We start from the raw sequence: 144,179 nt of genomic DNA, 5'->3' as shown, positions 1-144,179 counted from the left end.
AAGATTTCTGGGTGCTCTTATACACTAGTCAATGAAGGCAAGCATGCAGGTACAGCAGGTAATGAAGAAAGCTAATAACATGCTGGCCTTCATAACAAGAGGAATTGAGTATAGAAGCAAAGAGATTCTTCTGCAGCTGTTACAGGGCCCTGGTGACCCCGCACCTGGAATATTGTGTGCAGTTCTGGTCTCCAAATTTGAGGAAAGACATTCTAGCTATTGAGGGAGTGCAGCGTAGGTTCACGAGGTCAATTCCTGCAATGGCAGGACTATCTTATGTTGAAAGATTGGAGTTTAGAAGACTGAGAGGGGATCTGATTGAGACATATAAGATTATTAAAGGATTGGACACTCTGGAGGCAGGAAACATGTTTCCGCTGATGGGTGAGTCCCGAACCAGAGGACACAGCTTAAAAATAAGGGGTAGGCCATTTAGGAGAGAGATGAGGAGAAACTTCTTCACCCAGAGAGTGGTGGGTGTGTGGAATGCTCTGCCCCAGGAGGCAGTGGAGGCCCAGTCTCTGGATTCGTTTACAAAAGAGTTGGATAGAGCTCTCAAGCATAGTGGAATCAAGGGTTATGGAAATAAGGCAGGAACAGGATACTGATTGAGGATGATCAGCCATGATCATAACGAATGGTGGTGCAGGCTCGAAGGGCAGAATGGCCTACTCCTGCACCTATTGTCTATTGTTTATTGTCTTACCGGAACTCCATCAATAAACACATTGATTTGGACTCCATTTACCGTCCTCAGAGAAAAAGAACCAGAAACAATCTCACCCACCTTAAGAATCCAAGACACATAAATAGAAAGTGGGACATAATACCAGCACTTCACCGGAAGCTCACTGATGATGTTACTGAGTATGGTGACGAATTGTCTGAAAACAAACCTTCCAGCTCAGTGAGCAAACTTACAACCAGAACTCTGCATATTATCATCAAATTTAAATTATTATGGTACAGAAGGAAGCTATTGGGCGCACCTTACCTGCATTGGCTTTGTTATTTCGTGTCAATCTCCTGCCTTTTTACCCCATATCTATGCACACATTACTGTCCAGAAAAAAACTGCTAAATGCCCCTTGAATGCCTCAATTGAACCTACGTTCATGACATTTTAAGGTGGTGCATTCCATAAACTAACCAAACAACCCTGTTTTGGAGATGATTCTTGCCCAAAATGTGTGTGGCATGTATGTTACTTGCCATTTATCAACCTGGAATGTCACGGTGGCTCACTGGTTTGCACTGTAGCCTCACAGCACCAGGGACCTGGATTCGATTCGGGCCTTGGGTGACTGTCTGTGTGGGTTTCCTCCGGGTGCTCCGGTTTCATCCCATAATCCAAAGATGTGCAGGTTGGGTGACTTGGCCGTGCTCAATTGCCCATTGTATTAGTTACATTAGTCAGGGGTAAATGTAGGGGAATGGGTCTGGGTGAGTTACTCTTCGGAGGTCATTGTGGATTTGTTGGGCTGAAGGGCCTGTTTCCAAACTGTAGGGAATCTAATCCAACCAAAAACCTAAACCTGGATGTTGTCCAGGTCTTGCTGCACATGGACTGCTTCAGCATCTGAGGAGTTACAAATGATGCTGAACATTGTACAGCAGCTGAACATGGTTAGCTGTGGGAACCCCTGGAGAGATGTGCTGGGACTAAGATGACTACCTCATCTTCAATTCTTGTCAAGTATAATGCAGCTGATTTTTCACTGATTTCTATTGATTCCAGTTTTGCTGAGGCTCCTTAATGTCACACTCAGTTAAATGATGTATGGTGTCAAGGGCACTCTAACCTCACCTCTGGAGCTCTGCCCCTTTTTTCCATGCTTGGAGCACAGCTATAATGAAATCAGGAGCTGAGTGGCCCTGGCGGAACCCAAACTGAAAGTCATTGAGTAGGTTATTCCTTTACAAGTCCAGCTTGATAACACTGTCAATGACCATCGCTTCCATCACCTTAATGGTGATCATGAATAGATTGATTAAGCTGTAACTGGCTGGGTTGGATTTGTCCTGACTTGGTCCACAGGGCATAGCTAGACAATTTGATAAAGGTAGATATGTTAGGCCTCAAGGTTACAGTTTGTAGTGAATATAATTCTGATGCTTAAAATGGATCCCCAGTTTTAGTTGCTAGATCAACTTGAGGTCCTTTGTATTTAGCAAAGCCTGCGGGCCACATGACACAATGGAGGGTATTCTCAACATGAAGACAGAGATAAATATAGTGTTGGAAAGGCATAGGTTGGGCAGGGCAAGAGTTATTGTTGGGGGCAAGGCAATTATGATGTGATTAGGCAAGATTTAGGATGCAAAGGATGGGGATGAAAACTGCAGGGGGTGGGCACAATTGAAATATGGAGCATATTCAAGGAACAGCTATTGTGTATCCTTGGTAAGCATGTGCCTGTCAGGCAAGGAGGACATGGTTGAGTGAGGGAACAGTTGTTTACTAAAGAAGTTGAGTCAAGAGGAGGAAGAAGGCTTATGTTTGGATGAGATGTGAAGACTCAAGGTGCATGAGAGTTACAAGTTAGGCAGGAAAGACTAAAGGGGGAGCTAAAAGCAGCCAGGAGAAGAAATGAGAAGTCATTGGCAGATAGGATCAAGTAAAACCCTAAAGTTTTCTATAGGTACATTAGGAATAAAAGAATGACTAGGGCAAATCAAAGATAGTATAGAACAATACATCGAACAATACAGCACAGAACAGGCCCTTCGGCCCACGATGTTGTGCCGAACATTTGTCCTAGCTTAAGCACCTATCCATGTACCTATCCAATTGCCACTTAAAGGTCACCAATGATTCTGACGCTGCCACTTCCACAGGCAGCACATTCCATGCCCCCATCACTCTCTGGGTAAAGAACCTACCCCTGACATCTCCCCTATACCTTCCACCCTTCACCTTAAATTTATGTCCTCTTGTAACACTTTGTTGTACCCGGGAAAAAAGTCTCTGACTGTCTACTCTATCTATTCCCCTGATCATCTTATAAACCTCTATCATGTCACCCCTCATCCTTCACCGTTCCAATGAGAAAAGGCCTAGCACTCTCAACCTATCCTCGTACGACCTATTCTCCATCTAGGCAACATCCTGGTAAATCTCCTCTGCACCCTCTCCAAAGCTTCCACATCTTTTCTAAAATGAGGCGACCAGAACTGCACACTGTACTCCAAATGTGGCCTTACCAAGGTCCTATATAGCTGCAACATCACTTCACGACTCTTGAATTCAATCCCTCTGCTAATGATTGCTAATACACCATAGGCCTTCTTACAAGCTCTATCCACCTGAGTGACAACTTTCAAAGATCTATGAACATAGACCCCAAGATCCCTCTGCTCTTCCATTTTACTTAGAACCCTACCGTTAACCCTGTATTCCGCATTCTTACTTGTCCTTCCAAAATGGACAACCTCACACTTGACAGGGTTGAACTCCATCTGCCACTCCTCAGCCCAGCTCTGCATCATATCTAAGTCCCTTTGCAGCCGACAACAGCCCTTCTCACTATCCACAACTCCACCAATCTTCGTATCGTCTGCAAATTTACTGCCCCACACTTCGACTCCCTCTTCCAAGTCATTAATAAAAATTACAAACAGCAGAGGACCCAGAACTGATCCCTGCGGAACTCCACTTGTAACTGGGCTCCAGGCTGAATATTTACCATCTACCACCACTCTCTGACTTCGACCGGTTAGCCAGTATTCTATCCAATTGGCCAAATTTCCCTCTATCCCATGCCTCCTGACTTTCCGCATAAGCCTACCATGGGGAACCTTATCAAATGCCTTACTAAAATCCATGTACACTACATCCACTGCTCTACCCTCATCCACATGCTTGGTCACCTCCTCAAAGAATTCACTAAGACTTGTAAGGCAAGACCTACACCTCACAAATCCGTGCTAGCTGTCCCTAATCAAGCAGTGTCTTTCCAGATACTCATAAATCCTATCCCTCAGTACCCTTTCCATCACTTTGCCTACCACCGAAGTAAGACTAACCGGCCTGTAATTCCCGGGGTTATCCCTATTCCCTTTTTTGAACAGGGGCACAACATTCGCCACTCTCCAGTCCCCTGGCACCACCCCCATTGACAGTGAAGATGAAAAGATCATTGCCAACGGTTCTGCAATTTCCTCTCTTGCTTCCCAAATAATCCTAGGATATATATCCCGTCAGGCCCGGAGGACTTGTCTATCCTCAAGTTTTTCAAAATGCCCGACACATCTTCCTTCCTAACAAGTATCTCCTCTAGCTTACCAGTCCGTTTCATACTCTCCTCTTCAACAATACGGTCCCTCTCATTTGTAAATACTGAAGAAAAGTACTCATTCAAGACCTCTCCTATCTCTTCCGACTCAATACACAGTTGAAACTTTATTGCTGGAACAGCACAGCAGGTCAGGCAGCATCCAGGGAACAGGAGATTCGACGTTTCGGGCACAGGCCCTTCTGACCTGCTGTGCTGTTCCAGCAATAAAGTTTCAACTTTGATCTCCAGCATCTGCAGACCTCACTTTCTCCTCGACTCAATACACAGTCTTCCACTACTGTCCTTGATCGGACCTACCCTCGTTCTCGTCATTCTCATGTTTTTCACATACGGATAAAAGGCCTTGGGGTTATCCTTGATCCTACCTGCCAAAGATTTTTCATGCCCTCTCTTAGCTCTCCTAATCCCTTTCTAAGTACTGCAGATGCTGGAAACCAAAGTCTTAGTTAGAGCGGTCCTGGAAAAGCACAGCAGGTCAGGCAGCATCTGAAGAGCAGGGAAATCGACGTTTAAGGCAAAAGCCCTTCATCAGGATTTTCCTGCTCCTCGGATGCTATAACAGTAGTAGACTTGCCAACTTTAAGGGCATTTAAATGATCATTGGATAAACATATGGATGAAAATGGAATAATGTAGGTTAGATGGGCTTCAGATTGGTTCCTTAGGTCAGTGCAACATCAAGGGCTGAAGGGCCTGTATTGCGCTAAAATTTTCTATGTCCTATTTTCTAAAATCATCTTACAATCAGGGTCATAAATTCATCAGAGTACTTGGGGAAGTAACAAGCAGGATAGGTAATAAGGAACCAGTAGGGGGAACATTTCAGAATATAATTGTTCACCTTGACATTGGTTAAGATTATTGTGACATTGCAACTCAGTAATTGTTGCTGGACTGCTGACTGCTATCAGCTATTGCTACAGTTCATTTAGAGGGCTCCTATTCTCTTATGTCTCAGGGGCATCAGTCTTTCTCACCATTTTCAGTACTGAGGCTGCCCTTTTGAGAATGCAAGAATGTTTTATCTTGCCTTTGTGCTATTAATCACTCTTCTGCCAGGTCAGGCACTCCTCAGAGGCTCCATACCAAAAGTACTAGCTCCAACCAGAAAGAACATCTGCTTTAAAATGTGCAGACTGACTTTAAATGGTGTTGGGTAGTTTGAAGAAGGTGAGTTTGCTACCTCTGATGATTTTGTGCCCCCACTCAGATGTGTAGCAACTCAATAATGCACTTAACATTTTCTACACATGACAATCTTTGTAATAACCAAAGAACATAAGATTTGTAATCTGCATGCATCAAAAGAAATAGGTGCAGGTTTCTCACATAGAGTAATCTCCGCACCAGTTTTCAGGGTCTCATTTTGCATCGCTGCAGCCTCATGTGGAATACACTACTCATGCATAAGCAACTCCAGTACCAACTAAAGCAGCACAGCAAAGTATGATGCAAAACCTGGTATTTGTACAGCTAGTACTGGCCCCTTAGGACGCATTATGCGAAGATCTTGCCAACCTGCAAATGTGCAGGGATCCTTTCAACCTTTAACATTTAACGTAAGGTTCACTATTGGTGATAAGAATGTATCAAAAATCATTAAAGTTCAAAAGTTTCCACAGACTGTATTGATTTACTGTCTGATTATTATGGCCTCTTGATTTTAAAATACCAATGGATGCTACTTTCTATAGAATGTCCTTCAAGTCTTATCTGTTCTGCATAATGCAGTATTAATATAATTTGTTAAAATAATTAAACCAGTAAACTACATGGAACTAACTTGTACAGAGCAAAATATTGATGGGTTTTCTGCACAGTAGCAATATTTCGTCTTACACAATTCTAAATGAAAGACAAATATATTTTAAGTAATGCAAAATTACTGCAAAACCCACATTGAATTTTCATGATGATTTTCAAAGCTCATAATCATCTTAGTACTAACAGTAGCTTTAATGCTTATGTTCAGTTTTCTGGTCATAGAGTCAGAGCGATGTACAGACCCTTCGGACCAACCCATCCATGCCAATCAGATATCCTAAATTAACCTAGTCCCATTTGCCAGCATTTGACCCATATCCCTCTAAATCCTATTCATATACCCATCCAGATGCCTTTTAAATGTTGTAATTGTACCAGCCTTCACCACTTCTTCTGGTAGCTCTTTCCATGCAACACCAGCCTTTTCCCCCCAATAGGTCTCTTTTAAATCTTTCTCCTGTCTCCTTAAACCTGTGGCCGCTAGTTTTGGCCTCCCTCACCCCAAGGAAAAGAACCTTGTCTATTTACCCTATCCATGCATCTCATGACTTTATAAACCTATATAAGTGCATCGCTCAGCCTCTGTCACTTCAGGGAAAATAGCCACATCCTATTCAGCCTCTCCCTATTTCTCAAATCCTCCAACCCTGGCAACATCCTTGTAAACTTTTTTCAGAACCCTTTCAAGTTTCACAATATTCTTCCTGTAGGGAGACCAGAATAGCATGCAGTATTCCAAAAGTGGCCTACCCAATGTCTTGTACAGCCGCAACATGATGTCCCAACTCCCTCACACGATGCACTAACCAATAGAGGCTAGCATATCAAACACCTTCTTCACTATCCTGTCTACCTGCGACACCACTTTCAAGGAACAATGAACCTGCATGCCAAGGTCTCTTTGTTCTGCAACATTCTCCAGGTCCTTACCAATAAGTGTATAAATCCTGCCCTGATTTGCCTTTCCAAAATGTAGCATCTCACATTTGCCTAAATTAAACTCCATCTGTCACTCCTCAGCTCATTGGTCCATCTGATCAATATGCTGTTATAATCCGAGGTAAGATTAGATTAGATTATTTACAGTGTGGAAACAGGCCCTTTGGCCCAACAAGTCCACACCGATCCGCCACCCACCCATTTCCCTACGTTTACCCCTTTACCTAACACTATGGGCAATTTAGCATGGTCAATTCACCTGACCTGCACATCTTTGTGACTGTGGGAAGAAACCGGAGCACCCGGAGGAAACCCACGCAGACACAGGGAGAATGTGCAAACTCCACACAGTCAGTCGCCTGAGGCAGGAATTGAACCCGGGTCTCTAGCGCTGTGAGGCAGCAGTGCTAACCACTGTGCCACCGTGCCGCCCACAATCCTGTCTACCTGCTTTGTTGTCCACTACACCTCCAATTTTGGTGTCATCTGCAAACGTACAATTTATACTTCCTATGTTCACATCCAAATAATTGATATAACTGATGAAAAGCAGTGGACCCAGCACTGATACTTGTGGCACACTGCTGGCCTCCAGTCTGAAAAGCAACCCTCCACCACTACCCTCTGTCTTCTACCTTCGAGCTAGTTTTGTATTCAAATAGCTAGTTTTCCTTGTTTTGCATTTGATCTAATCTTGCTAGTCAGTCTACCATGAGGAACCTTTCCAAGTGGCGTACTGAAGTCCACATAGATCATGTCCACTGCTCTGCCCTCATCAATCCTCTTCATTGCGTCTTCAAAAAGCTCAATTAAGTTAGTGAGACATGATTTCCCTTGCACAAAACCATGTTGACTATCCTTAATCAGCCCTTGCCTTTCCAAATACAAGTAAATCTGTTCCCTCAGGATTCCCGCCAACAACTTGCCCACCATTGATGTCAGGCTCACCTGTCTATTGATGTCTGACTTTTCCTTACCACTTTTCTTAAATAGTGGCACCACATTAGCCAACCTCTGTCTTCTGGCACCTCACCTGTGGCAATTAATGGTGCAAATACCTCACAGGGATTCCAGAAATCATTTCTCTAGCTTCCCAGAGAGTTCCAGGGTGCACCTTATCAGGTCCTGGGGATTTATCAACTTTTATGTGTTTTACGATGTCCAGCACCTCCTCCTATGTAATATGGACATTTTTTAAGATTTTGCTATTTACTTCCCAATGTTCTCTATCTTCTATGTTCTTCTCCACAGTAAACATTGATGCAAAATATTTGGTAATAACTCCCCATCTCCTGCGTTCCACACATAGGCAGCGTTGTTGATCTTTAAAAGTAGAGACAACCCTGGTAATCATAGACCAGTGAGCCTTACTTCAGTTGTGAGTAAAGTGTTGGAAAAGATTATAAGAGATAGGATTTATAATCATCTAGAAATAAATAAGTTGATTAGGGATAGTCGACACGGTTTGTGAAGGGTAGGGCGTACATCACAGCCCTTATTGAGTTCTTTCAGAAGGTGACCAAACAGCTGGATTAGGGTAAAGCAGTTGATGTGATGTATTTGGATTTAAGTAAGGCATCTGATAAGGTTCCCTACGGCAGGCTATTGCACAAAATATGGAGGAATGGGACTGAGGGTGATTTAGCGGTTTGGATCAGAAATTGGCTAGCTGTAAGAAGACAGATGGTGGCAGTTGATTTGGAAATCTTCATCCTTTAGTTCAATTAATACTGATGTATGGCAAGGATCTGTTCTGGGGCCACTGCTGTTTGTCATTTTTGTAAATGACCTGGATGAGGGCGGAGAAGGATGGGTTAGTAAATTTGTGGATGACACTAAGGTCGGTGGAGTTGTGAATAGTGCTGAAGGATGTTGCAGGTTACAGAGGGGCATAGATAAGCTGTAGAGCTGGGCTGAGAGGTGGCAAATAGAGTTTAATGTGGAAACGCCTGAGGTGGTTCACTTTGGAAGGAGCAACAGGAATGCAGAGGAGTGAGCTAATGGTGTAGATGAGCAGAGAGATCCATATCCATGTACATAGATACCTGAAAGTTGCCACCCAGGTTGATAAGGTTGTTAAGAATCTGGATTAGAGGTGCTGGAAGAGCACAGCAGTTCAGGCAGCATCCAAGGAGCAGCAAAATCGACGTTTTGGGCAAAAGCCCTTCATCAAGAATAAAGGCAGTGAGCCTGAAGCATGGAGAGATAAGCTAGAGGAGGGTGGGGGTGGGGAGAAAGTAGCATAGAGTACAATGGGTGAGTGGGGGAGGGGATGAAGGTGATAGGTCAGGGAGGAGAGGGTGGAGTGGATAGGTGGAAAAGGAGATTGGCAGGTAGGACAAGTCCGGACAAGTCATGGGGACAGTGCTGAGCTGGAAGTTTGGAACTAGGGTGAGGTGGGGGAAGGAGAAATGAGGAAACTGTTGAAGTCCACATTGATGCCCTGGGGTTGAAGTGTTTTTTTTTAGATTAGATTACATACAGTGTGGAAACAGGCCTTTCGGCCCAACAAGTCCACACCGCCCCGCCGAAGCACAACCCACCCATACATTTACCCCTTATCTAACACTACGGGCAATTTAGCATGGCCAATTCACCTGACCTGCACATCTTTGGACTGTGGGAGGAAACCGGAGCACCCGGAGGAAACCCACGCAGACACGGGGAGAACGTGCAAACTCCACACAGTCAGTCGCCTGAGGCCGGGTCTCTGGAGCTGTGAGGCAGCAGTGCTAACCACTGTGCCACCGTGCCGCCCGTGCTGTTCCGAGGCGGAAGATGAGGCGTTCTTCCTCCAGGCATCTGGTGGTGAGGGAGCAGCGGTGAAGGAGGCCCAGGACCTCCATGTCCTCGGCAGAGTGGGAGGGGGAGTTGAAATGTTGGGCCACGGGGCGGTGTGGTTGATTGGTGTGGGTGTCCCGGAGATGTTCCCTAAAGCGCTCTGCTAGGAAGCGCCCAGTCTCCCTAATGTAGAGGAGACCGCATCGGGAGCAATTGATACAATAAATGATATTAGTGGATGTGCAGGTAAAACTTTGATGGATGTGGATGCGAGCAGCAGCTGAGTTTAAACGAACCCGGAAGGCAACAGCTAAGAAAGAGCGGGAACAGTAGGGGGAAGTGACGACGACCAGAGGGGCAGCCGGGAAGGAAAGCAGTGAGTATAAATACTCACCCTTCGACGCCAACGGTCATTTTGAGTGCGAGCAGCAACTGAGTTTAAATGAACCCGGAAGGCTACAGCTACGGTGAGACAGTTTGTTTTAAAATTACTTACCGGTAGTGAGCAGCGGTGTTTTTTTTCTCTTCACAGAAAGAGCGGGAGCAGCAGGGGGAAGTGACGACGACCAGAGGGGCAGCCGGAAGCTGGTGTAGCGCAAGCTTACCTGGGTAGGTTTTTTTTTCCTAGAAAAGCGCACAGGAGAGGAACCCGAGGCACTACAGAGGTAGTGCCTCCCACCCGCCCTCCTCCTCTAACCTAACAATAAGATCCATTGTGGTAAGTAGATAAGTGCTGCATTTTACTTGTTCTATTCTTTAGACTTAGTTTTTTTTTAAATGGTTACTTTTAGAGGGATGGCAGTGAAGGCAGTGCAATGTTCCTCTTGCAACATGTTTGAGCTGAGGGATGCCATGGTCGTCCCTGCTGATTACACTTGCAGGAAGTGCACCCATATCCAGCTCCTCCAAGACCGTGTTAGGGAATTGGAGCTGGAGTTGGATGAACTTAGGATCATTCGGGAGGCAGAGGGGGTCATAGCTCGGAGCTTTAGGGACGTAGTAACTCCAAAGATTGCAGACAGTTGGGTGACAGTGAGGGGGACTGGGAGGAAGCAGCCAGTGCAGGGACCCCCTGCGGCCGTTCCCCTCAAGAACAAGTATACCGTTTTGGATACTTGTGGGGGGGGCGACTTACCAGGGGTAAGCAATGGGGTTCAGGCCTCTGGCACGGAGCCTGTCTCCGTTGCTCAGAAGGGAAGGGTGGAGAAGAGCAAAGCAATAGTTATTGGGGACTCGATAGTTCGGGGCACAGATAAGCGGTTCTGTGGGGGCGAGAGAGACTCACGTTTGATATGTTGCCTCCCAGGTGCAAGGGTACATGACGTCTCTGATCGTGTTTTCCGGGTCCTTAAGGGGGAGGGGGAGCAGCCCGAAGTCGTGGTCCACATTGGCACCAACGACATAGGTAGGAGGAGGGCTGAGGATGTTAGGCAGGCTTTCAGGGAGCTAGGCTGGAAGCTCAGAGGTAGAGTAAACAGAGTTGTTGTCTCTGGTTTGTTACCCATGCCACGTGATAGAGAGTCGAGGAATAAGGAGAGAGAACAGTTAAATGCGTGGCTACAGGGATGGTGCAGGAGGGAGGGATTCCGGTATCTGGATAACTGGGGTTCTTTCTGGGGAAGGTGGGACCTCTATAAACAGGATGGTCTACACCTGAACCTGAGGGGCACCAGTATCCTTGGGGGGAGGTTTTCTAGTGCTCTTGGGGGGGGTTTAAACTAAGTCTGCAGGGGCATGGGAACCTACACTTTAGCTTTAGGGTGCAGGACCTGGAGTGTAGGGAGGTTAGGAACATGGCATCAATCTCAAAAGAGGGTGCCTGTAAACAGGAAAGTGTCTTCAAGTGTGTGTACTTCAATGCAAGAAGTATACGAAATAAGGTAGGTGAACTTGCAGCGTGGGTTGGTACCTGGGGTTTCGATGTTGTGGCTATTACGAGACATGGGTAGAACAGGTACAGGATTGGCTGTTGCAGGTTCCAGGGTTTAAATGTTTTAGTAGGGTCAGAGGTGGGGGTAAAAGAGGGGGAGGTGTGGCATTGCTTGTCAAAGATAGTATTACAGTGGTGGAAAGGACGATGGATGAAGACTCGCCATCTGAGGTAGTTTGGGCTGAGGTTAGGAATAGGAAAGGTGAGGTCACCCTGTTAGGGGTTTTCTACAGGCCTCCTAATAGTCCTAGAGACGCAGAAGAAAGGATTGCGAGGATGATTCAGGAGAAGAGTGAAAGTAATAGGGTGGTTGTTATGGGGGACTGGGAAAGCTATAGCTCGAGTTCATTAGATGGGTCGGTGTTTGTCCAATGTGTGCAGGAGGGTTTCCTGACACAATATGTAGACAGGCCAACAAGAGGTGAGGCCATACTGGATTTGGTTCTGGGTAACGAACCAGGCCAGGTGTTAGAATTGGAGGTAGGTGAGCACTTTGGGGATAGTGACCACAATTTGGTGACTTTTACTCTAGTGATGGAGAGGGATAAGTGTGCACTGCAGGGCAAGAGTTATAGCTGGGGGCAGGGAAATTATGATGCGGTGAGGCACGACTTAGGATGCGTGGCTTGGAAAATTAGGCTTCAAGGCATGGGCACAATTGTATGTGGAGCTTGTTCAAGGAGCAACTATTGTGTGTCCTTGATAAGTATGTACCTGTCAGGCAGGGAGGAAAGGGTCGTGTGAGGGAGCCGTGGTTTAATAAGGATTTGGAATCCCTTGTTAAATGGAAGAGGGCGGCCTATGTAAAGATGAGGCGTGAAGGGTCAATTGAGGCGATTGTGAGTTATAAGGTAGCCAAGAAGGATCTGAAGAGAGAACTAAGAGCAGCAAGGAGGGGACTTGAAAAGCCCTTAGTTGGTAGGATTAGGGAAAACCCTAAGGCTTTCTATAGGTATGTCAGGAATAAAAGAATGACTAGGGTAGAAATAGGTCCAGTCAAGGATAGTCGTGGGAAATTGCGTGTGGAGGCTGAAGAGATTGGGGAGACACTGAATGAATACTTTTCGTCAGTATTCACTCAGGAACAGGACATTGTTGCCGATGTGAATACTGAGTCACAATTAATTAGAATGGACGACTTTGAGGTATGTAGGGAAGAGGTGTTGGAAATTCTGGAAAGGGTGAAAATAGATAAGTCCCCTGGGCCTGATAGCATTTATCCTAGGATTCTCTGGGAAGCAAGGGAGGAGATTGCAGAGCCATTGGCCTTGATTTTTATGTCCTTGTTGTCTACAGGAGTAGTGCCAGAAGACTGGAGGATAGCAAATGTGGTTCCCTTGTTTAAGAAGGGGAGTAGGGATAACCCTAGTAACTATAGGCCAGTGAGTCTCACTTCTGTTGTGGGCAAAGTCTTAGAGAGAATTGTAAGGGATAGGATTTATGAACATCTGGATAGGAATAATGTGATCAAGGATAGTCAGCATGGTTTTGTGAAGGGCAGGTCGTGCCTCACAAACCTTATTGAATTCTTTGAGAAGGTGACTAAGGAGGTAGACGAGGGTAAAGCGGTAGATGTGGTGTATATGGATTTTAGTAAGGCGTTTGATAAGGTTCCCCATGGTAGGCTACTGCAAAAAATACGGAGGTATGGCATTGAGGTCGAGTTGGAGGTTTGGATTAGGAATTAGCTGGCTGGAAGAAGACAGAGGGTAGTAGTTGATGGTAAAGGTTCATCTTGGAGTGCAGTTACTAGCGGTGTTCCGCAAGGATCTGTTTTGGGACCATTGCTGTTTGTCATTTTTATAAATGACCTGGAGGAAGGGCGAGAAGGTTGGGAAAGCTAGTTTGCGGATGATACGAAAGTTGGTGGAGTTGTTGACAGTGAGGAAGGATGTGTCAGGTTACAGCGGGATATAGATAAGTTGCAGAGCTGGGCAGAAAGGTGGCAAATAGAGTTCAATGTAGGTAAGCGTGAGGTGATTCACTTTGGTAAGAGTAACAAAAAGATGGGGTATTGGGCTAATGGTCGGATACTTGGTAGTGTGGATGAGCAGAGGGATCTTGGTGTCCATGTACACAGATCTCTGAAAGTTGCCACCCAGGTAAATAGTGCGGTAATGAAGGCATATGGCGTACTGGCTTTTATTGGTAGAGGAATTGAGTTCCGGAGTCCTGAGGTCATGTTGCAGTTGTATAAGACACTGGTACGGCCGCATCTGGAGTATTGTGTGCAGTTTTGGTCGCTATACTATAGGAAGGATGTGGAGGCACTGGAACGGGTGCAGAGGAGATTTACCAGGATGTTGCCTGGTATGGTAGGAAGATCGTATGAGGAAAGGCTGAGGCACTTGGGGCTGTTTTCATTGGAGAAAAGAAGGTTTAGGGGTGACTTGATAGAAGTGTACAAGATGATTAGGGGTTTAGATAGGGTTGACCATGAGAATCTTTTTCCACGTATGGAGTCAGCTATTATGAGGGGCATAGCTTTAAATTAAGGAGTGGTAGGTATAGGACAGATGTTAGGTAGGTTCTTTACTCAACGAGTCGTGAGTTCATGGAATGCCCTGCCAGTAGCAGTGGTGGACTCTCCCTCTTTATGGGCATTTAAACTGGCGTTGGATAGGCATATGGAGGATAGTGGGCTAGTGTAGGTTAGGTGGGCTTGGATCGGCGCAACATCGAGGGCCAAAGGGCCTGTACTGCGCTGTATTTTTCTATGTTCTATGTTCTATGTGACATGACTTGCCAGTCTATGCCCAGACTGATGAAGTTAAGCATGTCACATACCTTCTCGACCAACCTATCTGTATTACCACTTTCAGGGAACTGTGGACATCTCTGTTTGTTAATACTATTAAGCATTATGCCATTTACTGTATTCTCTCTTGCATTAGATCTCCCAAAATGCATCACTTCACATTTTTCCAGACTAAATTTCATCTGTCATTTCTCTGTTCAAGTCTCCATCCTATCTATATCCAAATCCTCACTCTCCACAGCTTCCCCTATCCTTGTGTCATTTGCAAACATACTAATGCGGTCACCTTTATTGTAATGCATATATATTAGATTAGATTACTTACAGTGTGGAAACAGGCCCTTCGGCCCAACAAGTCCACACCGACCCGCCGAAGCGCAACCCACCCATACCCCTACATTTACCCCTTTACCTAACACTACGGGCAATTTAGCATGGCCAATTCACCTGACCTGCACATCTTTGGACTGTGGGAGGAAACCGGAGCACCCGGAGGAAACCCGGAGGAAACCCACACAGACACGGGGAGAATGTGCAAACTCCACACAGTCACCTGAGTCGGGAATTGAACCCGGGTCTCCAGCACTGTGAGGCAGCAGTGCTAACCACTGTGCCATCGTGCCGCCCAACAACAGAGGTCCCAGCACTGATCCCTGTTAGTCACACCACTAGTCATAGATCTTCAACCTGAAATACACTCTTCTGCTACTCTCTGTCTTCTATGACTAAGTCAGTTCTGCATCCATCATACCATCTCACCACAGATCCTAGGTGACTGTATCAGCCTGCAGTAAATGCCTTGCTAAAGTCTACATATAAAACATCTACTGCCACCAATCTACATTCTTCAGTTCTGATCTAATATAGTGGTAGTTAGTCTTCTCTCTATTTAATACTTTCACCCGAGGACTACTCTCATCCTTATCTATAAGTAACTTAGAATTTATAAAATGATGGTCACTTCCTGACATGCTTCCCCACTGAATTCTCAATCACCTTGCTGGACTCATTCTCCAACACCCGGTCCAGTATGGCCCCTTCCCTAATGGACTGTTTACATGTTGTTTCAAAAATCCGTACTGGAAATGCCGAACAAATTTTTCCTCCATTCCAAAACCCTGACACTAAGCAAGTCCAAGTCCATATAAAGGAAGTTAAAGTAGCGTTTCAGGTGGAACATTTCAGGGAACACCTCTGGGACACCCGCACTAACCAACCCAACCGCCCCGTGGCTGAACACTTTAGCTCCCCCTCCCACTACACCAATGACATGCAGGTCCTTGGCCTCCTCCATCGCCAGACCCTGGCCACACGACGCCTGGAGGAAAAGCGCCTCATCTTCCGCCTAGGAACCCTCCAACCCCATAGGATGAATGTAGATTTCTCCAGCTTCCTCATTTCCCGCCCCCTCCCCTTGGCCATGCTAAATTACCTGCAGTGTTAGGTGAAGGGGTAAATGTAGAGGAATGGGTCTGTGTGGGTTGCTCTTCGGAGGGTCGGTGTGGACTTGTTGGGTCGTTGGGCCTGTTTCCACATTGTAAGTAATCTAATCATACACATCAAATATCATGCAGAACATACTCCTGCTGCAGACGATGGGGTTCGGTATCAACAAGGGCCGCCATGAGTTCAAGAGCCAACAAGCCTCACTCTTTGTCTCACAGGCCTTGAAAGTAATTTTCCAGCCCAGGATCCACCTCCATTTTTAAGTAGTGGGGTTATCTTATTTGCCCTCCAATCTTTAGGAACTGTTCCATACTCTTTCAATTTTAGAGATAGGATTTTGTTGGATACAACTGAAGTGTCAATGGACTTTGAGACTGGAAGCCTGTGACCAGAAGTGTTCCACAGCAATCAGTGCTGGCACCCTTGCTGTTTGATATGCACATTAATAATGTGGATATGAAGGTGAAAGGTATAATGAGTAAGTTTGCAGATGACACAAAAATTGGTGACATTGTTGATAGAAAGGAGGATGGTCTCAGGACACAATCTGATATTGACCAGCTGGTAAATTAGGCAAAGCAATGGCAGATGGAACTTATCCCTAATAAATGTGAGGTGATGCACTTTGAGAGGTTTCATAAGGGAAGAATTTGTACAATGAATGGTAGGTCCCTACAGAGTACTGGGAAACAAATGGACCTTGGTGTACAAGACCATAGGTTCCTAAAACTGTCAGCACATGTGGACGGGGTGGTGAAGAAGGCATAAGGGATGCTTGCCTTCATTAGCTGGGGTGTAGAATATAAGAACAAGGAGGTCTTGTTACAACTTTATAAAAGGAATTTCTTTTCACTCAGAGGGTCGTAGAAATATAGAATGTGCTGCCTGGTGGTGGAGGCAGTACTCTTACAATATTTAAGAAGCATCTGGATAAGTACTCCAAATGCCTGGGCATTGTAGGCAATGGACCAAATACAGGGAAATGAAATTTGTGCAGTTTGGTGTTTTTTGATTGGCATAGATATGGTGGGTTGAAGAGTCTGTTTCCATGCTGAACGACTCTGTCAATGGAGTAATCATTGTGCTGAAATTTAAGACAAATTTCTCAGAAATATACTCAGAAGTTTTCTTCACTTTGGATAGAGGAAACTATGCCTGTCTGATCCTTTTCATCTCACAGAAACATTTGACCTTGACCATAATTTGTCAGAAATTAATTGGAGATGCTGATGTTGGACTGGGGTGTACAAATTTAAAAATCACACAACACCAGGTTATAGTCCAACAGGTTTAATTGGAAGTACTAATTTTCAGAACACTGCTCCTTCATCAGGTGGTTGTTGGGTACACAATTGTAAGAAACAGAATTTATAGCAAATGTTTACAGTGTGATGTAACTGAAATTATACTGAAAGAAGTCTTGATTGTTTGTTAGGTCTCTCATCTGTTAGAGTGACCATGATAGTTTCACTTCTTTCATATGTAAATCACAAAACTTTCTTTAAAGAGTAACATTCTCAGGTTAACTTTAACATTTGGTGTCAACCCAGATAATATTTTGAAGGTGTTAAGCCCCCTGTGTGCCATACTGTTTAGAGTGATTCTAATCTAAAAATGAGTTAACAGAGTCTTACATGGAGTCATGCAGTTTTTGAGCAAAGTACAGTGTAACTCTGCAAGTACAAATTCACCCCACAAATGTATATGTGTATATGTGCATGTGGGTTTTATGTGTGTGTCTGGGGTGGGAGTTGTGAGTGTCTGTGAGAGTGATTATGTGTGTGTGTGAGTGTAAAGGGGTCTAAGTCTGTGAGAGGGTGCATGTATGAGTGTGGGAGTGTGTGTGTCTATAGGAGTGTGTCTGTGTGTGTGGGGGAGGGGTGTTGTGAGTGTCTGTGAGAGAGAGTGCATGTGTGTGTGTGAGTGTAAAAGGGTCTAATTCTGTGAGAGGGTGCATGTGTGAGTGTGGGAGGGTATGTGTCTGTAGGAGTGTGTGTGAGTCTGTGTATAACACTTTCTCTGTGTGTGTGTATAGGAGTACGTGTGCGTGTGTGTGGTCACCTGTAGTGGCACATGAACCCAAGGTCCCGGTTGAGGCCTTCCCTATGGGTACCGAACTTAGCTGTCAGCCTCTCCTTAGCCACTTTTTGCTGTTGCCTGCCCTGAAGTCTGCCTTGGAGGATGGTCATCTGAAGGTCCGAGGGCGAATATCCTGGACCACTGAAGTGTTCTCCAACTGGGAGGGAACACTCCTCCCTTACATAGCAGGTACTCATGCGACTCAGCCAACGTTGTTTATCTCATACGCTGCAAGCAAGGATGCCCTGAGGAATGGTACATTGGTGAAACCGAGAAGAGGCTACAGTAACGGATGAATGGGCACCGCACAACAATCACCAGACAGGAGTGTTCCCTTCCAATACATACACACAGACACACACACGTGCATACACACACACACACACACACACACACGCACTCTTACACACACACACACTCACACACAGGCATTCCTATATACAGACACACAAAAACACTCTCAGACATTCCGATAGACACACATACTCCCACACTCACATATGCACCCTCTCACAGACTTAGACCCTTTTACACTCACACACACACATGCACTCTCTCTCACAGGGTTAAGAAAATGAAGGAAGCATTTATCAGATATAGACAGGATAGATCGAGTGAATCCTTAGAAGAGTATAAAGGAAGTAGGAGTATACTTAAGAGGGAAATCAGGAGGGCAAAATGGGGACATGAGATAGCTTTGGCAAAGAGAATGAAGGAGAATCCAAAGGGGTTTTACAAATATATTAAGGACAAAAGGGTAACTCGGGAGAGAATAAGGCCCCTCAAAGATCAGCAAGGCGGCCTTTGTGTGGAGCCACAGAAAATGGGGGAGATACTAAATGAATATTTTGCATCAGTATTTACTGTGGAAAAGGATATGGAAGATATAGACTGTAGGGAAATAGATGGTGACCTCTTGCAAAATGTCCAGATTACAGAGAAGGAAGTGCTGGATGTCTTGAAACGGTTAAAGGTGAATAAATCCCCAGGACCTGATCAGGTGTACCCGAGAACTCTGTGGGAAGCTAGAGAAGTGATTGCTGGGCCTCTTGTTGAGATATTTGTAACATCGATAGTTACAGGTGAGGTGCCAGAAGACTGGAGGTTGGCAAACATGGTACCACTGTTTAAGAAGGGCGGTAAAGACAAGCCAGGGAACTATAGACCGATGAGCCTGACCTCAGTGGTGGACAAGTTGTTGGAGGGAATCCTGAGGGACAGGATGTACATGTATTTGGAAAGGCAAGGACAGAGCAGGGATAGTCAATATGGGTTTGTGCATGGGAAATCATGTCTCACAAAATTAATTGAGTTTTTTGAAGAAGTAACAAAGAGGATTGATGAGGGCAGAGCAGTAGATGTGATCTGTATGTACTTCAGTAAGGCATTCGACAAGGTTCCCCATGGGAGACTGATTAGCAAGGTTAAATCTCATGGAATACAGGGAGAACCAGCCATTTGGATACAGAATTGACTCAAAGGTAGAAGACAGAGGTTGGTGGTGGAGGGTTGTTTTTCAGACTGGAGGCCTGTGGAGTGTCACAAGGATTGGTGCTGGGTCCTCTACTTTTTGTCATTTACATAAATGATTTGGATGCAAGCATAAGAGGTACAGTTACTAAGTTTGCAAATGACACCAAAATTGGAGGCATAGTGGACAGCGAAGTGGGTTACCTCAGATTACAACAGGATCTTGACCAGATGGGCGAATGGGCTGAGAAATGGCAGATGCAGTTTAATTCAAATAAATGCAAGGTGCTGCATTTTGGGAAAGCAAATCTTAGCAGGACTTATACACTTAATGGTAAGGTCCTAGGGAGTGTTGTTGAACAAAGAGACCTTAAAGCGCAGGTTCATAGTTCCTTGAAAGTGGAGTCGCAGGTAGATAGGATAATGAAGAAGGCTTTTGGTATGCTTTCTTTTATTGGTCAGAGTATTGAGTACAGGAGTTGGGAGGTCATGTTGCAGCTGTACAGGACATTGGTTAGACCACTGTTGGAATATTGCGTGCAATTCTGGTCTCCTTCCTATCAGAAAGATGTTGTGAAACTTGAAAGGGTTCAGGAAAGATTTACAATGATGTTGCCAGGATTGGAAGATTTGAGCTATAGGAGAGGCAGAACAGGCTGGGGCTGCTTTCCCTGGAGCGTCGGAGGCTGAGGGGTGACCTTATAGAGGTTTACAAAAGTATGAAGGACATGGAAAGGGTAAATAGATAAAGTCTTTTCCCTGGGGTGGAGGAGTCCAGAATTAGATGGTATAGGTTTAGGGTGAGAGGAGAAAGATATAAAAGAGACCTAAGGGGCAACTTTTTCTCACAGAAGGTGGTACGTATATGGAATGAGCTACCAGAGGAAGTGGTGGAGGCTGGTACAATTGCAACATTTAAGAGGCATTTGGATGGGTATATGAATAGGAAGGGTTGAGGAATATGGGCCGGGTGCTGGCAGGTGGGATGGTCGGCATGGACATGTTGGACCAAAGGGTCTGTTTCCATGCTATGACTCTATGACACTAGCTTTCGAGCGCTGCTCCTTCATCAGTTGGTTGTAAAGTATACAATTGTAAGACACAGAATTTATAGCAAAGGTTTACAGTGTGATGTAACTGAAATTATACATGAAAAAAACCTTGATTGTTTGTTAGAGTGACCATGATAGTTTCACTTCTTTCATATGTAAATCACAAAACTTTTTTTAAAAAGTAACATTCGCAGATTAACTTTAACAATTGGTGTCAGCCCAGATAATATGTTGAAGGTGTTAGCCCCCTGTGTGCTGTTGTCTGTGCCATACTGTTTCGACTGATTCTAATCTAAAAAATGAGTTAACAGAGCTCGAAAGCTAGTGTCATAGAGTCATAGCATGGAAACAGACCCTTTGGTCCAACATGTCCATGCCGACCATCCCACCTGCCAGCACCTGGCCCATATTCCTCCAACCCTTCCTATTCATATACCCATCCAAATGCCTCTTAAATGTTGCAATTGTACCAGCCTCCACCACTTCCTCTGGTAGCTCATTCCATATACGTACCACCTTCTGTGAGAAAAAGTTGCCCCTTAGGTCTCTTTTATATCTTTCTCCTCTCACCCTACACCTATGCCATCTAATTCTGGACTCCTCCACCCCAGGGAAACGACTTTATCTATTTACCCTTTCCATGTCCTTCATACTTTTGTAAACCTCTATAAGGACACCCCTCAGCCTCCGACGCTCCAGGGAAAGCAGCCCCAGCCTGTTCTGCCTCTCCTATAGCTCAAATCTTCCAATCCTGGCAACATCATTGTAAATCTTTCCTGAACCCTTTCAAGTTTCACAACATCTTTCTGATAGGAAGGAGACCAGAATTGCACGCAATATTCCAACAGTGGTCTAACCAATGTCCTGTACAGCTGCAACATGACCTCCCAACTCCTGTACTCAATACTCTGACCAATAAAAGAAAGCATACCAAAAGCCTTCTTCATTATCCTATCTACCTGCGACTCCACTTTCAAGGAACTATGAACCTGCGCTTTAAGGTCTCTTTGTTCAACAACACTCCCTAGGACCTTACCATTAAGTGTATAAGTCCTGCTAAGATTTGCTTTCCCAAAATGCAGCACCTTGCATTTATTTGAATTAAACTGCATCTGCCATTTCTCAGCCCATTCACCCATCTGGTCAAGATCCTGTTGTAATCTGAGGTAACCCACTTCGCTGTCCACTATGCCTCCAATTTTGGTGTCATTTGCAAACTTAGTAACTGTACCTCTTATGCTTGCATCCAAATCATTTATGTAAATGACAAAAAGTAGAGGACCCAGCACCAATCCTTGTGACACTCCACAGGCCTCCAGTCTGAAAAACAACCCTCCACCACCAACCTCTGTCTTCTACCTTTGAGTCAATTCTGTATCCAAATGGCTGGTTCTCCCTGTATTCCATGAGATTTAACCTTGCTAATCAGTCTCCCATGGGGAACCTTGTCGAATGCCTTACTGAAGTACATACAGATCACATCTACTGCTCTGCCCTCATCAATCCTCTTTGTTACTTCTTCAAAAAACTCAATTAAGTTTGTGAGACATGATTTCCCATGCACAAACCCATATTGACTATCCCTGCTCTGTCCTTGCCTTTCCAAATACATGTACATCCTGTCCCTCAGGATTCCCTCCAACAACTTGTCCACCACTGAGGTCAGGCTCATCGGTCTATAGTTCCCTGGCTTGTCTTTACCGCCCTTCTTAAACAGTGGTACCATGTATGCCAACCTCCAGTCTTCTGGCACCTCACCTGTGACTATCGATGATACAAATATCTCAACAAGAGGCCCAGCAATCACTTCTCTAGCTTCCCACAGAGTTCTCGGGTACACCTGATCAGGTCCTGGGGATTTATTCACCTTTAACCGTTTCAAGACATCCAGCACTTCCTTCTCTGTAATCTGGACATTATGCAAGAGGTCACCATCTATTTCCCTACAGTCTATATCTTCCATATCCTTTTCCACAGTAAATACTGATGCAAAATATTCATTTAGTATCTCCCCCATTTTCTGTGGCTCCACACAAAGGCCGCCTTGCTGATCTTTGAGGGGCCTTATTCTCTCCCGAGTTACCCTTTTGTCCTTAATATATTTGTAAAACCCCTTTGGATTCTCCTTCATTCTCTTTGCCAAAGCTATCTCATGTCCCCATTTTGCCCTCCTGATTTCCCTCTTAAGTATACTCCTACTTCCTTTATACTCTTCTAAGGATTCACTCGATCTATCCTGTCTATACCTGATAAATGCTTCCTTCTTTTTCTTAACCAAACCCTCAATTCTTTAGTCATCCAGCATTCCCTACATCGACCAGCCTTCCCTTTCACCCCGACAGGAATATACTTTCTCTGGATTCTTGTTATCTTATTTCTGAAGGCTTCCTGCGAACATCTGCCTCCAATCAGCTTTTGAAAGTTCTTGCCTAATACTGTCAAAATTGGCCTTTCTCCAATTTAGAACTTCAACTTTTAGATGAAGAGAAATCAGAATTCATGTTTTGAGTCCAGTCACCCTTTCTCTGACCTGATGGTAGCTAGGAAAGTTGGTTTTTTTAATGCAGAGGATAGAGTGTGGTGAATGGGGGGGGAGTAGAATGGAGAGAGAGCCCAAAGAGTGAGAAAAGCAGTTGGTAAAACTAAGGAGTGGATAACAATCTGGTTAGGAGGGTGAATAACTGTTAATGGAGACTGTTATTGGCTAAACATTGGTTGTGTGTAATAGCAGACTAGGTGATTACAAAGCCTGATGAGTGCGTGTGTGTGGGGGAGACAGGGGTGCTAGGACTTAGGAGAGTTCAAGCACTGAAGTTATTGAAATTGATATCTAGTCTATTGCAATAACTGCTCACAATGTGGTTTCCTCCACATTGGGGAAAATGAAGCATAGACTCAGTGGCCGCTTCACATAACACGACGTTCTGCCTGCAACTTTAACATACCACCCTGTTCCATGGCCATCATGTCTGGCTCAGGCTTGCTGAAGTGTTCCAGTGAAGCTCAGTGAAAGCTGGAAGGGCAACACCTCATTTTCCACTTGGGGACCCTGCAGCCCTCTGGTGTTAATATCAATATCAATATCAATAACTTTAGAGCTTGAACTCTCCAATGTCCTAACACCTCCCCCCCCCCACCCCCACAGACACACACACATATACACACAGCAGGCTTTGTAATCACATACGCTGCATCCAAGGAACAGGAGAATCGATGTTTCGGGCATAAGCCCTTCTTCAGGAATGAGGAAAGTGTGTCCAGCAGGCTAAGATAAAAGGTAGGGAGGAGGGACTTGGGGGAGGGGCGTTGGAAATGCGATAGGTGGAAGGATGTCAAGGTGAGGGTGATAGGCCAGAGGTAGGGGCGGAGAGGTCAGGAAGAAGATTGCAGGTTAGGAAGGTGGTGCTGAGTTCGAGGGATTTGACTGAGACAAGTTGGGGGGAGGGGAAATGAGGAAACTGGAGAAATCTGAGTTCATCCCTTGTGGTTGGAGGGTTCCTAGGCGGAAGATGAGGCACTCTTCCCCCAACCGTCATGTTGCTATGGTCTGGCGATGGAGGAGTCCAAGGACCTGCATGTCCTTCGTGGAGTGGGAAGGGGAGTTGAAGTGTGGAGCCACGGGGTGGTTGGGTTGGTTGGTCTGGGTGTCCCAGAGGTGTTTCTGAAATATTCCGCAAGTAGGTGGCCTGTCTCCCCAATATCGAGGAGGCCACATTGGGTGCAGCGGGTGCAATAAATGATGTGTGTGGAGGTGCAGGTGAATTTGTGGCGGATATGGAAGTATCCCTTGGAGCCTTGGAGGGAGGTGAGGGGGGAGGTGTGGGCGCAAGTCTTGCATTTCTTGCGGTTGCAGGGGAAGGTGCCGGGAGTGGAGGTTGGTTTGGTGGGGGGTGTGGACCTGATGAGGGAGTCATGGAGGGAGTGGTCTTTTCGGAACGCTGAAAGGGGAAGGGAGGGAAATATATCCCTGGTGGTGGGGTCCGTTTGGAGGTGGCGGAAATGACGGTGGATGATACGCTATATATGGAGGTTGGTGGGGTGGGGTTCTGTCCTGGTGGCGGTTGGAGGGGTGGGGCTCAAGGGCGGAGGAGCGGGAAGTGGAGGAGATGCGGTGGAGGGCATCGTCAACCACGTCGGGGGGGCAATTGCGGTCCTTGAAAAAGGAGGCCATCTGGGCTGTACGGTATTGGAACTGGTCCTCCTGGGAGCAGATGCGGCGGAGACGAAGGAATTGGGAATATGGGATGGTGTTTTTACAGGGGGCAGGGTGGGAGGAGGTATAGTCTAGGTAGCTGTGGGAGTCGGTCGGTTTATAGTAAATGTCCATGTTGATTCGGTCGCCCGAGATAGAAATGGAAAGGCCTAGGAAGGGGAGGGAGGAGTCTGAGACGGTCCAGGTGAATTTGAGGTCAGGGTGGAAGATGTTAGTAAAGTGGATAAACTGATCAACCTCCTCGTGGGAGCACAAGGCAGCGCCGATACAGTCATCGATGTAGCGGAGGAAAAGGTGGGGGTTGGTGCTAGTGTAGCTGCGGAAGATGGACTGTTCCACATATCCTACGAAGAGGCAGGCATAGCTGGGTCCCATGGGGGTGCCCATGGCTACTCCTTTGGTTTGGAGGAAGTGGGAGGACTGGAAAGAGAAGTTGTTCAGGGTGAGGACCAGTTCAGTCAGTCGAACGAGGGTGTAAGTGGAAGAGTACTGGTTGGTACGGCAGGAAAGGAAGAAGCGGAGGGCTTTGAGTCCTTTGTGATGGGGGATGGAGGTGTACAGGGACTGGATATCCATAAGGCGTTGGGGACCGGGGAAGCGAAAATCATGGAGGAGGTGGAGGGCGTGCGTGGTGTCCCAAACATAGGTGGGGAGTTCTTGGACTAAGGGGGACAGGACCGTGTCGAGGTATGCAGAGATGAGTTCAGTGGGGCAGGAGCAGGCTGAGACAATGGGTCGGCCGGGGCAGTCAGGTTTGTGGATTTTGGGCAGGAGGTAGAAACGGGCAGTGTGGGGTTGTGGGACTATGAGGTTGGAGGCAGTGGATGGGAGATCCCCTGAGGTGATGAGGTTATGGATGGTCTGGGTGGTGTGAGGTGGGGTCATGGTCAAGGGGGCAGTAGGAGGAGGTGTCCGCGAGCTGGCGTTTAGCCTCAGCGGTGTAAAGGTCGGTGCGCCAAACTACTACCGCGCCTCCCTTGTCCACCAACCCAACCTCCACTGCCGGCACCTTCCCCTGCAACCGCAAGAAATGCAAAACTTGCGCCCACACCACTCCCCTTACTTCCTTCCAAGGCCCCAAGGGACACTTCCATATCCGCCACAAATTCACCTGCACCTCCACACACATCATTTATTGCATTCGCTGCACCCGATGTGGCCTCCTCTATATTGGGGAGACAGGCCGCCTACTTGCGGAACGTTTCAGAGAACACCTCTGGGACACCCAGACCAACCAACCCAACCACCCCGTGGCTCAACACTTCAACTCCCCCTCCCACTCCACCAAGGACATGCAGATCCTTGGACTCCTCCATCGCCAGACCATAGCAACATGACGGTTGGAGGAAGAGCGTCTCATCTTCCGCCTAGGAACCCTCCAACCACAAGGGATGAACTCAGATTTCTCCAGTTTCCTCATTTCCCCTCCCCCCACCTTGTCTCAGTCAAATCCCTCGAACTCAGCACCGCCTTCCTAACCTGCAATCTTCTTCCTGACCTCTCTGCCCCCACCCCACTCTGGCCTATCACTCTCACCTTGACCTCCTTCCACCTATCGCATTTCCAACACCCCTCCCCCAAGTCCCTCCTCCCTACCTTTTATCTTAGCCTGCTGTACACACTTTCCTCATTCCTGAAGAAGGGCTTATGTCCGAAACGTCGATTCTCCTGTTCCTTGGATGCTGCCTGACCTGCTGCGCTTTTCCAGCAACACATTTTCAGCTCTGATCTCCAGCATCTGCAGTCCTCACTTTCTCCTCCTTTTTGTAATCACATTGTCTGCTATTACACATAACCTATTGTTAGTCAATAACAGTCTCCATTAACAGTTATTCACCCTCCTAGCCAGATCATTATCCACTCCTTTGTCTGTCCAACCATTTTTGTCTCTCTTTGGGTTCTATCTCTACCTATCAATTACTCTTTATCACCTTCCCACCATATTTTTTGCATAAAAACCCACATTTTCCCAGCTACCATCAATTCTGAGGAAAGGTCACTTGATCCAAAATGCCAACTCTGATTTCTCTTCACAGATGCTGCCAGAAATGCTGATTTTTTTCCAGCAATTTCTGTTTTGTTTCTGATTTACAGCATCTGCAGATATTCTAGTTTTTATGGTTGTTTTTTCTGGAGTTTATCTCTTTCTCACCTCCTGAACACATTTAGGATGAAGGACTTCTTGATGTACTCCTTGACTATTCCCAACAAATCAACTGCAGAATCAAGGAGGGGCATCATGCTTCTCCAACTTGTGTCATCCCTTTTGAATTCCTCAATATTTTCTGGAGTCATCAGTTTCACATTCACCTTCCACGTTCCTTTGCTGGCGTAATGATCATTCTGTAAGTTTCAGTCAGCCAGTAGGAGACAGTGGTCAGAAAAGTACACCAGCTTGACATCGGTGGATCTGACCAAGAATGTGCTAGACACAAAAAGAAAATCTATCCTTGAGCAGATAGGCCTGTCTACCAGATGCACCTACACTGCACTCTCTCTGCAGCGGTACCAAAGATGTCATGCAATTTGACAACTTTGATTGTTTCCATTAGGAATCTGGACATGGCATCCTGTTTGCTGTCAGCCCTTACAGATCATCGCTCCACATTGATGATGCAGTTGAAGTCTCCGACCAGAATGACTGGCCGGGATGTTGCCAGCAGTAGCACACATTAATTAGTCTCAGGGGAACATTTCTGTATGTAACATCTGTTTGGAGGAGGCACCCGCCCTCCACCTTCTTAACTTTGAAGATGGTGAAGTTGCCGCCTCACAGCAGAATATCCAGGCCGGAGGAATGGTGATTGTTTTCCCTGACCAAATCAAAGGCTTGTGGATCCACAAGTTTGACTGTTTCCTGGAACTGCTGGGTCGGTGTCCCACACTCCTGCAGAGACAGGAGGTTCACTTTGAAGTTGGCGAGGTTAGCCAATGTGGAAGCACATCGCATAATAGTTTTTACACTATGCATATTTATACTGACAATTTTCAAACCCACTTGTAAGTTATCATATTGTCGCAAAGATCTAATAGATGTTCTCACATAGTCACTGGATCCTGAATCCCCTATGCTGTGGGTGAAGTGTTACACCTTCACAGGCCTGAAGGAGCTGTCCTGTTCCTCCTTGGGGGAGGCGGGAGGAGGTAGGATTTCCCCTTGTGGGTCTGAGGGAGCTCTCCTGTTCCTCCCTGAGGGTATTGTCTCTTGATCAGGTCTGAGGGAGCTGTCCTGTTCCTGCCTGAGGCGGGGGGGAGGGAAATGTCCCTCGTTCCAGGCTGAGGGAGCTGTCCTATTTTGGCCAGGGGTGTGGCAGTGGGGTGGGTGGGGACATTGCTGCTCAATCAAGGCTGAGGGAGCTGTTCCTATTCCTTTCTGGGATATATTGCCACTTGGAGAAAGTGAGGACTGCAGATGCTGGAGATCAGAGTTGAGAGTGTAGTGTTGGAAAAGCACAGTAGGTCAGGCAGCATCCGAGGAGCAGGAGAATCGATGTTTCGGGCAGGATGATTCACCCCTGGACAGAATAGGACAGTTACCTCAGGCTTGATCAAGAGACAATACCCTCAGGAGGAACAGAACAGCTCCCTCAGGCCTGATGAAGGGCTTATGCCCGAAACATCGATTCTCCTGCTCCTCAGATGCTGCCTGACCTGTTGTGCTTTTCCACACAACACTCTCGATTATAATGTCACTTGATCAGGGCTGACGGAGCAGTCCTGTTCCTCCATGGGGCATATTGCCCCTTGACCAGGGTTAAGGGAGCAGTTCTGTTCCTCCATGGGGAATATTGCCCCTTGACCAGGGTTAAGGGAGAAGTTCCGTTCCTCCACGGGGAATATTGCCCCTTGATCAGGGTTAAGGGAGCAGTCCTGTTCCTCCTGGGTTGCGATGAGGTATCATTGGATTGGAGGTGAAGCCAGGAAGGTATGGCTCTGAGTCGGACAAAGCCGTTTGTTGTGCTGATTCCCGATGCAAGGATATATGGTTTCGCTGGACCCCTAACAATGACAAGTTGATTCCAGGCTGGGAACTGTTCATCTCCTTGCCCACCTTGGTACTTTACCTCATTTTTAGTTTGTGGCAGTCCCTTCCATTGATTGAGACTGCAGTACGGGGGGAATGCATTCCGGCCTCATCATTCTGAGATTCAGCCTTTTTGTCACTGCTCTCAATAGCTAATTTGAACTGACTCCTACAAAATCTGGGACTAGAAGAGCTGAATAATTTGTTGAAATGTTTTTTTAAGTTTTTAAAAGCTATTTGGCATAACTCGGCCTTTTGGGCTTTACATTTTGATTGAGCAAATTTCTTGAACAGAGCTCAGTCAGAGCAGGAAAGGGAGCAGAAAGGACTTAACCTGGGATGTACAGCAGCAGAGTTTGTGGATAAAAACCAGAGGAGTACAGCCCAGATTGAGTTCCATCGGATTTGAAAAGGGAGAGGAATGGATTGAGCTCAAATGGAGCAGGAGAATGAGAGGGAGAGGGAATGGATCAGGATCAGGCAGAGCAGGAGAGAGAGTGGATTGAGTTCAGTCAGAGTGGGAGAAGGAGAGGGAGCAGATTGAGTTCAGTCGGAGTGGGAGAAGGAGAGGGAGCAGATTGAGTTCAGTCGGAGTGGGAGAAGGAGAGGGAGCAGATTGAGTTCAGTCGGAGTGGGAGAAGGAGAGGGAGCAGATTGAGTTCAGTCGGAGTAGGAGAAGGAGAGAGAGTGGATTGAGTTCAGTCAGAGTGGGAGAAGGAGAGGGAGCAGATTGAGTTCAGTCGGAGTGGGAGAAGGAGAGGGAGCAGATTGAGTTCAGTCGGAGTGGGAGAAGGAGAGAGAGTGGATTGAGTTCAGTCGGAGTGGGAGAAGGAGAGGGAGCAGATTGAGTTCAGTCGGAGTGGGAGAAGGAGAGAGAGTGGATTGAGTTCAGTCGGAGTGGGAGAAGGAGAGGGAGCAGATTGAGTTCAGTCAGAGTGGGAGAAGGAGAGAGAGTGGATTGAGTTCAGTCAGAGTGGGAGAAGGAGAGGGAGCGGATTGAGTTCAGTTAGAACGGGAGAAGGAGAGGGGGCGAATTGAGTTCACTCGGAGTAGGAGGAGAGGGAGCAGATTGAGTTCAGTCGGAGGGGAGAAGGAGAGGGATCGGATTGAATTCAGTTGAAACAAAAGAGGGGCAAGGAGCAGATCAAGCTCATTAGGAGCAGGAGGGGAGCAGAGTGGGTGGAACCATCACTGAATTCTGAGGCAGAGCTCCTGACATTCAAAAAGTGATATGGGATACGAAGACTGGATGCTTAGGAACCAGCTTTAGCAACTGAGTGTAATGCTCTTCTGCAAGACGTGGGACATCAGAGACTCTTCCAGTCTCCATGGTGACTACGTAAGCAGGAAGTGTGTTCAGCTGCAACTCCTGATTTGCAGCATGGAGCAGATGAAGCTGCGACGGACTCTCTACAGAACATCCGTGAGGCTGAGAATGTGTGGATAACATGTTTGGGGCGCTGGTCACATCACAAGTAAGGGCTAGACAGGTAGAAAATGTTGAATGATCAACAGGAATACGAGTAAACGAGGAGCTGGTGCAGGAGTCTCCTGTGACAAACCCCCTCTCAAATTGATATACCCAATGTTAAATACTATTTTTGGTTGGAAGGAAATGGGAATTGCCTCTCAGGGGAAAGCAGCAACAGCCAAGGTTGTGCTTTTCTTCTTTGTGCAGGTTAAGCAGCATCCAAGAAACAGGAGAATCAATGTTTCAGGCATAAACCCTTCATCAGGAATGTCTCTGCGGCACACATCAGTACCAACAACATGGATAAATGGCATGCATTTAAAAAGAAATTAGGTCCTGCATCAGGAATATATAGAGTGAGACAGTAGCTTGAAGAAAAGAACTATTAATGTTGTAATCTCGAGATTACATTACTTACAGTGTGGAAAAAGGCCCTTCGGCCCAACAAGTCTACACCGACCCTCCCAAGAGCAACCCACCCAGACCCATTCCCCTACACCTAACACTACGAGCAATTTAGCATGGCTAATTCACCTAACCTGCACATTTTTGGACTGTGGGAAGAAACCAGAGCACCCGGAGGAAACCCACACAGACACGGGGAGAATGTGCAAACTCCACACAGACAGTTGCCTGAGGCAGGAATTGAACCCGGGTCTCTGGTGCTATGAGGCAGCAGTGCTAACCACTGTGCCACCCACTGCAGTGTGGAAACAAGCTCTTTGGTCCAACAAGTCCACACTGACCCTCCAAAGATGAGTAACCCACCCAGACCCATTCCCCTACTCTCTACTAATGCACCTATCACTATGGGCAACTCGTCATGACCAATTCACCTGAATTGCCTCTTATGTCACATGCTACTCAGTGTAGGAATAGGAAGATTAGATTTGAATTAGATTAGATTAGATTTGAATTAGATTTCTTACAGTGTGGAAACAGGCCCTTCGGCCCAACAAGTCCACACCGACCCGCCGAAGCGCAACCCACCCATACCCCTACATTTACCCCTTGCCTAACACTACGGGCAATTTTGCATGGCCAATTCACCTGACCTGCACATCTTTTGACTGTGGGAGGAAACCGGAGCACCCGGAGGAAACCCACGCAGACACGGGGAGAACGTGCAAACTCCACACAGTCAGTCGCCTGAGGCGGGAATTGAACCCGGGTCTCTAGCGCTGTGAGGCAGCAGTGCTAACCACTGTGCCACCGTGCCGCCCACCAAGATGTTCAGATGAACATGTAAGTAAAGGGATAGTGTAAGATTGAGCATTTTAGATTTTTGAATCATTGAGACAGTTTCTGGGGTAGGTGATACAGGTATAAGCTGAACAGGTTTCAGCTGGTTTGGAATGAATTCAATATTCTTGTTGGGAGGTTTGCTCTTGAACTTATAGCACAGAAGGAGGCCATTCAACCTAATGTGACAGTTCTGGCTTCCAAAAGAGCTACCCAGCTAGTTCCATTTTTCAGCCCTATCTCCACAGCCCTCTAAATTCATCATTTTCAAATATCCGGTTCTCTTTTGAAAGTTCTCTTTTAGAATCAACTTTCACCACTTCCATGGGTGGCACGGTGGCACAGTGGTTAGCACTGCTGCCTCACAGTGCTGGAGACCCGGGTTCAATTCCCGCCTCAAGCGACTGACTGTGTGGAGTTTGCACGTTCTCCCTGTGTCTGCGTGGGTTTCCTCCGGGTGCTCCGGTTTCCTCCCACAGTCCAAAGATGTGCAGGTCAGGTGAATTGGCCATGCTAAATTGCCCGTAGTGTTAGGTAAAAGGGTAAATGTAGGGGCATGGGTGGGTTGCGCTTCGGCGGGTCGGTGTGGACTTGTTGGGCCGAAGGGCCTGTTTCCACACTGTAATGTAATCTAATCTAATCACTGTCCCAGGCAGCGTATTCCAAATTTAGCAACTCTCTGAGTAAAACTTCTTCCCCCTGTCTCACTTATACCTCTCAGAGCCATAGACTCAGATTTGTATAGCATGGAAGTAAACCCTTCCGTCTAACTAGTCCATGCTGATCATGTTCCCAAACTAAATTACTTGCCTGAATTTAGCCTATATCCCTCCAAGCCTTTTGTGTTCATCTATTTATCCAAATGCAATATAATGTCCTAACTCCTATTCTCAAAGGTTTGAGCAATAAAGGCATGGTGGCACAGTGGTTAGCACTGCTGCCTCACAGCACCTGGGTTCAATTCCTGCCTTAGGCGACTCACTGCGTGGAGTTTGCACATTCTCCCTGTGTCTGTGTGGGTTTCCTCCCACAGTCCAAAAATGTGCAGGTTAGGTGAATTGACCATGCTAAATTGCCTGTAGTGTTAGGTGAAGGGGAAAATGTAGGGTGGTGGGTTGGTGTGGACTTGTTTGGTCGAAGGGCCTGTTTCCACACTGTAAGTAATCTAATCTAATGCTAAATGTCTTCTAAGTGCCCTGTCTACCTGTGATGCAAATTTCAAAGATTTATGCACTTGACCCCTAGGTCTCTCTGTTCTACAACACCAGGGCCTTACCATTAATTGTAGTAGTCCTGCCCTTGTTATATTTTTACCAAAATCCAAGACCTTAGATTCATCCAAATTAAACTCTATCTGCCAATCCTCAGCCGAAAATTGATCAAGATCTCTTTGTAACCTTAGATAGCCTTCTTCACTGCATGCTATACCACCAATCTTGGTGTCATCCACAGACTTACTAACTATGCCTCCTATATTCCCATCCAAATCATTTATATGAGTGCCGAACAAAAGTGTTCCTAGTATCAATCCTGTTGGAAAAACAACCTTTCGCCACTACCCTCTGTCTCCCACCGAGAAACCAATTTTGCATCTAATTGGCAAGCTCACCCATATAATCTAACTTTACTAAATACTCTACCATTCGGAACCTTATCAAAGGCTTTACTAAAGTCCAAGTAAACAACATCTACCAATTTGCTCTCATCAATCTTTTTATTACTTGCTAAAAAATCTCAATCAAGTTTGTGAGACATGATTTCCCTCGTACGTAACCATACTATCACTAATCATTTCTTAACTCTCCAAATGCAGAATCACCTCCAACAACTTGCCCACTACTGATATCAGACTCACAGGTCTATAGTTCCCATGCTTCTCCTTAAAGCCTTTCAATCTTGAATTGTGATCTGTAGTTCCTGACATTCCAATTAGTGGAAACAGAATATCTCTCTTTACCCTGTCAAAATTGTTCGTAATTTTGAATAGCTCAACAAGGTCACCTTTTAATCTTCTCTGCTCCAGGAGAATAAGTCTAATTTCTCTAATCTTCCCACATTCCTGATGCCCTGAACTAAACACAAACTGAACACTGATCTCCAAATGTGGTCTAACCAATGACTTTTAGGGGGCAGCATCACTTCCTCCTTTATATCCTATGCCTCTATTCATAAACCCAAGGATCCTAAAAGCATTCTTAACACCTGTTTTAAGTTGCTTGGCCACTATCAGAAAATTATGCATGTGAACCCCTGAAGTGTATTCCCTTTGAAGTTTTACCATTACACCTATGTTGTCTCTCTGTGTTTCTTCTACAAAATGCATTATCTCACATTTCTCTGCATTGAAATTCATCTCCCGGGTGCCTGCCATTGGCCAACATGTCAATGTCCCTCTGAAGTCACTCAGCATTATCTTCACAATTCATTTTTCTCCCTAGCTTAGTATCATTTGCAAATTTATGCAATTTTGCTCTCAGTACCCATCTCCAAATGATTTACATAAATTAGAATAAAGCAGGGTCCAAACACCAATCCCTAGGGAACAACATTTTCAACTAATTTTCAATCTGAGAAATGCCTATTTGTACCTACCTTTGACTTTCTGTCCTTTAACTAGCTTTTAATCCATGCTGCCAAGGACCTATTAATCCCAATCTTTTCTAATGTGCTAACCAACCTTCCATGTGGCATTGTATGAAATGTTTTCTGAAAGGCCAAATATACAACATCCACTGCCTGTGTCACCTCCTCAAAGAATTCAAGTAAATTTAACAGGCATGACCTGCCTTTGACAAAGCAATGTTGACTGTCAAGTATTAATTTATTTTTCTCTAAATACATATCTACTTAAATTTATGGTCTCCATCAGTTTTCCTACTGTTGATGTTAAACTGACAGGTCTGTAGTTTCCTGAGTTATCCTTTGCCCCTTTCTCAAACAATGGTGTCACATTTGCAAACTTCCCATCCTCTATGACTAATCAGATAGAGAAGGAATGCTATGACAGGCCAGTAGGCAGAAAAAAATTGGGCAGGATAAGGCACATGGGAGGTCCAGAAGGCTAAATTTTATCTATTTTATTGCAAGGTACTTGACTGGTAAGGTGGATGAACTTAGAACATTGAATAGCATGTGGGAATTTGAAATAGTTACAATTACTGAGACATGCTTGAAGGAAGCACAGGACTGGCAGCTCAGTATTCCAGGATATAGATGTTTCAGGCAGGATACAGTTTGCTTACAATCATTGGTAGTGGCATAGAACATAGCACAAAGGACTTTTCAGCACAGTACAGGCCCTTTGGCCCTCAATGTTGCACCAACCTGCATTGAGTATAAAAGTTGGCACGTCATGTTGCAGCTGCTTAAGAGTGTAGTTCAGCTACATTTGGAGTATTGTGTACAGTTGTGGTCAAAGATGTGAAGGCTTCGGACAGGATCCCAAAGAGGTTTACCGGGATATTTACAGAATTGGAACGTATTAGCTAGAAGGAGAAGTTGGGCAAACTTGAATTAAGTTGGAGGATGAGGGGCCCACTGAAAGAAGTATATCAAATCATGAGAGGTATGGATAGGGTGGATAATCAGAAACTTCTTCCTAGCATGGAAATTTCAAATACTAGGAACTACAGGTTTAAGGTGAGAGGGGAAAAGCTTAAAGAAATGTGTAAGGTGAGATTTTTACACTGACGGTGATATGTGCCTGGAATGCATTGCCATTGGAGGTGGTTGAAGCAGATGTAATAGCAAAGTTTAAGCTACATTTAGACAGATGCACAGACAGGCAAGGGATAGAGGGATATGGACCATGTACAGGCAGATGGGATTAGTTTAAAATGCCATCATGATCAGCACAGACTTGGTGAGCCGAAGGGCCTGTTCCAGTGCTGGATTGTTCTACATTCTATGTTCTCTGTATAAAACTCTGGAGTAGGATGGAGGGGGCTGCATACCCGATACTGCCCTCACCCTAATGGTAATCTTTGTGAGTGGCTGCAGCTGCAACAAGCTGTGCATTGACCCTCAGTACGCTAACATCAAGTAATACTACATTCAGTGGTTCTACCTGTCCCCAGTGTTGCAAAGAATGGGACTGGCCTCATTGCAGCAGAATACTCCAAGTAGTTGGACTGCTCCACATCATCTCGCTTTCATGGAGTATTTTGCAATGAGAACACCTTCAACCACAAGTGCATCAGGAAATGGTCAGTGCCTAACATCTTCTAGGAGAAAGTGAGGACTGCAGATGCTGGAGATCAGAGCTGAAAATGTGTTGCTGGAAAAGCGCAGCAGGTCAGGCAGCATCCAAGGAGCAGGAGAATCAATGTTTCAGGCATGAGCCCTTCTTCAGGATGCCTGACATCCTCAAGACCCTGCAGGAAAAGGAGAGGGTGGATCTTGTTGGGTTGTTTCCTGAGCAGGCTGTCAAATTCCGCCTCAGGCGACTGACTGTGTGGAGTTTGCACATTCTCCCCGTGTCTGCGTGGGTTTCCTCCGGGTGCTCCGGTTTCCTCCCACCATCCAGGGATGTGCAGGGTCAGGTGAATTGGCCATACTAAATTGCCCGTAGTGTTAGGTAAGGGGTAAATGTAGGGGTATGGGTGGGTTTCGCTTCGGCGGGTCGGTGTGGACTTGTTGGGCCGAAGGGTCTGTTTCCACACTGTAATCTAATCTAAAAGTGTGGCAGAGTGCCTCATCAGTAGAGCATTCCAACAAGCCTCAAGACATTGCTAGGCTGGTGGTGAGAAGGGCACTACCTGTGAGATCCTTTTTATATGCCCAAACTCTGTATCCACTGCAAGGTGTCCTCAAAGCTGTGGGGTTTAAAGATTGTCACACATCTCTGCTGGAATGTGTCTCTGCAAAGGAAGTCTGAAGAGAGATGCACCGGTTTTTATCAAAGTTCATCCTGAGCAGCTCCATGACATAGGACTCTATGCTACACAGTCTGTTTCTCAGGATGCACACCAAGACAAACAATGACTGCGCCTGAAAGATCATCGGCTCAGTGAAAAATGCTTTTTGGTGTGCCTGAAACTTTTTGGACATCCAGAACAAGGAATTGACCTCAACTGAGTGGTGCAAATTGGCACATTCCAAGATCTAGGACTACGTGCTGAGGGACGCAGTAAAGCTTGGGGCAGTAGCCACCATGGAGCAGTGGGGAAGACCACCACCTAAAGTCTTTCTGCTGAGGTTAAATGGGGGTCTGTTCAGTTATTAGACTCTGCTGGTGCCCCAAATGTATGTAAATATAGAGAGACCCTGAAAGTGACATGGGAGAAGACTCAGCTCTTGGCCTTGTCCAACAGAGAGTAGGATGTACTTGCTCCCTGTACTGATAAGGCAAGAGTCGGCTGGGAGGGTGGTCAAACTGACCATTGCACCGTGATCCAGGAAGCCATTCAAGCAGGAACACCGCAAAGGAAAGTGGTAGTGGTCAGGGATTGTGTAATTAGGAGACAGATATCATCCTTTGTGAGCAGGTTCAAGAGTCCTGCATTGTTTGTTGCCTAGCTGGTGCCAAGGTGAACAATATTTCAAGTCAACTTGGAGAGAAGAGGGGAAGATCCATTGTTATTCTCCATGTTGGCATCAACAAGAGTAGGTCCTGTTTGGGGAATGTGAGGAATTAGAAACAAAAATAAAATCAGACTCTCTGTTTGTAATCTCTGAATTATTACCTGAGACACATGCAATTTGATAAAGAGACTAGGGAAGTAAACATGCTGGTGAAGTAGTGATATGAGTAAGAGGGGTTCCATTTCATGGGGCACTGTCATCAGTAATGGGACAGGAGGGAACTGCATTGTCAGAATGGACTCTACCTGAACCAATCTGGGACCAGGATCTGAGTGGAAAGGCTAAATATGGTGGTAACATGAACCTTAAACTCATTAAAGTAGGGTGGAGTGGAGAGTTCAGGAGAGGTTATGAAAGTTCCCAGAATGAGTAATAGAGCAGAGAGTATGGAAAGGCTCAGGAATTTAATTCCAGACGCAGCAGCTAAGGGGACAACTCTGAGGCAGGCAGTCATTGTAGGACTGAGGGTATTGTTCTTAAATGTAAATAAACTGGTAACGCAGATTAAACTTGGCAGCCAGGATTCTGGGTATTCCAAGATGGAGGATGGGAAAATTTTCTGGCTGTAACAGGCTTTGAGGTATTTCAGGTGTTGAAGGTGATTTCCTCGAATTCTAGGAACAGTAATTACTGTTTTATATGCTGCTGCACTGTTTTGGAATTTTGGAGAAGAAAAATGTCAAAACAACAGCATTTTTAAAAGTGAGAGAAACAGACAAATGCAGCACATAGTCTGTGCAGGAAAGAGAGAGAGAGAGAGAAAGAAACCCACACTGCCAAATGGCATAGAACCAGCAGCGAAAAATTAGAATGGCATGTTGCCTGCCTGGTGCCAAGATCAGTGATGCCTCAGAATGTTCTCAAGGAGGAGAAGGTTCAGCAGGAGGTCATTGTACACATTGGAACCAACAACATAGGAAGGAAAGAGGATGAGATTCTGAAGGGAGAATATAGACAGTTAGGCAGAATTTAAAAATGAGGTCCTTGTGAGCAATAATATCTGGATTACTCCAGTGCTATGAGTTAGTGAGGACAAGACTAAGAGGATAGAGCAGATGAATGCATGGCTGAGGAGCTGGTGCATGGGAGAAGGATTCATATTTTTGGATCATTGGAATCTCTTCTGGAGTAAAAGTGACCTGTACAAGAAGGACGGATTGCACCTGAATTGGAAGGGGACTAATATACTGACAGGGAGATTTGCTAGAGCTGCTCAGGAGGATTTAAACTAGTAAGGTGTGTGTGTGGGGGGATGGGAGGTGGGACCCAGGGAGACAGTGAGGTCAATCTGAGACTGGTGCAGTTGAGAAAATAAGCGAGTCAAACAATCAGGGCAGACAAGAACAAAGCAAAATACAAGGTAGGACTGATAAAATAAACTGCATTTATTTAATGCAAGAGGCCTAACAAGGAAGGCGGATGAACTCAGGGCACGGTTAGGAACTTGGGACTGTGATATCATAGCAATGACAGAAACTTGTCTCAGGATGGACAGGACTGGCAGCTTAATGTTCCAGGATATAAATGCTACCTGTGATGCATTTATAATAAAATAAAAGGGAGGCAAGAGAGGAGGGAGAGTGACATTTTTGATAAGGGATAACATTACAGCTGTTAGGGAGGATATTCCCAGAAATACATGCAGGGAAGTTATTTGAGTGGAACTGAGAAATAAGAAAGGGATGATCACCTAATTGGGATTGTATTATAGACCCCCTAATAGTCAGAGGGAAATTGAGAAACAGATTTGTAAGGAGAATTCAGTTATCTGTAAGAATAATAGGGTGCTTATGGTAGGGGAATTTAACTTTCCAAACATAGACTGGGACTGCCATAGTGTTAAGGGTTTAGATGGAGAGGAATTTGTTAAGCATGTACAAGGAAATTTTCTGATTCAGTATGTGGATGTACCTACTAGAGAAGGTGCAAACCTTGACTACTCTTGGGAAATCAGGCATGGGCAGGTAACACAGATGTCAGTGGGGGAGCACTTTGGGGCCAGTGACCATAATTCTATTAGTTTAAAATAGTGATGGAAAACGATCGACCAGATCTAAAAGTTTAATTCTAAATTGGAGGAAGGCTAATTTTGACGGTATTGGCAAGAACTTTCAAAAGCTGATTGGGGGCAGGTAAAAGGACGGCTGGAAAATGGGAAGCCTTCAGAAATGAGACAATGAGAATCCAGAGAAAGTATATTCCTGTTAGGGTGAAAGGGAAGGCTGGTAGTTATAGGGAATGCTGGATGACTAAAGAAATTGATGGTTTGGTTAAGAAAAAGAAAGAAGCATATGCCAGGTATAGACAGGATAGATCGAGTGAATCTTTAGAAAAATATAAGGACAGTAGGAGAATACTCAAGAGGGAAATTAGAAGGGCAAAAAGGGACATGAGATAGGGTTAAGGAGAATCCAAAGGATTTTACAAATACATTAAGCCAAAAGGGTAATAGGGCCCCTCAAAGATTAGCAAGACAGCCTTTCATGGGGCCGCAGAAGATGGGGGAGGTATGAAACAAGTATTTACTGTGGAAAAGGATATCGAAGATATAGAATGTGGAGAAATACATGGTGACATCTTCAAAATGTCCATATTACGGAGGAGGAAGTGCTGGATGCCTTGAAATGCATAAAACTGGATAAATCCCCAGGACCTGATCAGGTGTACCCTAGAACTCTGTGGGAAGCTAGCAAAGTGATTGCTAGGCCTCTTGCTGAGATATTTATATCATTGATAGTCAGAAGTGAGGTGCTGGAGGACTGAAGGTTGGCTAACGTGGTGCCACTGTTTAAGAACGATGGTAAGGACAAGCCAGGGAACTATAGAATAGTGATCCTGACATCGGTGGTGGGCAAGTTGTTGGAGGGAATCCTGAGGGACAGGATGTACATGTATTTGGAAAGGCAAGGACTGATTAGAGATAGTCAACAAAGCTTTATGTGTGGAAAATCATGTCTCACAAACTTGATTGAACTTTTTGAAGAAGTAACAAAGAGAATTGATGAGGACATGATCTACATGGACTTCAGTAAGGCATTCAACAAGGTTCCCCATGAGAGACTGATTAGCAAAGTTAGATCTCATGGAATACAGTGAGAACTAGCCAACTGGATACAGAACTGGCTCAAAGGTAGAAGACAAAGTGTGGTGGTGGAGGGTTGTTTTTCAAACTGGAGGCCTGTGACCAGTGGAATGCCACAAGGATCGGTACTGGGTCCTCTACTTTTCATCATTTACATAAATGATTTGGATGTGAGCATAAGAGGTATAGTTAGTAAGTTTGCAGATGACACCAAATTGGAGGTGTAATGGACAGCAAAGAAGCTCACCTTAGATAACAGTAGGATCTTGAGCAGATAGGCCAATGAGCTGACGAGTGCAGATTGTGTTTAATTTAGATAAATGCGAGATGCTGCATTTTGGAAAGGTAAATCACAGCAGGATTTATACACTGAATGATAAGGTCCTGGGAAGTGTTGCTGAACAAAAAGACCTTGGAGAGCAGGTTCATAGCTCTTTGAAAGTAGAGTCACAGGTAGATATGATAGTGAAGAAGGCGTGGTATGCTTTCCTTTATTGGTCAGAGTACAGGAGTTGGGAGGTCATGTTGAGGCTGTACAGGACATTGATTAGGCCACTTCTGGAATATTGTGTGCAGTTTTAGTCTCCTTCCTATCATTGTGAAACTTGAAAAGGTTCAGAAAAGATTTACAAGGATGTTGCCAGGGTTGGAGGATTTGAGCTTTAGGGAGAAATTGAATGGACTGGGGCTGTTTTCCCTGGAGCATTTTCCCTAAGAGGTGACATTTTAGAGGTTTATAAAATCATGAAGGGCATGGATCGGGTAAATAGACAAGGTCATTTCCCTGTGGTGGGGGAGTCCAGAACTAGAGGGCACAGGTTTCAGGTGAGAGGGAAAAGATATAAAAGAGACCTAAGGGGCAACTTTTTCATGTAGAGGGTGATATGTGTGTGTGGAATGAGCTGCCAGAGGATGTGGTGGAGGCTGGTACAATTACAACACTTAAAAGGCATTGGGATGGATATATGAATAGGAAGGGTTTGGAAGGCTATGGACCAGGTGAAGGCAGGTGAGACTAGATTAGGTTGGGATATCTGGTCGGCATGGACAGGTTGGACCGAAGGGTCAGTTTCCATGCTGTACATTTCTATGATTCTATGACTCTAGATACAATGTTGTGAGAATCACAAAGGGGATTAGAGTTGGGAACTAAATATCTAGAGTCCTTATTGAAATGGCAGGCAGATAGGCAAAGAGGATGGAGCTGCCTTATTATTAAAAACTTAAATTAGATCAATAGCAAAAAACAATAAAGGATCAGGAAGGCATAGTATCGGTGTGGGCAGAATTGAGGAACCACAAAGGAATAGAGACCTTGTTGGGAGTTATGTGCTGGCTTCCTAGTTGTAGTCAGGATGTGGGGCAAGAAAAGACATATAAGAAAGGCACTATTACAATAATGACAGAAATTACTGGAAAAATCGGCAGGTCTAACAGCATCTGTGGAGAGAAAGCAGGTCCAGTGCTTCAGGTGCAGTTACCCTTTTTCAAAAGTCTTCTTAAGGTTCTGTTAGGGACAAGGTGGGTACAGGATTGGTCAGTAGGAATAAAGAAGTCTTTCACAGAATGGCAGCCGGCGACTAATGGAGTTCCACAGGGGTCAGCGTTGGGATCACAATTATTCATGTTATACTGTAACAATGTGGATGAAGGAGCGGGGGACATTATTACTAAGTTTGCAGATGACACAAAAATAGATGGAGGAACATGTAATGTTGAGGAGGCGGGGAGGCTGCAGAAGGACTTGGACAGGCTTGGATGGGGTGGTGATAGCCTAGTGGTATTATTGTTGGCCTGTTAATCTAGATGCCCAGTTAATGTTCTGGGCACCTGCGTTCAAATCCCACCATTGAAAATAATAGAACTTGCATTCAATAAGAATCTGGAATTAAGAGTTTGGTGTTGGCCATGAATTCAAAGTTTGGGAGAAGATTTGTAGCTCGGGTGCTCATTGTTGTGGTTCTGTTCGCCGAGCTGGGAATTTGTGTTGCAGACGTTTTGTCCCTTGTCTAGGTGATATCCTCAGTACTTGGGAGCATCCAGTGAAGCACTTCTGTGATGTTTCCTCCGGCATTTATAGTGGTTTGAATCTGCCGCTTCCGGTAGTCAGTTCCAGCTGTCCACTGCAGTGGCTGGTATATTGGGTCCAGGTCGATGTGCTTATTGATTGAATCTGTGGATGAGTGCCATGCTGAAAATGTGTTGCTGGAAAAGCGCAGCAGGTCAGGCAGCATCCAAGGAACAGGAGAATCGACGTTTTGGGCACAAGCCCTTCTTTAGGAATCATGCCCGAAACGTCGATTCTCCTGTTCCTTGGATGCTGCCTGACCTGCTGCACTTTTCCAGCAACATATTTTCAGCTCTGATCTCCAGCATCTGCAGTCCTCACTTTCTCCTTGATGAGTGCCATGCTTCAAGGAATTCCCTGGCTATTCTCTGTTTGGCTTGTCCTATAATAGAAGTGTTGTCCCAGTCAAACTCATGTTGCTTGTCATCTGAGGGTGTGGCTACTAAGGATAGCTGGACATGAATCCATTATCAAACATTGGGAAAAACTCATCTGGTTCATTAATGCCCTTTAGGGAAGAAAACTGCCATCCTTACCTGGTCAGGCTACACATGAGTCCAGACCTACACAATGTAGTGAACTCTTAACTGCCTTCTGGGTAATTTGGGATTGTCAATAACTGCTGGCCTAGCTAGCAGTACCTTCATCCCATGAATTAATTTTAAAAAGCCATGAGAGTGGGCAAAGAAGTGGAAGATGGAGTATATTGTGAGAAAGTGTGAGGTTATGCATGTTGGTAGGAAACATAGAGGCATAGTCTATTTCCTAAATGGGGAAAGGCTTCGGAAATCCACAACACAAAGGAATTTAGGAGTCCTAGTTCAGGATTCATTTAAGTTTAGCATACAGTTAGGAAGGCAAATCCATAGTTAGCATTCATTTAAAATAGAACAGATTCCCTACAGTATGGAAACAGGCCCTTTGGCCCAGCAAGTCCACCCCACCCCCCGCCCCCCGTGGATGAACCCACCCAGACCTATTCTGTTACTCTACATTTACTGCTGACTAATGCGCCTAACCTACACATCCCTGAACACTATGGACAATTTAGCTTGGCCAATTCACCTAACCTGCGCATCTTTGGACTGTGGGAGGAAACCAGAGGCAACCCACACAGACATGGGGAGAATGTGCAAACTCCACACAGACAGTCGTCCATGGCTGGAATCAAATCTGTGTCCCTAGTGCTGTGAGGCAGCAGTGCTAACCACTGAGCCACTGTGTCACCCCCAAATTCAAATGTCTCTAATTGCCATTGTGGGATTTCATGTGGAATAGAATACAAGAGTAAGAATTTACTGTTGAGGCGGTGTTATGAAGTGCATTTAGAATTTGTAAACAGTTTTGGGCCCTGTATCTAAGGAAGGATGTGCCGGCCTAGGAGGAGTCCAGAGGAGATTTACAAAAATGATTCTGGGAATGAAAGACTTGTCATTCGTAAAGCAGTTGAAAACCCTGGGTCTGTCTTTGTTTCAAAGGGTGAAGGGTGGAATCTGATTGAAATTTACAGAATACTGAAAGGTCTAGGAGAGACTAGGACCTGAAGGTATATATTCAGAGTGAAGGGACAACGCTGTTAGAATTGAGATGAGGAGAAATTTCTTTAGTTAGATAATGTTAAGTCTGCGGAATTCATTGCTGCAGAAGGCTGTGGAGACGAAGTCATTGAGTTTCTTTAAGACAGAGATAGATAGGTTCTTGGTTGGTAAGAGGATCATGAATTACAATGACAAGGCAAGAAACTGGGGTTGAGAAACATCTCAGGTATCATTGAATGACAGAACAGTTTCAATGTGCCAATTGGCCTATTAATACACTTATATCTCATGGTCTTATGGCCTTCCATCACATCGTTTAATGTGAATTTTCTATTGACCAAAGTCAATTTGCCCCTCATACCGATGCAATTTCCTTTGTTCAGACTTGAGATGCCAATTTCAGATTAAACCACATCACGGCGGCACGGTGGCACAGTGGTTAGTACTGCTGTCTCACAGCGCCAGAGACCTGGGTTCAATTCCCGCCTCAGACTGTGTGGAGTTTGCACGTTCTCCCCGTGTCTGCGTGGGTTTCCTCCCACAGTCACAAAGATGTGCAGGTCAGGTGAATTGGCCATGCTAAATTGCTCGTAGGTAAGGGGTAAATGTAGGGGTATGGGTGGGTTGCACTTCGACGGGTCGGTGTGAACTTGTTGGGCCGAAGGGCCTGTTTCCACACTGTAATGTAATCTAATTTCAAACCTACCCTAAAATTCTATTATATTCTGGTGACTCTCCTTCGATGCTCTTTTACATTGAATTATGAAAGATTAACACTTTCACATTGCACTATATAGTTTTAAAACAGCTTGCTCTTTACTTGTTTCAATTCGCATGCTTGATTATTGCAACATGTAATTATGATGAGAATTGTATTTTCAATGTCCAAGTGGACAGTAATTATATAAACAAGGTTTGAAAAATAGAAATATTGGCTTCCTCATCATTATTTGAACATTTTTTTTTATTTTCTTCTGTCCTGATCCCAAGTTTTGCTTTGATCAAGTAGAATAAAAAAAATCCAACATTTTAATCTCTGGTCGGGATGGACTTATCTTTCTTCATCTTTTTCCATTCATAGAAATATAGTGATTCTCAATGAGACACAATACCAATTGTTACATTTTTTACTTCAATCATTGGCGTGAACATATTTTTAAACAAAACATGTGCCACAATTCAACATACCATCAAGGTATTTAGCAATATTTCATGATTCAGCTTGCTAATGTCACACGTGCCACAAGATGGCTGTGGCAATGTTAGATTTTATCCAGTCTTTATGCACAGAATACAAAAAGTTGATTTCTCGGAAGCAGGATGAAATGCAGAGGTAAAGTCAGCAGCATGACTGTGGTGTATTGGATCTCAGACTGTCCTGTGGCACTATGTACTTATATGTATTTATATGCTATGAAAATTCATTCGTGTATTTTTTCCTATCTTTAAGATTACAGTTGGTGTACAGGAGACTCTCATTACATTGAGTTCATGTTTGGTTGAAGTCAGCATTTTGTACAATTGTGTGAGGCCAGTGATTTTCCTTGTTGAAGTGTACAGAAAGAGGATGGCAGCCTGAGTGCATTTTCAAGACTGAAACAGCGGAATCACGTGAGATTAGGGGACTTTTTTGAATGCTCAGAGTCTGGGTCCATGGAAGATGAATGCAAGGGAGGAAGGAGAGTGGGGTCAGGTGCATGGAAGAGTGAAATTGGAAATACTGTCAGTCAAAGTAAGTAAATGAGAGACCCAAAGTATTCTCCAAATGTGTGTCTATCTCAAGATATTAACTTGGACAGCCCTTATAGGACTTTGAGTCTTCATTTTAATTATCCCCACTGAAAGTGAGCTTGAACAATATCCTTTACAATACATAGAAAGGAGGGTTAGCTGAGCCTGGAAATTCAATCATACCCTACCCAAATGGTGCGTTAGACATTGGACATGAGCATTCAGTACAAAGGGAGCAAAAACACAACATTGTTTCTGCCACAATAATGGAAACATCCCAACTCCCCTGTAATCATCAAAACGTGTTAACCAAGAAACATGACAATACATTTAGTTTTCTGACAAAGCTAATCCCAGCAAGTAACAAATGATGTACACTGAAATTGATATAATGCAAAATATTGACAGATGAAATTTAAATTTGAAACAAAACACCTTTAATAAGTGCTGACTGTCAGTAGCTGCATCAGCATTTCAAAGCTTCCCCCTCTTCCTGGTCACATGCCTCCCCACACTTAATCTTTGAGAGGGAGCAAGGGAGCAGAAATGATGTACAATACTGTTCCACCATTGGGAATAGCATGCCACTATTAAGAAATCTGCCCAATGCACAACATTGTGATAATTAGAAGATTTATGATGCTATACAGAAACAACCCCTCCCTGCCCTTGGTGAATCATATAATCTTAAAGCTTCCCATGTTATTGCAGTTTTCCACTAATTGCATAGATCAATTGGAATCAAACCGTTCTTCGAGATACTTTTTAAATCAACGTGTTCCGGGATGCATCTGTGCAGCAAGTAGGACTTGAATCCAGACCTCCTGGTTCAGAGGTAAGGACACTACAACTGCACCACAAGATCCTTCCTCCTTGCCAGATTCCAGATATTCTCAGAGATGTTATGATATATCTTTGGAACAAGTGGGACTTGAACCCCGGATTTATTGTCATTTCAAAATTAATTTACTTGGCAGAGTGTGACAGAACAATAGCAAACAAAACAGAAATAGCTAGAAAAATTCAGCAAGCCTGGCAGCATCTGTGAAGAGAAACCTGAGTTAATGTTTTAAGTTCTTCTTCACACCAATCTAACTGTCCTGAGTTTAACTCTTTCATGTTAGAACAGTGAAAGGAAAGTGTATGGATTCTGAGGTTTTTGCTAATGCATTATTGAGGGTGGTGACCCTCTTCTGATCTTCAACCCATTCCCACTTACCCCCAAAACATCAGCTGCTGACTTCACATTCTCAGAAAGTGGGAAATATTTTGCGCTATTGTTGTCATCACCCACTACTGCCTCCAGCATGGGAAGCAGCATCAATACCATGAAGATTGCAAAATTATATTCAGTAAACAGTTGACAGAAAGTGGAGCATTAGATGACAAACTTTAATTCTTTACTCTTTTCAGGATATGGCTTTCATTACCCAGCCCTGTTTTGCGGATCCGCCAAATATTTTAATTCGGTTGTTACTCTTGCGCTTTCAACAGTTCTATGTTGTGAGTTTCACACCAAAACCACTGGGATGTCATATTGATAGTCAAAGATCAAGAAAGGTGATTGATCAGCTTTTGCTGTTTGTTTATACATCTAAGATGATGGACATCCAGAGTATAATATTTGTTTAGTGTGAATGAGAAAAGCAGCAGGAGTACAGGGCTGTTTGTGTGTGTCAAAGGATTTGAAGTTCAGGATTGTGAGAGTGTAAAGCCACCAGATGTCCTGGCTGTGAGTGTGAGAAAGGAGTGATTGTTTGGGACTGAGAGTGTAAAAGCAGAAAGGGTTCAATGATGTAAGTGCATACGGCACAAGGTTTCAGCGGTGTGAGTATGTATGAATCAGTTTAGTGAAAGATAAGAAATGGCAAAGGAAAGAGGTTGCTTGTAATTTGTAGCTGTCCTAGCAGAAATCATGCTGTTGGAAGAGGTAAATGGGAAGAAATAATGTGGTGTTATGAAAAAGATAAAACAATAATCCATAGGTGATTTTAATCTATTCATTGTTTGGATAAATAAGATTGGAAGAGGTAACCTGAAAGATGAAGTTAGTGTTTTTCAAGTCAGATTCTTACAGCGACACGTTCCAGAGCCAATCCAAGAGCAGTTAATTCCATATCTGCTAATGCTAAATGAGATAGAATGAATTAATTGCCTCTTGACAAAGGTGCCCTTAAGTAGCAGTGATTATCACATGAGTAACTTTTTAATTCAGTTTGAGGGTAAAAAGAGAGTTAAGATTGGTGTTTTAAAATTAAATATAAGGGCATGAAGGCAGAGCATGAACTGAGATTTACTTTCAAGAACAGCTCAGAAGAGATGCAGTGGAAAAGTATTAAAGAAGGTATTTCTTAAGTTAGCACAGATTTATGCCGATGAGAGAGACAGAGAGATTCCAGGAGAAGAATGCGTTATTTGTAATGAACTCAGGAAGCTGAAAATGGTATTAAATTGAAGGAAAAAGCGTCCAATTTTACGAAGTTAATGGCAGGTGAGAAGACTAGATTGAATATAAAATCCATCAAATATAAATGCAAAAGAAATGGTGAGAAAGAATTAAAAAACGAATGAAAGCAAACATAAAAACAGATAGTAAATCTTCTACATGCATATAAGAAGGAAAAATTACTAACATTAGCCCTCTAGGGACTGAATCTGGGGAACGAATAATGGAAAATGGAGAAATTGGTACATGTTTTGAACAGAAATTTTGCATCTGTCTTCGCTGGGCAAGACACAAACTGTGAATCAGGAGGTGAAAGGGAGAAAGGAATTTAAAACAATTACAATCACTAGGTAAAGCCCCTGAGAAAATTATTGGAACTACATCTGACAAGTCCCTGAGTCCTGATGGACTTTATTCTATGTAAAAACAATGACTGCAGATGCTGGAAACCAGATTCTGGATTAGTGGTGCTGGAAGAGCACAGCAGTTCAGGCAGCATCCGGGGACTTTATTCTATACCAGGCTTCTCAATCTAGGGGCCTGAACCCCATTGTAGGCAGTGTGTTAGAGAAAGCTGACATTTTGGTATTCCAAGCTTTGAGGTATCAATAGCTGCTGTGGAACTCAAACATGCTAGCTCTTTCTTTAACTTGGCCCTGGTCCTACAGATCTTCTCCCTGCACAAATCCCACTCAGAGATTTTCCCATCTCTCCCCACTATTGATTTCAGTTTTCAAAAAGACCCTAGATACTGGAAAGATCTCATCAGACAGGAAAGTAGTGAATTTAAATTCTGTATTCAAGTAAAGGAGAAGATACGAAGCAGGAAATTACAGGTCAGTTTGCTTAATATCTAGTACGTGAAAATGCAAAAGTCTATCATTCAAGGTGTTACAACAGGCGTTTATAAAATCTTAATGCAATCATGCAGAGGCAATGTGGTTTTGTGAAAGGTAAGTAACAAGCAGAGTGAATAAAGGGAACCTGAAGATACGATGTTCCTGCATCAAAGGTTACTGCACAAAATAATAGCTTATGGTGGAGGATGCAACATATCAGCATATCTAAAGAATTGGTAAACTAATACAAAATAAAGATATGGAGTAAATAGATCATTTTTAGGTTGGCAAGATGTAATGAGTAGAATACAACAAGGATCACTGCTGTGGTCTCAACTATTTATAAGCAACTACTTGTATGAAGGGACAGAATGTATGATTGCTGAATTTGCTGATGACACCAAGATGGGCAGGAAAGTAAGTTGTGAAGAAGACATAAAGATTCCACAAAGGGATGGGTAAAGTGAGAGGTAAATAATTTGGCAGATAAAGCATAATATGCTAAAATATGAACTTGTCTATTTTGGCAGGAAGAATAAAATTATTTACAATTACATAAAATATTACAGAACTCTAACATACAGAGGGAAGCAGATGTCCCAGCATAAAAATCACAAAACGTTAATTTGCAGGTACAGTAAATGACAAGGAAGGCAAATGGGATGTCCTTATTTATTACAAAGAGAATGGAATATAAAAGTAGAGAATTTTACTGGAGTTGTGCAGCGTTTTGGTGAGACCACATCCAGAGTACCATGTACAGCTTTCTTCTCCTTATTTAAAAAAGGGCATAATTGCATTGGAAGCAGTTTGGAGAAAGATTTCTGAGCTGATTCCTGGAATGAGGGTAATGTCCTATGAGGAAAGTTTGCATATTTTGGACATGTTTTCAATGAGAGGTGATCTTCTTGAAACGTCTTTTCGATAATTGAAAGCCCCTGAGGGGACTTGACAGGGTGGATACCCTTTTCAACAGAGGTTAGAACTAGGAGACACAGATCAAAAATAAGGAGTTTTCTAGTTCAGACAGGTGAGGGTTTTTTTTCTGTCAGAGCTCTCTTCCCCAAAGAGTACTTGAACCAAGGTTATTGAATATTTTTAAGGTTGAGTTAGACAGATTCCTCATTGACAAGGGAGTTGAGGATTTATAGGCAGACAAAAAAGAAGTGACAACAATCAGATCAATCATGGTCTTATCAAATGGTAAAACAGGTTTAAGGTGCTGAATAGCAGGTCCTGCTGCTATTTCTCTGGAAGAGTGAATAATGTGATACAACTTTACAGCTATTATCAATTTTAGAGGGTGGGATGCGTGTGATCAGCAAATTTATGTCCGATTTGTTAGAACTGCTACAAATTTCTTCCTAAACAGACCTCAGACCCACACTGATGATAGGATACTGCCTCACTTGTTAAATCAGCATTGATTTGTCATGTACAACATTATGTCACATCTTTGCCTTAAAAATTACAAATATACATTCATTAGCCAAAATTTCAAGATGGATTGTGACAGTCTATGCAAAATAAATTCTGCACATAAATCAATCTCAAATTATAGTCCTTTCTGGAACTTGTTATTTTGCAATTCTCTGATCCAAATATTTGTTGCATCAGTTTTCTGCTTGTTTTACAGACACTCAGAACTTTGTATCTGATTGCACCTGAAAGTAAACCAGATTATGGAAGTGTTAACTTGGCAAGAATAATACTGTCTCCTAAAAGAATGAAGGATATATTTTTAGCTTACCCCAAAGTTCCTCTTTTTTAAATCTCCTTCAGAATTTGTTTCCTTGATGTTATGTACCTACAACAAAATTAATGAGCTCTGTTATCTGAGTTTAGATTGTAATCCAATTGTAATTCACATTTTCACATATTGTAAACTTTGTGACTCCAGGGGTGGCCTGATATTGTATTAATTGTGAATATGAGCAAACAGCAGATAATTGTTTTGTACTGTTTCTATTTCAATACTCAATATTGTTTTCTTCTGCATGTGATTAGTTAATGTGTTTGATGCATTGTTAACAGGTTCACTAATTGTTTCTGTACATGATTAGTTGATTATTTGATGATCTTCTGATATTACAATAACTAGTTCACCTCTTTTACAGATAGAATGAAAATGCATGTAGAAGAAATTAATTTTAAAAAACTGTTGGTTCAAAAGCTGTTTGGCCCTGTTTTCTTGATTTGAAGAAGAATTATCTATAAATTTCTAGGTCTCACAGAGAGATCCAGATGAAGGTCCAGAATATTGTGCCTTCCTTCAATTCTTCCAGTGTATCAGACCACACTTCGGGTTTTTATAATGTGTAGCCACTATCACAATGTGTGAAATGCAACAGCCATTTTGGACTGAGAAGGATTCCAAAGAGCAATATAAGAATGACAAGAAGATCTGTTTATGTGCTGTTGATTGAGTGCAACATATTGTCCAGAGTTTTCCCTGTTCTTTTTCAAAAATATTGCATACGGGAGAAGGTTACAAGGGTGAGGCATTGAAAGCTATGGGACCATGCGAGAGACACTTGGGCCAGGGAGATATGGGCACTGAGATCCTGGAGGATAAGGGGCCATTGTAGGAGTAAAAGACAATGAAGGACAAGGAGCTACGGAGAGGAGGCATAGAACCATGCAGAATTACAATAGGACACTGATAGTCATGTGGGATCAGAGGTGATGTGATCAAACATACAGGAAGAAAGCAAAGTAAATATATGTGCAGAAGGGGAACATGAAAATGCAAAATGAATTTTCAAAAGAAATGAAGGGGAAAGGTGAAAATTCAAAGTAAGTAACAAACAACAATCAATTCAGGCCGCTACATTACAGGAAGGATGTAGTGGCTTTGAAGAGGGTGCAGAAGAAGTTTATCAGAATGCTGCCTGGATTAGAGGATATGAGCTTATAAGGAGAGGCTGGAAAAACTCTCTGGAAAAACTATTTTCCCTGCAGAGGGGACACCTGATGGAGATTATAAAATTATGAGAAGCATACATAGGGTTGACAGAGTTCTCATGTCAAATACTAGAGGTTATGCACTTAAGGTAAGATTGATAACTTACAGTGTGGAAACAGGCCCTTTGGCCCAATAAGTCCACACCGACCCACCACCCACCCAGACCCATTCCCCTACACTACAGGCAATTTAACATGGTCAATTCACCTGACCTGCACATTTTTGGACTGTGGGAGGAAACCTGAGCACCCGGAGGAAACCCACGCAGACATGGGGAGAATGTGCAAACTCCACACAATCAGTCGCCTGAGGTGGGAATTGAACCTGGGTCTCTGGTGCTGTGAGGTAGCAGTGCTAACCACTGTGTCGCCCACTAAGAGGGGAATGGCTCAAGGGAAATATGAGGAGCAAGCTTTTACACAGAATGGTAGGTGCATGGAACATGCTTCCAGGGGTAATTGAAGAGGCAAATACAATACGGGCATTTCAGGGTCTTCTTAGTTAGGCACATGAATAAGCAACGAATGGAGATATATGGACCATGGGCAGGCAGAAGGAATTAGTTTAATTTGGCATTGTGTTCAACACTTCATCATGGGTGGAAGGGTCTGTGCTGTACTGCTGTATGTTCTAACCAAAGATACCTTGTCACATATGATGTTGACAGAATTACTGGGATCATGCTTGTCCAATATGCAGAGCATTGCATCGTGGATAGTAAGGAAGAATAGTTTTGGACTGATTTCATCGTCAAAAAATTCACAACTTTTTAATTTCGCCAGGATTAAATCTGAGAATAAACGAAATAACAAAAGTTAACCCATTTGGTTTAAAATTGAAACAAAACTTGGCAGTTAAATGTTAATAATCTGTTACATTCTTTATGGCAACTACACTACTATTACCACGTGCCAATCAATCAGCACTCTCCTCTCAGGTAGCATAAATGTTGTATTTCTTATGAATTATATTGAAGAGTTCAAGATGAAAAGCTTCAAAAATGTCTTTTTTCACAATACCAAAATAATTCTATGTTAAAACATTTTTATTCCCAAAACTTTTAATTTCAAGCAGCCACACCGATCAAAGGCTCAAATTCTTACCTGGTAAATCTCCAAGTCCCAATCTTTGGGCTTGCCACTGCTCAAATTTGGTTGGAAATTTGTGCTTACAAAGTACAAGATGGAGTAACTGGCACAATAGGATAAGCACCTTATCCAACCAGAAATGTGTCCACTGGCACTCACCTGTGCATGAGGAATAGCTCAACCCAGCATTTTTTATTCATCTTCAGAAAGCTAGAAACAATGATAAGGCCAATACTTATTGCCTATCCCAGTTGCCCTGAGATAGTGCCTCTTGAATAACTCCTGTTTGAGTGGTGAAGAGGCTTGCATATCTGTTAGAACTAATGTAATGGGAACAGGAGTAGTTCATGTGGACCCTTGTGCCTGCTTCACCATTGAACAGGATTATGACCAATTTTTAATCCCAGAAATCTCAATATGCCTTAATTCTCTGGTCCAAAAGTGTGTCAGTCCCAGTCTTGAATATACTCAGCAGCTGAATTTTCATTTCTGTCTGAGATAGAGAAGTCCAAAGGTTCAAGTCCTTGAAGTGAAGACACTTCTCTTCATCCCAGTCTTACTCTAAGGCTGATGTTTTCTCTTATGACTACAACCCCATGCTCTAGATTCTCTAGCTGTAGTGATGTCAAACCTGTTCAGAATTGTATCTGCTGCATTGACATCAACTCCCATTATTTTAAATTTCAAAGTATGAATAACTGAGAACTCACTGCCCACAAGGGTGGTCAAAGTAGAGATGTTGAATGATTTTGAAAGGAAATTTGTTGTGTCATGTAAGAATATAAGGGATTTGAAACTAAGGCTGAGAATTTTTAAATCTAACCTTGCTTAACTGGGATCCAGTCCAGGTCAGCAAGTACAATGTGGCAAATGATCAGGACTTTGTGCAAGCAAGAGGCTGTGTAGCAGATCTTTGGATAAACCCAAGTTTTATGGAAAGTAGGATGTAGGAAGCCAGCCAGGGCAGTATGGAATAGTCAAGTCTTGAGGCAAGAGATGAGGCTTTCAACAGCAAGGGTGGAATTGACCTTAATCAGCCTCATCCTGCTACATATTATCCACTGACTACTTACATATTGCTAGAACCTTGGCATTCCCTTTTATATTACTTGCACCTGATTCTCATTTTGTCTCTGTCTTCACTTCACCTTTCAATTTATTCTATTTGACTTGGTTCTCTTTGAAGAATTCACCTGAAGAATTCTGTCCTTGTTGCATGAAATAAGCCTGTACCTAAAATATTTTATCTTGAAGATCAACCATTGTTCCATTGCAGTTTTCTTGTCACTTTCTGTCTATTTTACTCTGGCAAGATCCCTGCTCAGCCCGTTGAAGTTTCTGTCTTCCAATATAGATTGCTCCATGTAGTCCCCAATCAAACAAAGGAAGCACATGGCGAGGTCATTGCAAGAGAGAGAAAGAGAGAGAGAGAGAGAGAACCTGCACAGTTACTGCCTTTGATATTTGAATTTGTGTCTGTCGGAGTGCATCAGGGAAAATGATCAAACAGTGAAATTCACAACTGATCTTGGAGGAACTGTTAGGCAAAGATCACAGCACAGAATCAGATAAGTTAATCGTTGTTTGAAGTGTGGCCGACAGAGAATCTGCAGTAGTGAGTAGAGTAGGTTCTTTCTGATTATATGTTTTTGGAGATATGTCTCTTGATTAAACTTAAAATATAAGCCATAACTATTAATTTAACCTTGGCAGTGCTTGTAGAGGAATAAGACAGTGTTATTTTCTGGGTCTGTAGATTGTGAAGGAGCAAAAATGGCGTTTCTTAGAGTGATATGTACTTCTTGTCAGATGTTGGTGTTTAAAGAGAGTTTAAGGGTTACTGTGGATTATATCTGCCATAAATGCTGCTGGCTGTGAATCTTATCAGATCGAGAGAAGTAATGAGGAATTTGTAACAGCAACAGTATGTAATGGATCGTAGTTATAGGAAGGGGGAAAGTCTCATAGATGGGTTAACTCCAGGAAAGGTAAGAGAGGCAGGCAGCTAGTGCAGGAGTCTTTTGTGGAAATACCCATTTCAAACAGGCATGCTGTTTTGGAAAATGTAGGGGGTGATGGATTCTCAGGTGAGCATATTGAGACTGGCTCTAATGCAACAAAGGATGCATCGGGTTCCAAGAGATGAATTAGGGGATTCTCTAGTTCAAGGTACAGACAGACATTTCTGTGGCCAGCAGCGAAAAAGCAGAATGGTGTGTTGCTTCCCTGGTGCCAGGATCAAGGATGTCTCAGAGAGGGTGCAGAATGTTCTCACGGGGGAGAGGGGCCAGCAAGAGGTCATTGTCCATGTTGGAACCAATGACATAGGAAGGGAAAAGGTTGGGATTCTGAAGGGAGATTACAGAGAGTTAGGCAGGAATTTAAAAAGGAGGTCCTTGAGAGTAGTAATATCTGGATTACTCCCGGTGCTACGAGCTAGTGAGAGCAGGAATAGGAGAATAGAGTAGATGAATGCATGGCTGAGGAGCTGGTGTATGGGGGAAGGATTCACAATTTTGGATCATTGGAATCTCTTTTGAGGTAGAAGTGACCTGTACAAGAAGGACAGATTGCATTTAAATTGGAAAGAGGCTAATACATTCGCAGGGAGATTTGCTGGAGCTGCTCGGGAGGATTCAAACTAGGAAGATGGGGGGTGGGACCCAGGGAGATAGTGAGGAAAGAGATCAGTCTGAGACTGGTACAGTTGAGAACAGAAGCGAGTCAAACAGTCAGGGCAGGCAGGGACAAGGTAGGACTAATAAATTAAACAGCATTTATTTCAATACAAGGGGCCTAACAGGGAAGGCAGATGAAATCAAGGCATGGTTAGGAACATGGGACTGGGATATCATAGCAATTACGGAAACATGGCTCAGGGATGAGCAGGACTGGCAGCTTAATGTTCTAGGATACAAATGCTACAGGAAGGTTAGAAAGGGAGGCAAGAGAGGAGGGGGTGGCATTTTTGATAAGGGATAGCATTACAACTGTGCTGAGGGAGGATATTTCAGAAATACATCCAGGGAAGTTATTTGGGTGGAACTGAGAAATAGGAAAGGACTGATCACCTTATTGGGATTGTATTATAGACGCCCTAATAGTCAGAAGGAAATTGAGAAACAAACTTGTAAGGAGATCTCAGCTATCTGTAAGAATTAATAGGGTGGTTATGGTAGGGGATTTTAACTTTCCAAACATCAACTGGGACTGCCATAGTGTTAAGGGTTTAGATGGAGAAGAATTTGTTAAATGTGTATAAGCCAATTTTCTGATTCAGTATGTGGATGTGCCTACGAGAGAAGATGCAAAACATGTCTTACTCTTGGGAAATAAGGCAGGGCAGGTGACTGAGGTGTCAGTGGGGGAGCACTTTGGGGCCAGCGACGATAATTCTATTAGATTTAAAATAATGATGGAAAAGGATAGTCCAGATCTAAAAGGTGAAGTTCTAAATTGGAGAAAGGCCAATTTTGATGGTGTTAGGCAAGAACTTTCGAAAGCTGATTGGAGGCAGATGTTCGCAGGTAAAGGGACGGCTGGAAAATGGGAAGCCTTCAGAAATGAGATAACGAAAATCCAGAGAAAGTATATTCCTGTTAGGGTGAAAGGGAAGGCTGGTAGGTATAGGGAATGCTGGATGACTAAAGAAATTGAGGGTTTGGTTAAGAAAAAAAAGCATATGTAAGGTACAGACAGGATAGATCGGGTGAATCCTTAGAAGAGTATAAAGGAAGTAGGAGTATACTTAAGAGGGAAATCAAGAGGGCAAAAAGGGGACATGAGATAGCTTTGGCAAATAGAATTAAGGAGAATCCAAAGAGTTTTTACAAATACATTAATGACAAAAGGGTAACGAGGGAGAGAATAGGACCCCTCAAAGATCAGCAAGGCGTTCTTTGTGTGGAGCTGCAGAAAATGAGGGAGATTCTAAATGAATATTTTGCATCAGTATTTACTGTGGAAAAGGATATGGAAGACTGGAGGGAAATAGATGGTGACATCTTGCAAAATCTCCAGATTACAGAGGAGGAAGTGCTGGATGTCTTGAAATGCATAAAAGTGGATAAATCCTCAGCACCTGATCAGGTGTACCCGAGAACTCTGTGGAAAGCTGGAGAAGTGATTGCTGGGCCTCTTGCTGAGATATTTGTATCATTGATAGTCACAGGTGAGGTGCCGGAAGACTGGAGGTTGGCTAACGTGGTGCCACTGTTTAAGAAGGGTGGTAAGGACAAGCCAGGGAACTATAGACCAGTGAGCCTGACATCGGTGGTGGGCACGTTGTTGGAGGGAATCCTGAGGGACAGGATGTACATGTATTTGGAAAGACAAGGACTGATTAGGGATAGTCAATATGGTTTTGTGCGTGGGAAATCATGTCTCACAAACTTGACTGAGTTTTTTGAAGAAGTAACAAAGAGGATTGATGAGGGCAGATGTGATTTATATGGACTTCAGTAAGGCGTTTGACAAAGTTCCCTATGGGAGACTGATTAACAAGGTTAGATCTCACAGAATACGGGAGAATGAGCCATTGGATACAGAACTGGCTCAAAGGTAGAAGACAGAAGGTGGTGGTGGAGGGTTGTTTTTCAGACTGGAGGCCTGTGACCAGTGGAGTGCCACAAGGATCAGTCATTTACGTAAATGATTTGGATGCGAAAGAAGTGTGGTTAGTAAGTTTGCAGATGACACCAAAATTGGAGGTGTAGTGGACAGCAAAGAGGGTACCTCAGATTACAATAAGATCTTGATCAGATGGGCCAATGGGCTGAGAAGTGGCAGATGGCGTTTAATTCAAATAAATGCGAGGTGCTGCGTTTTGGGAAAGCAAATCTAAGTAAGACTTATACACTTAATGGTAAGGTCCTAGAGAGTGTTGCTGAACAAAGAGACCTTGGGGTGCAGGTTCATAGCTTCTTGAAAGTGGAGTCGCAGGTAGATAGGATAGTGAAGAAGGTGTTTGTTATGCTTTCATTTATTGGTCAGAGTATTGAATACAGGAGTTGGGAGGTCATGTTGCGGCTGTACAGGACATTGGTTAGGCCACTGTTGGAATATTGCATGCAATTCTGGTCTCCTTTCTATTGGAAAGATATTGTGAAACTTGAAAGAGTTCAGAAAAGATTTACAAGGATGTTGCCAGGGTTGGAGGATTTGAGCTATAGAGAGAGGCTGAACAGGCTGGAGCTGTTTTCCCTGGAGCATCGGAGGCTGAGGGGTGACCTTATAGAGATTTACAAAATTATGAGGGGCATGGATAGGGTAAATAGGCAAAGTCTTTTCTTTGGGGTCGGTAAGTCCGGAACTAGAGGGCATAGGTTTAGGGTGAGAGGGGAAAGACATAAAAGAGACCTAAGGGGCAGCTTTTTCACGCAGAGGGTGGTACTTGTATGGAATCAGCTGCCAGAGGAAGTGGTGGAGGCTGGTACAATTGCAACATTTAAGAGGCATTTGGATGGGTATATGAATAGGAAGGATTTAGAGGGAAATGGGCCGGGTGCTGGCAAGTGGGACTAGATTGGGTTGGGATATCTGGTCAGCATGGACAGGTTGGACCAAAGGGTCTGTTTCCATGCTATACATCTCTATGACTCTATGATCACTCTTATGCAGTGCTCCTCACGGACAAATGGTCCTATTGACACAGCCTCATTTTCAGCATGAGACCTAGCAATACTTCCTTCCTTATTTGGATTGATAACATACTGCTCAAGGAAATGTAGAACAAATTTCAGAAATTTTTCCCCTTTACTCTGACATCAATTACTCAAATATCTGAAGACTTCCTCTCAAACAACATTATTACCCTACAGTTCTTGTATACCTTTGTGATTTCACTACAGATTTCTCTCACTGTCTGTCTCTCTCTCTCAATCACTATTTTGAGACATTTAAAAGCCAATAAAATATAAAAGAATTCTCACCTTATTCCCTCCAGGGCTTTCACTTTTGCCAACAGTGCAATGTATTCCCCAAACTACTGCTATTTGCCTCCACTTTTTCTTTTCCTATCATTCATGAATATCTTGTCTTCATGAGTATTCAGTGGCTGAGTCTGGCCAAGCGCAATATTTATTTAAATCTGTATCCCTTCTCCCTAGAGGAGCAAGTTTGAGGGTTGTAACAGTGAAGGGACAAGGGAGAATGAAAGATTTGATGGGGATGAGGCACCAAAAATAGAAGAGAGGGTGCTGTATGGTAGACAGGTTGATGCAAAATGTTTTGTTGCTAAAGAGGGCCTAAGACTAGATAGTTGGAATTTTGGAAGTGTGGTTGTATGTGATTTGAGTAGGAGTCATTTTCAGGAGGAGATATGAAAAGATAAGGTGTGGACTGAAAGGTCGTTGTGCTGAAAAGTGATACAGGGAAAAATCTGAGCTGGCTTTGTTTTGATTAATGTGAGGCCATGTAAAATCATGGCAAGGGTTTAGTCATTAATATACATTGCAAGTACTTGTACCCAGCACTGACACGTGTGGCAACCTGAAACAAGTAGATAGTAAGTTGAAACTGGTAACTAGTGACCTGGAAAACTGAGAAGATACTTGTATATTCCTAATTTCTACTTTCTGTCCTTTATAACCAATCCATGATGTGGAGGTGCTGGTGTTGGTCTGAGGTGGTCAAGGTCAGAAGTCACACAACACCAGATTATAGTCCAATGGGTTTATTTGAAATCACAAGCTTTTAGAGCGCTGTTTCTAACCTGGTGTTATCTGACTTCTGATCTTAACCAATTCAGTTACATTCCTAGGAATTAGAAACAGAAGTAAGCTATTGGCCCCTGGAGCTCACTTCAACATAGAATGATATGATGGCTGATTTGATTACAGCCTCAATTCTACTTTCCCACGTATGCCTGATACCCTTTACAGTCAAGAAGCTATATAACTCTGCCTTAAAAGTGGTCAAGAATTCTGTATGCCACTCCTCGGGAAAGATAATTACACAAATTTGAATGGTGTGCGCCCCAGTGGAAAATGATGAAAGGTGGAGAGAATGAATATCATATATGGTTAAATTGGGTGCCGATCGAGAGGACTGCAGGGGCATGGGAACCTGCAGGCGCATGGGAACCTAGACTGTAGCTTTAGGGTGCAGGACCTGGAGTGTAGGGAGGTTAGGAACATGGCATCAATCTCAAAGGAGGGTGCCTGTAAACAGGAAAGTGGCGTGAAGTGTGTATACTTCAATGCAAGAAGTATACGAAATAAGGTAGGTGAACTTGCAGCGTGGGTTAGTACCTGGGATTTCGATGTTGTGGCTATTACGGAGACATGGGTAGAACAGGGACAGGATTGGCTGTTGCAGGTTCCAGGGTTTAAATGTTTTAGTAGGGTCAGAGGTGGGGGTAAAAGAGAGGGAGGTGTGGCATTGCTTGTCAGAGATAGTATTACTGCGGTGGAAAGGACGATGGATGAAGACTCGACATCTGAGGTAGTTTGGGCGGAGGTTAGGAATAGGAAGGGTGAGATCACCCAGTTAGGAGTTTTCTACAGGCCTCCCAATAGTCCTAGAGATGTAGAAGAAAGGATTGTGAGGATGATTCAGGAGAAGAGTGAAAGAAATAGGGTGGTTGTTATGGGCATCTTTAACTTTCCTGATATAGCTATAGCTCGAGTTCATTAGATGGGTCGGTGTTTGTCCAATGTGTGCAGGAGGGTTTCCTGACACAATATGTAGACAGGCCAACAAGAGGTGAGGCCATACTGGATTTGGTTCTGGGTAATGAACCAGGCCAGGCGTTAGAATTGGAGGTAGGTGAGCACTTTGGGGACAGTGACCACAAGTCGGTGACTTTTACTCTAGTGATGGAGAGGGATAAGTGTGCACTGCAGGGCAAGAGTTATAGCTGGGGGCAGGGAAATTATGATGCGGTGAGGCACGACTTAGGATGCGTGGCTTGGAAAAGTAGGCTTCAAGGCAAGGGCGCAATTGATTTGTGGAGCTTGTTCAAGGAGCAACTATTGAGTGTCCTTGATAAGTATGTACCTGTCAGGCAGGGAGGAAAGGGTCGTGTGAGGGAGCCGTGGTTTAATAAGGAATTGAAATCCCTTGTTAAATGGAAGAGGGCGGCCTATGTAAAGATGAGGCGTGAAGGTTCAATTAGGGCAATTGAGAGTTATAAGGTAGCCAGGAAGAATCTGAATAGAGAGCTAAGAGCAGCAAGGAGGGGACATGAAAAGTCCTTAGTTGGTAGGATTAGGGAAAACCCAAAGGCTTTCTATAGGTATGTCAGGAATAAAAGAATGACTAGGGCAGGAATAGGTCCAGTCAAGGATAGTAGTGGGAAGTTGCGTGTGGAGGCTGAAGAGATTGGGGAGACACTGAATGAATACTTTTCGTCAGTATTCACTCAGGAACAGAACATTGTTGCCGATGTGAATACTGAGTCACAATTAATCAGAATGGACGACTTTGAGGTATGTAGGGAAGAGGTGGAAATTCTGGAAAGGGTGAAAATAGATAAGTCCCCTGGGCCTGATAGCATTTACCCTAGGATTCTCTGGGAAGCAAGGGAGGAGATTGCAGAGCCATTGGCCTTGATTTTTATGTCCTCGTTGTCTACAGGAGTAGTGCCAGAAGACTGGAGGATAGCAAATGTGGTTCCCTTGTTCAAGAAGGGGACTAGGGATAACCCTAGTAACTATAGGCTGGTGAGTCTCACTTCTGTTGTGGGCAAAGTCTTAGAGAGAATTGTAAGGGATAGGATTTATGAACATCTGGATAGGAATAATGTGATCAAGGATAGTCAGCATGGTTTTGTGAAGGGAAGGTCGTGCCTCACAAACCTTATTGAATTCTTTGAGAAGGTGACTAAGGAGGTGGACGAGGGTAAAGCGGTAGATGTGGTGTATATGGATTTTAGTAAGGCGTTTGATAAGGTTCCCCATGGTAGGCTACTGCAAAAAATACGGAGGTATGGCATTGAGGGTGAGTTGGAGGTTTGGATTAGGAATTGGCTGGCTGGAAGAAGACAGAGGGTAGTAGTTGATGGTAAAGGTTCATCTTGGAGTGCAGTTACTAGCGGTGTTCCGCAAGGATCTGTTTTGGGACCATTGCTGTTTGTCATTTTTATAAATGACCTGGAGGAGGGGCTAGAAGGTTGGGTGACCAAGTTTGCGGATGATACGAAAGTCGGTGGAGTTGTTGACAGTGAGGAAGGATGTGTCAGGTTACAGCGGGATATAGATAAGCTGCAGAGCTGGGCAGAAAGGTGGCAAATGGAGTTCAATGTAGGTAAGTGTGAGGTGATTCACTTTGGTAAGAGTAACAAAAAGATGGGGTACTGGGCTAATGGTCGGATACTTGGTAGTGTGGATGAGCAGAGGAATGTACATGTCCATGTACACAGATCTCTGAAAGTTGCCACCCAGGTAAATCGTGCGGTGAAGAAGGCATATGGCGTACTGGCTTTTATTGGTAGAGGAATTGAGTTCCGGAGTCCTGAGGTCATGTTGCAGTTGTATAAGACTCTGGTGTGGCCGCATCTGGAGTATTGTGTGCAGTTTTGGTCGCCATACAAAGGAAAGATGTGGAGGCACTGGAACGGGTGCAGAGGAGGTTTACCAGGATGTTGCTTGGTATGGTAGGACGATCGTATGAGGAAAGGCTGAGGCACTTGGGGCTGTTTTCATTGGAGAAAAGAAGGTTTAGGGGTGACTTGATAGAGGTGTACAAGATGATTAGGGGTTTAGATAGGGTTGACCATGAGAACCTTTTTCCACGTATGGAGTCAGCTATTACGAGGGGGCATAGCTTTAAATTAAGGAGTGGTAGGTATAGGACAGATGGTAGGGGTAGATTCTTTACTCAGCGAGTCGTGAGTTCATGGAATGCCCTGCCAGTAGCAGTGGTGGACTCTCCCTCTTTATGGGCATTTAAACTGGCGTTGGATAGGCATATGGAGGATAGTGGGCTAGTGTAGGTTAGGTGGGCTTGGATCGGCGCAACATCGAGGGCCAAAGGGCCTGTACTGCGCTGTATTTCTCTTGTTCTATGTTCTATGACTGCTTTGTCCTGGATAGTGTTGTCTTATTTTAATCGTTTTTTTTTAATTGTCGAATTGGCGTTGAGTCTATAGATGTAAGTGGAGCAAATTCGTCACCTTCCTGACTTAAACAAATTAATAAAGTCCTGAGAGGATTGGTTTATTTTCAAAAGTGGCAAAAGTCTAGTGAGAAAGAAACTTACCACCACAAGCAGCGATATAAACATCAATTTCAATCCGGAAAAATTCTTTCAAGATCTGTTGAGACAGAGAGATGGAGTGATCACTTTCTATACAGTTGATATCTAACGTTTAATTGGATTTTTAAATAAATTCTCTCCCTGATTTCTTCTAGACCAGCTCAAATGAAAGGAATTCTTTTTAACAGATGCAATATGGTATATTTTCAATTGTGACAAATTATTTTGAGGTCACTAAAATACTGGTGGAATATATTGTGATTGTGATAATGGAGGCAAAATACAGACTCATGATTCAAAAAAGTTCGCTACTATTTTTGTAAGAATTATCTGTTTTGACAGCAGTCAAAGGAACAGCAATATATTTCCAAATCAAGATGGTGAGTGTCTTGGAGGGGGTCTTGCAAATAGTGGTGTTCCCATGTATCTGCTGCCCTTGTCTTTCTAGGTGGAAGTGGTCATGGAGTTTGGGAGATGTTATCGAAGGGCTTTTGGAGAATTTCCACAGTGCATCTTGTAAATCATACACACTGCTGATACTGAGTGGGTGGAAGTTTATGGATGTGGTGCCAATCAAGCAGGCTGCTTTGTCCTAGATGATGTGAAGCTTCTTGAGTGTTGTTGGAGTTGCACAACTAGGAAAGTGGAGAAGATTCTATCACATTCCTAACTTGTACCTTGTAGATTATAAGCAGGCTTTGAGAGTCAGGAGGTGAGTTACTCATCGCAGGTTTCCCACCGTCTGACCTGCTCTTGTAGCTATTGTGTGTAAGTGGCAAGTTCAGTTGAGTTCCGGTCCATGGTAACCCTCAGGATGTTGATATTGGGGAATTCAGTGATGTTGTCACCATAAAAATGTCAAGGATCAGTGGTTAAATTGTCTCTTATTGGTAGTGGTCATTGCCTGGCATTTCTATGACACAGTTGTTACTTGTCACTTGTCAGCCCAAGTTTGGATATTATCCAGATCTTGCTTCAGGATCTGAGGAGTCATAAATGGTGCTGAATATTGTGTAATCATCAGCAAACACCCCACTTCTAACTTTATGATGGAGGAAAGGTTATAGATGAAGCAGCTGAAGATAGTTAAGCATGGGGCACTATCCTGAAGAACTCCGGCAGAGATGTTCTGGAGCTGAGATGGCTGACCTCTAAACAACCACAACCAACTTCCTATCTGCCAGACAGAAGCTGAGTGGCCCTGGTGGAACTCAAACTGGGCATCACTGAGCAAGTTATTGCTGAGCAGGTGCTGCTTGATTGCACTATAGATGACACATTCTATCACTTTACTGATGATTGAGTGTAGATTGATGGGGTGGGAATTGGCTGAGTTGGAGTTAACCTGCTTATTGTGTGCAGGAAATACCTGAACAATTTTCCACATTGTTGGGTAGATGCCCATGATATAACTGTACTGGAAGAGCTTGGTTGGAGTAGTGGAAAGTTCTGGTGCAAAAATCTTCAGAACTTTTGCTGGAATGTTGTCATAGCAGTATTCAGTGTCTCTTGATATCATGTGAATGAATTGAATTGGCTGAAGACTGGTATCTGTGATGCTGGGGACCACAGGAGGAAGCCAAGGTGGAATATCCACTCAGCACTTCTGGCTGAAGATTTCTGCGAGTGCTTTTGCCTTGTCTTTTTCATTGTTGTATTGGGCTCTTCCTAAATTGAGGATGGGAATATTGTGGAGATGCCTCCTCCAGTCAGTTGTTTAATTGTCTACTACCATTCACAGCTAGATGTGGCTGGACTGCAGAGCTTACATCTGATCCATTAGTTATGGGATCGCTTAGCTCTGTCCATCACTTGCTGCTTATGTTATATGGTATGCAAGTAATCAGCAAGCTCTTTTCCTGATGAAGGGCTTTTGCCCGAAACGTCGATTTTCCTGCTCCTCGGATGCTGCCTGAACTGCTGTGCTTTTCCAGCACCACTCTAATCTAGAATCTGGTTTCCAGCATCTGCAGCCCTTGTTTTTACCTGTGCAAGTAATCCTGTTTGGTGGCTTTGCCAAGTTGACACAGTATTTTCAGGTATGCCTGGTGCTGATCCTGGCATGCCCACATGTGCTCTCCATTGAACCAGGGAATATTCGGAGCCATGAAGTTGCAGATTGTGTGAGAGTACAATTCTGCTGTTGTTGATGGCTCACAGCACTTCATAATGCCCAGTCTTGAGTTGCTAGATCTGTTTGAGGTCAGTCCCATTTAGCATGGTGGTAGGTTATCCTCCATGTGAAGGTGGTACTTCATCTCCACAAGGACTGTGCAGTAGTCACTTACCAATATTGTCATAGACAGATGCATCTGTAGCCAGCAGATTGCTAAGGATGAGATCAGGAATGTTTTTCCATTATGTTGGTTCCCTCATCACCAGTCTCACAGCTATGTCCTTTAGGACACAACCAGCTTGATCAGTAGTATTTGCACAGTGCCAGTCTTGGGGATGGAGATTGAAATGCCCCACTCGGTTTTCATTTCGTACCCTTGCCACCCTCAATGCTTCCTTCAAGTGTTGCTCAACATGGAGGAGTACTGATTCATCAGCTGAGGGAGGACGGTATGTGGTAATCCTTGCCCATGTTTAACCCGAAGCCATGATACTTCATGAGGTGTAGAGTCAATGTTAAAGACTCCCAGGTCAACCCCCACCTGAATGTATACCACTGTGCCACTACCTCTGCTGGGTGTCTGTCCTACCAGTGGGACATGGCATATCCAGGGATGATGATGATAGCGTCTATGACATTGTCTGCCAGGTATCATTCTGTGAGTATGACTGTGTTGTTTGTCTCGTCTGTGAGACAGCTCTCTTAATTTTGGTACTAGGCCCCAGATGTTAGTAAAGAGGATTTGACAGGATTGACAGGGCTGTTTTGACTGTTACCATTTCTGGTGCCTAGATTTATGCTAGATTATCCATCCAGTTTCATTTCTTTGTTGAGTCTTTGTAGTGATTGAAACAAATGAGTGGCTTGCTGGGCCATTTCAGAGGGCAATTGAGAATCAACCACTTTGCTTTGGTCTAGAATCACATGTTGGACAGACCTGTTGAGGATAGCTGATTTCCTTCCCTGAAGGACATTAGTGAGTGCATGTTAGCTCCAACCTTTCCTGCTTTACAACAGTGATTGCACTTTGTAAAGTACTTCATTGGCTGCAGAATGCTTCAAAATACCAGGTGGACATGAAAAGTGGTCCAAAAATGCAAGACTGTCTTTCTCTCTGTCTGCCTTTGTGATTCTTTATGTTCTTAATTTTTCTCTGTCCTTTTCTTTCTTCCTGTCTCTCTTCCTGTCTTTCTATCAAATCTTTTTAGCCTTCATACTCTATTGTTCAAACCATTTGTTATCAATTTCAATAAAACAAAGAACTGTCAAGCAGCTGCTGGACATTTGAAACAAATAAAAATAGAATTTGCTCAGAAACTCAGCAGGTTTGGCAGCATCTGTGGGAAGAAAACAGTTAACTCTTCTAATCCTATGACCCTATTTAGGAAAAGGTGGCATTTGTGCTGACAGTAGGCTGGGGAGGATAGAAGGGAGTTGGTGAAAAGGAATGAATGGATATGAGAAGACAGAGCCTAGAAGGAGGAAATGGTTATGGACCAGACCACACTCCCTGTGAATATATCAAGGTGGTAACACTTAGACCATAACTTTTATCTTATTTAAAGTTGAGTATAAGGTGCTATGTTCCAGATGTAATTTGATTGGTTACAGTACTCGGCATTAAGCAAAACATACTTTATTCTTACTTTACAGTTAAAATACAAAAGAAAAAGAAAGCAGAATTGATATAACTTTTACTCCAATTGAAAACTTAACAGAATAAAAGATTTTAAACTACTAAATAGTGAATATTCCTATATTTACATCCCATAAACACACCCTTTGCAAAGGCAAATTCAGTAAAACAGATTGTCTCGCATGCAATTCTGTCAGCTGAAAGAGTTCCAGTTTTTCTCTGTAACAGAGAGAGACAACCTACTCCAAAACCCAGCAACTGCTGAAAGCTAAACGGAAACCTTGGTTCAGTGGGATGCTGACTCCACCCATTCATGCTGACTCTGTTGAGCAAACTTTAAAAAAACCCAAGGCCTCACAACTTGTTCACTTTAATGGCTTGGAACAGACTGCTCAGCAGCTCTGTCTCAAACTCCTTTCATAAAAAACACCAGGACAAAATACAGCTCTTAAAGCCATAGTATCATCACAAGACAAAGGGATTGTTAATAGTAAGTCAGGGAAGAGAAGTGGATAATGAGGATTATGAGTAGTTGTAAATAGGTTGGCTGTGCTGAAAGCAACCCATTTAGTGATGGGACTTGGGGTTTGAAAGGTGGGTAATAGTCAAGGAAGGAGGAGTTCATGTTTTGAAATTGATGCTGCTACACCTGCTGAACTTTACAGCAATTTCTGTTTTTGTTTGCTTACCGATTTCAAGCCTTTCATAGCAGACACATCCAGGAAAGATACTGCAGCAAAGTCAAGGACAATGCTATGTATTTCCACAGTGGGAACACAAAGACCAGCTGGAAGAGGTAGTTTCCAATCAATCCGCATCGGCAACTCCTTCATATCTGTCGCTTTATCCAGTTCTTCAATCGTGTTATTATCTTCATTTTCCGAGTCACTCTCCTGACTTCTATCTGCAGTTTGAACATAGCCTTTCTGCATGAAAACATTAATATAATTGGATATGATAGATATGGAGATACAAAAGAGTTTAAATACAGTATTGAAAGGGTTTATGGTGCACAACTGCCACATTTGAGTATGTGGGATGCAGTACTATAAGGATTTGGGTAATATTTTACTAATTTTCTGATCCATTTAGATCATAGGATCATAAGAAATAGGAACAGAATTTGTACTGCTAAGACTTCCCTACTCCAACCCTCTTGAAATAATTGCCAACATTCCATTAGTCTTCCTGATTACATGCTGCACCCAGGTTCCAGCTTGCTGTGTTTCATATACAGTTGTCCCTTCAAACCTGCTCCACAATTTAATAAGATCTTGGCTGTTCTGACATCCCTCACATCTACTTTCCTGTCTTTTCCCTGTAACCCTGGATTCCGCCCCCACCCCCCCGATCAAGAATTTATCTATTTTTGTTTTAAATGTGCACAATGCTGAATAGGCAGGTCTGTTTTCCCTGGAACATCAGAGGTTGAGTGGTGATCTTATGGAGGTTTATAAAATCATGAGGGGCAGGGTTAGGATAAATAAACAAGATCTTCTCCCTGTGGTGGGGGAGTCCAGAACTAGAAGGCATAGGTTTAGGGTGAGAGGGGAAACATTTAATAGGGACTTAAGGAGCAACTTTTTCACACAGAGGGTGGTATGTGTATGGAATGATCTGCCTGAGGAAGTGGTGGAAGCTGGTACAATTACAACATGTAAAAGGCATCTGGATGGGTGTTTGAATAGGAAGGGTCTAGAGGGATATGGGCAAAGTGCTGGTAAATGGGACCAGATTAGATTAGGATATCTAGTTGGTATGGACAATTTGGACCAAAGAGTCTGTTTCTGTGCTGTGCATCTCTCTGAATCTATGATTCTATGATTATGCCCTCACAGCTCTCTGAAGCATGGAAGTTCAAAGACTCACAACCCTCTGAAAGAAAGAAATTCCATATCATCTCAGTCGTAAATTGGCACCCCTTTATGCTGAGACTATGCCCTCTGGTCGTAGACTCTTCCATGAGAGGAAATACCCTCTCAACATTTACCCTGTTAAGCCCATTAAGAATCCTAGATGTTTCAATGCAGTCTCAATTTATTCTTCTAACCTCCAGTGAGTAAAGCCCCAACCCATTTAATCTTTGCTCATAAAGCAATCTCTGCATACCAGGGATCAATCTAGTGAACTTTCTCCAATTCTGCATTCTGGGGAAGGTGGGACCGGTACAAACAGGACGGGTTGCACCTGAACCAGAAGGGCACCAATATCCTGGGGGGTAGGTTTGCTAGCACTCTTCGGGGGGGTTTAAACTAATTTGGCAGGGGGATGGGATCCGGACTTGTAGTCCAGCAAGTAAGCTAGCTGTGTGTCAGGATGCCCAAGACTGTAGGGAGGCTGTGGAGAAGGTAGCACTGACAGGGACTACTTGCGGACACAGAGATGGGCTCAAGTGCGTATACTTCAACGCAAGGAGTATCAGAAATAAGGTGGGTGAATTTAAGGCGTGGATCGGTACCTGGGACTACGATGTTGTGGCCATCACGGAAACGTGGATAGATGTGGGACAGGAATGGCTGTTGGAGGTTCCTGGTTACAGGTGTTTCAGTAAGATTAGGGAGGGTGGGAAAAAAGGAGGGGGGGTGGCATTGCTAATTAGAAATGGTATAACGGCTGCAGAAAGGAAGTTTGAGGGGGATCTGCCTCTGGAGGTAGTATGTGCTGAAGTCAGAAATAGGAAAGGTGCAGTCACCTTGTTGGGTGTTTACTATAGGCCCCCCAATAGCAGCAGAGATGTGGAGAAACAGATTGGGAAACAGATTTTGGAAAGGTGCAGAAGCCACATGGTCGTAGTCATGGGCGACTTCAACTTCCCAAATATTGATTGGAAGCTCTTTAGATCAAGTAGATTGGATGGGGCGGTGTTTGTGCAGTGTGTCCAGGAAGCTTTTCTAACGCAGTATGTAGATTGTCCAACCAGAGGGGAGGCCATATTGGATTTGGTACTCGGTAATGAACCGGGACAAGTGGTGGGCTTGTTAGTGGGTGAACATTTTGGTGATGGTGACCACAATTCTGTGACTTTCACCTTGGTTGTGGAGAGAGATAGGTGCGCACAACAAGGTAGATTTTATAATTGGGGGAAGGGAAATTACGATGCCGTAAGGCAGGATTTGAGGAGCATACGTTGGGAGCATAGGCTGTCAGGGAAGGATGTGGTGGAAATGTGGAACTTTTTCAAAGAGCAGATACGACGTGTCCATAATATGTATGTACCTATCAGGCAGGAAAGAAATGGTCGTGTGAGGGAGCCTTGGTTGACGAGAGAGGTTGAATGTCTGGTAAAGAGGAAGAAGGAGGCTTACATAAGGTTGAGGAAACAGGATTCAGACAGAGCAGTGGAGGGATACAGGATAGCCAGAAGGGACCTGAAGAAAGGGATTAGGAGAGCTAAGAGAGGGCATGAAAAATCGTTGGCGGATAGGATCAAGGATAACCCCAAGGCATTTTATGCGTATGTGAGAAACCTGAGAATGACGAGAACGAGGGTAGGTCCGATCAAGGACAGTAGTGGGAGACTGTGTATTGAGTCGGAAGAGATAGGAGAGGTCTTGAACAAGTACTTCTCTTCAGTATTTACGAACGAGAGGGACCGTATTGTAGAAGAGGAGAGTGTGAAATGGACTGGTAAGCTAGAAGAGATACCTGTTAGGAAGGAAGATGTGTTGGACATTTTGAACAACTTGAGGATAGACAAGTCCCCCGGGCCTGACGGGATATATCCTAGGATTATGTGGGAAGCAAGAGAGGAAATTGCAGTACCGTTGGCAATGATCTTCTCATCTTCACTGGCAACGGGGGTTGTACCAGGGGACTGGAGAGTAGCGAATGTTGTGCCCCTGTTTAAAAAAGGGAATAGGGATAACCCCGGGAATTACAGGCCTGTTAGTCTTACTTCTGTGGTAGGCAAAGTAATGGAAAGGGTACTGAGGGATAGGATTTATGAGTATCTGGAAAGACACTGCTTGATTAGGGACAGCCAGCACGGATTTGTGAAGGGTAGGTCTTGCCTTACAAGTCTTATTGAATTCTTCGAGGAGGTGACCAAGCATGTGGATGAGGGTAGAGCAGTGGATGTAGTGTATATGGATTTTAGTAAGGCATTTGATAAGGTTCCCCATGGTAGGCTTATGCGGAAAGTCAGGAGGCATGGGATAGAGGGAAATTTGGCCAATTGGATAGAAAACTGGCTAACCGGTCGAAGGCAGAGAGTGGTGGTAGATGGTAAATATTCAGCCTGGAGCCCAGTTACAAGTGGAGTTCCGCAGGGATCAGTTCTGGGTCCTCTGCTGTTTGTAATTTTTATTAATGACTTAGATGAGGGAGTCGAAGGGTGGGTCAGTAAATTTGCAGATGATACGAAGATGGGTGGAGTTGTGGACAGTGAGGAGGGCTGTTGTCGGCTGCAGAGGGACTTAGATATGATGCAGAGCTGGGCTGAGGAGTGGCAGATGGAGTTCAACCCTGCCAAGTGTGAGGTTGTCCATTTTGGAAGAACAAATAAGAATGCGGAATACAGGGTTAATGGTAGGGTTCTAAGTCAGGTGGAGGAACAGAGGGATCTTGGGGTCTATGTACATAGATCTTTGAAGGTTGCCACTCAGGTGGATAGAGTTTGTAAGAAGGCCTATGGAGTATTATCGTTCATTAGCAGAGGGATTGAATTCAAGAATCGTGAAGTGATGTTGCAGCTGTACAGGACTTTGGTTAGGCCACAGTTGGAGTACTGTGTGCAGCTCTGGTCGCCTCACTTTAGGAAAGATGTGGAAGCTTTGGAGAGGGTGCAGAGAAGATTTACCAGGATGTTGCCTGGAATGGAGAGGAAGTCGTACGAGGATAGGTTGAGAGTTCTCGGCCTTTTCTCGTTGGAACGGCGAAGGATAAGGGGTGACTTGATAGAGGTTTATAAGATGATCAGAGGAATAGATAGAGTAGACAGTCAGAAACTTTTTCCCCGGGTACAACAGAGTGTTACAAGGGGACATAAATTTAAGGTGAAGGGTGGAAGGTATAGGGGAGATGTCAGGGGTGGGTTCTTTACCCAGAGAGTGGTGGGGGCATGGAATGCGCTGCCCGTGGGAGTGGTAGAGTCGGAATCATTGGCGACCTTTAAGCGGCATTTGGATAGGTACATGGATGGGTACTTAATCTAGGTTAGAAATTCGGCACAACATCGTGGGCCGAAGGGCCTGTTCTGTGCTGTATTGTTCTATGTTCTATGTTCTATGTTTCAATTAAATGAGAACTTACCTTAAATAGGGGGATCAAAACTGCTCACAGTACTCTGGATGTGACCTCACCAGCACTTGGTACAGTTGCAGTTAGACCTCTCTACCCTTATATTCCAAGCCCTTTGAAATAGGGGCAAATAATCCATTAGCCTTCCTGATTACCTGCTGCACCTGTGTGCTAGCTTGCTATGTTATATATACAAGTATCGCCAAATCCCATTGTGTTGCAGGTTTTTTCTATTTAAGTAGTATTTGTTTCTTTTTGTTCTTCCTTCCAAAATAAACAAGTTCACCTTTTCCCATATGATATTCTACTTGCCAACTTTTTACCCATGACTTAACCTATGTCTCTGTATTTCCCTCTCAGCTTGCCTTTCCATCTATTTTGTGTTGTCTGCAAATTTGGCTTCCGTTCCTTCCTCCAAGTTATTAATATATATTGTAAACTGCGGTAGTCCAAACACTGATCCCTGCAGAACCCTATTAGTCACAGATTGTCAATCCGAAATTGAACCTCTAATCCCCACTCACTGTTGCCTGCCCATTAGCGAATTCTCTATCCATGCCAATATACTACCTATATGAGCCATAAGAGCATGGGCTCTTATGGCTCAACTTTTTAGTTTCATTGTATTTCATTTTAGTTTCATAGGAGTAGGCCATTTGGCCAGTCAAGTCTGCTTCGACATTCATTAAGACCATGGCTGATCGTCTCAGCTCCTCCTACCTGCATTATACCCATAGCCCTTAATTTCCTTACCAAGCAAAAACCCATCCAACTGTGTCTTGAATATATTTAATGAAGCTGCCTCTATGCTTCCTTGGGCAGAGAATTTCAAAGATTCACAATTCTCTGGGAAAAGCAGTTCCTCCTCATCCCTGTCCTAAATCTACTCCCCCTAATCTTTAGGCCATGTCCCCTAGTCCTAGTCTCACCCACCAGCGGAAACAACTTGCCCCTTTCATAATTTTATGTTTCTATAAGATCCCCTCTCATTCTTCTAAATTCTAGGAGTACAGTCCCAGGTGGCTTAACCTCTCCTCAGAGGATAACCCCCTCATCTGCAGAATCAACCTGGTGAACCTCCTCTGCACTGCCTCTAAAGCCAGTATGTCCTTCCTCAAGTAAGGAGACCAGAACTGTGCACAATACTCCAGGTGCAGCCTCACCAACACCTTGTACAATTGCAGCAGTACCTCCCTGCTCTTAAATTCAATCCATCGAGCAACGAAAACCAAAATTCCATTTGCCTTCCTGATTATCTGTTGCACCTGCAAATCAACTTGTAGCGATTTATGAGAGCACTCCTAGGTCCTTCAGCACTACAGCATGCTGCAATCTTTCACCATTTAAATAATACTCTGATGTATTATTTTTACTTCCAAAGTGGATAACCTCCCAATTACCAACATTGTACTCCATCTGCCAGACCCTTGCCCACTCACTTAACCTATCTAAATCTCTCCGCAGACCCTCCACATCCTCTGCACAGTTTGCTTTTTCCACTCAATTTAGTATCATCAGCAAACTTGGATGAGTTACACTTGTCTTCTTCCAAATCATTTATGTATATCATGAAAGTTTCAGGCCCAACATCGACCCTGCAGCACCTTGCCCACCACTGATCTCCAACCAGAGAAACGTCCATTTATTCCAACTCTCTGCTTTCTATTGGTTAACCAGTTATCTATGCTAGCACATTCCCCACAACGCGATACATTCTTATCTTATGGATGAGTCTTTTATGCAGCGCCTTAGCGAACACCCTTTTGTTATGTACCTTATGAAATGCCAAATACAACACATGTCACGGTTCTCCTCTATCCACTCTTTAGATTAGATTAGATTACATTACAGTGTGGAAACAGGCCCTTCGGCCCAACAAGTCCACACCGACCCGCCGAAGCGAAACCCACCCATACCCCTACATTTACCCCTACCTAACACTACGGGCAATTTAGCATGGCCAATTCACCTGCCCCTGCACATCTTTGGACTGTGGGAGGAAACCGGAGCACCCGGAGGAAACCCACGCAGACACGGGGAGAACGTGCAAACTCCACACAGTCAGTCGCCTGAGGCGGGAATTGAACCCGGGTCTCAGGCGCTGTGAGGCAGCAGTGCTAACCACTGTGCCACTGTGCCGCCCACTCTTGTTGAGACTTACTTTAAAAACTCTATTAAATTAGTCAGACACAATTCATTTTGAGAGTATCCCAATTCTTTGCTCTTTGTCCAACTTGTAATGAGATCCACCGAGTATATCTTACATTTTGACACTGTAATTTCCAGGTTTTTCTACTTTACAAGAAACAGAACTTACTGAAGTGATGACTAACTCTCCTTTCCGCAACATTTTTTTGATCTTCTTCAGAGCTTTATTCCTTTTCCGGAGAATTCGGAGTGGATTAAACCCAATCTGCAGAAAGGAGTTTCCAGGAGTTTAGTTACTTGGATGAAATCTCACTGTCAATCAAATAGAATCATCAGAAATTTATCAAAACATAATGTATTCCAGATTATTCCAGACCATTGAAAACAGTTTAAATATTTCATCTTGGGCTATTTTAATTTTACTGAAAATCAAAATTAATTATACAACATCAAGCAATTAATGAAATAGCTTTGAACAAACTGAGCAATGTTAAAACCAGGAGAAATAGTCCAGATCATGTTTCAAATTATACGATAAATGGCAACTTACAGCCTCAATGAGTTTGCTCCTAAGGAAGTCGACATTTGCAAAGAAAATTGGTGAAGGGCATCGAAAGATCTTTACTCCTTCAGGCTCATAAATCTGAGGTGAGAACAAGTTAAATTGGTAGATGTACAGATTTATTAAAGAAATCCAATGGTATTGGATGATGATAAAATAATTTCCTTACATTGAGGTAGTCTTTCCTGTTCTTGTAGATATCCGTTCCACTAATATTTGCCAATACAGAACATTGTGGACTGAAAATAAAACACAATGTGCTGATCATTCCCATATATTGGTTGATCTGCTTTTTTTTTATTTCCACGTGATTCTTGACCCAACATTACACTCAAAGTCTGTTGTGTAGTACTCTTCTGCACACTATGTTATATCAAAGTGCTAGAATTTGTTAATCTGCATTGTACTTAATCATGCAAGTTAAGTAAGCAAGCTAAATAACAAATATCATGGTCTTCCTAGACACAGAGGCCAAAGTTAGTGACTATGTTAATCTCATCAGTTGTGATGGATAGAGCATGTCATCAGAATGCTCAGCTCAACACTATTCAATCTGATAGTCTGCACAAGACAATGCAGGGGATCTGATCACGTGGGAGTCTGAGGGAAACATTCAAAAAACAATTTTGAAACTTCCCAGAAGCTCAACTCTGTTAACATCACACGAGAAGCAGTAGCCCAGTCATGATCAAGACGGCGATCCACCTAATGGTAACAGGGCCTTTCAATCAACAAATGTATCAATTGAGAGAACAGTAAAAGAGACGAGGAAAGAGAGGGCAGCAGCTCAAGCTAAAAATCCAGTAACATCATGACTGCTTACTGGGGAAGAGGCAACTAGGCCATTACAAGATTTCGACTACATCTGCAAACCCACCATACCACTGATACCTCACTACTGTCCATCCAACTTTCCATGAGGGTGAATCATTCTCAACACAACAGATAATGATGATTCCTATGTACTGGTTAGTTGTTTGAACTGATTACTACTTTTTACCATTGTGTTTCTGGATACTGATCCAAGTGCTACAGTGGTGGTAGGTAATTTAAATAAAGATTCTTTATTGGTGAATGACAAAACACCAAACGCTTTACACACATTGCCTGCTTATTAATACTATACAAACAGACTACATAGCACAAATTAACTTACATCACTTGCTGCAATTTTTAAAATTCATCCCTACAATGTGTCTCTGTTATTATCCATCCCTATTTGCCCCTTGAGAAGGTGATGGTGAGCTGCCTTCTTGAACTGCTGCAGTAGGTAGACCCACAGTGGGTTTAGGGAGGAAATTACAGGAGTTTGACCCAGCAATACTGAAGGAACAGCAATATATTTCCAAGTCAGGGTGGTGAGTGGTTTGGAGAAGAACGTGCAGGTGGTGGTGTTCCCATGTATCCGCTGAACTTGTCCATCTGGAAAGATGGTGTGGTGACAATGTTATAGTGCCATAGAGATATACAGCATGGAAACAGACCCTTGGTCTAACTTCAGCTAAACAGATGTCCTAAATAAATCTAGTCCTATTTGCCAACATTCTTCCTATTCATATACCCATCCGGATGTTTTTTAAATGTTGTAATTGTACCAGCCTCCACCACTTCCCCTGGCAGCTGATTCCATACACACACTATCCTCTGCATGGAAACGTTTCCCCTTAGGTCCCTATTAAGTCTTTCCTCTCTCACCGTAAGCCTATGCTGTCTAGTTTTGGACTCCCCCACCTTGGAGAAAAGACCTTGGATACTTAGGAGAAAGTGAGGACTGCAGATGCTGGAGATCAGAGCTGAAAAATGTGTTGCTGGAAAAGCACAGCAGGTCAGGCAGCATCCAAGGGGCAGGAGAATCGACATTTCGGGCATAAGCCCGTCTTCAGGAATGAGGAAGGTGTGCCAAGCAGGCTAAGATCAAAGGTAGGGAGGAGGGACTTGGGGAGGGGCATTGGGAATGCAATAGGTGGAAGGAGATTAAGGTGAGGGTGATAGGCTGGAGAGGGGGTGGGGGCGGAGAGATCGGGAAGAACATTACAAGTCAAGAAGTCGGTGCTGAGTCCAAGGGTTGGGACTGAGATAAGGTGGGGGAAGGGGAAATGAGGAAGCTGGAGAAATCTGCATTCATCCCTTGTGGTTGGATGGTTCCTAGGCGGAAGATGAGGCGCTCTTCCTCCAGGCGTCGTGTTGCCATAGTCTGGCGATGGAGGAGACCAAGGGAGACACGCCGCCTACTTGCGGAACATTTCAGGGAACACCTCTGGGACATTCGCACCAACCAACCCAACTGCCCCATGGCTGAACACTTTAACTCCCCCTCTCACTCCGCCAAGGACATGCAGGTCCTTGGCCTCCTTATGCCCGAAACGTCAATTCTCCTGCTCCTTGGATGCTGCCTGACCTGCTGCGCTTTTCCAGCAACACACTTTTCAACCTTGTATACTTACCCTGCCCAAGCCCCTCATGATTTTAAATACCTCAATAAGGTCACCCTTCAGCCACCAACACTCCAGTGAAACTAACCCCAGCATATTCAGCCTCTCCCTATAGCTCAAACCCTCCAATCCTGGCAACATCCATGTAAATTTTGTAAATTTAAAATTCATCCATACAATGTGAGCCCTTTCAAGTTTCACAACATCCTTCCTATCACAGGGAGACCAGAATTGCACACAGTATTCCAAAAGTGGCTTAATCAATATCCTGTACAGCTGCAGCTGGACTCTCAACTCCTAGGCTTAATGCACTCGCCAATAAAGGCAAGCATACCAAATGCTTTCTTCACTATCTTATCTACCTGTGACTCCACATTCAAGGAACTATGAACCTACACTCCATGATCTCTGCTCAGCAACATTCCCCAGGACCCTACCTTTAAGTTTATAAGTGCTGTCCTGATTTGTCTTTCCAAAATGCAACACATCACATTTATCTGAATTAATTTCCATTGGCCTTTCCTTAGCCCATTGGCCCATCTGATCAAGATCCCATTTGCACTCTGAGGTAACTTTCTTCGCTGTCCACTACACCTCCAATTTTGGTTTCATCTGCAAACTTACTAACTATACCTCCTATGTTCACATCTAAATCATTTATATAAATGACAAAAAGTAGCGGATCCAGTAATGATCCTTGTGGGACACTGCTGGTCGTAGGTCTCCAGTCTGAAAAGCAACCCTCCACCACCGCCTTCTGTATTCTACCTGAGAGCCCAGTTCTGTATCTAGATAGTTAGCTCTCCCTCTATTCCGTGTGATCTAACCTTGCTGTCATGAGGAAACTTGCCGAAAGCTTTACTGAAGTCCCTTTTGGTCACGTTGGAAGATGATGTCAGAGGAGCACTGGTGAGTTGCTTCAGTGCATCTTGCAGAAGGTATACACTTTTGCCACTATGCATATCTGGTGAAGGAACTGAATGGTCAAGGTGGTGGATGTGTGCATATCAAGCCAACTGCATGGTGAAGATAGTGTCAACCTTCCTGAGTGTTAGTGGAACTGCACTCAATCAGGCAAGTGGAGAGCATTCCACTACACGCCTGACTTGAGCCCTTGTAGACTGTTGCCAAGCTTTGGAGAGTTGGGAAGTGAGTTACTCACCGCAGTATTATAGTTTCTGAGCTGCTCTTGTAGTCACTGTACTTATATGGCTGGCCCATGTCAGTTTATGGTCAATGGTAACCACAGGATGTTGATAGTGGAGGATTCCGTGATAGTTACACGGAAATGGTGAGATACTATCATTACAGATGGTTATTGCCTGACACCAGTGTGGTGCAAATGTTAATTATTGTATACCAATCCTTTAACATTTTACAAATGCAGCAAAATGTTAATCAGTATGTTAATCAATACATCAAACCATCAACTACACAAACACACCAGTTGATTTCCTCAAGTAGAAAGAATTAAAAGCCATCTTGGAATAAGATATTGTACACAGTATTTACATATGTATTGATAGTCAGATTAGTTATCCCAGTGACTTTGAAATGTACCAGTGATTTGCAGACTCAGCCCGGTCTGGTAAAAGTGAAACATCACTAAGCTCTGGGACTTTTCACTTGGAGGGCGGCATGGTGGCTCAGTGGCTAGCACTGCTGCCTCGCAGTGCCAGGGACTGGAGTTCGATTCCCACCTCAGGGGCAACTATCTGTGTGGAGTTTGTATGTTTTCCCCATGGGTTTCCTCCCACAATCCAAAGATGTACAGTTCAAGTGAATTGGCCATGTTATATTGCCCATTTGCATTAGTCAGGAGTAAATATGGAATGGGGGAATAGATCTGGCTGGGTTTCTCTTCCGAGGGTCGGTGAGGACTTGTTGGGCCAAATGGCTTGCTTCCATACTGTAGGGAATCTAATCTAATAGATATAGGCTGACAATCTATAAATATATCGGTGCCACTTCATGCTCCCACAAGGAGGTTAAACAGTTCATCAGCTTCACAAACACCTTCCATCTTAACCTCAAGTTTTCCTGGTCCCCTCTATCTCTATCTCCGACAATCAATCAACATGGACATTTACTTCAAACCCAACCACTCCCACAGAATACCTGTAAAAACACAATCCCTTATTCCCAATTTCTCTATCTCTGCTGTATCTACTCCCAGGAGGAGCAATTCCACTCCAGGACATCCCAGATAGCCTCCTATTTCAAGGACTGCAATTTCCCCTCCCACATGGTCAACAATGCTCTCCAGCACATGTCCTTTAGTTCCAGCACCTCCAACCTTGAACCTTACCCATCCAATCGCAACAAGAACTCCCTGGTCCTCACCTTCCACCCCACTAATCTCCAGATATAGCACATTAACCTCCGACATTTTTGCCACCTACAATCAGAACTCACCACTAGGGATATATTTCCCTCCCCACCCCTATCAGCATTCCACAGAGACCATTCCTTCCCCGACTCGCTCATTAGTTCCACACCCCCTACCAACCCATCCTTCACTTCCGGCACCATTCTTTGCCTCTGCAAACCTGAGCCAATATCTCCTCCCGCACCTCTATCCAGAGCACCAAAGGATTCTTCCATATCCAGCAGAGATTTTCATGCACATCCTATCATCTCATCAGTGTCCGTTGCTCTCAATGTGGTCTCCTCTACATTGGGAAGACAGGACGGCAACTCACAGAACGTTTCAGGGAACATCTCTGGGACACACGCACCAAAAATCTCCACCGCTCTGTGGCCAAGCACTTCAACTCCACCTTCCACTCTGCCAAGGATATGAAAATCCTGGACTTCTTCCAACGCCAAATCCAAGCCACCCGACGACTGGAAGAAGAATGCCTCAACAACCGCACTGAATCAACATTGACTTCACTAGTTTCCTAATCTCCCTTCCCCCCAATTTATCCCAGATCCAACCTTCCAACTCAGTACCACCCTCTTGACCTGTCCTACCTGTCCATCTTCCTTCCTGTCTATCCGCTCCACCCTCTCCACCGACCTATCACAATCACCCCCCACCTGCATCTACCTATCGTCTGCCTAGCTACTTTCCCCCCACCCCCACCCGCACATTCCTGATGAAGGACTTATGCCCAAAACATCAACTCTCCTGCTCCTTGAACACTGCCTGACCTGCTGTGCTTTTCCAGCGCCATACTTTTCGAACATGATCTCCAGCATCTGCAGTCTTCATTTTTTCATAGATAAGATAGAGGCAGGCAAGTTGTTTCCACTGGTGGGTGAGACTAGGACTAGGGGACATGGCCTCTAGATTATGGGGGAGTAGATTTAGGACAGAGATGAGGAGAATATGCTTTTCCCAGAGAATTGTGAATCTATGGAATTCTCTGCCCAAGGAAGCTGTAGAGGCAGTTTCATTAAATATATTCAAGACACAGTTGGATGGGTTTTTGCTTGGTAGGGGAATTAAGGGCTATGGGGATAACACAGGTAGGAGGAGCTAAGACAATGGTCAGCCATGATCTTAATGAATGGAAGAGCAGGTTCAATGGGCCAAAGGCCCACTCTCACTTCTATTACTATGAAACTATCTTGCACTCCTGACTTCCAGGCAAAAGCTCAAGCAGGAGACCCCTTCGCAGATACAGGTGTGGTGCTGGTCGGAGGAGGCAGAGGATCAACTACGGTGCTGTCTGGAATCGGTTGATTGGGCCGTGTTCAAACAGTTCGCAGGTACAGGGATGAGTACGCCACCACCGTCACAGACTTTATCAGCAAGTGTGTGGAGGACTGCATACCAAGGGAGTCAATCTGAGTGTTCCCCAACAGGAAACCCTGGATGAATCAAGACATACAGAACCTACTTAAAACCAGGTATAAGGCCTTCAGATTAGGAGACCCACTCAAATATAAAGAATCCAAGTATGACCTTCACAGAGCCATTCAGATAGCCAAGGACTAATACTGATCCAAACTAGAGACCCAGACAGACACCTGGTGACTATGGCAGGGACTGAATGACATCACAGGTTCTAAAAGGAGACAGTGCAAGATAGCAGACGATATCCCTCCCCGATCATCTCAACATTGCCTATGTTTGCTTTGAGCAGACTTTTGACGGAGAGGTAACACGTATTCTGACAAGTCCTGATGAACCTATCCCAACCGTCACTGCATCAGAGGTCAGATCAGTTTTCCTTGGTGTGAATCTAAGGAAAGTGATGGGACCAGACGGAGTACCAGGCCGTGCACTCAGAGCATGCGCAGGTCAACTGGCAGAGGTCTTCTCGGACATCTTCAATCTCTCCCTGCAGCAGGCCACTGTCCCTGCCTGTTTCAAGAGGGCCAACATCATCCCTGTGCCTAAGAAGGCTCATGCAGCATGTCTCTATGACTATCGCCAAGTGGCCCTAACTTCAGTGGTCATGCAGTGCTTTGAAAGGCTGGTCATAGCAATAATCAACTCCAGCCTCCCTACTACTCTTGACCCACTCCAATTTGCCTATCAAGCCAACAGATCCACGTCAGATGCCATATCACTTGCCCTTCACTCCTCCCGAGAACATCTTGACACCAAGAACAGCTACATAAGAATCCTACTCATTGACTACAGTTCAGCCTTCAACACTATTATCCCCTCAAGACTGATTACTAAACTTAGTGATCGTGGAGTAAGTCCCACTCTCTGCAACTGGATCCTCAGTTTCCTGACTCACAGGCCACAATCAGTGAAGTTTGGGGACAATATTTCACCCTCACTAACATTTAACACTGGAGCCCCCAGGGGTGTGTACTCAGCCCCTACTGTACTCACTGTATACCCATGATTGCATCCCAAATACCAGACTAATGCCATTTACAAATTAACTGATGACACCACCATAGGCAGTCGAACCTCAGATGGTGACGAAACAGATTACAGACGGGAGGTGGAAGACCTGAAAAAATGGTGCACTGAGAACAATCTAGCTCTCAATGCCAGCAAAACCAAGGAACTCATGATTGACTTTCAAGGAACTCATGATTGATGTTACTCATACCCCCTTACACATTAACAGTACTGAGGTGGAATGAGTGCAGAGTGTCAAGCTCCTGGGAGTGGTCATCCACAATAAGCTTTCTTGGACTCTTCATGTGGACGCACTGGTTACAAAGACCCAACAACGTCTCTTCTTCCTCAGGCAGCTGAGGAAATTTGGCATGACGGTGAATACCCTTACCAACTTTTATAGGTGCACCATTGAGAGCATTATGTCTGGATGTATCACTACCTGGTATGGCAACTGTAAAATTCAAGATCAGAGACGTTATGGAGAGTGGTGAACTCGGCTCAGACGATCACAAAGGTCAACCTCCCATCTATAGACTCCATCTACCAGGCCCACTGTCAATGAAAGGCCGCCAGCACTCTCAAAGATCCATCCCACCCTGTCAATGTTTTTCTACAACCTCAACCATCGAGGAGAAGGTACAGAGCTTGAACACACGCACCAGCCGGTTTCAAAACAGTTTCTACTCCACTGTTGTTAAGGATATTGAATGGACTCACAAACTGTTGACATTTGCCTGTACTTGTGCTTTTGTTTTTGCTGCTCTTTATTTACTTATCTATGCTATTTAACTCTGTGATCTGTCTGTATTGCTTGCAAGACAAAGCTTTTCACTGTGCCTCGGTACCTTTGACAATAAATTCAATTCAATGCAATTCAATTCAATTCATTCAATACTTTGTCATGTTATCTTCCTTAACACCATTTTCAGAACTCAGATGTATATCTGTTCCTGACACTAAATGAGTTTTAGGAATTGTGTTGTTGGAAAACTCTCTGAACTGTCATCTATTTCACTTCAAAGTCAATCCATTCAGGTTGTCACCTCAACTGAATGTGTCTGACTACAGATCTGTGATGGTTCTGAATGGAACCATGCCCTCGCTTGTGAGTAGATCACTCTGACCTCCCCTCCAGGCAAAGCAGGAAACTCCATAGAGTCATTGATCATAGAGGTCAACAGCACTCGAAAGAGAAAGGCCCTTTAACCCATCAAATCTGTATCAGTCTAAAACAAGCATCTAATGATTCTAATCCTATTTTCCAGCAGTTGGCCTCTAGCCTTGCATGCTTTGACACTGCGAGTGCACATGTAAATGGTTCTTAAATGTTATAAGTATTTCTACTTTTACAGGCAGTGAGTTCCAGATTTCCACCAACTACTGCTTGAAATACTTTTACTCGCATTTCCTCACATTTCCTGCCCCTTCCCCCTCTTTCTTATTTACTCAATGTAAAAGAGGATTGTTAGAAATCTGGAGATAATAGTTTTCATAGTTATAATGTAATACTGCATTCCTTGAATAAACTACAAGGGAAATGCTCAGTGTCTTTATTTTAACATTCAATCTTCATCTCAACACATTATGATTTCTTGCTTCTCAATTCATTACTTGTTTATCCTGCCAAAATCTCTCTCTTTAAGTAAACTCTCCATAATCATGGCCATATCCTTGATTTGCCATCTCACATGATCTTACTATTCAAATCACAATTATGGCCATCTCCAGTCACCTTCAATGTGTTACTCTACGCACGTCACAAGCTTATTTCCCTTTGTATCCATCCATGGGTAAAATTTTACCCAATCAACTTATAACAAATGAACATTGAAGGCTAGCCAGCTGGAATGTCGAAATTGCAGTTTTAATATTTTTACACAACTTTTGATTTGCTGAATCCCATGCTGACCTCCACAATTGATACCTTTGTTCTCACTACAACCATTACTCCCTCTCACCCTGGCCAATTCCTTTTATCGCTCTCATCTTCCTTCCTTTTGGTCCAGCAGAAGTAAACTTAGAGTCATAAAGCTGTACAGCATTGAAACAAATCCTTCAGTTCAACTTGTCCATGCTGACCAGGTATCCTAAATTAATCTAATCTCATTTGGGATTAGTTCTGGACTCCCCAACCACAGGGAAAAGACTTTGTCTATTTATCCTATCCATGCCCCTCATAATTTTATAAACCTCTATAAGGTCTCTATCAGCCTCTGACGCCCCAGGGAAAACAGCCCCAGCCTATTCAACCTCTCCCTCTAGCTCAAATCCACCAACCCTGGCAACATCCTTGAAAATCTTTTCTGAATACTTTCACATTTCACAACATCCTTCCAATAGAAAGGAGACCAGAATTGCATACAATATTCCAAAAGTGGCCTAACCAATGTCCTGTAGAGCCACAATATGACCTCCTAACTCCTATACTCAATAATCTGACCAATAAAGGAAAGCACACCAAATGCCTTCTTCACTATCCTATCTACCTGCGACTCTACTTTCAAGGAGCTATGAACCTGCACTCCAAGGTCTCTTTGTTTAGCAACACTCCCTAAGACCTTACCATCAAGTGAATAAGTCCTGTTAAGATTTGCTTTCCCAAAATGCAACACCTCGCATTTATCTAAATTTATCTAAATTATCTAAATTATCCATCAGCCACTTCTCAGGCCATTGGCCAATCTATTCAAGATCCCGTTGTAATCTGAGGTAACCTTCTTCGCTGTCCACTGCACCTCCAATTTTGGTGTCATCTGCAAACTTACTAACTATACCTCCTGTGTTCACATCCAAATCATTTATATAATTGATGAAAAGTAGCGGATGCAGCAACAATCCACTGGTCACAGGCCTCCAGTCTGAAAAACAACCCTCCACCAATACCCTTCGAGCTAGTTCTGTATCCAAATGGCTGGTTCTCCCTGTATTCCATGAGATCTAACCTTGCCAACCAGTCTCCCATGGGGAACTTTGTCAAACGCCTTACTGAAGTCCATATAGATCACGTCTACTGCTCTGCCCTCATCAATCCTCTTGGTAACTTCTTCAAAAAATTTCAATCAAGTTCATGAAACATGATTTCCCTAATCAGTTAATCTTTCTTCCCACCTATCTGCTCCATCCTCCCCTCTGACTTATCACCTTCACCCCCACCTCCATCCACCTATGGCAATCTCAGCTACCTTCCCCCCAGCCCCACCCGCCATCCCATTTATCTCTCCACCCCTGAGACTCCCAGCTTCATTCCTGATGAAGGACCTTTGCCCAAAACGTCGATTTTCCTGCTCCTTGGATGCTGCCTGACCTGCTGTGCTTTTCCAGCACCACTCTAATCTTGACTCTGATCTCCAGCAGTACTCACTTTCAACAATCCCTAATCAGTCCTTGCCTTTCCAAATACTTGTCCCTCAGGATCCCCTCTAACAACTTGCCCACCACTGACGTCAGGCTCACCTGTCCATAGTTACCTGGCTCATCCTTACCATGTTTCTTAAACAGTGGCACTACGTTAACCAACCTCCAGTCTCCTGGCATCTCATCTGTGACTATCGATGATACAAATATCTCAGCAAAGGGCCCAGTGATCACTTCCCTAGCTTTCCACAGAGTTCTAGGGTACACCCAATCAGGCCTTGGGGATTTATCCACTTTTGTGCATTTCAAGACATCCAGCACTTACTCCTCTGTGATATGGGCATTTTTCAAGATGTCACCATCGATTTCCTTAAATTCTATATCTTCTATGTCCTTATCCACAGTAAACATTGATGCAAAATACTCGTTTAGTATTCCTCCATCATCTGCAGCTCTACACAAAGGCTGCCTTGCTGATCTTTGTGTGGCCCTACTCACTCCCTAGTTACCCTTTCGTCCTTAATGTATTTGTAATAACCCTTTGGATTCTCCTTAATCCTATTTACCAAAGCTATCTCATGTCCCCTTTTTGCCCTCCTGATTTCCCTCTTAAGTATACTCCTACTTCCTTTATACTCTTCTAAGGATTCACTCAATCTATCTTGTCTATACCTGACATATGCTTCCATCTTTTTCCTAACCACTGCGATAAAAATAACATAGAACATAGAACAATACAGTGCAGAACAGGCCCTTTAGCGCTCAATGTTGTAACGATCTGTGAACTAATCTAAGCCCATCCCCTACACTATTCCATCATCATTAGATTACTTACAGTGTGGAAACGGGACCTTCGGCCCAACAAGTCCGCACCGACCCTCCGAAGAGCAACCCACCCAGATCCATTCCCCTACATTTACCCCTGCCCCTAACACTACGGGCAATTTAGCATGGTCAATTCACCTAACCTGCACATTTTTGGACTGCGGGAGGAAACCAAAGCCCCCAGAGGAAACCCATGCAGACATGGGGAGAATGTGCAAATTCCACACAGACAGTTGCCTGAGGCGGAATTGAACCTTGGTCTCTGGCGCTGTGAGCCAGCAGTGCTAACTGCTGTGCCACCGTGCCACCCATATGCTTATCCAAGGACTGTTTAAATGCCCCTAATGTGGCTGAGCTAACTACACTGGCAGGCAGGGCATTCCATGCCCTTACTACTCTCTGAGTAAAGAACCTTCCTCTGACATCTGTATTAAATCTATCACCCCTCAATTTGTAGCTATGCCCCCTTGTACAAGCTGACATCATTATCCTCGGAAAAGGACTCTCACTGTCCACCCTATCTAACCAATCTGATAATCTTGTATGTCTCTATTAAATCTCCTCTTAGCCTTCTTCTCTCCAATGAGAACAGACTCAAGTCCCTCAGCCTTTCCTCATAAGACCTTCCCTCGACCAGGCAACATCCTGGTAGATCTCCCCTGCACCTTTTCCAATGCTTCCACATCTTTCCTGTGATGGGGCGACAAGAATTGTACACAATGTTCCAAGTGCGGCCACACTAGCATTTTGTACAGTTGCAGCATGACATCACGGCTCTGGCACTCAATCCCTCAAATGACACTTCCTCATCCTCCCAATACATCTTCAATCCTTTACAGAGTAGTCCACCATCCTCCTCAATGTGTCAGCAGCTTTGGACAGAGTGACTACATCATTCTTCTCTAACCTTTCTCCACTGTTGTCCAGCTGCCCAGGACCACTGTTGTTGTTTCAATTCTTATCTATCCAATCATAGCCAGAGAATCACTTACAGTGATTTCTCTCCCTGCTCATGTAGGGTCACCTATAGGGTCCTGCAAGGATCTACGTGAGGTCCCCTCCTATATATCATCCACATTCTGCCCCAGAAGGTTAAAGCAGATTGTTTGCAATCTTGGTGTCACATTTGAGTCTGAAATGAACTTCCAACCCCCATATTAAAGTTATTGCAATAAACCAATGATTTAAGCCTCATTAACAGTGACCAAGACAGTATTAACATAGGCCTCAGGTCATCTTCTCCAAATCCAAATATTCCTGCTTTTTTAAAATTCATTTGTGGGATTTGGGTAATGCTGCCTGGGCCAGCATTTACTGCCCATCCCTCGTTTTCCTTGTCCAGGATATGGAGTAGGCAATTTTGAAATAAGGTGAGAAATTTCTTCAAAGAGTAGTGAATCTGTGGGATTCTCTACTGCAGGAGAATATGAAGTCACTGAATGTGTTTAAGAAAGAAATACATTTCTAAAACCTAAAGGTAACAAGGGGAATGGGAGAGACCAGGAGTATTGTGTTGAGACAGAGGATCAGTCATGATCATGTTGAATGGTGTTCTAAGACCCACCAAAAAAAAGATAGCGGCAGTGAGTGAGCAACCTAGCAACAGGACAAAGCAGGGGAGAGTCACAAAAGGAACAAACCAATCCACATGGTGACTGACAAAATAGAAAATGCAGGAAGCAATCTCTAATAAGGGGGAAGTCATGGAACAGGCCTAACAGCACCATAGATGAGAAAAGTCCATGACAAGTTGAAATATGGCCAAACTGGCATAGATGATTCACTGGACACAGGAATGCTTCAGAATGAACAGCCAATTCAAACCAGGTCAGTACCCTTCTCTGTGCAATCAGCATTGCAGATGATGTTTTAGCAAAGTACATGTAAATAGAAAAACCTCCACTTATGACACCATTATCAGAGCTTTCAATGTGTATTTGATACAATATAATCAAAGCGTAAAATGAAATAAAATGAAGTAAAAGCACAGAGAAAGCATCAATTCACTTATCAGTGACGTACATTTCTGCGATTGGATTGTGCTTGGCGTTTTGGATTTCTTACAGTCCATTAAAACTGAAGTATGGAAAGAGAAGAGTCTTTGTTCAAGGCGATAGAGAGGGATTTATGGAAAATGCAATTTGCAACAATGCAACAAATTGGGCTTTATGCAATATGTCCGAAAGCTGAAACCAGGTACCATCACACAATGTACTTGCTGTAATGGAAGGGGGTGTGCCAGTGTAACAATTTACTTGCTGTTTTGTTGAAAGTTGGTAAATCACCAGGAATAGAGTGTAGGGATCCATAGCATCTACAGACCTTAAAGCTTAATCTCAATCTTCAAAGCAGTAATCTGAAGCACAAGTAGAAGTCACTTGGAATATCTTGGAGTATTGAAGGCAAGCCATAGGTTTGTTAAAGGTAGTGATTAATTTTGATTGAGTTTTTGATGAGGTAACAGAGATGGTTGATGACGACAATTGATGTGGTTTAGATGGACTTCCAGAGGTCTTTGATAAAAAGCCACATAATTGACTTGTAGAAAAGTCAAAGCACATGGGCAAAAAAGGTAGGAAAGAGAGACAAGTAATTAGCAGTTGTAATTCAGTTACAGGACATTGTACAATGCAATTTTTGCAGATACCAATACTATGACCAATGTTTTTCTTGATGTGCATGAATGATATACCATTTGGGTATACATGACGCAATTTCAAAATTTGTATATGGCAGGAATGTTGAAAAATTTGTTAAGTATGGGGAGGACAGTGAGAGATTTCAAGAGGTGAAACTGATGGATATGTGGCAGATGAAATTTCATGCAGAGAAGTGTGAACTGATGCGAAAAATGTGCAACAACAGAATAAAATTTTAAAATGCAATTCAAAAGGAGCAGAGGGGCCTGAAGATAAATATGCACAAACCATTCAAGGTGGAAAACTTCAAATGTTTAAACTGGATTCCAGTGTTTCAAGATCCATGAACAGAGTTCAAAACCAAAGCAGTTATGAGTAACCTTTGTAATAACAATTCACCTTCAACTGGAGATTGTGTCCAATTCTGGAAGCATACTTTGGGAATGATAGAAATATTTCAGAGAGAAAACAATGAAAATATTCATGAGTCCACAACTCTAAACAGCAGCTCATAGGTCGGAATATACTCACAACTGTGTTCTGAACACAACAGTCAGCAGTTCGAATCCTACACCAGCCCCAAGACCAATGTCAAGCCCAAGAAGAACAGCAGCAATGAAAGCCATTATCCAAACCAGCTGAAAGAAATGAAGACTTGCGTCAATATTATAGATTCAGCCTTCTTCAAAACCTGTTAACAAACTGATACTGAGGTGTAATGTGGGAGTAACACTGCCAGACAGTGTCACAGTAACACTGAGTGACAGTGCAGGCAGTAACACTGAGGGACAATCAAGTCACCTAAGTAGATGAAACAACTCAGAAAATAGTGATACTGGCTTAGTTTCTTTTTAAAAATTGAATTTGATATTTGAAAGGGAGTTTGTTTAAAGGAAGAGGCTTACTCTTTTGAGATACTGAGAATATTGAAGTACTTAAAATCTAATGTAAAGTCACCTGGATTTTCATACTGTTACATTCAGAGAAAACACACAAAATATTTATAACTGGGTGAAGGAAGAGTGTTAAGAGTGTCTCTTATTGGACTGAGGAGGTGCTCATTAAAAGCAAAATTATTGTGCTGGTTGGCAAGAGGAAAGGGAATGGAAAGACGGTGAAGGAAAGGGAAAGAAAGAAAGATAAACAGAGAGAACAGAAAAACAGAGATATGAAGTCAAATCAAAACAGGGCAATAGAGAATCATAGAAAAGGGGAGAGTGAAACAGAAACAGAGAGAACAAATAGTTGAACAAAAAGAGAAAATGGTCAAATGTTGACGACTGTAAGTTAGTTCCTGTTTCATAACTTATTCATGGAAGAAACAGGAAGTCCTATTTCCTCAGTTGTTATAAAAAGGTCACCAACCAAGTGCCAGTATTTCTATAAAATTCATTACAGCACAATAGTTCTGGTAATCAGTGAGAAAGAGAGAGATGTTCAGAAAGGCCCTGAATGGCAGGCAGAATCCCAGAAAGTTTTTGCGTACATCTTTTCTCACTGCCTGTTACTGACTTTGATTGAATGGGAAACATATGCGGGGCTGATTGTGTTTCTTCTGCCTATTCTTTGTGATGTCATCTCCTCTACTTTCTCTCTGAGCTCCACATCTGGGAATCTGCTTCTCAAAAATGGTAGCTGATGAAGTCACTTACATAATGCAGCAGCTGACGCTGCGTCTCATTTGCACTTACACAGTCAAACTTGTCTTTCTTCCACAGAATCCCAATTTCTCTGAATTGCATTAACATTCCTTTCAAATTTATGATGACAAGAGCTCCTAAAACCGACTGTGAGGAGAATAAAAAGACAAAATTAATAGGTGTGTAAACACATTTAAAAGACCAGATTCCTTCTATTCTGACTTCTTCTGATAGAGCAATACAACATTTGTATGGATGGGTTATGAGCTTCATTCCAAGGCTGACTGTTTTGTTCAGATCCTTTGTATTGAGCTCCCTTATAGATTATGAATAGGTATGAGCAACAATGCCACAAAGTTCTATCTGGGAATGAGGACTACACCTTATCCAAAGGTATACACGGTAATGGGTTCCAACTAAAATGCCTCATTGATCAATCTCAACTAATTTTATCGTAGGCAGTTAATCATTTTTACAGTCTTTGCCATGTATCTGTTAATACATTATTAGACAATGAAAATCATTTTTATTTCTTTAAACAATTTTATACTTTTCACTTTCTTCTTTAAGAAATCTTATAGTTGTATACAGTATTCTAAAGTTGTATCATATTTACAGAGTACTAAACCAAGGAGGTTGGGTCAAACATTTATAAAACATGGAATTGTTTTCATCTGCAGAATTGTATGCAGTTGTAGGTATGATACTATATGAAGGATGTCAAGGCAGTGATAAAGGTATAGTCAGGATTTACTAGAATTATGTCAGAGTTGAGGGATCTCAGATCTGTGCAAACAATGGGGAAACTAGAAGTATTCTCCTTAGATCAGTGTTAAAAAATCATGAAGGGTTTTAACTGAGCAGATAAAAAGAAACTGTTTGCTGTGGCAAGAGGGGTTGCAAGCAAGATGATGGCAAATGCACCAAAAAGGAGATGGGAAATGATTGCATGCAATTACTCATGATCTGAAATGGCACTGAAAGCATATTCAATAATAGCTTTCAAAAGAGAATCGAAACAATACTTGAAACAAAAAGCATCCAAGTTCATTGGGAGAGAACTGGGGTGTGAAATTTATTAGATAGCTCTTTCAAAGAGGCCACAGAGAAGTGATGGACTGAATGGTCTCTTCTGTACAATTCCATGTTTTCATACATTAAAAGCAGTTGAATTTCAGACACTCCTGTCTCTCTAAATGGCCAAAAAAAACGACAAATAAATAAGTTTTGCCAATTATGCGAGCTTGTTTTTTTTATATCTGATTAAACAATGGCTCTCCAGTGAAATGGAGATATGCATTACATACACCTCCTAAAACCAGCAAAGGCACTTGTCAGATTTCAATGATTGCACTGTTTCTACTCAACCTCAGGTGACTCTGTTGACAATGGGCAATAAAAAGCCATCATTAAAGCCCAGACTGTCATTGTAGAGCATAAATGTCTGAGTACCTACCTTGGGTAGTGGTGCAAGCAGAAACCCAATGGCCAGAGTTACAATCATCACCATCACAGCAGATATCAGACTAGCAAGCTGTGTCAAAATGAATCAATGGATTAATCAATTAAAAATGTTCTCATTTTATTCAATTGCTATTTTCCTCAATTTTAAGCACTCCGTATGTTCAGCAGTCAGTTTCTTGGTGCAAAGTCTCTTGGTTCCTGATAGGACAGTTGTTTAGGGAGTATTTTGAGGCTTTGGGGAGGGTGTAGAGAGGATTTACAGGAATGATACAATAGATCAGGAGAGGTGGCTTCCAATGATGAGGATTGATCACACATTATCACATTGGGGTGGCACAGTGGCTCAGTGGTTAGCACTGCTGCCTCACAGCACCAGGGTCCAAGACTTGATTCCAGCCTCAGGTGACTGTCTGTGTGGAGTTTGCATGTTCTGCGTGGGTTTCCTTTGGGTGCTCTGGTTTTCTCCCATAATCCAAAGATGTGCAGGTCAGGTGAATTGGCCATGCTAAATTGCCCATAGTGTTAGGTGCAGTAGTCAGAAGGAAATGGGTCTGGGTGGGTTATCCTTTGGTGGGTCGGTATGAACTGGTTGGCCGAAGGGCCCATTTCCACACTGTAGGGAATCTAATCTAAACAAAATGTGAAAAATTTGGCATAGAATATGTGGATAATTTATTTCTAATAAAATTAATTGTTAAGATCTGAAATCCATGACTTGAATAGGTGATGGATGGCAAATCAATAATCATTGTTAAAAAGGAATTAGATCAATACCAGAAGAGGGGGAATTTGCAGGGCTATGGGAAAATGCAGAGGTGTAAAACCAGTTCTGCCAAAGGACAGGCACAGTTTTCTGTGTCAATTGATTCTATTCTATTCACTTCAAGACAAATTTCTAGGATTGGACTTTTAATCTGGGATTGAGAACACAATCCCTGGGGAACAATTCCAAATCATATTCTCTGCATCATATTGAGACCACTGATATGATGGAGCTTTTAAATACAAGCAGGAGAGTTAGGCACTCAAAGAGCTGCCCGGAGGCAAGAGCTCGAAATGGACAATGTTTTGAAAGCCAGGGAAGCCATGAAGTGGGTTTGTGACTCACTGAGGAAATGGCTCATGAAAGTTTGCAGATCACCAGAATTGGCACAGGCAGATGGCCACAAATGGAACCAAAGTTCTCTGACACTTCTCCTGAGGTATTAACTGAGATAGCCACTGAGAGGTGAGAGATATTGTTGCTGGTGTCTCAATGAAATCCACCCGCAGATACAAAAGAAGGACCTGGATGACATTGGGCCTGGAGGTTAGCAGTAGAGGAATGACTAGAAAGATGTAGGCCAGGGTCATAAAAGATTTAACGTTCTGGTAAGATCTGGAAAGGTGAGTGGCTAGTGAGACCTGGGGAACAGCTCCCTAATTCTATAAAGAGCTGCATGTGCTTGAGTAAGCTGAGTACCCAATAATCCCACAATTTCAATACAAGTAGCTTGATGTGTCACTCAGACATCAGGCACCTTCATAAATGGAGTATGAGTGAGAGGGTTGAGGAGGGTCATGTCAATGTCATGCACAAAAAGGTCATAGAACCAAGTGTATTCTCACCTGAAAGAAAACAAATCTCACAACAAACAGGTGTGAGTGGTGTTGTGGAGTTACACAATCTGACCCTGACAACTATGGAAACCGACAGACACTGATAGCACTATAATCTGTGAAGAGTAGATAGTTCGATCTTTGGTTGAGGGGTACAGAGGAAACTCCCACCTAATGTTGCCACACAAGTTGTGCCATTAATGGGGCTGGTGGTGCCAAGGCATTTGGTGAGCAGGCTGGAGAAATTGCCCCCACCCATGCTGCTTGTGACACCTGCCAAAAACTTCAATAAATGAGTCAAACAAGATGTAGGGTGTCCTGGACACTGCCATGGTCCTAGATGACCACACTTGCAGACAGTGTCCCCGGCTTCAGAAGCTGGAACCCCCAGTCTTGGAGCTGGAACAATGGTTGGAGACCCTGTGGTACACCTGCGAGGTTGAGAGTTACGTGGATAGCATATTCAGAGAGGTGATCATACAAGGGAATGGGCGACCACTGGACAGCGCAGAAAGTACACGCAGGTAGTGCAGGTGTCTCCTGGGGTACCACTCATTAACTGGTATTCCATTTTGGAAGCAGATGAGGGTTCTGGCACCTCAGAGGAGTTCAGCCAGAGCCACGCTTTGGGCATCATAAACAGCTTGACTGCACAGCACAGAGGGAGGAAGAAAGGAAGAGCAATAATGATAAGGGATTCTTTAGTTAGGGGCAAACAGCAACTTCTTCTGCAGAAGGATGGTGATAGGGTTACGAAGAAGTCGTATGGTATGTTGGCTTTCTTTAGCGGGGGATTGAGTTTAAGAGCTGCAAAGTTATGCTGCAGCTCTATAAAGCGCTGCTTAGATCACACTTGGAATATTGTGTTCAGTTCTGGTCGCCTCATTATAGGAAGGATGTGGAAGCTTTAGAGAGGGTTCTAAATTTACCAGGATGTTGCCTGGACTAGAGGGCTTGTCTTATGAAGAAAGGTTGAGGGAGCGAGGGCTTTTGTCATAGGAGTGAAGAAGGATGAGAGGTGGCTTGATACAGGTGTACAAGATGATGAGATGATGTGGAGGAGCCGGTGTTGGACCGAGGTGGACTAAGTTAATAATCACACAACACTAGCTTTTGGAGCGCTACTCCTTCATCAGGTAGCTGTGGAACAGCAACATAAGACACAGAATTTATAGCAGAATTCTCGAATGAACTGAAACCTGCAACCCATTATAAAAGGTGAAAGACTTAACAGCAATCTAGGTTTGTTCAACATATCATTTCAGTTGCATGACAGTGTGATATTTTGCTATAAATTCTGTGTCTTATGATCCTGTTCCACAGCTACCTGATGAAGGAGCAGCACTCTGAAAACTAGTGCTTCCAAATAAACCTGTTGGAGTATAACCTGGTGTTGTGTGATCTTTGACTAAGATGATGAGAGGCATAAGTAGAGTGAAATGGCTATTACAAGGGGGCATAATTTTAAGGTGATTGTAGGAAGGTTTAGGGGAGATGTCAGAGGTAGGTTCTTTACATAGAGAGCGCATGGAATGCACTGCCAGCAGTGGTAGTAGAGTCAATTACATTAGGGACACTTAAGCGACCCATGAATGATAGTAAAATGTAGGGTATGTAGGTTAGTTTGATCTTAGAGTAGGATAAAAGTCGGTACAACATCGAGGACCAACAGGCCTGTACTGTAACATACTGTTCTATGTTCTATGTTCTGGAATGATGTGTTGCCTCCCTGGTGCCAGGGTCACAGATGTCTCTGAGCAGCTACAGGGCATCCTGAAGGAGAGAGTGATGGCATATGTTGGTACCAATGGCATGGGCAAAGTGAGGAATAAAGTCTTGCATAAAGAATTCAGGGAGTTAGGCAGTAGATTAAAAAGCAGGACTTCAATGGTCGTAATCTCTGGATTACTCTTGGTGCCACATGCTAGTGAATTTAGAAATAGGAAAATAGGACAGATGCGTGGCTCAAGAGTTGGTGCAAGAGGGAAGCTTTTAGATTCCTGGATCATTGGGATCGTTTTTGAGGAAGATGGCACATTGCACCGAAACCACATTGGGACTAACATCCTTACAAGTAGACTTGGGAGGAGTTTAAGCTAGTCTGGCAGCAGGAGGGGATACAGAATAGATGAGCAAATATGTAGACAGTTCACAGAGGTATATAAAAGTCATAATCTAGGGGATTTCAAATTTCCCAACATAAATTGGGCAGTCATAATGTTAAAGGTTTAGTGATGGAGGATTTCTTGAAATACATCCAAGGGAGTTTTTTGAATCAACACGTCGAAGGCTCAGTGCTGGATCTGATTCTGGGGAAAGAAGCCAGACAAGTGTTCAATGTGGCAGTGAGGGAACATTTTATCAATAGCAACCACAACATGGTACAGTTAAAATTTGTCCTGGACAAGGAAATAGATGGCCTGCTAAAGATGGCTTTGGATTGGGGGAAAGGAAGATTTTAATAAAATAAAGCAGGAGCTGGCCACAGTAGATTGGGACCAGCTCCTTGCAGGTAAGTCTACAGCAGAGCAGTGAGGGGCATTCAAATAGGAGCTGGAGAGTGTATAAATCCAACATGTACCCTTTGGAGGGAAATGTAGGAGCAATAAGTTCAGAGAATCCTGGAAGTCTTGGACAATTCAAGACTGGATGAGGAAGAAGAGAAGGGCTTTTATGAAATCCAAAGGGGACAATTCAGCTGCAGCCCCAGAGGAATACAGGAAATACAGGAGAGAACTTAAGAAAGCAAATAGAAGGGCACATAAAAAAGGACTTGAAGCAGGTTAGGGAGAATCTAAGATATTTTGGAAATTCATTGAAGGGAAGAGGTTAACCAGGGAAAGAGTAGGGCCCATTAGGGACCAAGGGAGCAACCTGTGTGCAAAATTGCAGAATATTGGAAGGGCATTGAATGAATTCTTCTTTTCAGTCTTCATGCTGGGAAAGGAGAATATAGGTACTAAATTCAGGAAAAGAGACTGTTAGGAACTTGCGCATTTTGACTCAGGAAATGGGGGGATGTTGGAGGCTTGCTTGGACTTAAGGGCAGACAAATCCCCTGGCCTGGATGAATTGCATCCCAGGCTGTTATGGAAGGTGAGGTAAGAAATTGCATGGGCTCTGACACAAATTTTTAATTCCTCTCTGGCAAGAGGGTATTGGCAAAGGGCTGGAGGATGGCTAATCTGGTTCCAATTTTTAAGAGGGGTGGTAGAAATTAACCAGAAAATTACAGAATGGTCAATCTCATGTCAGTGGTAAGGAAACTATTGGAGAAAATTCTGAAGGAGTGATTCAATATCCACTTGGAAAGACATGAGCTAATTCGGGATAGTCAGCATGGTTTTGTCAGGGGGAGGTCATGCCTAACAAATTTGTTCAGGATGTTTTGAAGATGTGATCAAGTCTGTGGATGAGGGAAGTTCAGTTGATGTAGTTTATATGTCCTGCAAGGGAGACTAATTGAGAAAGTTTAAGGAATTGAGGGAAACTTGGTGAAGTGGATCAGAAACTGGCTTAGTAATAGGACACAAAAGGTAATGGTAGAATGTTGCTTGAGTGACTGGAAGCTGGTGTTCAGTTGTGTACCACAAGAATTAGTACTGGAATCCTTATTGTTTGTTATTCACATAAATAATATAGATGAAAATGTAGGGGGGAATGTTAGACAAATTTGCAGATGACACCAACAATGGTAGATTGGTTAATAGCAAAGAAGATAGCTATATAGATGGGTTGGTCAGACGGACAGACCAGTGGCAGATGATATTTAACCCTAATAGGTACAAGGTGATGCACTTTGGAAGAAGAAACAAGGTGAAGGCATATTTAATGAATAGCAGGACACTGGGCAGCTTATAGGAACAGAGGAATCTTGGGCTAATTATTTACAGATCCCTGAAGTCAGCAGAGCAAGTGAATACAATAGTTACAATGGGACTCTTGCTTTTGTTAGTCATTTCATAGACTATAAGAGCAAGGAGTTAATGTGGGAGTTATACAAAGCATCGGTCAAGCCACAGTTGGAGTACTGTGTGCAGTTCTGGTCATCTCATTACAGGAAAAATGTGGTAGCACTGGAGAGGGTTCACTAGGATATTGCCTGGAATGGAGAAATTAAGCTATAAAGAGGGATTAAATTGGCTTTGATTATTTTCTTTAGAACAGAAAAGACGAGGGAGGATATGATTGAGGTATATAAGATTATGAGATGTATGAGCAAGGTGAAATAGCAGTTGTTCCCCTTAGTTGAGGGGTTATTCATGAGAGGGCATATATTTGGGTTAAAGGGCAGAAGATTGAGAAGGGCTTTGGGAAGAAACCTTTTCAGTCAGCAGGTTGTAGGAATCTGGAATGCACTGTCTGGGAAGGTAGTGGAGGCTGAAAACCTTGAAATTTTCAAAAAACATTTGGATGAGAACTTCAAATATCACAACATCCAAGAATATGGTATTAGAATTAGCACACCTGTAGTGGTTGATATGTCAGTGCAGACTCGATGGGCCGAAGGGCCTTTTCTGCACTGTATGATTCTATGAATTCATAACAATTTCCTTTCATGAAAGCATGTTGTCTCTGCCTGGCTGTATTGAGATTTCCTAAGTGTCTTGCTATAATCTCTTGAAAATAGATTTCAGTATTTTCCCAATGAGAGATATTTAAGTTACTCTCCTGTAATTTCCTGCTTTCTGCCTATCTCCTTTCTTGAATTCAAGAACAACATTTGCTATTTTCCAATTTGATCGCACATTTCCAGAATCTAGGGAATTATAAGAAATTAAAACCAACACACCTACTATCTCATGAGGGTGTCTGCTGCCAAGTGAAGCCAACAGCTTCACATCCCTCTCAAGTGTGATGAGTCAGTGCTCACAAATGCTCACTCATGACTGAACTCTGCCACTGGATGATTTTCCGCTCTGCAACTATGTTGGTAAGTGTGTTCATTAGCCCTGATGGCTCAACAAACTGTACCTTGACATGTTGCAGACGTTTTGTTTTCCCTTGGAGTTAATTCTGTTTGAAGATTCCTTTTCTGAAGCCTGTTAGTGCGTTCAGAAACAAATGCAACAACTAGATAATTTCAAGTGTATGTCTTCCTTGCTCCCCCACCTTGCATCTTTAATGGGGCCCAAAATTGATAAATCCTCAGGACCTGATGGCCTACATCCAGAGTGTTGATGAAGGTGGCTGTTGAGATACGCAACGCTGTTGATTATATTTTGTACGGTATTTCAGTAGAAGGTAAGCAATTTATAGTTGCAGTCGAATAAAAAAATCTGTCAGATTGTGTCAGGAGCTGACTGTATTCTTGTTAGTTTCTTGATAGTGTTCTATAATCTCAAGCTAACAGGGCAATACAGATCAGGAAGGTGATAATAATCTGCAAAGTCTATTCCATACCTGTGTTTTACCTCCTGTGCTTTCTTGAACAGCAGTTCGAGACAGAGCTGTGCTTCCTGCAAAACCACGAAATGCTCCACAAAACATATTACTGACTCCAAAAGCCACTAATTCCTGTACAGAAATCAAGAAATATTTGCGCATAGTTTACAATTTTATAAATTATTCTGCACTTTCCATCTCCACACATTTGGGCCAACATTTATTGCCCATTTCCAGTTGCCCTTGAGAAAGTGATGTGAGCTGCCTTCTTAAATCACTGAAATCTACTTGGCGTGGTAGGTGTTAGGGAATGGTGTTAGGGAATTCCATAGTTTTGACCCAGTGACACTGAAGGAACAATGGTATATTTCCAAGATGATGTGCGACTTGCAGATAAAGGGGGTGGTTTCATTTATATCTGCTGCCCCTTGACCTTGTAAATAGAACAGAATTGGAAGGTGCTGTCTAAAGGTGAATTGCTGCAATACATCTTGTTTTTGTGATAGAGAGAGTGAATGTAGAAGGTGTCCGGGGGGTGCTAATCAAACCAGCTGCTTTGAATAGGATGGTGTTGATGGCATTTGTCAAATAATTATAGGCAAAAGTGTGAACCAGAACAAGCAGCACTGGTTGAAGTTGTTTCTCAGGAGCAGAAGATCATATTTATATCTTCTTCCATCGAACAACATCCTTGCTGTGATGTTAACTATCATCAGTTTAAATACACTTGGCAGAGTTGCACAGCATGGATTATTGCATTTTTTTGCTTCTCACAAGGGAAAGTATGTAACAAAAACAGAACTTGCTAGAAAAGCTCAGCAGGTCTGGCAGCATCTGTGGAGAGAAATCAGGGTTAACATTTCACATCTGGTGACCCTTCTGGATCAGATGGTACTTGAACCCTGAACTCTTGGTTAAGGGGTAGGGACACTATTACCATGCCACAACAGGGCCCTCTCTGTACATCCAAGTTGGTGCAGTATTGAAATTCCTACATCTGTCATCAGTCAGAAACCATTGGTATGAAATTAACTTTCCCCCGTACACGTTCATCTCACATGAAAACACTTAGATTACATGTTACTGAAATCTGATTATATTATAAAGGATTATATTATAGCATAGGAATTTATCTTGAGTACCCTCTCTGAACCTGAAAATGTAATTTTATGTGGTGAAATGTCAAATTTCTTCATTTCAATCAGGGATCTAATTTTTTTCAAAAAGCTTCAACTTCCACATTAATCATATCCACACATCTCAATCACTTATTTCAATCTCTGTAAAATACTTGGATACATTAAAAATTCATTTTCAGTGCAGGGTAGACATTGAATTCTGATGAAATATTAATTGTGTTCCTTTCTCCACAGATGCAGCCAGATCTGCTGAATAACTCCAGAACTTTCTGTTTTCATTTTCCACATGGAACTTCCTGTTTTCTGTCTGTGGTAACATTTCAGTGGGATTGGCTGCTTACTCTAATGATGCTATCACTGTTGCTGGATGTCTGGAAATCATCTTGATTTGGTACTAGATTTAAACTAAGGCCAGTAAAGGGAAATCCATGCCACCTTGACTTTTGTTGGCAGCTTCTCTGAGGGCAGCAAAGAGTTAAAGGTGCCCACAGTACAAGGCCTGCAGTGGTTTAAGATGACAACTCACCATCAGAATGTCAAGGGCAGTTAGGGGTGGATGCCCACAACCCTTGAGTAAACAAAACAAAACCTACAAGATTTTCACATGTATGAATAGACTCTGAAACCAGCTGTCTGTTTCTAAGGACCAATGATGATGACCACTGACAATTTCACTGATTCCATTTATATCAAGATTCAGTCCTAATCTGAAGAACTCTCAGTAGCATAACCCTCTGAATATCTTTGAAGCATCCCTCCCTTTCCCAGTGCTCCAATCCCCAACACAACCCTTCCTAAAACTCCTCAGCACTGCTCTCCATCCACATTCCTCCTCTCCTGAGCTTCCTCTACCTGCCCCTTTTTACCTCTTCATCCACGGAGGCCTTCACAACGCTGCTCCCCTCATTCCCTTCCCAAAAACCAACCCAGTCTCATATCTTCACACCTCAATCCTCTTAGATGCTCCCCTCCCATTCCCCTCACACAGACAACTGCACTTTCACCTCTCAGTCATGCACTTCCTCTCCCATTTCCCCCACCCCTATACTGTCTGCTCTCCCAATTCCCTCCACTCCCACACCCTATCTCTCCTATCTCCCACATTGTCTCTTCTCCCAGTCCCTCCTTTTCCATTCCTTCGTGTCTAATTCTCTCCTCTCCCACAATCCCTATTGAACCATACTTCACCTTAAAACACTTCCTTTCTCTAAATTCATTTTGTGCAATTTACACAATAATCCTCATTCCTCACCTGATTCCCATCAAGAACATAATCGTGTTTGATGGCATAGACCTTGGCCACAGAAAATGCAACAGCAAAACCAACAATCGCAATCGAGAAAGCATCACCAACACTCTGTTGTAAGACACCCATATTGGGAGTGAGAGGACTCTGATAGCTGAAACAAACAGACAGTAATTTGACCATTCTTTGTTACTCTTAACACTGAAGCTTACTTAAAATCTGACAGCCTACAATTCTAATTAAAAATGGAAGGAACAAAATTATGGGCCAGACTAACTGTGGTGGTGGAGATGTTATTAGAAAGAATTTTGAGAAACAAAATATGTCTACATTTTGAGATTCACAGACTATCAGGCATAGTCAGGATGAATTTCCAAAAGGAAGGTCAGTCTTGCTCAAACATTTTGAGGAAGTAAGCAGAAGTGTTGTTGAGAGTAATGCATTTGGTGTGGTCTCCGTGGACTTTGGCAAGGTATTTGATCAGTCCCTCATGGCAGAAAATTAAAGATTCCATGAGATCAAAGGCAAAATAATACAATGGTATCAAAATTGGCTGAGGAGCAGGAAGTAAAGTGTGATGGCAAGGCAAGGGAACACATGATGAATAGTAGGACCCTGGGAAGCACTGAGGATCAGAGGGACTTTGATGGGCATGTCCAGTGATTCTTTAAGGACAGATGAATAAGTGGTTAAGAAGGCATATGGGATACTTGCCTTTATTAGTCAAGGCACATAGCTTAAGAGCAGGGAGAATAAGCCAGAACTGTATAAAAGATTTGTGAGGTCACAGCTAGAGTATTGAGTACAGCTCTGGAATTCACATTATAGCACCAGAGAGGTACAGAGGAGATTTACCAGGATGTTGCCTGGATTATGAAGAGAGACTGGGTAGACTTGGGTTGTTTTTGTTAGAGCAGAGGAGATTGAGAGGGCACATGATTGAGGTGTATAAAATGATGAGGGGTATAGATCGGATAAGAGAGGAAGAAACCTTTCTCCTTTATGGAGGGATCAATGACCAGGGGGCACAGATTTAAGGTAAGGGGAAAAAGATTTCAAGGAAGTGTGAGGAAAATATTTTCACTCAGAGGTGGGAATCTGGAACTCACTGCCTGTGAAAATGGTGGAGGTGAAGTATTTAGATATGCACTTGCAATGCCAATGCATTCAGGGCTATGGAGCAACTACTGGAAAATAGCTAGGTGGTTGTTTTTGACTGGTGCAGAAGTGATGGGCTGAAGGGCCTTTTCCTGCGCTGCTGTTCTCTGAGTCTAAGGTAGAGGGTTGTTTCTGTGGATGGAAGTCTGTTTCCAGTGTGGTTCTGCAGGGGTCAGTGCTGTTTGTGCTTAATAATTTGGATGTAATGTCAGGGTTTAATCAACAAATTCACAAATGGCACAAATATTGCCAGGGTGGAAAATTGTAAGAAGTAAAGCTGTAATCTGCAAGAAGATGTCAACAGACTGGTCAGATGGACAAAGGAGGGCAAATGGAATTCACAAGACAGCTAATATGTCAAAAGAGTACACCAGGAGTAAAGAACCATGGAAAGTACTGAGGATCAGAGGGGTCTTGTGCATATCCACCATCCCTGAAAGTAATAGGGCATGTAGATATAGTGGTTAATATGTAGGATATGTCTTTTTAGCAGAAGCATATTACACAAGAGCAAGGAGGTAATGTTTGAACTGGTTAAGTTACAACTGGATTACCATATTATAGGAAGGATGTGATTACATTGGAGATGTACCAAGGTGCTATATGGGCTGGACAATGTGAAATATAAGGAAGAATTGGAAAGGCTGGGGTTGCTTTCCTTGGATAAATGTATGTTAAGATGGAGCCTAATCGATGCATATAAGACTTTGAGGTGTATTGATAGGGTGATAGGAAGGCACTTTTTCCATCAATATAGGGGTCAATAACCAAGTGTTGTCAATTTAAGGTAAGAGACCGTAAGAATATAAGACATAGGAGCAGAATTAGGCTATTTGGATCATTGAGTCTGTCCCATCACTTGATCATGGCTGATACATTTCTCAACCTCATTCTCCTGCCTTCGCTCTGTAACCCTTGATCCCCTTACTAATCAAGAATGGAGTGGCATGGTGGCTCAGTGGCTAGCACTGCTATCTCACAGCACCAGGGTCCCAGGTTCAATTCCAGCCTTGGGTGACTATCTGTGTGGAGTTTGCATGTTGTCAGTGTGGGTTTCCTCCCACAGTCTAAAGATGGGCAGGTGAATTCGCCATGCCAAATTGCCCATAGTGCTAGGTACATCATTCAGAGGGAAATGGGTCTGGGTGGGTTACTCTTCAGAGGGTCGGTGTGAACTGGCTGGGCTAAAGGTTCTGTTCCCACACTGTAGGGAATCTAATCTAAAACCAACTTATCTCTATCTAAAATGCGCTCATTAACTTTTTGACTGGTGCAGAACTGAAGGGCCGAAGGGCCTTTTCCTGCGCTGTTGTTCTTTGACTGTGGTAGAGGGTTGTGGATGGAAGTCTGTTACCAGTGTGGAAACTAACTATTCTAATCCCATTTTCCAGTTATTGCTCCATAACCTTGAATGCCTTGACATTGCAAGTACATATCTAAATACTCCATAGCCTTGTGTGACATTGAGTTCCACAGATTAACCACTCTCTGGCTGAAGAAGTTCCTCCTAGCCTCAGTCCTAAAGGGTCATCCTTTCATTCTGAGGCTGTGGCCTCAGATCCTAATCTTTCCCATTATTGGAAACATCTTCTCCACATCCACTGTACCAAGGCCTCACTGTATTGTGTAAGTTTAATTAGATCCACCCCACAACCTTCTATCCTTATCCTTCTTTTGGGCGGTGCAGTAACAAGCACTGCTCCTCATAGCACCAGGGACCCGGGTTTGATTCCACCCTTGGGTAACCGTCTGTGTGGAATGCGCACGTTCTCCCCATGTCTGCGTGGATTTCCTCAGGTGCTCCAGTTTCCTGCCACAGTCCAATGTTGTGCAGGATAGGTGGATTGGCCATGGGAAATGCAGGTTTATAGCGAGGGGGTGGTCTAGGTGGGATGCTCTGCAGATGGTTAGTGTGATTTGGTGAGCCAAATGGCCTGCTTCCACACTGTAGGGATTCTCTGAAAGTCCACTGAGTACTTCTCGCTTGACAAGCCCTTCATCCACAAACCTTCTTGCAAACCTTCTCTGAACCCTCTTCAATGCCAGCACATCCTTCCTTAGATTTAGGGCACAGTAGAAGGCCGAGGAGAGAGTGAGTAGAATCCTTTTCACTGAGAGGGTTGTGGGAATCTAGAACACAGTGCCCAAAGGAGTGGCTGAGTGAGAAACTTTTAATTCACTTGTGTTGTCAAAGTCTCAAGGATTGTGGGACAAAAGCTGGAAAATAGGATTCACATTTTGAATTATTCTGGGATATCGGTGTCACTGGCATTTATTGTCTATCCCTGGTTGTCTTGAAGAATGGGCTAGTGAGCAATGTAATCAGATCTTTGTTGATCAGCATAGGCACAATGGGCGAAGTAACCTCCTTCTTAGCTGTAAACATTTGAGTCAATAGGTTACACATGAGTTATCTGCCCACAGTGATAGCCTGTTTCCCAGGGAGACGGAAAATCACCTCAACATGTTTCAAGAGTGTCAGATAGTGCTGCTGCCCTGGGAGCACCCAATACCACCTTCACACACCCCCAACCCGGGTGACAGAGGAGAGAAAGAGAGAATATTAACCAAGTTCTTGATCACTGCATCAGTGATAGAAACAAGGTGAATCAGAGTAGGAGATAGCATGGACAGAACATAAGCACTAATATAGAGTAGTTGGACTGAATGGCCTGCTTTGTGAGATTAATTCCATATACTGTTTGAGGTGAAAACCTCGAGAAAACCACAAAAGCCTGCAGTCTTAATGACACTCTAAAAGGTCTGGGTTCAATCTGAGTTCTGATCATAGATGACAAAGAGGATATTACAAACAAATCACTAACCCACTTGTTAAGTTTCCAATAATGTCAACATCGTATTTTTCATTGAAGTTGAAAGCATACGAGACCCCAGTTGCGATAATTGTCTACAAAGAAATGAGGAAAAGCAATCAAATCTACTTTACTTTTCTAGTTTCATACATTTAGCATTTGGTATATGCTTAACAAATTACACAGACACGCAAAATAGGAGCAGAGGGAGACTATTTGGCTTCTCAATCCTGCATTACCTTTCACAAAGATCACAGTAAAATACAGCATTTGTTTTGAATTATAGTCATAGATAGAGTCGTAGAGATGCATAGTACAGAAACAGACATTTCTGTCCAACTCATCCATGCCAACCATACATCCTAAACCGATCTAGTCCCATTTGTCAGCATTTGGACCATATCCCTCCAAACCCAAGTTATTTGCGTACTCATCCAGATGCCTTTTAAATGTTGTTATTGTACTAGCCTCCACAACCTCCTCTGGCAGTATAATACTTTAGTCACCATGTATTGCAGGAAGAGTTTTTAACAAAAAGAGATCATTTCACAAACAGATTCTAGGTCTGGACATCTTTTACAGCAGTCCCCATTGAATGGAACAGACATAGATAGAGGTCAAACATGAATCAACTGTGGAGATCAAAGGTGTGTCAGCTATGATATCTATTCAATACTGCCTGAATTAACAGATATTTGAAACTAATAAGACATTTTGACTGGAGATTTCCAATATGCAGAACACAACCTGACAGCTGTGAGAATTTGGTGATTTGAGTGTAATGCTTTTGAGGTGGGGAATATTTTTCTTCTCTATCTATAGCAAGTCTTCCTCTCTTTATTTTTTTGCCAACACAGCAATCAACATCAAATTGTATCTGCGAGATTGCAAAGAGAGATTATTAGGATAAACCTATTTATTTTGAGTTGAAATTTGTCACCTACAGTCAGAATGAGATAACTACATCAGGAAATGTGGAGCAAACATTACATATTTTATCAATGCTGAATGAATCAATGTGAATGTAATGTCAGTATTACCAATCCCAAGAGTTGTAAAATAATTAATCATGGTTAATTAATAGACTTATGTTTTATATCATATAACTTCTTATAAATCAGTTACAATTAACCATATTCACTTGTGAACTGCGACATCTTTGCATAAATCCACTTGAGCCTCTTATAGTGCAAAATGAATGATCCTGATCATTACAACTTCAATGGGAATTGATTGCTCCCTACTCACCATTATAACCACTGAGGCAATAGTGAAGAGTGCAAAATAAGAGGATATAATGCCAGAGTTACAAAGAAAAATAAAAATGACTCAAAGGCAGGAACTAACAATATTCAATATAAATTTATTTACAGTAAAGATAGTTTCCAGGCCTAGGTATTAAAAGTATAATGCAAGAAAATCTATTGATCTTATGAAAACACTGAATTTAGGAATTGTCCTTCTGGATTAGGAACTTGTCAACATTGTTCAACTATTTGGGAAATGTTGAGAGATAAACTAGAAAATTATAAGCTGCTTAGTTTGTTCTGAGTACTTTGAATGAATATGAAGCAATAAGAGAGACCACATGGACTGCAAACTTTGTTGAACCTTTTGAGAAGGTCACAAATGTGGAATTTAAGCCCATGCATTTATTTATAGAGCCTTCCAAAAGTTTCAAGAGGTTTCATTGGAAGACCTACAGAGAGGCCAGAGCACCGTGGGTAAAAGAGGGGTGCTGGAGAGACTGGAGGAGTCACTGCAATATTAAAAGGGTAATTCTGTGATTAGGTGAAAAGATGGTCAACAAAAATGAGAGTGCATTGGATAGGGAATTATTACATAGGTGAGAGTCAGAGAAAAAGGTGAATGTATACAAAATGACTAAAAGTATATTTCAGTTCCGATTCTAGCATCGGCAGTAACTTGCTCCTATACGGGGCTCTGTACAGGACTGTCACAGTTTTTATAAATGAAGTAATAGGCAGCATGGTGGCTCAGTGGTTAGCACTGCTGCCTCACAGCACCAGGGACCCGGGTTTGATTCCAGTCTCGAGCAACTGTCTGTGTGGAGTTTGCACGTTCTCCCCGTGTCTGCGTGGGTTTCCTCCGGGTGCTCCGGTTTCCTCCCATAGTCCAAAGGTGTGCAGGTCAGGTGAATTGGCCATGCTAAATTGCCCGTAGTGTTAGGTGCCTTAGTCAGAGGGAAGTCGATCTGGTGGGTTACTCTTCGGAGGGTTGGTGTGGACATGTTGGGCCAAAGGGCCTGTTTCCACACTGTAGGGAATCTAATCTAATCTAATCTAATAGGGAGCTGTATGACACCAAGATGGGCAACCGAGAAAATAGTATCAGTGGGATCAGAAAGTTGCAAAACAACATTGATAGAATCAGTGAGTGAGAATAGCCATGGTCACCCACAGGTGCCAGAGAAATAGATTTGGCATTTTCTAAATGGCAAGAAACTGGGTACTCTGTAGCACAGAAACCTTAAAGGTCTTTGTCCAGAAATTACTAAAAAGTAATAGGCAGGTCAAAAAACTCACTGAAAAATTACTAATTCAATTTTGCTTTTTATCCCAAAGGACATGGAATGCAAAGTTTCATTCAAGCTGTACAGAGTTCAACTTGAACCCACCCAGAATGCAGCATTCAAGATTGGACAATGGATCTTAAGAGAGGGTGCAGCACACATTCACCAAAATAATACTGGAATTACACCCTTGAGTATAAAGTTCAGGGATGGTTCAGTTGAAATATTTAAGATGATTAAGTGATGATGTCATAAAACGCCTCCTCTTGCCAAAATCGCTGGGTGTCAGTTGAAAAGGGCAGTGGCTTGATTCTTGTTAAACAGGAATTGTGAGGTTTGCAGAATAAATGAAAGGAAATGGAATTAAGACACAGGTCAGCCGTGATCATATTGAATATGGAACAGGCTCAAAGGGGCCGAATGGCCTCCTCCTTTTCTCATGCTCCTATGGAAGTCAAAGGTCCCTTTCTCAATATGTCTGTATGGAGATTGAATGATCTCTACTCACCATTATAACTTCAATGGGAATAGGTACAGGCAGTTTTGACTTGAATCGATCATTTATTTCTTTCACAATAAATACAACAACCATGATGATAAGTGAAATGATGACATCTGGGACGTTTGTTTCAGTGATATGATTGAAAATATATTCCAGTGTCTAAAATAGTGCAGAACACATAGATTAATCATCATATTCATTACAGTATATTAATATAAATATAATTTGCACTTATTGACTTCCCCTTTGCTTAAATAATACAAAGCAGATAGTCTATATTTAGAGTATAATTAAGTATAAATATAATAATGATCAGGTGCACAAGTTGCTGAAAGTAGCCTTTTGTGTGGACTTACGTAAATCACAGAAAGTGGCCCATTAAACCCCGGAACATTCAACTGCAGGACAAATTTGAGCTGAGAAATAAGGACATGAATGGCAGCAGCTGTGGTGAAGCCTGAGATCATTGGATCCGACAGGTAAATGACAATGAAACCAACTTGCAGTAATCCAAGAGCCAACTGGAAATACAAAACATTCTTGGTGACTGTTAAGAATAGTTACTTTTTGAATGAGTTTTTTTTAATACCTAAAAAGACACAAACCTGAAAAATCCCAGCAAGTAGAGTGACAGATGAAGCAACCCAAACCTGTCTGTCTTCTATACTCATATCAGCAGGGAATAGAGTACTGTTCACTGCTGTATTACCATCAGTCACCAGTCTGTTCACCACTGTGCCCACCATCAAACTCAACACTGGAAAGGGACCTGGTGAAAACAAGAAATATTCAAGGTAGGAGCATGTTTTACAAATTTACAATTTCAATCATTCAATAATAAATAACTCTTAAGATTTGAAATTCTCACCAACTGATAAATGTTTTGATGTTCCCAGAACACAGTACGTCAAGACAGGGAAGAATGCTGAATATAGACCATAGCCAGCAGGGACATTCACCAGCAGAGCAAAAGCCAGCCCTGCAAAAATACACAGAGAAATGGTACAGTACAGGCCGGATATTACATCTGCATGACTGTTAATAACATTTCCTCACTGAAGAAACTTATGGTTGCTTCTCAATGATCCCCATTGCTGCTTAAATAGATATTTACATTACATTCTAAAGTTTATCATGATTATAGTTACCACTTCTGATTTTTTTGGTAGTTGTAATGATCAATTTTTAAAGATGGGCAAATCTGATGTGGAATTGCAATGAATCACTGAGACATTGAATGCTTGGATAAAACTCTGTTAGATGGATTTCAATTTAAATCCATGTCAGGGCATCTACTTTGATCCCAGCAAGAAAACCATTTCAAGAGGAAAACCACTCTGCATACTGTATGAGGAGTGAATGCTGATTGGATGGCAAGTGGGCACTGATTGGTAAAGACTTCAACCACGAATTCACTTATCCCCCTAACAGGATGCTGACTAATAATAAATAATAACGAACAAAATATGTATTTTTCATGAATACTCAATACTCACATGCTATACTACCAAACTACTATTTGTTATTTAAATACTGAAAGTCAAGGAAGAGTTGGCACCTAAAGAGATTTTGGGTTGGATTTTTGTCGAGTAGTCAGGAAGGTTGAGTCAGGAAAGCTCCTAACCCAGCAAATGTGTCTCCTCTAAGAAGCTCCCAACAGCCATCCCTTTGTTTTAGGCAAGCAGCAGGAGCAATCAGGACATGACGAGTGGAACTGGGACTTGGGAAATGGAATCAGAACACGGGAGAGTGAGTCAGGCACAAGCATTGGGGGTCAGACTCTTGTTGCTGGAGGCAGAGTCTGAAGGATGGAGTTGAGAACCAGGCTGTCAAACAGAGGTCAATCTATTTTAGATCTGGTAGTATGTAATAAGGCAGGTTTAACAAATGATCTCAGTGCAGAAGATCCCCTCAGGAACAATGACCATAATAGGGTAGTAATGAGTTGGAGATGCCGGTGTTGGACTGGGATGTACAAAGTTAAAAATCACACAACACCAGGTTATAGTCCAACAGGTTTAATTGGAAGCACACTAGCTTTCGGAGCGTCGCTCCTTCATCAGGTGATAGTGGAGGGCTCAATCCTAAGACACAGAGCTGGGATTTAGAATAACAGGATAGAATTTAGAATTCAGCTTGTGAGTGAGAAACTTAGGCCAAAAACAATGGTGATAAACATAAGAAGGATCATTACAAAGAAATGAGGTTAGAACTGGTTGGAGTGGACCTGGAAAGAAGATTATCCAAAAAGATGATTAGTAAACAATGGCAGATGTTTAAGATACTCACAGTGTCTTACTCACAGTGAGTAAGACAGACTATAGGAAAGGTTGAATCAGGGACGTTATGGATCATATCAAATTAGAAGAAGAAACATGCAAAGTGGCAAATATTAGTGGTAAAGCAAAGGAATGGAAACATTTAAAAACCATTGAAAAAGGGAAAATACTCTTTGAGGTTAAAATAGCAAGTAAAGTTAAAATAGGACAATCAAAGATTCCCTAAATATATAAAATGGAAGAGGGAGGGTAACGTCAACATAGGCCCTTTAGAGAATGAGGCTGTGGAAATAATAATGGGGAACCAATAGAGACAGGGGGGCTGAATAAATACTTTGCATCAGTCTTCAAATTAGAAGATAATAACAACATTCCAAAATTACTAAATAATCAAAGATGTAACAGGAGAAAGAAATGAATACAATATCTATCACTTGCAAAATAGTGCTAGAGAAACTGATGGGGAAGAGTCAATACACCCCCTGGATCTGATGGAATGCATACTAGGATTTTAAAGGAAGTAACTACAAAGATAGATTAACTGGTGTTAATCTTCCAGGAATCCTTAGATTGGAGAAAAATCCCAGAGAATTGGAAAATTGCCCTTGTAACACCCTTATTCAAAAAGGGGAGACTGAAACCAGATGATTATAGGTCAGTTTGTTTAATATCTATCATGAAAAAATTTTAGACTCTGCCATAAAGAATGTAATGGAAATACGTAATCTACTGGAAAAGCGCAGCAGGTCAGGCAGCATCCAAGGAGCAGAAGAATCGACGTTTCGGGCTTGAGCCCTTCTTCAGGAAAACCCTGATTTCCTGAAGAAGGGCTCATGCCTGAAACGTCGATTCTCCTGCTCCTTGGATGCTGCCTGACCTGCTGCGCTTTTCCAGCAACACATTTTCAGCTCTGATCTCCAGCATCTTCAGTCCTCACTTTCTCCTAAATACATAACCTAATCAAGCAGAGTCAGCATGAGATTTTGAATGGAAAATCATCCCTGACAAATTTATTATTAAGGGGGTAACAAGCAGGAGAGATAAAGGGGAAGGAGTGGATGTCATATATTTGGATTTTCAGAAAGCATTTAATAAGGTATCACACATTAGGCTATGTAATACAAGAGTCAATGGTGTTAAGGGTAATTTTTGGCATTAATAGAGGATTTGGCTAACTTGTAGAAGATAGAGAATTGAGATCAGGGAGATTTTCAGGATGGCAACTGTAGTGATTGACAGGTGACCTCATCAAATATGAGTTCCCTGATTAAGGCTGTTAATTTGGTTCAAACAGGGAACCCTGGCTAACAGATAAGAATAAGAGTGTCAGAAATTCTGTTCACTCTGAGAGCTTACTCTGAGGGTGCTGGGTCAGTGTCAAGGACTCTCCACGTGTAAATAAAGGGTGACTTGGTGACAGGATACTGGCCTCTGTGGAGTTATTTCAGCAACTTGTAACTAATAGAGTACCACAAGGATCAGTACTGGGGCTATAATAGTTTACAATATATTGTAATGTCTTCGATGAGGAAAGTGAATGTACTGTTGGCAAGTTTGTGGATGACACAAAAATAGGTGGAAGGCAATTGGTGGCTCTCTGGGTCTGCAGTGGGATATAAGTAGGTGAGTAGATAAAAACTTGGCAAATGAAATATAATATGAGGAAGTGTGAGGCTATATCCTTTCACAGGAAAAATAGAGGAACTCAATATTATTTAAATGGAGAAAGACTCCAGATAGCTACGGAACAGAGATATTTGGGAATCTATCCACATAAATTACAAAAGATATTCAAGATGAGCAAGTAGTAGGGATGGCAAGTGGCAGGTTTTATTTCAAAGAGAATAGAATATAAAATTAGCGAGATTATTGCTAATATTATAAAAGGTACTAATCAAGCCACAGTTGAAATACTAAGAACAGTTCCTTATCTAAGGACAGATACACTGGCATTGGAGATAGTGCAGAGAAGGTTCAATTGGCTGGAGGTACTGTCTTATGAGGAGTGGTTGAGTAGATTGGGATGAGGTGAGCCAAATAGATCAAAAGACAGTGGGGGAACATTTAAGGGACAGTGATCATCATATCATAAGGTTTAGGATGTTGGTGGAAAAGAACATTAAACAATCTAAAGTAAGAATAATCAACTGGGGGAAAACTGAAGCAACAATAGAGTCAGGTTGGATGTACTCGAGCCAAAGACTAGTGAGGAAAGCTGTATCTAAAGAATGAGCTATGTATAAAGAAGAGATTATTTGGATACAGTTAAGATGTACTCTTTGAAAGTGTAAAAGCAAATCTACAGATGCCTAGATGAAAAAAAGCTAAAGGTTAAAAAAGTGGTGCTAATAAAAAGTGTGCTTATAATAGGCATTGGGTAGAAAATACAAATGAGGACCCGACTGAATACAAAATGACTAGGGTAGGAATAGGTCCAGTCAAGGATAGTAGTGGGAAGTTGCGTGTGGAGGCGGAAGAGATTGGGGAGACACTGAATGAATACTTTTCTTCAGTATTTACTCAGGAACAGGGCATTGTCGTCGATGTGAATACTGAGTCACAAATAAGTAGAATGGATGGCTTTGAGGTATGTAGAGAAGAGGTGTTGGAAATCCTGGAAAAGGTGAAAATAGATAAGTCCCCTGGGCCTGATGGCATTTATCCTAGGATTCTCTGGGAAGCAAGGGAGGAGATTGCAGAGCCATTGGCCTTGATTTTTATGTCCTCTTTGTCTACTGGAGTAGTGCCAGAAGACTGGAGGATAGCAAATGTGGTTCCCTTGTTCAAAAAGGGGAGTAGGGATAACCCTAGTAACTATAGGCCGGTGAGTCTCACTTCTGTTGTGGGCAAAGTCTTAGAGAGAATTGTAAGGGATAGGATTTATGCACATCTGGATAGGAATAATGTGATCAAGGATATTCAGCATGGTTTTGTGAAGGGCAGGTCGTGCCTCACAAACCTTATTGAATTCTTTGAAAAGGTGACGAAGGAGGTTGATGAGGGGAAAGCGGTAGATGTGGTATATATGGATTTTAGTAAGGCGTTTGATAAGGTTCCCCATGGTAGGCTACTGCAGAAAATACAGAGATATGGCATTGAGGGAGAGTTGGAGGTTTGGATTAGGAATTGGCTGGATGGAAGAAGACAGAGGGTAGTAGTTGATGGCAAAGTTTCTTCATGGAGTGCCGTCACTAGCGGTGTTCCGCAAGGATCTGTTTTGGGACCATTGCTGTTTGTCATTTTTATAAATGACCTGGAAGAGGGGTTAGAAGGTTGGGTGAGCAAGTTTGCGGATGATACGAAAGTCGGAGGAGTTGTTGACAGTGAGGAAGGATGTGGCAGGTTACAGCAGGATATAGAGAAGCTGCAGAGCTGGGCAGAAAGGTGGCAAATGGAATTCAATGTAGCTAAGTGTGAGGTGATTCACTTTGGGAAGAATAACAAAAAGATGGGGTACTGGGCTAATGGTCGGATACTTGGTAGTGTGGATGAGCAGAGGGATCTTGGTGTCCATGTACACAGATCTCTGAAAGTTGCCACCCAGGTAAATAGTGCGGTGAGGAAGGCATATGGCGTACTGGCTTTTATTGATAGAGGAATTGAGTTCCGGAGTCCTGAGGTCATGATGCAGTTGTATAAGACTCTGGTGCGGCCGCATCTTGAATATTGTGTGCAGTTTTGGTCGCCATACTATAGGAAGGATGTGGAGGCACTGGAACGGGTGCAGAGGAGGTTTACCAGGATGTTGCCTGGTATGGAAGGAAGATCGTATGAGGAAAGACTGAGACACTTGGGGCTGTTTTCATTAGAGAAAAGAAGGTTTAGGGGTGACTTGATTGAGGTGTACAAGATGATTAGGGGGTTAGATAGGGTTGACAGTGTGAACCTTTTCCCGCGTATGGAGTCGGGTATTACAAGGGGGCATAGCTTTAAATTAAGGGGGGGTAGATATAGGACTGAAGTTAGGGGTAGGTTCTTCACTCAGCGAGTCGTAAGTTCATGGAATGCCCTGTCAGTAGCAGTGGTGGACTCTCCCTCTTTATGGGCATTTAAGCGGGCATTGGATAGGTATATGGAGGATAGTGGGTTAGTATAGGTTAGGTGGGCTTGGATCGGCGCAACATCGAGGGCCAAAGGGCCTGTACTGCGCTGTATTCTTCTATAAAATGCTGAGAAGGAAGTGAAGAAACAAGATAAATAAAGTCTGAAGATTGGAGTTTTAGAAATCAACAAGCAATGACCAAAAAAATTTATAAAATGGCAAATTAAGAACATGACAGAAAACTAGTCAGGACCATGAGAATTATTTTTTAGAATTTTTACTCTTGTTAGGGTTGCAAGCAATTTTACAAGACTGTAAAACTTTGAAGGTCAGATAAAGCCTTTAGATGCAGAAACAGATTAATTGGTCATGAAAAAAAAGTGTTTCGGAAAATTTAAAGAAGTAAAAGTCACAAACACCAAAGAACATTCAGCCCACATCTTAGAATTCCAAAAGAGAGAGCTGAAGAGGCACTGGATACATTGATTATGATTGCCAAAAATGCCCTCGATTCTGCAGTGGTAGCAGCAAATAGGAGGTTAGTAAATGTAACTCTGCCATTCAGCAAGGAAGGAGAGATAAAACAGAGAATTACAGACCAGTTCGTCTGATGTCAGTCTGATTCGGAAAAAGTTACGAAAGGTTAATGGGGTCAATTAAGAACAACGGGGGTCAGGTTTGGGCTGATGGTTTGCGATTTTCATTTGATGGAATTGGATTTGTGTTGTGTTTGACATGGTAAGGTTGTGTTTGGGTTAATGGGGTGAGTTTCTAGTTAATTTGGAGGGAGGTTGTTGGGTTTAAAATGGGTTTAAAGTATATGAAGCTGGGGTGACATTGGCGAATGTAGGTTTGATGAGGGTGGTGATCTTATTGATGGAAGTGTGGTATGTTTAATGGGGTTGAGATAGGACTGATTTGGGTGTGGTGTGGTTGATGGGATTGAGGGTGTGGTTGGTTTTAGAGATAGGTTTTGATTTGGCTGGGATGTGTTTGATGGTGTTGGAGTGGAATGATGGGGCAGCACAGGCTTGATGGAGGTGGGATTGTGATTCATGGGGGTGAGTGTAGGTTTGATGGGGTGCAAGTCCAGTTAATGAGGTTAGGGACATGATTGACAGGGTTGGTGGTGTGGTTGATGAAGTGAGAGAGTGGTTGATGAGGTGAGGGAGTGGTTGATCAGGTGAGAATGTGGTTGCTTGGGTGAGGGAGTGCTTGATGGGGTGAGAATGTGGTTGATAAGGTGAGGGAGTGGTTGATGGTGCAAGGGTTGGTTGATGGGGTGAGAATGTGGTTGCTGGGGTGAGAGAGTGGCTAACGGGGGTTGGGTTTGTTGAGGTTGATAGTCCAGTTAATGGGGTGGGGTGTGTTTAATGGATTGAGTATTGGTTCGATGGGATTGGGTTTGGGTTGATTGGATTGGTGATGAGTTTGATGGGCATGTGTGGGGTGGATGGTATTGAGGATCCAGTTGATAGGGTTGAAGATGTGTTTGATGGGGTTGATTGTCCAATTGATGAGCACCAGTTTAGTGTTGATGTCTTGTGTGTGGTGGATTTGAACCAATGGGAATGGTTTAAAGTGAATGACGTCATACTTGGGTATATTGGGTCGGGCTGCCTCTCATGTCTGTCTAGATGTGCGTTTAAATCAAAGTATTATTAGTACTAAAATTCTTGGAATGGAGCAGAATTCCATTTGTTTATTTTAACACATGTTGTTTACAAACAGCTCAAGCTGCAAGGAAGACAAGGAGTCGGTAAAGACAAATGCCATCCTACCATTTATTTCTATCACATCTTAACTTCATCTGTGTACCTCCTCCATATCTTTCATATGCTTCACTGACAAAAATCAATCAGATTTAAAGTCATCCTCCACCCTCGACAACCTTTCCAGAAGCAAATTCCCAATTCTCACTCCCCTTTCTGTGAAGCAATGCTTCCTGACGTCACCCCTGAACAACCATCCTGGTGCTCATTTTACAATTCTCATTTTACAATCCTGTTCACTTGTTCTAAGAAGATGAGGAATTCCATAAACCACCCAATTTACATAACAAGCATTCTATCTAAACTGCTGTTGACAAAGATACCTGATGCATGAACAACAAATATTTAGGTTTATAAAGTTCTTCTAACATGCTAAAACATTGCAAGTTGCTCCACACAACATGATACCAATTCATATCATGAAATTATCAAACAGACAATTATTGGACAAAGAGGTGGTTTTAAAAAGAAAGACAGAAGGAAAGATTTGAAGAGGAAATTCTGGAACATATGACCAAGCACACTGTAACATTAAAAATTGGAACATATGTGGTGGTCAAATTGGAGAATATTAATGCCTCAGAAAGTTGAAGAGCTGGAGGAGGTAACAGAGACAGAGAGGGGAACAACCATGAAGTGGTTTTAATTTAAACTTTAAGAGCAATATATGTCAGGGAGCACAGATGTGAATGGGACTTGGATCAAGTTAAGATATGGGCACTTGAATTTTAGATTCAGTTCTGATTTACAGAGGGTAGAATGTAGGATCCCAACCTGGAGTCAAAGCTGAAGTTAAGTAGATAAAGGTGAGGGTGTCAGCAGTTAATGAGTTGAAGTATAGCACAGTCAGATGAGAGCTGGAAATAGGTAGTTTTGATGATGCAGAAGTTACTGGTTGCTGGTTCAGCCTAAGGTCAGTTAACATGCTACGGTCATGAACAGTCTCAGATAGGGGCCAGGGAGGAGGCACAAAGGCAGTGGCAAGGGAACAGAGCATGTAATGTGAACTCAGGTGATGACTCTGTTCTTCTCAATATTTTGTTGAAAGAAATTGTGATGGCCTCCAATATTGGAGGCGGAATAAGCAGTATGAGAAATCAGAGACAGTGTAATACCCCCACTCATTGTCACACTCACATCACCGTCACAATGTCAACAACTGCTTCCCTCTGTGCTATGTTTTTTTCCATGAACAACCCTAATTACAGGCTGGTTAAAGCCAACTCAGGAAGTTTCATATCAGGATAAATTTATGAGTGTCATCCATTGTTTGATGTTTTTGCATGAGACAAGATGATCTTTGAAACATTGATATTGCAGAGATAGGGCAAAGAACAATTTCTGCATCCTCGAAGGCCATCAACAATCAGTTTATGATAGAACTAAAACCAACAAATTGTTGACAGGTACTTTAACTCTTTATCATCACCTGTTTGAATTTGGCTGCAAATATGGAATTTTTAGTTTAACATTCCAAGCAATTGTTTTTTTCACTTGACTAAATCATGTGGGGCTGATTTGCCCCTGGTAGTACCTTGCAAGACACTCACAAGTCCAGTGCTAACACCAGACACAAGATCACTGGGAAGCCATTCTTTCACATTATATCCTGGCAGCCAAGATGCAATGGGAAGGAACGTGTAAAAGATCCTCTTTGCCTTTGCAGTCGAACACCTGGAAGAGAGACAACCTTTTAGACAACCAAGAAATGAATTGTGCCATATTACTCTGCATATCGCCAGTGACATAATCAAAACCAATTCTAACTCTGTCAGTTCTGAAGAAGAGTCACTGGACTCAAAATTTATGTTTTTCTTGCTACAGGTACTGCCAGACCTGCAGAAATTTTCTAGCACTTACTGTTTTGTTTCTAATCCTGTCAGACACACTTCAGATTCCACATCCTGAATTAGCTTTGTGACAATTCTTCAGTTAACCCTCATGACCAGGCACCTGTATTCCTGTGAGATGTTTTCAGTTCCTGCTGAGGGTATTTAAATGACCAACAGAACTAGCTGGTAATCATTAACACCACTTCAGAGTGAAGACAATAAGATACCCGGTTAGGGAGGTTCTTTGTCCAGTTCTCCTCCTGTGTCAAGCAGCAGACTAACAAGCAACTGAGGAGCAAGAGAGAGCTACAAACACCAATCCAGGCCTTATAACAATTGTCAGGTCTAACTCAGCAGGCTCTGAGAGATGTCTGGACGTTTGTGATGGAGTATGGCTGCAATGATCTCACCCTTTGGTGTGATTACCTCTGTTGCCAAGGAAGAGATGGGACCAGAACTGTCCCCTCATAAGGATTTGGAAGGCTCAAGAGCAGGCAAAGCACTACCCAAATTGCATTCTTGTATTGAGTGAAAGGTCATCTGGTTCTACTTCTTCCATTTAATCTTCACACTTTGTATTTTCTTTTATAACATAAATGCTTAATGCAAATACTTCTGTCTTAGAAATTAGCTGTCTTAGAAATCGGGGGCCCAATGCATTTAAAGTTAGTCCTGGTGTTAAGATCACAGTTCAATAACTTGAAACTACCTCAGAAAAGAAGCTTCTTGAAGCCTTTGATACATGTTTCCATGTTATGGATTATTGTATAAATTTTATCTGTCTATTTTTAAAAAGAATTTGCTGAAAGTTTAGCTGTGAGCAATATTCTTGCTACAAGTACAGGAAAGAATACAGGGGATTTATTTTCACTTGATCTGTAGGCCATCAGAAAATCCTCAGAATTCTGTTCTTCAGCTGCAACCTTACTATGTACAGCATACCTCACACAGTTAGTGACGAGAAGGAAATTGTTGCATTCAGTCATTCACAAAACCGCTTTTATCTCCTATTATGTGAACGTCAAAAATATGATGTTTCATCTGAGTGAAATGCAGACTGACCAATTCAATATAACAACATTGTAAGCAATTGTAGCAAAATGTTCCATGTTAATAATGATATTGCAACAGTTGCCCCTTTTCTAGTCTGAGTAAGGAATAGAATTAGCATTGAAAAAATACTTTCCTCCTCCATTTCTGAAATGAAAGAGGGGTTTTGAACCTCATTCACCAAATCAGTTGGAGTTCCAATTACCAGGACTTAATACTCAAAAACCAGGACAATGCAGTGAGCAAATTGGAAAAAAAAATCACTGCAGGAGTTCCTCAGGTGCTTTCCTCGGCACAACCATCTTCAGATGCTTCATCCGCACAATATTCAGAAACTCTTCATATACTGAAGCAGTCCACGTCTAAAAATGCGACTGAACTAGACAATATCCAGTTTTGGGCTTAGTGGCAACATATTACACAGCACCAGGCAATGACCATTTTCATGGAGCAAGAATCCACCTATTGCTTCTTGATATTCAATGGAGTTGCCATCACTAAATTATCTACTATCAGCAACTTTTGGTTTACCCTTGATGAGAAACTGAACTGAATCATCTACATAAATATTGTAGCTACAATGGCAGTTATGGTGATAGTGTAAGTGCTGGCTTATCGCAGGAATGAAATGTCCTTTGATTGCATGGTGAAGAAAAGAAATTGATTCGGATTGGCATATCAAGGGACTAATGGCAAGAATGTTAGGTCAAAAGGTCAGGTTCAATTCCTGGAAATTTGTTCAGTTTGGGACCTGATGGGCTTCACTCAAGAACACCAGGTCTACATGTACCCCAACCTGGGGCAGGAATGAGAGCTCTTAAAACCTGTACCTAAAGCTTTCCAACCTCTTTCTGCATTCCTTATAAACTAATTGATAGAGAACGATTGGTAATTGATCGACAAAGCCTGTTCTTTTCTCAACTAACAACATTTGTGTTCTTGTCTTGTTACTTTAGAATGACCAGATAGTTTTATGGGATTGAATAGACCCCTTTGTAGAAGAATACAATTAATTCACATCACTTACCTGAAATAAATCCTGACATGGTCCCAGATTGTCTTGTGATACCTCTCCACTTGCTGATTATGCTCTTTAAAGCTGACTTCAGAATAGGCTGGTCGAGCCACAATGTAATGTTGGTTCCCAGAAAGCATGTTGACCTGTGATAGGTTCCAATCTGGGCAAGATCCTCATTTACCACCTCCAGATGACTTACTGAAAAGCAATGGAATGGCTGAGAGATCAGGTTAAAAACAGAGAAAAATGAATTATTAATTCCAGAATAAATGTATAACTGTGAAATATATTTTGTGATCTTTTTAAAAAGTGCGCCAGTTGAAAGAGTTAACCATGAAGTTAGATTTCAGAAAGATGAGGGTAATGAGTCAGATAGAGTTGAGAGTTGGAGAGGGTAAAGATTTGGAAGTGTAATGAATTGAACATAATTGGGGAGGAGAGTGAGTTGAAGAGGAGGGGGAATTGGACAGAATAGTGTCGAGGAGAGAGTAGCAAGCTGGAGAGAATAGTGAGCTGGAGGGAATAATAAATTGAAGAAATTAGTGAATTGGACAGGGGTAGTGACTTATAGCAATTTGAGATAATAGCAAGCTGTAGAAAGAGGCAGTTATAGTGAGTTAGAGAGAGTAGCAAATTGGAGAAAGTAATGAGTTGGAGAGAGTAGAGAGTTGGAACAGATAGTGGATCAAAGAAAGTAGCGAGTTACAGCAAGTTGAAGACAGTAATGACCTGGTGGTGTTAGTGAGTTGGAGAGGGAAATGAGTTATAGTGGGTTGGAGCAAGTTGCAAGTTGGAGAAAGTAGGGAATTGGAGAGAGGAGGCAATTGGAGAGTGTAATGAGCTATAATGAGTTGGAGTGAGTAGGGAATGAGAAAGAGGAGGGTGTTGAAGAAGATAGTGAATTGAAGACAGCAGTGAGTTGGAAATGGTAGTGAGTTGAAGAAAGGGTAATGAGGTGGAGAGGGTAGAAAATTGGAGAGGGTAGGGTGTTGCAGAGAGCAGTAAATTGGAGAAAATAGTGAATTGGAGAGACTGGTGAGATGGAGAGAGTTGCAAGCAAGAGAAAGTAGTCAGTTGGAGAGTGTAGTGAGTTTTATAGAGTAGTGAAATAGCATGTGAGTTTAGGAGAATAGTGACTTGGAGATATTGGCCAATTGGAGACAGTAGTGAGGTGGAGGAGTTAGTGAGATGGGGCAAGTAACGGGTTGGTGAGAGCAGTGAGTGGAAAGTGCAGTGAGACAGACAGAGTAGTGAATTGGAAAGAATAGTGTGTTAGAGAGGGTAGCAAATTGGAGAGAGTGGCAAGTTATAATGAGCAGTGAATTGGATAGGATAGCGAGATGGAGAGAGTAGTGCTTCGGAGACAGTGACAAGTTGGAAAGAATAATGAGTTGGAGACTATGGTGAATTTGTTAGAGTAGCAAATATGATGAAGAGTGAAGCAGGTTGGATAGGGTAGTTAGTTAGATATAGGATGACGTGCTAGATAGTACAGCAAATTGGAGAGAGTAGTGAGTTGGCAAGAGTGCAGAGTTGGAGAGTGTAGTGTGTTATAGTGAATTGGAGAAATTAGTGAGTTGGAGAGAGTAGTGAGTTATAGTGAGTTGGACAGGGTAGTGGATTTGTAAGAGTAGAGGCTTATAGCTATTTGGGGAGAGTAGCGAGTTGGACAGAATAATAAATTGGAAAGATTAGGGTTTTAGAGGGTGTAGTAAGTTGGACAGGGTAGTCAGTTGGAGAGAATAGCAAGTTCAAGAGATTAGTGAATTAGAGAGCAAGTTAGAGTAGCAAGTTAGAGTGTGGCAATTTAGAGAGAGTAGTGAGTAGAAGAGAGTATGGAGCTAGAGAGGGTAGCACGTTGGATACGGTAGTGATTGGAAAGAGTAGTGAGCAGAAGAGAGTAGCAAGTAGGAGAGTGTAGTGATCTGGAGAGAGTAACGAGTTGAAAAGAGTAGTGAGTTGGAGAGGCTAGTGAAGTATAGAGTATAGTAAATTAGAGAGGGTTGTGAATTAGAGAGGGTAGTGAGTTTGAGAAAGTGATGAGTTATAGTGAGGAGCGAGTTGTGTAGAATAATGTGTTGGAGACTATAGTAAGTTGCTTTGTCAAGCAAGTTGGAGGTATTAGTGATCTGGAGAGAGTGGTGAATTAGAGAGAGCAACAAGTTGCAGAGGTTAGTGATTTGAAAAGAGTAATGACTTAGTGAAAATAGCAAGTTACAGTGAGTCGGAGAGAGTAGCAAATTATTGTGAGTTATAGTGAGTTGGAGAGGAAAGGGAATCACAGAGTAACATGTTAGAGAGAGTATTGAAATGGAGAGAGTAGTAAGTTGGATAGGGTAGCAAGTTGGAAAGTATAATGATTTGGAGATGTTGGTAAATTGGCTGGACTAGCAAGTTTAAATAAGGTAATGAGTTGGAAAGTAGTAAGTTGGACAGAGCAGAGAGTTGGAGAGACTCATGACTGGAGGGTGCAGTAAACTGGAGAGAGTAATGAGTTGAAAGGGTGATGGAGCTAGAGAGAGTTGGAGAGAGTCACATGTTGGAGAGGACAGTGAGTTAGAAAGAATGGTGACTAGGAGGGATTAGTGCGCTTGAGAGAGTAGTGAGTTAGAGAGTCTAATGATATGCTGCTGGTCACAGGCTTCCAAACATCATGACAACCCTCCATCATTCTTCGCTTCCTATTTGCAAATACTTTTAGATCCAGATTACCAATAGGATGCATAAAATAAGGTCTTTTTAGTTGGACAAGGTAGAGATTTAGGGAGAATAACAAATTGGCCAGAGTAGTGAGTTGGAAAGGGCATCTGGTTGGAAATGGTAGTGAGTTTAAGAGGGTAGTGAATTGGAGAGAGTAGAGAGTGGAGAGAGTAGCATGTTGTAAATGATAGTGAGCTGGAGAGAGTAGAAAGTCAATGAGACTTGTGAATTGTAAATGGTAGTGAGCTGGAGTGAGCAGAGAGCTAGAGAGAGTTGGAGAGATAAAAAGATGGACATAGTAGCAAGTTGAAGAGATTAGCACATTGATGCATTTCGTGATCTGAGGAGAATTATGAGTTGGTGAGAATAGTGAGCTGGAGACAGCACAGAGTCGCAGAGGGTAATGATGTGGAGAGACTAGAGTAGCGGGTTGAGAGGGTGGCAAGTTGGAGAGTGTTGTGAGGTGAAGATAGCAGCAATTTGGAGAGATTACTGAGTTGGAAAGAGCAGCAATGTGAAGAGAGTAGTGAACCAGAGAGGGTGGTGAGCTGGCGAGAGTAGTAAGTTGGAGAGAGTAGTAGGCATCTTAAGAAAGTAGTGAATTGGAGAGTGTAGTGATATGGAGAGAGTAGTGAGTTGGGGTGGGTAATGAGCTGAAGGGAGCAGTAAACTGGAGAGAGTAGCTAGTTGGAGTAGTGAACAGGAAAGGGTAGCAATTTGGAGAGAGTAGTGAGTTGGAGAATGTTGTGAGCTGGAGAGAGCAGCAGGTTGGAGAGGGTAATGAGTTGAAGAGAGTAATGATTGATGAAAGTTGTAGCTAGAGAGATTAGTAAACTGGAGAGATTAGTGAGCTGGAGAGGATAGTGAGCTGAAAAGAGTAGCAAGATGGAGAATCTATCAAGTTGGAGAGGGTATTGTATTGTAAGGGGTCATGAGTTAGAGAGACAGTGAGCTGGAGAGAGTAGTGAGCTGGAGAGAGTAGTGAGCTGGAGACAGTAGTGAGTTGGAGAAAGTAGTGAGTTAGACACATTTGTGAGTTAGGAATGATTAAATAAAAATTGATGGGGATATTTAGCGTAGGGTGTTGGGGAGATCTGTTAGCTGGAGCGAGCAGCAAGTTGGAGAGGGTAGTGAGTTGGAGAGGGTAATGATTGATGAGCGTAGTAAGCTAGAGAGTTTAGTAAACTGGACAGAGTAGTGAGTTGGAGAGAATAGTGAGCTAGAGATGTTAGAGAGCTGGAGAGAGTAGTGAGTTGCAGAGAGTAGCAAGATGGAGAGTCTGTCCAGTTGGTTGCGCTTTGGTGGGTCAGTGTGGACTTGTTGGGCTGAAGGGCCTGTTTCCACACTGTAAGTAATCTAATCTAATTAAAGCTGGGTACTGGGGGTAAACTCTCCACTGATTGGAGTCATACCTGGCACACAAGAAGTTAGTTGCGATTATTGGGGGTCAGTCAGCTCATCTCTAGGACATTTCTACAGGAGTTCTTCAGGGTAGCACCCTAGGCAAAGCCATCTTCAGCTGCTGAATCAATGACCCTCTCTCTGTCATGCCCTCAGAAATGGGGATATTCACCAATGATTGCAGAATGTTCAGAACTGTTCATGACTCTTCAGACTACTGAAGTAGTTAATGTTCAAATGATACAAGACTGGACAATATCCAGATGACAAGTGGCAAGGGCTGACAAGTGACAAATATTAGTTGGGCAAAAGGCTCTGACCATCTCCAGTAAGAGATAATATAGCCACCACCCCTTGACGTTCAATGGTTTTACCATCATCGAATCCTCTACTATCAACATCCATTGACAAGAAACCCAACTGGACACACCAAATAAACACAATGACTACAAGAACTGGTCAAAACTTAGGAAGACTGTGGCAAATAATACAATTGCTGACTCCCCAAAGCTTGTAGACAATCTACAAGGCATAAGGAAGGATTGTGATGGAATATTCCTCTCTTGCCTTGATTGATGCAGTTCCAACAATACTCACAAGGCTTGACATCATCCAAGACAAAGCAGCCAGCTTGATTGGCACCGTGTCAACAAATATCCACTTCCTCCATTACCAATGCTTAGTAACAGCTGTGTGTATGATCTACAAGATGTACTGCATAAATCTACCAAACATCCTCAGACAAAACCTTTAAAACTATCTAGAAGGACAAAGGCAGCATATACTTGAAAACGCCACCAAGTTTACCTCTAAGCCACTCACTTTGCAATATATTGTCATTACTTTCACCATCACTAGGTCAAAATCCTGGAATTCCATCCCTAACCACATTGTGGAAATATGTACAGCACATGGACTGTAGTGGTTCAAGAAAGCAGTTTGACACCACATTCACAAGATCAACTCGAAACAGGCAATAAATACTGGCCAGATAGCAATGCCCACATCCCATGAATGAACAAAATAGATGGGAGAAACAGCAAGAAGACAAGAAACCATAGTTCAGTGTTTTCAGGTGCAGATATATATTTGATAAAGTCCTTGTATTGTTAGTATGGAGAAAACTTTTTAGGTGAGTACAGTGAATGTTGTTATAGGAATACAGTGGATGTTACAGGGAAATCAGTGAATGTGGCCCAGGGTAGTGGCTATAAATGTTTTGTGGAATACAATGAATATTCTTACTGGGAATTTAGTGGGTGTGGTGCACAAGACTTCCAAAACGCTTTTACGGAAGCAAATGTGGGAGGATTAATGGGGATCTAGAGTTAGTGGGAGAAAGACAAATTCTAATTATTGGACTAGCCATTTAAATATGATGGCTATCAGAGCAGTTCAACGCTATTGTATAATGTAACTCCTGAGTCCAAAGGCCAGCATCTACAAAGCACAAGTCAGGAGTGTGGTAGGAGGAGGTTGGAGTGGAGCATAACCATTGGCATGGACTGTTTGGGCGGAATGGCCTATTTAAGCAATGTTTACCCTGCGGAATATTTTGGTCCCCATTGTGGGGATACTGAGGACAGCAGATTCACCCACTCCCCTGCTAATCCAAAGCCAACCGTGTAATGGAATGGTTAATTGTACACTCCAGCTCCAGGACTTTGCATTTACAATGATGAGAACTGGACAAACAGAAAAGAAATTACTGCATTTAACATTTTATGAGATTTTACATTTCTGCTATAAATTAATTCTGAACAACCAGTTTGCGCAACAACAAATGCACTGTACAGACGAAATCATAGCAATATCAGAGAAGATGTTACCTGTGGTATTCTGATGAATACAAGTGACGACAAGCTCTGAGGGTGTATGGCGGAGGATGCAGTCTCCTTAAGTGAAACTGATTAGACTCTTTTATAGTGTTTAAAGACAAATCCTTTCTACTACAGCTATAATAATTAACCACAAACAGATTCCAATTGAGATTTGAAGTTAGATATTCAAGATGCGAGGAAGGAGTCTGTCTTGCAGTTTATTGAACCATCTCTCAGCAACACCCATTGTTTTATGACAAGGGGAAAGAAAATCAGATTAAGTAAACAGAAAAGGAACTGATCACCTTGATTGGATTGGAGTGAGGAAAGAGAAAGATTAACTGAAAGTGTGAGAGAAGGGCAAATCACTATAATTTATTCGTAGGATTTGAGAAGGACCTTGCTGATAAGAATGAAGATTTATCTTAACATTGCTATTTCTGGCCTTGCTAATTGCTCCATTGTTTCCATTCAATGATCCAATAAGAAGTGATGTCAACAGGCAACAGTACTGAGCAGAGGGAAGTGAGGCAGGTGAGCACACATTCCCAGAGATGAACGTCTGAAGGGATCAAAGTAGGGAATTAAGGTCACAATAAACTGAAGGCACACGGACCTTCAAAACACAATCATTTTGTAATACATTAGGCTGATATGCATCCTCATGGAAGCACAACTTGCCAAATTAAATATTTTGCAAATAATTCTGCACTAAACAAGAAGCATGGCGCAAAACTCATCAACGCTCCTTCAACAACAACTACAAATCCATGACCACTTCCACCTAGAAGTACAAGACAGCAGATACATGAGAACACCACCATCTGTAAGTTCCACCCAAGCCACTCCCTATCCTGACTTGGAAATATAGACATAGGAGAAAATGAGGACTGCAGATGCTGGAGATCAGAGCTGAAAATGTGTTGCTGGAAAAGCACAGCAGGTCAGGCAGCATCCAAGGAGCAGGAGAATCGACGTTTCAGGCATGAGCCCTTCTTCAGGACTCCTCCTTGAATGCTGCCTGACCTGCTGCGCTTTTCCAGCAACACATTTTCAGCAATATAGAACATATAAACAGCACAGAACAGGCCCTTTGGCCCACAATGTTGTGCTGAGGTTTAATCCTAATGTAAAACATAATAACTTAGCCTATACACCCCTCAACTCACTGCTATCCATGTGCATGTACAGCAGTCGCTTAATTGTCCCTAATGGCTCTGCTTCCACCGCACCGCTGGCAACGCATTCCATGTTTTCACAACTCTCTGCGTAAAGAACCTACCTCCTTTATACCTTCCGCCTAATATCTTCAAACTATGACTCCTTGTACCAGTCAATCCTGCCCTGGGGAAAAGTCTCTAGCTATTGACTCTATCTATTCCACTCATTAACTTGTATACCTCGATCAGGTCTCCTCTCTTCCTCCTTCTCTCCAGAGAGAAAAGTCTGATCTTATTCAACTTTTCTTCATAAGGCAAACCCTCCAGTCCAGGGCAGCATCCTGGTAAACCTTCTTTGCACCCTTTCCAAAGCCTCTGTATTTTTCCTATAGTAGGGCGACCAGAACTGGACACAATATTCCAAGTGTGGTCTCACCAGGGACTTGTAGAACTGTAGCAAAACCTCACGGTTCTTAAGCTCAATCCCCCTGTTAATGAAAGCCAAAACACCATATGTTTTCTTAATAACATATTGCCATTCATTTAGTGCTTCTGCTAAGCGATATTCAACATGGAGGAGCACTGATTCATCAGTTGGGGGGGCGGGGGAAGGGAGGGGGTGTAGTGGGATGTGGTAACAGGGATGTGTTTGCTATTGTCAAAGACAGGTTGCCCATCAAATTTCATTCCCTTTTGCAGGCTTTGTAGAAATGACACGACTGAATCACTTGCTAGGCCATTACCAGAGAGCAATTAAGAGCTAACCATTTTGCTGTGGGTGTGGAGTTGTATAGTGTGACGGTTTCTTTCCCTAAAGGATATTAGTGAACCAGATGGATTTTTAAGAAAGTTGTTTCATGGTGACGATTTGACTTATGACTCATCATATCTGCCATGGTGGGATTCAAACCTGGTACCTCAGGACACTACCTGGACCTTTGGATTACTAGTCTAACAACAATATAAGTCAGTCATTCACTTCCACTGAGGTTTAAACAAAGCAACATTTTAAAAAGTCTCCAGCCTCATCTCTTTCAGAGAAGAGTTCATTCCAAAGAGACATCACACAACAAGTAAATGGGTAATGGCCTGACGTTAGAAGTCACTTCATTCGTCAACCTTCGTCACCCATTAGCGCCCTTTCACTCTCCATCCTAGGTGCAATAGACACAAAGGATTGTTAAGAAATAAATGACAATGAATGAAATATAGTTGTTCTCAAGATAATGGGCAAAGACCTGCCCGTGGTGACACAACAGCTGAACGTTGAGCAAGTGAAATCTCATTTGACTCAGGAAAATGGTAGATTTGATGCAAGTGAGGCATTCTGCACCATGATCAAATTTCAATCTGTGTGAACCCTTGTGTTCACTCCATCAACTTGTCACTAGCAAAAGGAAATGAGATGAAGCTGTTTCTGCGTTCAGAGACTCAGTGACCTCATCCATTCAGCAGTGTACTTCATATTGTAAGATGTTCCTTATACCTTGGAGGAACTAAATGTACAAACGTTAAGAGGCAAAATCAGCAAGACAGTGGTAGGCAATGCAGTTCTTACCTTACATTCAGGTTGCAGTTATGGTTTCAGCAATTGGCAAGAACAATTTATATTTACATAACACCTTGAAAATACGAAACTGACCAAAGTATTATTATGTGGGGACAGCAAACTAAACCAAATAAACTTCCCTATCTTTGGATTCACATCACAATAAAATTAAACCATTCAATGACCCTCAAGAACACTTAATTGCACCTAACCAAATTTTCACAGATAACAAATATTATGTTTATAACTTAAACAGAAACTAACAATTTATTATTAATAACGTAATGAGCATAACATGGATGAACAACAAGGTAACCTACCTAATATCTGTGATCTAAACCCAAACTGGATGGCTCAATGGTCAGCATTGCTGCCTCACAGTACCAGGGATAGGGGTTTGATTCCAGCCTTGGACAACTGTCTGTGTGAAGTTTGCAAATTCTCCCTGTGTCTGTGTCGATTTCTACCAGATGCTCCAGTTTCCTCCTAAAGTCTAGTTAGTGGGTTGGCCATCCTAAATCACTCTGTAGTGTCCAGGTTTGTGCAAGCTGGATGGATTAGCCATGCTAAATGTGGGGGGGTGGGGGGGCAGGTTTGGGTGGTATAATGCAAGCCCCAATGGGCCAAATGCCATCTTTCCACACTGTAATGATTTAAAAAACACTGTATTAACTAGAACGCTCATACACATTACCAGACATAGTTAGGTGATAAGTTAGAAGAAAACAAAGAATTGCAACTACTAGTTTCATGATGGGTGCCAAGCCTTCAGAAATCCTTGCCAATGGAGTTATTCACAGGCAAGTAAACTGTAAGAAAGGCCTGAATTTCAAAGTGACTGAATCATGCAAACAAGATTCAGTGGTGTTTCAGCTTATTCACCTACTTCTCACAGAAGGGTATTTGCTTATCTTATTAACATAGAGTTATAGAGTCATAGAGTCCTACAGCACACAGACAAGCCCTTTGGCACAAACTAGTCCATGCCGAACAAAATGTCCATCCATGCAAACCTTATTCCCTGCACGTGGCCGAAATCCTTCTAAACCTTTCCTATCTATGTAATTGTCCAAATGCCTTTCAAATATTGTTAACAGAACATAGAACATGGAACACTACAGCACAATACAGGCCCTTTGGCCCTCAATGTTGTGCTGATCTTTTATCCTAATCTAAGACCAAACTAACCTCCATACACTTCATTGTACTATCATCCACTGCCTATCCAAGTGTCGCTTATCCCTGATGTATCTGACTCTACTACCACCGTTGGCAGTGCATTCCACACACCCACCACTCTCTATGTAAAGAACCTACCTCTGACAGCTCCCCTAAAACTTCCTCCAATCACCTTAAAATTATATCCCTTTGTGATAGCCATTTCCACCCTAGGAAAAAGTCTCTAGCTATCCATTCTATTTATGCCTCTCATCATCTTGTGCACCTCTATCAAGTCACCTCTCATCCTTCTTCACTCCTATGAGAAAAGTCCCAGCTCCCTCACATTTTCACCTCCAGGCCAGGCAGCATCTTCTAATCTTTTGGGACATCACCTTTGGCTAGTGATAATGCAAATATACCAACCAGGGCCCCCACAACTTCTTCTCTAGCCTCTTACAGGATTCTTGGATATATCTGGTCAGGACCAGGAGATTTATCCGCCTTCATACATCCTAATTCATCCAACACCTGTGATATGGACTGTCCCCAAGATATCACCACTAGTTCCCAAGTCTTCATGTAAACACATGGTAAACACAGAGGAGAAGTATTCATTGAGGACCTTGTCTATCTCCTGTGGTTCCACACATACATGTCCACTTTGGACCTTGAGGGGTCATATTCTCTCTCCAGTTATTCCTTCTCCTTTACTATACTTAAAGAATCTCTTTGGATTCATCCTGATCTTCTCAGCCAAGGCTGTCTCGTGCCCCCTTTTCACCCTCCCGATTTCCTTCTTCAGTGAACTCCTGTATCCCCTATATACCTCCCAGGAATCCTTTGAGCTCAGCTGCCTTACCTGAGCCATGCCCCATTCTTTTTCTGGTCAAAGTCTCAATATCCCTTTTCATCCAGGGTTCTGTACTCTTGCCAACCTTACCCTTCACCCTCACAGGAACACACAGACCTTGAACTCTAGCTATCTTGCTTTTAAAGGCATCCCATTTGCTGGAGGTCCCTTTGCCTGCAAACAACCTACATCAGTCAAGCTTCTGTCTAGTTCCATCAAAGTTTGCCTTGCCCCAATTTAGAATTTGAACTTGTGGACCAGTTTTATCCCTCTCCATAATTATTTTTTAAAATTAACAAAACTATGGTCTCTGGTCCCACAGTGCTTCCCCACTGTCACCTCAGTCACCTGTCCTGCCCTATTTCTCAACATTAGGTCGCATTTTGCCCTTTCCTGAGTAGGACCCTTCATATACAGCTTGAGAAAACTTTCCTGAACACACTTAACAAATTCCACCTCAACTAAGCCCTCAATGCTCTGGCAGTCCCTGTCTATTGTTAGGAAAATTAAAATCCCCTACTATCACAATCCTATTGCTCCTGCAAGTCTTCCCAATTTCCCCACATATTTGTTCCTCTAATTCCCATGGACCATTTGAGGGCCTACAGTACAACATCAACAACATTACCATCCCAAAAACTGCAATGAAGACCACAGAGAGAGAGAGAGAAACTCAGCATAGGAACATTGGAACAGGATTGGACCATTCAGCCCATTGACTCTGTGCTGTCAATCAATGAGATATGGTTGGTGTGTGGCCTAATTCCATATAACTGCCTATATTCCTTAATACCTTTGCTTAACAAAAAAAAAATTATATCTCAAATTTGAAATTAACAACTGATCAAGCATCCATTGCTGTGTGTGGAAGAGATTTCAAAACCTGTATCACCCTTTAGGTATAGAAGTGCTTCTTAATATCCCGTCTGAATCATCTAGCCCTAATTCTCAGGCTATGCCTCTTAGCTATAAAGTCCGCAACCAGTGGAAATAGTATATCTACCCTGTTCTTTCCTGTTAATATCTTGAGTTCAGATTACCTCTTTACCTGCTAAATTCTGGAGAAATTTGTATAAATTGTATAATCTCTCTTCATAACTGAACCCTTGAAGTGCTGGTATCATGCTTGCAAACCTATGCTGTATTCTCTCCAAAGCCAATATTTCCTTCATCAGATGTGGTGCCCAAATCTGCTCACAAACTCCAAGTGGGACCTAACCAGGGTATAACCTGTGTCCTTGTACTCCAGTCCTCTAGATATAAAAGCCAGAATTCTATTTACTTTCTTGGTCATTTTCTGCACCTGTTTGTGACATTTTAAAGATCTATGACCCTGAACCCTTAAGTCTTTTTGGACAACCATTGTATTTAACCTCATACCATTTAGAAAGTATCCTAATCTGACATTTTTTTTGCTCCAAAATGAATAATCTCAACCTTGCATATAATGAACTCCATCTGCCACAGTTTAGCCCATTTGCTTAATCTGCCAATATCTCTTTGTAATTTATACTATCATATACAGTTTTGACAATGTTACCTAACGTTGTGTCTTCGGTAGAATCATAGAGTCATAGAGAGGTACAGCACGGAAACAGACCCTTCGATCCAACCCGTCCATGCCGACCAGATATCCCAACCCAATCTAGTCGCACCTTCCAGCACCTGGCCCATATCCCTCCCAACCCTTCCTATTCATTTACCCATCCAAATGCCTTTTAAACGTTGCAATCGTACTAGCCTCCACTACTTCCTCTGGCAGCTCATCCCATACATGTTCCACCCTCTGGTGAAAAAGTTACTTTTTTATAGGTTTCCCCTCTCACTCTAAACCTATGCCCTCTAGTTCTGGACTCCCCCACCACAGGGAAGAGACTTTGTGTATTTACCCTATCCATGCCCCTCATGATTTTATCAACCTCTATAAGGCCAACCCCCAGCCTCTATTGCTCCAGGGAAAACAGTCCCAGGCTATTCAACCTCTCCCTATATCCTCCAATCCTGGCAACATCCTTGTAAATCTTTTCTGATCTCTTTCAAGTTTCACAACATGCTTCCGATAGGAAGGAGACAAGAATTGATTTGGACAGATAACTCCTGTATCTAGGGAACTCCCAAACGTTATGTTTAGGGCATCGACAATGTGCTCCCTTATTTCTTTTAACACCCTCAGATGGATAATGTCAGGTCCCGGGGATCTGTCACTTCTTAATTTCGCTGATTTCCTCATTACCAATGTGTTATTTACATTAATTTTATTCAGTCCCTGCTCCTGATCCGCTATTAATTTCCTTGGGATTCTGACAAGCTGTCCTCCTTTTCTATCGTAAATACTGAAGCAAAGTAACTATTCAACATGTCTGCCAGCTCCCATAGTCATTGACAATATCTTTAGTGTGCTCCTGATGACAGACTTTCCCTTATGTAACTTAAAATAACTACAGGTAGTTCTTCTATAACGCAATGGGTTCGTTCTTGTGCAACACCACATTATAGAAAAATCACGCTTTGGAAACAGCGCTTAAAATGTTGGTGATGCAATCACGTAACAGCCAATACACATTTTAAAAGTTCATGCTTTAGAAACAGTATCTCCAATTTGTCAATCACATTACAGTAATTGGCGTTAATGAAATGTGCGTTATAGCAGAACGACCTGTACACAGTGGCCAGTTGCCAAGTTACCCTTTATTTACGTGTGTACAGTACATGGGGTCTGACCAGCAGGCTCAGATCCAGTCCCTAGAATGAGGAGGTTCCCTGAATCTCCTGTTTATTTATTTTTTTCTTACTGATCCAGCTTCCTCAGACAGAACAGAACCTCTGACGCTCCTATTTATTTAATTTATTTATTTTTTATTTTTTGTCAGCGTGAACAGAATGTCTGAGACTCCTCTTATTTTTCCCCAGCACCCATGTTGTGTGTAGGCAGGTGTCGGCCACAGTGAGAAACAACAAGTGTGTAAATTTTTATTTATATTCCACCACCAGGAAGAAAGGAAACATCAAGTGGCCAGTGACAAGCAGTGCCCTTCTCAGAGGGCAATGTTATGTGATCAAACAGTGAAGGGGAGAGCAGGGATTAAATCAAAATAGAGTTGGAGGGGAAATAGTACACTCCACTCCCTGCGGTGTCCACCTTTCCCTGAAAATCTCAAGAGCGTTTGTGGACACCGCCTGCTCCTTTGCCAGAGACACCCGGGCTCTCACATAACCGCGGAAGAGGGCAGCCCTAACGACCCCCTCCATGGCTCGCTGCCTGGACCTGTTTATGGACCATTTGGCCTGGCTCAGGAATAGACTCATGAGGAGGTCCTCTGACCTACCCTGTCTCCTCTGCAGTGGGTGGCCAAAGATCAGGAGCGTGGGATGAAGTGCAACGAAAAACAGAGAAGAAGGTTTTTAAGAAAATCCAAAAGGGAGTGTAAGTACCCATACCCAATATATACATGGTCCATAGACTCCACAGCATCACAGAAGAAGCAGTTGGGCTGGGAGTCCGTGAACCACCGCAATCTGAGGTTGCAGGTGCCTGGTACCTGCAGCACCCTCTACCCCAGATCCCTGAGAAAAAGGGAGAGGACTCCCATATAAAGAGCCCTCCACTGGGGAAATCTCCTGTTTATGTCAGTCAGCTTGTGCTCCTTGTTTGACCCAGATTAACAACCCCAATCAAGGATGTCATAGTCAACTAACACTCCTTCCAGTCACTACAACCTACCCCCACCCCCCACCAAGTTCTGGAGTGTTGGCCTATTTTTTTCTCCTTTCTCCTGGGACATTTTTGCCCAGGTCCAGTCCCTCCAACTTTGTCTTGGATATGGGCAATGTGTACCGGACCGTAGACTGTCTCTTGTACCTGGAGCATCATGGAAGAGTTTTCTCCTCTTCTTCAAGAAACAATGGTTTGAAGGCTGCATCCATCTTGGGCTTTGAGGTTTCTTCAATGCTAGCCTGAGGGGGAGACCCAGCAGTTTCTGGCCAAAATTGATTTTTTTGTAACCACAGTCAAATGTTGTCAATGGTGATTGGAAGACTGTCCAGAAAGTTTAAAATTAGAACAGACCCTTCCAGGGGAAGCACCAAATATTGTGTATCTGCAAATGGGAGGCAGCTCAAAGCACCTGCATTTGGCAATTGGTTCTTTGATTGCCCTCATTTTATCTTCCAAGAGGTGTAATCCAGTCTTGTCAACTCAATAACCCATATTGAGCCCTCCACTATCACCTGATGAAGGAACGTCGCTCCGAAAGCTAGTGTGCTTCCAATTAAACCTGTTAGACTATAACCTGATGTTGTGTGATTTTTAACTTTGTATCTCAATTCCGCTTAACAGCAGCACCTACAATGGCTTGCTGGCCCAGATCCTGAAGAAAATCTTAACCATTTGGCCAAGCCTTGGTTTTGTTTTGGGATTTTGCTGTGGGCTAACCTCGAGTCCTCTGTTCAGAATATGTTCAGGAAATATACAATTGGCTTCATTCAAGTGGTGTGTCCCAAGCTCAGTCAGGCTGGTGAGGGTGTCCATTTCCATCGGGAATGCCTTGTAACTCACAAACCCCACTTGCTGCATTTTCTAATGACAAAGCCAGTTGTAGTGCCTGGGCTACAGCTATGACACACTTTTGCATGGTTACATCATTAATCCCACATACCAGTCTCTCAGCATCTCGTTAAGGGTTAAACTAAAGTCACATGCCTCTACCAGTTGTCTTAACCTTAGCAAAAATTCCAACATGGATTCCCTTGGTTCTCAAACAACTGAATAAAACCAATAGCGTCTCAGAATTAGAGGAGGCATGGGGTTGTAATATTCCTTACTAAATCCATCAACTCTTAAAAGATTTTAGTATCAGATGCCTCAGGGAAAGTTAAGCTTCTCATAACCGAAAACGATGCAGGTCCACAAACTATCAGGAGAAATTGGGTAGGATCCATGAGGAATATAAAGCAAGCAGGAAGAAACTCGAGCAGGGAGTTAGGAGAGCAAGAAGGGGCCCAAGCAAGTAGGATTAAAGAGAATCCCAAGGTATTCTATGCATACAATAAAAACAAGAGGATAACTAGGGACAAGGTAGGACAACTCAAGTTTAAAGGAGGACCTTGTGTACTGAAGCAAAGGATGTGGTTGAGATCCTAAATGAGTATTTTTCATCAGAATTCACCAGGAGAAGGATGTGGAAGATAATAAGATTTGTGTGGTGTACGCTGATATACTAGGGCATTTTGAGATCGAGAAAGTAGTGTTTGGTCTCTTGAGAAGTATTAAGATAGTTAAATCCCCAGATCCCAATGGTATGTATCCAGGTTATTAAGAGATGTGAGAGAGGAGATTTCTGGGGCTTTGACCAAGATCTTTGTATTCTCATTAGCCACTGGAGAGATCCCAGAGGACTGGAAAATAGCTAATATTGTTCCTCTATTCAAAAATGGAAATGGGGATAACCCAGGAAACTATAGACCACTAAGTCTCACAACGGTGGTTGGGAAGCTGTTGGAGAGAATTCTTAGGGATAGGATTTATATGCATTTGGAAAAGCATAGCTCAGTTCAGGACAGTCAGCATGGCTTTGAACAGGGCAGGTCATGTCTTTTAAAATACTTAATTTTTCAAGGAGGTGACATAGATGATCGATGAGATTAAAACAGTGGATGTTGTTAAAGACATTTGACAACATCCCTCATGGTAGGCTCATCCAGAAGATTAAGAATTATGGAATCCACAGTGACTTGGCTGCATGGATTCAGAATTGGCTTGCCCGCAGAAGGCAGAGGGTAGTGGTGGCAGGTTGTTTTTCTGGCTAGAGGTCTATGACTAGTGTTCCGCATGGATTAGTGTTCCGCATGGATCTGTATATATATAAATAAATGATTTGGATGAAAATGTAGGTGGGTGTGTTAGTAAGTTTGCAGATGATACAAAGATTGATGGAGTTGAGGATTATGTAGAAGGTTGTGAAAGGGTACAGTGGGATATAGATCAGTTGGAGATTATGGGCAGAGAAATGGCAGATGGAGTTTAACCCAAGTAAGTGTGAGGTACTGCATTTTGGGAGATCAAATGTTAAGGAAAAGTATACAGTTAATGGCAAGACCCTAAACAGCATTGATGTACAGAAGGACCTTGGGGGTCAAGTTCATATCTGCCTGAAAGTGGCCAATCAAGTAGGAAGAGTTGTAAAGAAAGCATATGGCATGCTTGTCTTTATTGGTATGGGAATTGAATACATGAGTCAGGATGTCATGTGCAGCTTTATAAGATTTTGGTTAAGCCACACTTAAGAGTATTGTGTTCAATTCTGGTCACCTCATTACAGGAAAGATGTGGAAGCTTAGAGAGTGCAGAAGAGTTCACTAGGATGCTGCCAGGATTAGAGAGTATGAGCTATAGGGAGAAGCTAGAAAAACTCAGGTTGTTTTCTCTGGAGCAACGGAAGCTGAGGGGAGACTTGATAGAAGTCTATAAATTATGAGATGCAGAGATAGGGTTGACAGTTGAATCTTTTTTCTAGAATTCAAATGTCTGAAACTAGGGGGCATGCATTTAAGGTGAGAGTTGGAAAGTTCAAAGGAGATGTGAGGGGCAAGTTTTTTCACAGAGAGTGGTAGGAGTCCAGAATGTGCTGCTGGGGTGGTGGTGGAGACAGATACAATAGAGGTATTTAAGAGACTTTTACATAAACATGTGAATATGGAAGGAATGGAGGGATGTTTACCAAGGATAAGCAGAAGAGATTAGTTTAATTTGGCATCATGTTCGCCACAGCATCGTGGGCCAAAAGGTCTATTTCTGTGCTGTACAGTTCTATGTTCTGTGTTCTATGTCCTAATTACTCATTGCTTTCCATCTGCCTCAATGTCATTTGTCTGGAAAACATTAATGCATTCTTTCCACATACAGGGACCAGTCTTTGAAGGCAAGATTGAATGAGTCAAGCTTCCCAAAAAAAGGCATGATATCAGAAATGCTTGCCCCTCCCCCCACCACACTCCCGCCAAATCTAAGACAACTGTTATGAATAAATTTCTTCAGGAGCATCATGTTTTCTCTTGTTGCCACATGAAATAACTACACAGAGGCCAGTATCCCATCACCAAGTCACCTTTTATTATCATTCCTCAAGAAGGGCTTATGTCCAAAACGTCGATTCTCCTGCTCCTTGGATGCTGCCTGACCTGCTGCGCTTTTCCAGCAACACATTTTTCAGCTTTTATTAACATGTGCAAAGCCCTTGACACTGATGCAGCTCTCTCAGAACCAGCTGTCAGCCAGGGTTCCCTGATTGGACCAGATTAACAGCCCCAATCAGGAAACTCATAATCTATGAGGTCCACCTGACTGACTGACCTTGTTACAATCACTACAGTGTCCAATAGAACAGTGCCTAGAACTATACGCAATATTCCAGTGAGGTCTAACAAGTATCTTGTATAACTTATGACCCTATTAATAAATGCCAGGAACTAAATGCTATATAAACTAAGCTCTCCATGTGTCTTGTCATTTTCAATGATATGTGCACATGTATACCCTGCTCCCTGTACTCTTTAAGTGTTGTTTCTCATATTTTACATTACCTGTCCATTTTTTTCTGACCAAAATGCATCACTTCATATTTCTCAGCATTGAACTTCATCTGTCACATATCTCTCCACTCTACCAACTTGTCTATGTTCTTTTGGAATTGCTCACTAGCTTCTTCACAATTTACAATGCTTCCAAATTTCATATCATCTACAAGTGTTGAAATTGTCCCCTGTACAACAAGTTCTAATAGTGAGAATCATGAAAAGTGAGCTTCTCAAGATTGGCCATGACAAATCTTCAAGCAGCCCAGAAAATGACCATTACTCTCTGTTTCCTAACACCCAGCCAATTTTGTATTCATTGTTGCTATTGTCTATTTGAATCCCTTTCAATCAACTGTAATTTTTCTTACAAGTCTGGATCTGGCACTGAATTGAATGTTTTTTAAAAGTCCATATAAACCATATCAACAGCGTTACCCTCATTGACCCTTTCTTCAAAATAAAACTCCAGCAAGTTAGTTAATGAATTCCTCTTCAGAAATGCATGCTAGCTCTTCCTAATCAACCCACATTTTTCCATATTACTAATAATTAGACCATTGGATTTAAGCTAATGAGAAGAGGGGGTCATTGTGTTGAAGACTCCAGTTCTTGCACACCTTGGAAGGGGTGCACGAATGTTCTTTGCCAGACACTATTTGCTGAGAAACATTAGACATCCTGAATATGGAAGTTAATGTGTCAATAACTGTTGTAGTGCTTGCATCTCTACTTTGTCTCACAAAAAGGAACTTATTAAAAGAGTCTGTCAGCTTGTACCCTTGGACATGGAATATATCCGATGCAATTTAAATTTGGAATGAGATATTCTCTTGATTGTTGAAGTTGATGAGGTTTACGTGAATCTTACAATTTTATCAGTTAGTCAATATCTTTGCACATACCGAACCAATACATGAATTTATATGCCAATCTTTTGTTTTCTTTCTGTATGCTGTGATGGATGTGCATGCAGTGAAGCATATCTCAAAGTAGAACTTTTGGAAAATCACTTACTTGCCTTTGAAAATTAAATTTCTCAAAAGTCTTAGGATTGACCTCTGAATGACCAAAGAGTAGCACAGCAGCTTGGCTCAATGAAGTCATTGTCCATAATAAAATTAATCTCCTCCCTCATCTGAGCTAATCTCTCTGGATTGAGTCTGTTTGGTTGTTGCTTTATAGACAATGTATCCCCATATCTAAACTATGAAATGCCAAAACTATTTTTCCTTGCCTGCTCCCACAAATTGATTTCTAATTCTGTAATAGCCTTCATAAATCACCTCAATAGTTTTCTGGAAGATATGACATGATATTATCTAACTTTTAAGTATCTCTGTATATTCTAACGTGATTCATAAAAAATAACTTCTAAATTTTGAATTTATCATTCATTCCCTTAATGTTCTGGTGTTTCTATTTCACTCCCTAATCCCTTCATTGCTGTAAGTACACTGTTCTTCTGACAATCATCCCTATCATAATCTTTACAACATGTCAACATAACACACTCTCTCCTGACCAAAGTACTCATTACATAATTTGCATCATGTAGTTTCTTCTTAATTTGATAATGTCCAGTGAATTTTATGCTTAATGGTTCCAAGTGACAGGCAACAACAACTTGCCTCCTACAACAAAATATCCAACATTGATCTTTTGGCCTGCTATGGTTTTTATTATTTGTTGAACATCTCTCAAATGTTTATTAGTCAACTCATATGTACAGGCAGTTTCTGTTGGACGTTTGGAGCATAAATTGGAAGAGTTGTTTCTGAGCTTTGATTTATTAACTTTTCTTCAATTAATTAAAATTAATTAATAAATTAATTAAACTACTTCCTGCAAGAATTCCATCCATTCTCCCATTTCCTTCGTCTCCTTCCCATGTATTCCAAAGTTGCCACCTTCCACTGGAATGCCTCCAAAATGACCTCTTTTCTCCCCAACTGAGGATTTGATCTAACCCATCTATGGTTGACAGGACCTTCATATGTGTCTGACCTATTTCCTGACTTTTTGCCCTCCATTCCAAAAAAAAAGGGCTCCCCCGTCTTCACTTTCCACCTAGTCTCCACATTCTTGGCTACTATACTCACTATTCACATTGTGGTCTCCTCTACATTGACAAGACCAAACACAGACTGGATGACCACATTGCAGAACACTTCTGCCCTTTCCATAGGAATGATTTCAACCTTCCAGTTGTTTGACATTCCAATGACCCACTTTGCTCTCAGGGTTTGGGTCTGCTGCAATCTTCAACAAAACATAACACAAACTCCTTATTTTCCACTTAGATACTTTGCAGTCTTTAGGGGTCGGTATTGAATTTCACAACTTCATTGTCTAATCGCCTGACATCTGCCCTCCATTTTTTTTACATTCTTCTCCACCTCCAACCTCTAACACAGCCCCCACCCCATCCACCCATATAGCTTTATCTCGATAGTAAGCCAACCAACACTTCACCATTTAGCAAGTCACTCTTTAATCAAATGCATATCATGTATAATAAGACTTCCATTTTTAGTCATAGAGTCATAGAGATGTACAGCATGGAAACAGATCCTTCAGTCCAACCCGTCCATGCCGACCAGATATCCCAACCCAATCTAGTCCCACCTGCCAGCACCAGGCCCATTTCCCTCCAAACCCTTCCTATTCATATACCCATCCAAATGCCTCTTAAATGTTGCAATTGTACAGCTTCCACCACTTCCTCTGGCAGCTCATTCCATACATGTACCATCCTCTGTGTGAAAAGGTTGCCCCTTTTATATCTTTACCCTCTCACCCTAAACCTATGCCTTCTAGTTCTGGACTCCCCAACCCCCGGGGAAAAGACTTTGTCTATTTACCCTATCCATGCCCCTCATAATTTTGTGAATCTCTGTAAGGTCACCCTTCAGCCTCCGACGCCTCAGGGAAAACAACCCCAACCTGTCCAGCCTCTCCAAAGCTCAAATTCTCCAACCCTGGCAACATCCTTGTAAATCTTTTCTGAACCCTTTCAAGTTTCGCAACATCTTTCCAATAGGAAGGAGACCAGAATTGCACACAATATTCCAACAGTGGCCTAACCAATGTCCTGTAAAGCCACAACATGGTATCCCAACTCCTGTACTCAATACTCTGACTGATAAAGGAAAGCATACCAAACGCCTTCTTCACTATCCCATCTACCTGCGGCTCCACTTTCAAGGAGCAATGAACCTGTACTCCAAGGTCTCTTTGTTCAGCAACACTCCCTAGGACCTTACTGTTATGTGTATAAGTCCTGCTAAGATTTGCTTTCCCAAAATGCAGAAACTCGCATTTATCTGAATTAAACTCCATCTGCCACTTCTCTGCCTATTGGCCCATCTGGTCAAGATCCTGTTGTAATCTGAGGTAACCTTCTTTGCTCTCCACTACACCTCCAATTTTGGTATCATCTACAAACTTACTAACTGTACCTCTTATGCTCTCATCCAAATCATTTATGTAAATGACAAAAAGTAGAGGACCCAGCACCAATCCTTGTGGCACCCCACTGGTCACAGGCCTCCAGTCTGAAGAACTACCCTCCATCACCAACCTCTGTCTTCTACCTTTGAGCCAGTTCTGTATCCAAATGGCTAGTTCTCCCTGTATTCCACGAGATCTAACCTTGCCAATCAATCTCCCATGGAGAACCTTGTTGAATGCCTTACTGAAGTCCATATAGATCACATATACCTCTCTGCCATTGTCAATCCTCATTTTCTTCATCATTAATCCTCCTGGAAGACAAATGGTATCATCAGGCATTGCCCCAATGTCCTCAATATCTGTTTTAGTTTATCTCAAAGCTTAAGGAAACATGTATCCTTTTGAGATAAATTACTGTGAGCCTGTAGCAGTCTGATTCTCCTTATTAATCTTCAAAAATGAACTTCCACTAATGTCCTGAATATCTCTGTTCCTGGTGCACGGTCTCTTTGTACCACTGCTATAGTTTTAGTATTTGCTTTTCCTATTCCATTAAATAAGGAGATCAAAAACTGTACACAGTTTTGTTGATATAGTCTCATCCAGGTCCTGTAAAGTTGTATCAAGACTTCCTGACTTTTATACTCTGTTCCCCTTGAAATAAGACCAACTTTCCATGGTTTCCTAACCACTTGCTGTACAGGCACACATATTTTATGATTCGTGTACAAAGACACAAATCCCTCCAAATCACAGCATTTTGCAGTATCTCTCTTTCAAAATAATATTCTGTTTTTCATTCCATCTTATCAAACTGGACAGCATCACATTTTCTTACATTACGTTCTACTTCTTTCATTCTTTCCTAGGAATCAGGTGTCTTTGGTTAGGCCAGCATGTTTTGTATGTCAATAATTGCTCTTGAGAAGTTAGTGGTTGTTGTGCAAGAACTTCGGGACTCTAGAAACTTTTCAATTATGTAAAGGAGCTCCATAATTCTAAGCAAGAAATAGAGCAGAGTGAGCAGAAACAGAATGCACTGCAAACTTTGAAAGACTCGTATGAGCATGTTGGCATTAACGCATGAAGATGAATTAATCATAATGGATTATATAGTTTTCTTGGTGTCAAAATTGAAATGTGAGTCAGACACTATATAGGTGAAGTTTTATATCTTGGAGAAATCAACTGATCTTGTGTTAGTTGCACAAGACTACTTTGCTTTTGGAACGGTGAGGTTGATATATTATTGAATCAGAGTGACACCGAAATTGTGATGTTTCTTTTCAGCACTCAGCTGGATTTATTGATTTCCTTGGGATAGTAATTGTTGTTTTTTTACAAGTTTTGCATTGTTTTTGGAACTTTTAAAAAGAAATAAAAAAACAAAGATACTATAAAAGAAAGTAAGAAGAGGGAATTTCAAGAGAGTGACCATGTGGCAAGGTCAGATACTGAAGAATTGCATAAGGCTTGGAGATCGACTTTTTACGAAGCAGCTAACAAGTGTAGTTTCACAGTGCCAGACTGAGAAATTGCACAAAGGCTCTGAATATTGGGTTTCACTGAAATAACAGACAAGCGGTGACAAGGGAAGTCTAATATCTTCTGATGCAGCTGTAGAGATATCAGTGATTTAGAAAAAAAAGCCTGAAATTACAGGAGAAGGAGTTAACCTTTGGTTTTTTTGAGCCTGTTCAGCTAAGTGTTTGATTTTAAGACTTACAAAACTTCTAAATTTTATTTTTTTTTAATAAATCTATAATAGTTAGTAAGGTGAGGGTACTTTTTTTCTATTATTTATACTGTGATGGTTCTCTTAATTGACTTTAAAATTAAGAATTGGTATCATGTTTTGAGCAGTAAGACTGCGCTAACGTTGCATTTTTGAGCAATGTGTATTGTATTTGCTTTTAGGTAATTCTGTAGATTGTTAATGGGGGAGAACTAGCTTTTAGTATAGTGATGGGCTCTTCCTGTCAGATGTGGGAGATCAAGGAGCATGTGGGTGGCATAGTGGCTCAGTGGTTAGCACTGCTGCCTCACAGCACCAGGGTCCCAGGTTCGATTCCAGCCTCGGGTGACTGTGTGGAGTTTGCACATTCTCCCTGTGTCTACGTGGGTTTCCTCCGGGTGCTCCGTCTTCCTCCCACAGTCCAAAGATGTGCAGGTCAGGTGAATTGGCCATACTAAATTGCCCATTAGTCAGAGGGGAAATGGGTCTGGGTGGGTTACTCTTCGGAGGGTCAGTGTGGATTGGTTGAGCCGAAA

At 42.8% G+C, this 144,179-nt stretch overlaps 1 protein-coding gene across 1 annotated transcript; it reads right to left on the bottom strand.

Moving 5' to 3' along the window:
- Positions 1 to 44,849: 44,849 nt before the first annotated feature.
- On the bottom strand, positions 44,850 to 126,217 carry LOC122563779 (chloride anion exchanger-like). The gene is made up of 21 exons (XM_043718003.2): positions 126,173 to 126,217; positions 120,252 to 120,440; positions 117,877 to 118,016; positions 109,118 to 109,228; positions 108,855 to 109,018; positions 108,606 to 108,770; positions 108,256 to 108,408; positions 105,227 to 105,309; positions 101,250 to 101,397; positions 98,877 to 98,990; positions 91,867 to 91,944; positions 90,462 to 90,557; positions 89,302 to 89,408; positions 74,874 to 74,943; positions 74,693 to 74,785; positions 74,312 to 74,407; positions 67,446 to 67,682; positions 63,008 to 63,062; positions 52,364 to 52,509; positions 50,505 to 50,561; positions 44,850 to 50,418 (listed from the first exon to the last, which is right to left on the bottom strand). The coding sequence occupies exons 2-21, from the start codon at positions 120,377 to 120,379 to the stop codon at positions 50,395 to 50,397; spliced, it is 2,265 nt and encodes a 754-aa protein (XP_043573938.1). The 5' UTR covers positions 120,380 to 120,440; positions 126,173 to 126,217; the 3' UTR covers positions 44,850 to 50,394.
- Between the last annotated feature and the right edge of the window lie 17,962 nt (positions 126,218 to 144,179).

This window comes from Chiloscyllium plagiosum, unplaced genomic scaffold (genome assembly GCF_037043375.1).
Source record: "Chiloscyllium plagiosum isolate Xiang-an unplaced genomic scaffold, Cpla_swu_hap1 HiC_scaffold_23, whole genome shotgun sequence".
Classification (NCBI taxonomy): domain Eukaryota; kingdom Metazoa; phylum Chordata; class Chondrichthyes; order Orectolobiformes; family Hemiscylliidae; genus Chiloscyllium; species Chiloscyllium plagiosum.
This window is presented reverse-complemented; position numbering and strand designations above follow the sequence as displayed.

What these genes read in the sequence shown, in the direction of transcription:
- LOC122563779 (XM_043718003.2), bottom strand. Translation starts at nt 120,379, where the DNA reads ATGCTTTCTGGGAACCAACATTACATTGTGGCTCGACCAGCCTATTCT. An exon ending in ATGTTCTTGATGGGAATCAG is followed by an intron (nt 98,991 to 101,249) that starts GTGAGGAATGAG and finishes ATTTCTGTACAG; the next exon opens with GAATTAGTGGCTTTTGGAGT. An exon ending in TAAAAAAGAGGAACTTTGGG is followed by an intron (nt 50,419 to 50,504) that starts GTAAGCTAAAAA and finishes GTTTACTTTCAG; the next exon opens with GTGCAATCAGATACAAAGTT.